The sequence below is a fragment of the Leucopleurus acutus genome (genome assembly GCF_964270905.1).
Source record: "Leucopleurus acutus genome assembly, chromosome: 1".
Classification (NCBI taxonomy): Eukaryota; Metazoa; Chordata; class Mammalia; order Artiodactyla; family Delphinidae; genus Leucopleurus; species Leucopleurus acutus.
In genome coordinates this window covers 45,494,529-45,616,693 of record NC_139142.1, presented here as the reverse complement: position 1 = coordinate 45,616,693, position 122,165 = coordinate 45,494,529, and the positions used below count along the sequence as shown (strand labels likewise).

Genomic DNA, 122,165 nt, shown 5'->3' with positions numbered 1-122,165 from the left:
CAGGTATAGGCAGGAGAATTCTATAAAATGACTGCCTCAAACATTGGTTAAGATATGGCCCCTGCTGGAGGACGAGGAGCCTTCATGGCTGTGGTGCTCAGCCTGGAACACACACAGATCACGTAGGGAGCTTCACCAGCTGCTCAAGCTGATCCCACCTCCAGAGACTCTGACTTGGTTTGGGGCGTGACCCGGGGGCGGGGATTTTAAGCTCCCAAGTAATTCTAATGCACAGCCACGGGTGAGACCCACCCATTAAAGGGACCTGCTTCTCCTCTTTTACCGAAGTGGTCTGTGACCGTGCTTCTGCCTCTTTAGAAGATGAGGGTAGAAGGCAGCTGTCTCCATTCACTCATTAGAGAACTAAGCACCTGACCCTCACAGTCCTTGGACACCCTACCTATGGGAATCCTCTAGGCCCGGCAGAGTAAGCAGTGGGGTTTCAGCAGGCTCAGAGCCACTTCCCAAATTTCTCCCCCCCCAACTAACTTGCAATTGTGCTTGCAATGCCTACCACAAAGACTCAGGTTTGGAAATGACTTGTACTTTAATTAGGTTAATCCATGTTGTTTCTTGGGATATATAACACATTAGCCGAAGGATCCATCAGCCTGAAAATATCCATCTGATTATCCACGTGTCTGTCATCGTAAGTTCGATTATGCTGCAGTAACAGACACCCCCAAAATGTCAGTGGCTTAAACCACACAGACTTATTTCTCACTGAGCAGCGCGTCCACCCCAGCTCAGCTGGGGCCTCTACTCCACACAGCTCACCCTGGAACTGAGGCCGGCACAACTGCCACCACCTGGAGTGTTGATGTTTGCCACGGCAGAGGAAAAGAAGGGTGAGACTTCCACCAGAAGTATCGCAGCAGCTCATCCTTCATCCGCCAAAGCTAGTCACATGGCCACATCTGACTTCAAGGGAGCTGAGATGCACAGTCCTACCCTGCACCCAGGTGGGTAAGGTCCTGGGGTCCTTACCCTGGGGGAATCGGGTCTGGCCAATTCCCAACTGTTGGAGAATTTTATTGTTTTATTGAAGTATAGTTGATGTACAATATTATGTAAGTTACGGGTGTACAACATAGTAGTTCACAATTTTTAAAGATTATACTCCATTTATAGGTCTTATAAAATATTGGCTAATTCCCTGTGTTGTATGATAATACCCTTTCCTCTCCCCACTGGTAACCACTAGTTTGTTTTTTATATCTGTGAGTTTGTTTCTTGTTTGTTATAGTCACTAGTTGGTTGTAGTTTTTAGATTCCACATATAAGTGATATCACACAGCGTCTTTCTCTGACTTATTTCACTTGGTGTAATACCCTCCAAATTCATCCATGTTGTTGCAAACGGCAAAATTTCACTCCTTTTATGGCTGAGTAGTATTCCATTGTGTGTGTGTGTGTGTGTGTATATATATATATATATATATATATGCCACATCTTCTTTATCCATTTATCTGTCAGTGGACACTTAGGTTGCTTCCCTGTCTTGACAATTATAAATAATGCTACTATGAACATCAGAATGTGTGTATCTTTTTGAATTATTGTTTTTGTTTTTGTTTTGTTTTTTGGACCTATACCTAAAAGTGGAATTGCTAGATCATATGGCAACTCTATTTTTAGTTTTTCTTTTATAAATTTATTTATTTATTTTTGGCTGCATTGGGTCTTCATTGCTGCAAGCGGGCTTTCTCTAGTTGAGGCGAGCAGGGGTACTCTTCATTGTGGCACGCAGGCTTCTCACTGTGGTGGCTTCTCTTGTTGCGGAGTATGGGCTCTACGCGCACGGGCTTCAGTAGTTGTGGCAGGTGGGCTCAGTAGTTGTGGCTGGCGGACTCTAGAGCACAGGCTCAGTAGTTGTGGTGCATGGGCTTAGTTGCTTCACGGTATGTGGTATCTTCCCGAACCAGGGCTCGAACCCGTGTCCCCTGCATTGGCAGGCGGATTCTTAACCACTGTGCCACCAAGGAAGTCCCTGTTTTTAGTTTTTTGAGAACCCTCCATACTGTTTTCCACAGTGGCTGCACCAATTTACATTCCCACCAACAGTGTACGAGGGTTCCCTTTTCTCCACATCCTTGCCAACATTTGTTTGTTTTTTGTTCCTTTTATAAATTTATCTATTTTTGGCTGCGTTGGGTCTTCGTTGCTGCACGCGGGCTTTCTCTAGATGTGGCGAGCAGGGGCTACCCTTCGTTGTGGTGTGTGGGCTTCTAATTGTGGTGGTTTCTCTTGTTGCAGAGCACAGGCACTAGGCATGCGGGCTTCAGTAGTTACAGAATGAGGGCTCAGTAGTTGTGGCTTGTGGGCTCTAGAGCGCAGGCTTAGTAGTTGTGGTGCATGGGCTTAGTTGCTCCGTGGCATGTGGGATCTTCCCAGACCAGGGATTGAACCCATGTTCCCTGCATTGGCAGGTGGATTCTTAACCACTGAGCCACCAGGGAAGTCCCAACGTTTGTTATTTGTGTTCTTTTTGATGATAGCCATTCTGACAGGTGTGAGGTGATATCTCATTGTGATTTTAATTTGCATTTCTCTGATGATTAATGATGTTGAGCATCTTTTCATTTGCCTGTTGGCCATCTGCTTGTCTTCTTTGGAAAAATGTCTACTTAGATCTTTTGTCCATTTTTAATTGGGTTGTTTGTTTTTTGTTGTTGAGTTGTATGAGCTGTTTATGTATTTTGGATGTTAACCCTTTACTGGTCATATCATTTGCAAATATTTTCTCCCATTCAGTAGATTGTCTTTTCGTTTTGTCAATGGTTTCCTTTCCTGTGCAAAAGCTTTTAAGTTTAGTTAGGTCCCATTTGTTTATTTTCACTTTTGTATCGTTCACTTTAGGAGACAGATCCAAAAAAATATAGCTATGATTTATGTCAAAGAGTGTTCTGCCTATGTTTTCATCTAGGAGTTTTATGGTTTCCAGTCTTACATTTAGGTCTTTAATCCATTTGGAGTTTATTTTTGTATATGGTGTTAAGAATGTTCTAATTTCGTTCTTTTACATGTAGCTGGATGCTTATTGAAGAGACTATCTTTTCTCCATTGTATATTCTTGCCTCTTTTGTCATAGATTAATTGACCATAAGTGTGTGGGTTTATTTCTGGGCTCTCTATTCTGTTCCAGTGATCTATGTGTCTGTTTTTGTGCCAGTACCACAGTTTTGCTTACTGTATCTTTGTAATATAGTCTGAAGTCAGGGATCATGATTCCTCCACCTCTGTTCTTTCCCAAGATCGTTTTGGCTATTTGGGTTCTTTTGTGTTTTCATACAAATTTTTAAATTATTTGTTCTAGTTCTGTGAAAAATGCCCTTGGTACTTTTCACAGAAATATTATGGTAAATGACCATATTACCCAAGGCAACATCTATAGATTGCCTTGGGTAATATGGTCATTTTAACAATATTAATTCTTCCAATCCAAGAACACAGAATATCTTTCCATCTGATGGTGTTGTCTTCAATTTCTTTCACCAGTGTCTTACAGTTTTCTGGGTACAGGTCTTTTACCTCCTTAGGTAGGTTTATTCCTAGGTGATGGTAAATGGGATTGTTTCCTTAATTTCTCTTTCTAATAGTACCTGTTAGTGTATAGAAAGGCATCAGATTTCTATATATTAATTTGGTATCCTGCAACTTTACTGAATTCATTGATGAGCTCTAGTAGTTTTCTAGTGGTGTCTTTAGGATTTTCTATGTATAGTATCATGTCATCTTCAAACAGTGACAGTTTTACTTCTTCCTTTCCATTTGGTTTCCTTTTATTTGTTTTTACTCTCAGATTGTTGTGGCTAGGAGCTCCAAAACTATGTTGAATGAAAGTGGTGAGAGTGGGCATCCTTGTCTTGATCTTGATCTTAGAGAGTATACTTTCAGTTTTTCACCATTGAGTACGATGTTTGCTGTGGTTTTGGCGTATACGTCCTTAATTTTGTTGAGGTTTGTTCCCTCTATGCCCACTTTCTGAAGAGTTTTTATCATGAATAAATGTTAAATTTTATGAAAAGCTTTTTCTGCATCTATTGAGATGATCATATGATTTTTTTCTTCAGTTTTGTTAATGTGGTGTATAACACTGATTGATTGGCGGCAGATATTGAAGAATCCTTGCATCCTTGGATAAATCCCACTTGATCATGTGTATGATGCTTTCAATGTATTGTTGGATTTGATTTGCTAGTATTTTGTTGAGGACTTTTGCATGAATGTTCATCAGTGATATTGGCCTATAATTTTCTTTTCTTGTGATATCTTTGTCTGGGTTTGGTATCAGCGTGATGGTGGCCTCATAGAATACATTCAGAAGTGTTCCTCCCTCTGCAAATTTTTGGAATAGTTTCAAAAGGATAAGTGTTAACTATTCTCTAAATGTTTGGTAAAATTAACCTGTGAAGCAATCTTGTTCTGGACTTTTGTTTGTGGGAGTTTTTAAATTACTGATTCAATTTCAGTACTTTTAATTGTTCTGTTCATAGTTTCTATTTCTTCCTGGTTCAGTCTTGGGAGATTGTACCTTTCTAGGAATTTGTCCATTTCTTCTAGGTTGTCCATTTTATTGGTGTATAGTTGTTCATAGTAGTCTCTTATGATCCTTTGTATTTCTGTGGCATGGGTTGTAATTTCTCTTTTTTCATTTCTGATTTTATTGATGTGGGCCCTCTTTTTTTCTTGATGACTCTAGCTAAAGGTTTATCAATTCTGTTTATATTTTCAAAGAACCAGCTCTTAGTTTCATTGATCTTTTCTATTGTTTTTTCAGCCTCTATTTCATTTATTTCTGCTCTGATCCTTATGATTTCTTTCCTTTAATTAACTTTGGGTTTTATTTGTTCCTCTTTCTCTAGTTGCTTTAGGTGTAATGTTAGGTTGTTTATTTGAGATTTTTCTTGTTTCCTGAGGTAGGATTGTAGTGCTACAAACTTCCCTCTTAGAACTGCTTTTGCTGTGTCCCATGGATTTTGGATCGTTGTGTTTTCATTTGTCTCCAGGTAATTTGAATTTCCCTTTGATTTCTTCAGTGACCCATTTGTTGTTAAGTAGCATATTGTTAGTCCTCCACGTATTTGTGCTTTTGCAGTATTTTTCTTTTAGTTGATTTCTAGTCTTATAGCATTGTGGTTGGAAAAGATGCTTGATATGATTTCAATTTTCTTAAATTTACTGAGGCTTGTTTTGTGGCCTAGCATGTGATCTATCCTGGAGAATGTTCCATGTGCACTTGAAAAGAATGTGTATTCTGCTGCTTTCAGATGGAATGTTTTCTATATATCTATTAAGTCCATCTGGTCTAATGTATCATTTAAGGCCAGTGTTTCCTTTTTTGTTGTTGTTAAAAATTTGTTCAGTTTTTTTTTTAACATCTTTATTGGAGTATAATTGCTTTACAATGGTGTGTTAGTTTCTGCTTTATAACAAAGTGAATCAGTTATACATATATCCCCATATCTCTTCCCTCTTGCATCTCCCTCCCCTCCACCCTCCATATCCCACCCCTCTAGGTAGTCACAAAACACTGAGCTGATCTCCCTGTGCTATGCGGCTCCGTCCCACTAGCTATGTATTTTACATTTGGTAGTGTATATATGTCCATGCCACTCTCTCACTTTGTCCCAACTTACCCTTCCCCCTCCCCGTATCCTCAAGTCCATTCTCTAGTAGGTCTGCATCTTTATTCCTGTCTTGCCCCTAGGTTCTTCATGACCATTTTGTTGTTGTTGTTGTTGTTTAGATTCCATATATATGTGTTAGCATACTGTATTTGTTTTTCTCTTTCTGACTTACTTCAAGGCCAGTGTTTCCTTATTGATTTTCTGTCCAGATGATCTTTCCATTGATGTAAGTGGGGTCCCCTACTATTATTGTGTTACTGTTGATTTCTCCCCTTATGTCTGTTAATATTTCCTTTATATATTTAGGTACTCCTATGTTGGGTGCATATATACAATTGTTATATCTTCTCCTTGGATTTATCCCTTGATCATTAGGTAGTATCCTTCTTTGTCTCCTGTAACAGTCTTTATTTTAAAGTCTATTTTATTTGATAAAGGTATTGCTACCCCAGCTTTCTTTTGATTTTCTTTCCATCCCCTCACTTTCAGTCTGCGTATGTCTTTAGATCTGAAGTGAGTCTCTTGTAGACAGCATATATATGGGTCTTGTTTTTGTATCCATTCAGCCACTCCATGTCTTTTGATTGGAGCATTTAGTCCATTTACATTTAAAGTAATTATTGATATATATGTTCTTATTGCCACTTTGTTAATTGTTTGGGGGTTGTTTTTGTAGGTCTATTTTTGTTTCTTTCTTCTTCCTTTGTTCTCTTCTCTTGTGATTTTATGACTATCTTTAGTGTTATGTTTGGATTCCTTTCTCTCTCTCTCTCTCTGTGTGTGTGTGTGTGTGTGTGTGTGTGTGTGTGTGTGTGTCTAGTATAGGTTTTTGGTGTGTGGTTACCATGAGGTTTTAAGTTGCTGATCTCTTAATCTCAAATGCATTTTAACAACCCCACATTTGTACTGTCCTTCCCTCATGATTACTGTTTTTGATATTATATTTTACATCTAATTGTTTTGGGTATCCCTTAACTGCTTATTGTGGATCTAGATGATTTTACTACTTTTGTCTTTTAACCTTTCTACTAGCTTTGTGTGTGGATGATTTCCTAACTTTACTGTATGTTTGCCTTTACCAATGGTCTTTTTCCTTCCATAATTTTTGTGTTTCTAGTTGTGGCCTTTTCTTTTTCACTTAGGGAAGTTCCTTAAACATTTCTTGTAAAGCTGATTTGGTGGTGCTGAAGTTTTAGCTTTTGCTTATCTGTAAAGCTTTTGATCTCTCCATCAAATCTGAATGAGAGCCTTCCCGGGTAGAGTATTCTTGACTGTAGGCGCTTCCCTTTCATCACTTTAAATATATCATGCCACTCCCTTCTAGTCTGCAGAGTTTTGGCTGAAAAGTCAGCTGATGGCCTTATGCGAATGCCCTTGTGTGTTATTTGTTGCTTTTCCCTTGCTGCTTTTAATATTCTCTCTTTATCTTTAATATTTGTCATTTTAATTACTGTGTGTCTTGGTGTGTTCTTCTTTGATTAATACTGTGTGGGAATCTCTGGGCTTCCTGGACTTGGATGTCTGTTTCCTTTCCCAAGTTAGGGAAGTTTTCAGCTATTATGTCTTCAAGTATTTTTTCAACCCCTTTCTTTCTCCCTTCTCCTTCTGGAACCCCTATAATGCAAATATTTGTGCACTTGATGTTGTCCCAGAGGTCTCTTAAACTGTCCTCATTTCTTTTCATTCTTTTTTTTTCTGTTCAGCATCAGTGATTTCCACTACTCTGTCTTCCAGCTCACTGATCCATTCCTCTGTACCATTTAGTCTACTGTTGAGTCCTTCTACTGTATTTTTTCATTTCAGTTATTGTATTCTTCATCTCTGTTTGATTGTTCTTTATATTTTCTAATTCTTTGTTGAAAACTTCTAACTTTTCACTCTGTGCATCCATTCTTCTCCTGAGTTCTTTAATCATCTTTACAGTCACTACCCTAAATTCCTTCTTGGGTAGATTGCCTATCTCCACTTCCCTTAGTTCTTCTTCTGGGGTTTTATCTTCTTCCTTCATCTGGAACATGTTCCTCTGTCACCTCATTTTGCCTAATTTGCTGTTGTATTTTTATGTATCTTGTAGGTTGGTTATGTTTCCCAACCTTGCAGAAGTGGCCTTTTGTAGGAGATGTCCTATTCCCAGCAGCACACTCCCCTCGTCACCTGAGTTGTATGCCCTAAGCGTTCCCCCTACAAGGGCTGTGTGTGACCTTCTGTTGTGGCGTGCTGACTATGTGGGTGGTCTGGTAAACTTGGCTGGCCCCCATTCCGGTTGGTGGCCAGGCTCTGCCTCCTGTGGAGGCTGCCAGATGCTGGTGGACAGGACCATGTCATGAGGTGGCTGACTACAGAACTCCAGGAGGTGGCTCCAGGGCTAGTGCTGGCTCAGTGATGGATGGAGTCAGGGTCCAAAAGACTCTGTTGTTGTTGCCTGCCCGCTGGTGGGTAGAGCCAGGTCCTGGGGTTAGTGCTGGCCTAAAGGTGGGCAGAGCCAAGTCCTGGTGTCTGGTTTCAGGGCCCAGGGGTCCCCGAGCTGTTGTCAGATTTCTGGGGGTGGGGTGGGGTGGTTCTTGACACAGTTGGGTACAGTGTCTGGGGTGTCTCAAAGCTTGTGTTGACCTTCTAGTGGGCAGGGTCAAGGCCTAGCTGCTCTCAGGGCAGGTTCTGGCCTGCTGGTGGGTAGACTGGGTTCACAAGTTGTGGGATAGTGATTTTCTTGAGTCTGGTGTCTGCCCCCTGATGGTTGAAGCTGGTAGAGGGGCTAAAGCAGGTTTCCTGGAGGGCTGGATCAGGGCCCAGGAGATTCTGGGGCTGGTGCCTACCCACTGTGGGTGGAGCTGGGTCCTGGGTCCTCTGGTGGACCAGGCCATGTCCAGAGGTGGCTGTGGGCCTGGGGGTCCTAAGGCAGCCTGTCTGCTGATGAGTGGGGCTGTGTCCCCACCAGTTAGTTGCCTGAGGTGTCCCTGCACCAGCACCTACAGGCTGTAGGACCAAGGCAAGGCTGGGTCCTGGGGTTAATAAGCTAGAGGGAGGATTCTACAATGGTACTTGCCAGCATCAGTGTCCATATGGTAGAAGCTCCCAAAATGGCTGCCACCAGTGTCTGTGTCCCCAACGTGAGCTGCAGTTGCCTCCTGCCTCTCCAGGAGACTCTCCAGGATTAGCAGGCAGGTCTGACTCAGGCTCCTATCAAATTTCTTCCGCCCTGGGTCCCAGACCATGTGAGATTTTGTGTGCACCCTTTAAGAGTGAAGTCTCTATTTTGCCCAGCCCTCTGGGACTCCTGAAAGTAAGCCCTGCTGGCCTTCAAAGCCTAATGCTCTGGGGGCTCATCTTCTCAGTGCAGGACCTCCAGGCTGGGGAACCTGATGCGGGACTCAGACCTCTCACTCCTGTGGGAGAACCTCTGCAATGTAATTATTCTCCAGGTTGTGGATCACCCATAGGGATATGGGAATTGACTATATCGTGAGTCCACCCCTCCGACCTGTCTCACTGTGGTTCCTTCTCTATGTCTTTAGTTGTAGAACATCTTTTCTGGTAGGGTCTGGTCTTTCTCATCAATGGTTGGTCTGCAAATGGTTATGATTTTGGTGTGGCCGTGAGAGGAGGTGAGCTCAGGGTCTTTCTACTTTGCCATCTTGACTGATCTCCTGTTGAGGATTTATTTTTCCAAAAATATTTAATGAGGTAGCTGAGATCAAATATCAAATCCACAGCATGCACAAAGGTGGTTAATAAGTTCTCAGGCATTTTAAAATATATTTTTAAATGCAGACTATGACAGTGCCTAATAAATACTCATTCTTCCCAATTCCTCAAGAGGAATTGCAAAGAGTCCTCTGCAGAATGAGAGTAGCAAGAGTAGGTGAAGCCAGACAGGTGGAGAAAGGAGGGCGCTCTGGGGCATCCAGCTTTGGTGAAATGGAGTGCTTCCTAGGGAACTAAAATACAGTCGGTGCAAGAAAACAAACACGAAGTAGAACTCAGGTACATGATGGGCTGAGAACGGGCCTTGACTCCACGCTGTCAGGGACACTTTCATTAAGATTGAGGCAACACTGGGGACTTCCCTTGCGGTCTAGTGGTTAGGGCTCCGTGCTTCCACTGCAGGGGGCACAGGTTCTATCCCTGGTCAGGGAACTAAGATTCTGTATGCCGCACGGTGCAGCAAAAAAAAAAAAAGAGAGAGATTGAGGCAATGGTCAGTGCAGCTCCCAATTCCCAGGGTGCCTGGAACTGCCCTCAGGAGGTAGTCGAGCCTCCTGCGATCTCCGCCACGAACACTTTGGCCACTGCTCAGCTGCTCAGCCCCAAGTTCTCCTCACTGTCTCCTCACAGGCACAGGAAAGTATAATCCTCCCCTCTGCCCAGGTGGGTGAGGTCCTAGGCTCCCTAATTGGCCAGTGTCCTTACGCCCCTGGGCACATTATCAAGACAAACTCTGGTCACTTTATCTAAGTTCACTGTCTCTCTTCGAGCTCTCAAAGTCTGGAGGAGCTTGAAGTGGCCTCATGGGACCAGGTGGTATCCTGACTGGCCAGTTGACCTCCTGTCCCACCCGTGGCACATGGTGGAATCACCAGACCTCAGAATCAGACCCAGCCTCAACTGCATTAAACTCTCCTCCTCTGTCAGCTCCCCCTGGGCTCTGAGCAGGCCAGTTTCTTTTATCGCACGTCTCCAGCTGGGCTGCAGCCTGTGGATCACTCCAGGTTCAAAGACTCCAAAGCAGAGGAATTTAATGCTATGAAAAGTGCTTTTATGAGCAGCGGTTCTCACCTTCCAGGCATATTTGAGGCAGCTCTGACTCAGTCTCCCATTCAAAGGTTGGATTCAATGGAGAGCCAGCAGGAAGCCAGCAACCTGAACGTTTGAGGGTCTGACCCAAAAAATAAAATAAAAAGGAACAAGTGCTAGAGAGCAGAAGTACCTGCGGCGGCCTCCTACCCACTGGATATGCCGGGAGTGGAGAGGCTTCAGCTCCACACCTCCCTGCAGCCAGCAGAGCCCCAGGAGGACGAGCTGCTTCCTACTTCCGCTCTGCCGCCAACAGAGGTGTGGGAGGTGCCTGGTGCCTACTGTGGTCTCAGGTGTCCCTTCAGAGAAGCTGCCCACAGGACCCTGGCCCTGAGCCGGAAAGGGCCTCCAGCTCCCCCAGATGGGCCCCAAATCCCAACTTGGGCACATTTTCAAGACACTTTGCTCTTCATATTTTTTCTGAAGGGGGTATTCCTTGACCAGGACTCTGAGAAGATCTTAGGAACGCAGAAACTTTGTGCCCATTTTGGAATCTAGTTTCTCTCACCTTGAAAATGGGATTACTCCCCGTCTGGGTACCTTGAAGAAAGTGCTGCAAGACTGAATAGACTGGCTTCAAATCCCTGGGGCTTCAGAGCCCAATTTCCTGAGTTCAAGTCCCAGCTATGCCTCTTACCAGCTCTGTGTCCTTGGGGAAATTACTCTGCCTCTCTGTGCTTCTGTTTCTTTATCTGTGAAATAGGGGTAATACCCAGTGGGGTTCTAAATACATAGTGAGGTAAATATTTAGTCCTCTGTTCAGAGGAGCAAATGAGTTGATGTGCACAGAGCACCTAGAACAGTGCTTGTCACATAGGTTGTGCTCTTATTGACTGTTAGTGGCTAACATTACTATCATCATTACAAACCCCAAGTGTGGTCCAGTCCAAGCCTCACCAGCCAATGGCAAGAGTCATAAGCTACAAAGACAGAACTCAAGGCCGTTCCCAGCACTCTTCCCAGCCTAGAAAAACCCACAAACCCAGGCATCCTATGGACTGACCATCTCTTCATTCTCCTTGGAATCTACAGCCGTGGCTGTAGGCTTAGAGACAGGAACCGTGAGCTCCCGCAATGATGCCACCCAGGGGCTGCTGAGAGAAAACGTCCTCTAGCCCCCTGTATCTCCTGTGAGCAGGCAGGTGGAGGCAAAGGGCGCTGACACAGCCTATTAAGTGCCCCGGCCAGTAAGGGCTGGGGGACGTCATCCTGCAGAGGGAAGAACATTTGGAGTATGATGAACCTGGGACATGGCATTTCCTTGGTGATTCCTTCCTTCTACTGTCTGGGCAGAGGTTGTTGACAAAGCCACAGGGAGGTAAGAAATGAGGGAGACTCAGAGCCAGGGAGAGGTCGCGGTCCAGGGTGGAATGGTGGGATCTGGGAACGTAAGGCATTCTGACTGCTGGGGGCAGAGAGGCGTGGGGAGGCTTGGTTGTTTCCAGGCAGACTCAACCCTCAGGCAGATGCTAACTGACCTGGAACTCACAACCCAGGGTCCTGCGCGCACACACACACGTCATACACCTTGCAAGCTCATGCATGCACACACACACACACACACGTCATACACCTTGCAAGCTCATGCACGCACACACACACACACACACGTCATACACCTTGCGAGCCCATGCACGCACACACACACACACACACACGTCATACACCTTGCGAGCCCATGCACGCACACACACACACACACGTCATACACCTTGCGAGCCCATGCATGCACACACACACACACACGCCATACACCTTGCGAGCCCATGCATGCACACACACACACACACACGTCATACACCTTGCGAGTCCATGCATGCACACACACACACACGTCATACACCTTGCGAGCCCATGCATGCACACACACACACACACACACACGTCATACACCTTGCGAGCCCATGCATGCACACACACACACACACACACACCCATCCCCAGGGGTGTTACTCCAGTTCCTGCAGCACCTTGGTGACTAGAATCCCCCAGGCCTAAGTGAAACCAATCAGCGTATTCAGTGGACGTAAAAAGGAAGAAGAGCTCACCTTAAATCTTTTCCCTGGCAAACCTCCTGTCACATTCTGGCGGCTGAAAAAGTGGTTCCAGAAACGGGAGGGGAGGCAGCGCGGCAGCTGATGCCCTCTGGTGGACAGTCTTGGCTCAGCTGCCTGTACATGTGCTCGGGAACAGCACAGCGCAAATCAACAGCACAACTCAAGTCAGCACACCTTTCTGTGCCTGATGGGGGCGCTGCAGAGAAGGCGAGGGTGAGAAAGAGGCGATGCTTGCTTCTGAGGTGCCCACAGCCTCCCCCATCATGTCTCTCCTAGCCTGACTTGTTCTCCCCGCCCCCGGGAATCCGGATGGTAACAACTTAAACATAACCAGTAAACAATCATGGAAGCTCCTCTCACTGAATCCCCATTATGTCCACATCCTGCACAAGGCTCTTCTCATCCACCAGTTCTCACTGTGACTTTAATCTTATCTGATTTTACAGATGAGGCTCAGAGCATGTAAGCAACTTGCCCAGAGTCACACAGCCAGCCCATAAATACCAGAGAAATGCCAGAGATTTTATTTACATGTATTTATTTAAAATGCATACACATGGTGCAAAACTGAAATCTTACAAAGGAGTTCACAGTAAAAACACATCTCCCCCCCCACTGTCCCCCCGGGTCACCACGCCAGAGACAACCTCCGTTTTTAGTTTCTCGCAACTTGCCCACAAATATTCTATGCGTATCAAAGGAGTCCTTTTTAAAAAGCACAAAAGGTAGCATGCTATACGCTCTTTTCAACCTTGCCTTCTTCACTCAACAATATCACTGAAGGTCATTCTGTAGCAGTAAATGTATAGAGCTGACTCATTCTTTTCAAGAGTCTATTGTATGGAATAACCACAGGTCATTTAATTGCCCATGGATGGGCATTTTGACGTTGCCAGTCTCCTGCTATTACAAATACACCACAATGGGGACTTCCCTTGTGGCGCAGTGGTTGAGAATCCGCCTGCCAATGCAGGGGACACAGGTTCGAGCCCTGGTCCTGGAAGATCCCACATGCCGCGGAGCAACTAAGTGCGCCACAACTACTGAGCCTGCGCTCTAGAGCCCCCGAGTCACAACTACCGAGCACGCGTGCCACAGCTACTGAAGCCCGCGCGCCTAGAGCCCGTGCTCTGCAACAAGAGAAGCCATCGCCATGAGAAGCCTGTGCACTGCAATGAAGAGTAGCCCCCACTCACCGCAACTGGAGAAAGCCCGTGCACAACAGCAAAGACCCAACACAGCCAAAAATAAAATAAATTTATGAGTGCATCCATTCTTTAAAAAAAAAGATACACCACAATGAACTTCCTTGCACATATGCCCCTTTCACACAAGTGGAATTGCTGCGTCAAAGGATATGTGCATTTGTGATTTTGAGAGATGTCACCATCTTCCCTCCAATCTGGCTGTACCACCTGACCCCAGGCTCCACCACTGGCAGGGAATGGAACCCAGGGCCTCCTGACTCCACAGCCAAGGCTGTCTCTCCTATAGCATGCCCCTCCTCGACAAACCCTCAAAGTCACAACTCGGACCTGCTGGACAGGCCCTAAACACCTTTGCCAGAGCTGTGCCAGGAGGCTCTCGTGAACCACCTTGGAAGCACGGGGTTCATGGAGGAGGGGAGCCTTCCCCGCTCTAAAGGTAGAATGTCCCTCCAGCCATAGCTCCTGGACAGACATGGCCCTTTGGGGACGCACCTTGGTCTCCCCAAGCATCTAAAAAGAGGCAGAGAAGTGACCTCTATCCCCGGACTTCAGAGTCACCGGCCCCTCCCTCGGCCGCTCTCCAAGAATCTGCACACACTCTGGCTCCTGCGGAGAGGAAGAGGCTCTGTTACCAGGGCACCTTTGAGACTTTGCCTCACTGCACTGTCTTCCACCGACGAGCCCGTCTTGCTGGAGGCCTCTACCACCAAGCAGCCTGTGAGGAGAGACGGCAAGAGAAGGCCCTGGCGACGCGCTGCCCCCTCATGCAGCCTCCTTCACCAGCAGAGCTCCCTCTCCTCTCTCCCGGTCCCCCACTGGAATCCAGGGACACCTGGTGAGTCAAGGCCAAAGCAGTCTTACTGCTGAGGGGACTGGGAGGTGTGGGCAAGGACACCTTCACCAGCACAGAAGACAGTCAACTAAGGAGATCCACAGCATACACTTGGAGGGTTCCAGAAGGTGGGGAGGTGAAGCAAGAGTCCCAGCAGGGCCTGTGCAGCCCACCAGCCTTGGGGGCTCTGGGTGTCCGGGAAGCCCAGCTGGCTCCCACTCAGCACCTGGAAGAAGCCATGACTGGAGATCTGGGAGTGGAGGTGAGGCCTGGACGGGCTCCGGGCTCTGGGGCAGGCGGTGAGCACAGCCACGCAGGGGAGCACTCTCCCAGCATGCTTCCCTGGCACAGCAGCCACTGTCATGACTTCAAGCGCACACCGCTGCCTGCTGACTGGGGCAATGCTGTCATCCTTGTAACACAGACAAGGAAACTACCCAGCACTTCATACGGCAGAGCCACAAATCAAATCCTGGTTTTCTGACTGGACATTTGAAACCTAGGGTCATGTCAGGGAGCCCGCAGAGTGACATCAGACCGGGAGCCCTCAAGAGGCTCTCCCCGATGGAACCCAGCATCAGCTGCCCTTTAGGTTAAAACATAAAATTTGTCTGAAAAATAACTAGAAGGCTTCGACCACAAGAGGACAAGATTCCTGGGCCTAGTACTCAGGGACCCTTGTGCGGTGCAAGTCGTCAGCCTGACTGTGTTCTGTTTTCTCTTGTGAGTGTGGAGTTTTAGAAGTCAGGCTCCTGCCAGCCTCCTCTAAAAATGCCAAGCTTCCTCTACCACGTCAGGCATGCCTCCTGCCACCAGAGGATGTGATCTCCCAGTTGGCCTGTGGTCCTCACCCTTGACTCTGCATTAGAAACACCCAGAAACCACTGCTCATTTGTTAAGGCGTAATAATGATACTATGGTTATGCCTTTAAAAAAAAAAAAGTTCTCTCTTAGTCATATGTACTGAGCTGTCTACGGATGAAATAATCGGAGGTCTGCGGCTTGATTCAAAATAACTTGGAGGGGCATGAGTCGGGGTAGAGATGAAACAAGATTGTCATATTGGTAACTGCTGAAGCTGGGCTGTGGGTAGATGGGGTTCATGATACGATTCTATCTACTTTTGTACATGTTTAAATGTTTCCATAATAGAAGGTAGAAGGAGGAAGGGGGAGTGTGCAGAGAGCTTGGTGAAATGCAGCATCTCAGGCCCCTGCCCGGGGTGGCTGAGTGAAGCTGTGGGCGCCCTGAGAAAGCTCAGGGTTGGAGCCCTGGAGCACCCCTGCAAAGGCCCGTCTGCTGTCAGCCGCCACTCAGGCTGCGCTCGGCGTCAGTGCGAGGAATGTGAACTGCCTCGGGCTCAGCCTTTGCCTGCTTGTCCCACGTCACTGTCAAGATCACAATAAGAAGAGTGGCCGCATCTACGCACGGAGCCAGTTTAATCTTTATTAAAATCTTTTTTGCACACGATGTTCCCAATTTGTTTCTTTGTTCCTGGTGTCTGGAGTCGCACAGCCTCTGATGTTTGTCTAGGAGATGGAGCTAGTTTAAGGGACACAGCGTGGTGGTGGAAAGACCAATGCCAACCAGCAGGAAACATCCCCACAGCCGGGCTGCTGTGCCTGGTCACCTCCGGGGGCCTCGGCTCTGCCGCCAGCTTGGAGGGCCCCAAGGAGAGCTCTGGGCACGGCAGGCAGAGATGTGGGCAGCCCAGGCCTGGCCAGTATCACTGCTCCTGTGGTCGACTCAGAACTCAACTGAAAGTTAAATCTGATGAAAGCTGACTCAAACTTGTACCTAGAGTGGGGTCATCACTCTGGGCTCCCCTGGGCCCCGGAGCAAACAGAGGCCTCCAGGCTCCATGCACCTCCCTAACCCTTCAGCCAAATGTCTATCTCCTCATCTGCTTTATTTATTGAGGGTGTAGGTATGACCTTTTTTAATTTTTAAGGTTCTGCTTCTTAAAAATATATATCTACTTTTTGAAGTTTGAAAGAACTGACTTTGATATATGAGGAAGACCAGAAAATGTGGCCGAAGCGACTATAAAACCGAACAGGTGGGGACATCGAATGGGACAACCAGGCTGGAAAACAGTTGGCGGTTTCTTACAAAGTTAAGCACACATCTACCCCGTAATCCTTCCATTCTACTCCTATGTATTTGCCCAGCAAGATGAGCCAGCGATGAGGAAGATTTGAGTCTGGACACCTCAAAAAATCCTCAGAAGTCCCTATCATCCAATAGGAACCATGCGCCATTCCCCATTTCTGACCCGTGCAGAGGCAAGATGACTTGGTCCCAGCCCTTGTGCAACCAGGTGGGAAGTACCTTCCCCCCATCTTCACATGCACAAGCACCAGGCTCAGAGGGTCAGGTCCAGCCAAGGTGGGGGAACTCCCCTGAGTGTTAACATCTTTCAAGGTGAGAGAGAGGACCATCATAGGACAATCCCTGTCGTGAAGGTAACCAGTTTCCAACTTGTCAACTGTAAGCTATAAAGTAGCTTATAATAATAAGCATTTATAATAAACACGACAACATACATGAAAACTGGCTTTTATTGAGCCCTCAGCAGGTTCCAAGAACTCTACAGATATCATCTGATTTAGTAATTCCAGCAATTCTGTAATGTATTATTCCTATTTTACAAATGAAGAAACTGAATCTCAGAGAGGTTAAGTAACTGGCCCAAGGTCACACAGCTGATAAGTAGCAGAGCCAAGAGTTTGAGGACAGCATCTGCTTTTTCAATTCTTAGGGTCCCTTGTGAGAAGTCACTTCTCTGCTGCCTTCAGTGTAGTTGGAGAGAGAATGAAATTGTCAAGGTCAAGTTTCCCATTTGACCTTTTATTTCGTGAATTCACAGGCTTGATTATTTTTCCATCAGCCCCTTCCAGAAGTAGATAGAACCATAGCCCTTTCCCCTTAGGCTCTTGACCATGTCCCTGGCAAGGCCATGAAGGTGTAAAATAAGTATTGGTTGGAACCCTGCTTGGAGACAGGGAAACTGTCTAAGGATCCTAGGCTGCCTCCATCTGTGAAATCTAATATTCACGGTCATCATCCTTGTCATTATAATTGTTAATATGCATTGAGTGCAAACTCCCTGTGCTAACTGCTCTTTCTTTTAAGGTATTAACTCAGTTAATCTTCACACAATTCCTTGAGATGGATACTATAATTATCTCATTTTACAAATGAGAACTAAGGGCTGGAGAGTTTAAATAACCTGCCAGAAACAGTAAAGACAACAGCTCTCAGGTGAAAGGATCTCTATTCTAGTTACATATACATGCTGGGGCAGAAAACAAGGTCTCAATGCCTACAAGGCGGAGGGAAGCTAAGCCTCCAATGGCATCTACTGTGGTCTGACTCTGTGATCCTCACCCTGCCGTACGCAGCCCCCATCAGGACTGGGGGTCCATGCCTGACTCCTCAAACATGCACTGTCACGGCTTGGAAAACACACATAGCTTCCTCAACACGCCTTTATAAAACTGCCCATCCCATGAGGCTGAGCAGTTGGTCAAATACCGACTGAAAAACTGAAATTAAATAACCCTGCGGAAAATATTCTATATTAGGAAGATCAAACCAGATCTACTAGAAAGCCCTATGAAAAACACAAAGCAGTTTCATGGTGATTAATAATAAATACTGGCACAGTGCTAAGTTTGACCAAATGCCTTCCAGGAGGCAGTTTTCCTCTCCCCGGCAGCCAACTGTGTGTGCCACCCATCCTCCCAAAACCTCTCCTCTGTGCACTCAACACCAAAAGACCCCCAAGTCCCTTCCCAGCAAGGAGGGCTGGTGTACATGCCTGTCACGATGCTCTGATATTCTTAGGCTCATCCCCTTTGTGATGCGGGCCCGTTGGTGTGAGGTGGTTCCTGCTGGGTTCCTCATCCCCTGGCCCCTAAAGAACTACGGGGAGTCCAGGATTATCACCTCAGAAGAGTTCAGAGCTTATCTATGCCAAACCTGCTTTTTCCATGGTGAATAGTCTTCATCCCCATGGCATTATGTCACCTTGCAGGGCCCTTTATGTCAGCCGACTATAGTTAGCTTTGGGCAAGTTACTTGAGTGTCATAACCCAACGGGAAAGATGCAATTTGAATTCCTCTCAGTTTCCAGCGCCTCAGAAACGAGAGGCATTCGTGTGTAGTTCTCCTACAGGTTGCCTCTCCGAGCTTATTTATGACTATATTGGATTCTGATGACAGGAAATTATACATAAGACCTCCATCCTCTCTCCCACATTCCGGGTAATGATGCAGTTTCTCTCACACCTCGGCTGCTCTTCTGGGAGCACTTGCCGGTTTGGGATGATGGAGGGGCCATTCTAGCCCAGGCTTCACGGGCGTGGCTCACACCACCTGCTTCGGCTGGAGGGAGACCAGTGTCCCCTCAGACTTCCCTGCCTCTCAGGCCTTGGCCACAGCCATTGCTTTTCTCCTCATAAACTCAGTTATTGGAACTGGGGACAAAACACCTTGTGATTTTGCCATCCAGATCCATCCCTGCACCTTCTAAGTAGAATGAGTTGCACTAAAGTCATTTTTGTATCATGGAAAGAGCACAGAGTATCTACTTTTCCTCAAAGCCCAGCCACACCACCCCAGGACTGCTAGTTCTCCCCACACATTGCTGGTTACATATTACAGATTATAGGTCTGATTCAGAGAGGATCCCATGCCCATCACCTGGGCCTGAGGACCTGCATAGATAGAAACACCAGAAGCCTGTCATCCATACACAGCTGGTCCTAAACTACCTACTCAACAGATTATCCACCAACCTCAGACTCGAAATATCAACCTTGGCCCCAAACACTCTATGTACCCCATCATCAAGGAAACAGACACCACAAAACACAATGAAAAATTTTTGACATATGATTTTCTGCATGAATGAAGGGAAGAAAGGGGGGAAGGACTGGAGCTGTAGAAAATCAGTCTATTAGTTAGCTAGGCACCCTGCCTGCATCCCAAAGCCACCCCAAGCCTCTTGCATCCCATATCATGCTCCATCCAGCCCTGCCCTCAGATTAGAAGGCCCACTCAGGGATGACTGAAAACAGACACTTAGGAAGATTGGTTTTAGGCTCTGAAGGCTACTAGCGACTACTTTAACTGCCCTCAGCTCCCTGGCAGCTCGCCCCAATTTCATCTTGCTAAGTGATAACTAATGACACTTAAATTCCATCGTCTGGAAGCAAGGGAGCACAAGATATCTCTGCCAGCCAATTAACCGCAAGGAGAATGTTTAACCTTGTGGAATCCAAGATATTAAAATTAACAAGGAGATGCTCATTTTTCACCTATAAAATTGACAAGTATATTTTATTTTCTTATTTAAAAAAATTTTTTTAACTTTATAAGTTTATTTATTTATTTTTGGCTGTGTTGGGTCTTCGTTGCTGCACACAGGCTTTCTCTAGTTGCGGCGAGCAGGGGCTACTCTTCATTGCAGTGTGCGGGCTTCTCTTTGAGGTAGCTTCTCTTGTTGCAGAGCACAGGCTCTAGGCGCGCAGGCTCAGTAGTTGTGGCTCACAGGCTCCAGAGCGCAGGCTTAGTAATTGTGGCACATGGGCTTAGTTGCTCCGCGGCATGTGGGATCTTCCTGGACCAGGGCTCGAACCTGTGTCTCCTGCATTGCACAGGTAGATTCCTAACCACTGCGCCACCAGGGAAGTCCCGACAAGTATATTTTAAATTGCAATAAAAAGCGTCTATACACAGCTGGTCAGGAATATGCACTTTCAGAATAATTTAGGAATATCAATCAAAGTCTTTTAAAATGTGCTTAACTTTGACATAAAGAGGAAACCTCAAGGATGTTCATTACAGCAGTGATTATAATGGCAAAAATATATATATTGGAATCAACCTAAAGTTCACCTAACAGGGAACTGGTTAAATAAATCAGAACATGTTCATATCATGAACATTAGGCAATCAAAATGATGATGTAGTGTAATCTGATGACATGGCAGAATGTTTATAGTACAATGTTAAATGGGAAAAGCAGGTGCAAAATAGTATGATCCCATTTTTTAAAATTATATATATACCTATGTAAATATGAGTATATATAGAGATATATATTCTGAGATAAATGTTTCAAAATGTTATTAGTGGTTATCTATGGGTTAACATTTTGGGTGATTTTTACATCTTTATAGTGCTTTTCTATTTTTTCAGCATTTTTCCACCATGAACGTGCAACAGTTTATGATCTGAATTTTGTAAAAGGTTTTCACTGTTAAAGGTGCATCACCATCTCTAGGGTTCTTACCAGTCTTCACTTGGAAGGAAAGGAAGGAAGGGTGGGTACCCTAGACTCGGCCAGGATATTCCAACAGCAGTAGTGATGGAAACACCTCTAAATGCGGTGGGACTGTCTCAAGAATGAAAGGCCACTCCACCCAGGAGCTGCTATCCACAGCTGAGAGTGATGCCTTGAGGGCCCTCAGAAGATCAGGATGCCCTGAAGCTGCTCTTGTCCAGGCCTGGGACCCTGCCAGTGTGGGCAGGGCCTCTGGTCCCATCCCTTTACCAGCCCAGGGAATTCAGCTGCAGTTGACAATCTTGGAAATGGGCAAGTACATAGACAGGCAGATGTATGTGCTTAGCAACTCACCAGAAGGTCAGCAGAGCCGTGGAGACACTCAGCTTAGAGCCAGCTCACACTTTGGAAGTTTTTCCAGCAGCAGGACAAACAGAAGTCATAAAGGAACCACCCAGGGAAACACATCTTTTCAACCCAGCAAGTGTCTGCTCTCCAGAGAAATAAAATGGGCGCTGTTTAAATATAGCCAGCATTTTCTTCCATGGAAATAGTGGAAGAGGAGATAGAAAACATGCGGCCCTTTAACGTATTAAGTAGCCAATTAGTAGTGAAAACAGTTAGCAAAAATAGTTATATTAGAACTAACCAAAGAGACCCAAGCACCAAGGCACATTCCTATGAAACAAATCACAGTGCACAGCTACACAAGGTTTGCAAAGCACTACTGAATGGGATGTTAGCAGTTAAGGATTGAATGTCAATATCTAAACTCAATTATTTGTTAAAACAAAAGGCTGAACTGAAATCTGACCCCTGCTTGGTGAAGTGCTTCCTGGTGTGATATGTGAGGGTGGAACAGGGGGATGTCAGGAAAACCTTCAGAGCACTGACCAGCCCAGGTAGCCCCCCAGGGCAGTCTGGTTCAAGCAAGGACAGCTCTTCCCCGGGGAGATGGCTACAAGCCTGCAGCTGGCCAAAAAAGTGGAAAGAATGCATCTTCATGGAAGGTTTGATTGGGAGACATCCCCAGCCTCAAAGTCTCTGTCTCCTCTGGGCACAGCCAAGTCTCCTATCATACAACAAATGCCAGAAGGAATTCCCTTCCCCTTTCTTCTATTTGGGGAAGATGGGGACTGGCTAGGCCAGATTCTCAAGAGCTCAGATCAGGCCACATCCTCTGTGCTGCAGGAATCTCCCTCCAGGGTGCCTACGAGCCCCACCCTCTTCTGTCTCAGTAACCAGAAGTCCTGTGAGGCCCAGCCTATCTGAATGAGTCTCGAAGAATAATCCTCAGCATTGTGGAGAAGATGTGATTTAAAATACAAATTAAGGAGGAGGAATTTCACCCTCCTGCCCCATCCCAGGAGTCCAAATCAGAGAAGATGGAGGGAGTCCTCCCAGAGAGGGGAGCTGGGGAGGGTTCCAGATGCCCCAAACCTCTGACCACATGGCCCCAAGTCGTTGGACAACTTCCCCGCCCAGTGTAACTATGGGGTTGCAGAAGAGCTACGTGGGGTGGGTGAAGATACTAAGATGCTAAGTCCCTACCTGCCTGAACTAAGGCGGCCGTGGAGCTACTGCCTGGCTCGGGAGCTGTGCCCTCAAGCTCTAAACTTGGTGGATCCAGGAGGAGCCGAACCCTGAAACGGACACAGATGGTTTGACCGGAGAGAAATGAGGAAAGGAAACCCCTGGACCAGCTCAGCTGCCCAAGCATCCCATGGGCCAGGATCCCCACTCTGGGCTCAAGGGCTCTGCTGTAGAAAGAGAAAAGCCCCCTAAAGAAAAAACTGCCCTGAGGGAGAAATTGCCAGGAATGCTCCCATCACCTAGTGCCACACCCACTGAGAAGTATCCCCAGGAAGAAGGAAGCCAACAGCCACTCTGCAAACACCTCCAGAGGGCCAGGTGCCAGACACAGAGGTAGATTTGACCAGGCCCTCATGGCCCAGGGCAGAGGGGCCCTGACGGCAAGATGGCTGTCTCTGATCTCCCCCCACCCCCGCCCTCCGCCTCCATCAGCCATGAGCTAGTATCTCCAGCACGCACGCACACACACACACACACACACACACACACACACCCCTAGCATCTAGGAAGGGAAATTCTATCTCTTGCTTATAACCAAGTTACCCCATTTTCTGACCTTAAAAAAGAACAGCAGGTTTCCTTTGAAGGTTTCAAACCTTATTAGCTACAGTGGGAAATGATGCTTTAATGGGGCTGTGATGGTCTGAGCCTCGGGTGTCTGTGTATGCAGCCATATTACTTAGCAACACCATAGCCGCTTAGGTTTAATTTCCTAGCTTGCCCGATAAGGAGGCTGCAAATGTAATTTGTGATGCTGCAAGCTGGGCAAACTCATGGGGCTATTAGATGAGTCACCGGGTGATTGAGGCCACTGTGCTGAGCTCTGCAGAAGAAGGGAAATGAACCCTGATCTGTGGGGCCAATGGCGCTCGGGCAGTCACGGTTTTCTAAAGTGTCTGGGAGCTGTGCTGCCTCCTCTCTTGCTTTCTGGTTTGGTGCCATCATTTATTAAGGGAAGCTTCACTCACCTCTCAACCCCTGTCAGAATCCTCTTCCAGCTTTCTGAAATCCTCATTGCTAGCATTACAAACTCAGAGACCTGTAAGAACAGACAGCTAATAATCACAACAATAGTCATGACAGTAATAAGAGCAAACATTTTTGAACAATTAATAGACACCGTTCTAGTTGTTTTACATGAATCATCTCCGTTAATTTTCCTAACAACCCCAAGAGGTAGGTACTACTGTTATTCCCATTTTCCAATGAGAAGACTGGGCACTGAAAGGGTAGCCTCAGTTGTCAGATAATAGGGAGTAGGGGTGTGACTGCCCACTAAACAGGGCACGCCCTGCCGGAGGGAACAGCTGTCATTCAGGGCCAATCAGCTCTTACCTGGTTGCCAGATCTGCCACTTTTCTAAAAGAGCAGGAAATCCAGATTTTTATATAAAATGCCATGAGTTTTAAACCTCACCAGCTAATTCAGCTGTTTAATAAATACCTTGAGAACCAAACTAAGGACGTCTGCCCGCCAGATTTGGCCCATGGGCCACCAGTTTGCAACTTCTTCCTCATTAGAACAAGTACACTTGTACATCAATAAGTACACTCCAACATTGGTAAGCAACAAGGACTTACTGTATAGCACAGGGAACTCTGCTCAATATTCTGTAACAACCTAACCGGGAAAAGAATTTGAAAAAGAAGAGATACGTAAAAAATAAATAAATAAATAGGTACACTCCAGTTTTTCAGCCTTGCTTCCATGTGCCTCTGGCCCCCCCGCCCTTGGATCAGCCTCGTTTAGCTGTGTCCCTTCTAGAGCCTCAGCTCCATTCTTCCAGTAGCTCAGGATAACGGTCTTAGTGTCACCCTCGGAACCTTCTCTTTTCTCACATCTCACAGGCAATCTGTCAACAGGTCCTGTGGGCTCTCCCTTAAAATTTATCCAGAATCTTCCACTTTTCTCACCCCCACCAAAACCACCCTGGTCCATGTCACCATCATCTTTTTTTTTTTTTAAAGGGACTTTTATTTATTTATTTTAAAATTTTTATTTATTTATTTTTGGCTGTGTTGGGTCTTTGTTGCTGTGCGTGGGCTTTCTCTAGTTGCAGTGAGCGGGGGCTACTCTTCATTGCGGTGTGCGGGCTTCTCATTGCAGTGGCTTCTCTTGTTGCAGAGCACAGGCTCTAGGCGTGCAGGCTTAGTAGTTGTGGCACATGGGCTCAGTAGTTGTGGCTCGCAGGCTCTAGAGCTCAGGCTCAGTAGTTGTGGTGCACGGGCTTAGTTGCTCCGCGGCATGTGAGACCTTCCCGGACCAGGGTTCGAACCCGTGTCCCCTGCATTGGCAGGCGGATTCTTAACCACTGCGCCACCAGGGAAGCCCACCATCATCTCTTACTTGGAAATCATGAGCCAATAAGCCACCAACTACGCCCAGCTTCCCCCCTTACTCCATTCTCCCCAGAACAGCTACCCCGCCCCTGCAAAACCTAAGTCAGACCTGGCCACTTTTCTGATCACCCCCCTCCAGTGGCTCCATCTCACTCAGTGAAAGTCCTAAACGGCCTTCAGACTGGCCCCACCTCCCACCTCTCTCTCCCTGGACTGCAGATACACTGCTTCCTCCTTGCTGTAGCTCAAATATACCAAATTCAAATGCGCTCCCACCTCAGGCCCTGGCACTCCTACTCCCTCGGAGTCTCTCCCCACAGGTATCCTCTTATCTCTCATCCTCTCTTCACTCTGTTCAATTGCCACCTATTTGGAAAGATCTTCCTGGACACTTACCCCAAATAGCAATCTCCCCATCACTCTCCCTCCCCTTGTCCTTCTCACTCAGCCCTAGGATTTGCCATATATCATCTGTTCCTGTTTTCTCTCTTCCCACTAGAAGGCACCCTTCATAAAAGGTGGGAATTTGTTTTCTTCTCTGCTCTACCCCTGGTGTCTGGTATATAGTAGACATTCATTAAAGATTTGTTGAATGAATGAAGAAATGAACACAGTGGGCGCTTATGAGAAACGCTCCCTTCTCAGATCGCTATACACGCCTTGGTCCCATCTTCTCTACACTCTGCGTGCACCCGGGGGACTGTTGTCTCCACCACGGCTGCTGCTTAACAATCCCAGCTCAGTAGGGTGCCAGATTGATTGACCAGGAGACAGTCCTCGCTCTCGCCCACCTCCCATGTGGAATAGGAGCTGGTGATCTGGGAGCATCTTGCCCTGGATGGAAGGAGCCACGGCTCAGTCACGATGATGATGAATTTTATAATTACTCTGGATGAGACATGGCAGGTTTTGCGTGAGAGCAGGACATTTTAATCCTTAATTACAAGACTAGATAAAAGCTCTTTACTCATTTATCTGCAGAATGTGTGTATGTGCTTGTTGGCCTTCATTTCATTTCATATTTATTTGAAAGCACATATATTCTAGGAAGGTAGATATGATTCAGTCCTTCATATTTCTTTCATATAGACAGAAACAGAGAATTATAGACTGAATGATTCCAACTCCATCCAAATCCTCCGGAAAGCCTGGACAGAGCTGCAGTAATTCAACACGTGCTCCCTCCATGGACCTCCGTGAACCCAGCATGGCATGGTCAGCCCTCCACAGGATCCCTAGAGGGCAGGGCCCGCCCTGACTAGCCATAGGTGATGTCTTGGATATTCATCCTTCCTTGGCCACTAAATGCTCCAGCTCAACAAGAAGGTAAGCCAGGACATCAGGATGACCGGCCCCAAATCTCAAGTTTACTTGGGAAGGGAGCATAGCCAAGAGGCCCAATAAGACATACCCATGTGTGGCAGGGAAAGGCTTCATCTAGCAGCACCAACTCTAAAGCTGATGGAGGAGGATCTAGGAAGGTGTACAGACGTGTAGCTTAGTCCTAAGCTATGGGTGGGGGATGCACTGGACCATTTGTCATTTTGCTGAGGGACCCAGCATGTGAAAAAAGCGTCTCCATTTGACTACCTTTTCTGTATCCCACAGTGTTGCTCTCTCAACATCTTTTCATCATTGTCTCAGAACTTGCAAGTCAATGTTTTTTCCTTGAATGTTTGTTGAAAAGGTCCCACTAAAAAAAAAAAAAAAAAAAAAAAAAAAAAGGTCCCACTTTGGGCATGTATGCCCCACCCATCATCACTACTCTCTCACCCCCAGCTGCTCTTCTAAGGATATGATAAGATCTTATTATGAAAGTGTCCACAGCCTTGCCTTCTCTGCCAGCCTGCAAAAACCAAGAGACTTTGCCTCTGCCTCCCCGTCCCAAACAGGGAGGGTCCTTTCTCCTGGAGGAATGGGTGAGAGGAGGGAGAGGGGAGCAGTACTTGGGAAGAGTTTGAATTACAGGGAGGGATGTTCTTGGGCAGTTGGAAACACTGCGCACGTGGTACATGAAGGCAAGAGGTTTTATCATTGTTTCTGTGATTTATGATTTATTATGTGATTTATGGAATCCTCTGGACAGTTTTATTTTTTAATTTATTTTATTGAAGTATAATTGACTTACAATGTTGTGTTAATTTCTGCTGTACAGCAAAGTGATTCAGTTATACACATATATATATTCTTTTCTATTATGGTTTATTACAGGATATTGAATATAGTTCCCTGTGCTATACAGTAGGACCTTGCTGTTTATCCATTCTATATATAATAGTTTGCATCTGCTAATCCCAAATTCCCAATCCATCCCTCCTCCCAGCCCCCAGCCCCCTGGGCAACCACAAGTCTGTTCGCTATGTCTGTGAGTCTGTTTCTGTTTCGTAGATAAGTTCATTTGTGTCATATTTTTGATTCCACATATAAGTGATATCATATAGTATTTGGCTTTCTTTTTCTGACTTACCGCACTTAGTATGATAATCTCTAGGTCCATCCATGTTGTTGCAAATGGCATTATTTCATTCGTTTCTATGGCTGAGTAGTATTCCGTTGTGTATATGTACCACATCTTCTTTATCCATTCATTCATCGATGGACATTTAGGTTGTTTCCATGTCTTGGCTACTGTAAATAGTGCTGCTATGCATAGGGGTGCATGTATCTTTTTGGATTATAGTTTTCTCTGGGTATATGCCCAGGAGTGGAATTGCTGGATCATATGGCAACTCTATTTTTAGTTTTTTGAGGTACATCCATAGTATTTTCCATAGTAGCTGCACCAATTTACATTCCCACCAATAGTGTAGGAGGGTTCCCTTTTCTCCCCACCCTCTCCCTCATTTGTTATTTGTAGACTTTTTTAGGATGGCCATTCTGACTGGTATGAGGTGATATCTCATTATAGTTTTGATTTGCATTTCTCTAATAATTAGAAATGCTGAGCATCTTTTCATGTGCCTGTTGGCCATCTGTATGTCATTCTAGGTGTTCTGCCCATTTTTCGATTGGGTTTTTTGTTTTGCTTTGTTTTTTTGTTATTGAGTTATATGAGTTGTTTGTATATTTTGGAAATTAAACCCTTGTTGGTCGCATCATTTGCAAATATTTTCTTCCATTCAGTAGGTTGTCTTTTCGTTTTGTTTATGGTTTCCTTTCCTGTGCAAAAGCTTATGTTTGATTAGGTCCCATTTGTTTATTCTTGCTTTTATTTCTATTGCCCGGGGTAACTGACCTAAGAAAACATTGATACAATTTATGTCAGAGAATGTTTTGGCTATGTTCCCTTCTAGGAGTTTTATGATGTCATGTCTTATATTTAAGTCTTTAAGCCATTTTGAATTTATTTTTGTGTATGGTGAGAGGGTGTGTTCTAACTTCATTGATTTACACAGGGCTGTCCAGCTATCCCAAAACCACTTGCTGAAGAGATTGTCTTTTCTCCATTGTATATTCTTGCCTCACTTATTGAAGCTTAATTGACTGTAGGTGTGTGGGTTTATTTCTGGGCTCTCTATTCTGTTCCACTGATCCATATGTCTGTTTTTGTGCCATTACCACGCTGTTTTGATTACTGTAGCTTTGTAGTATTGCTCTTGACAGTTGTAAAGAAGGCTAAGCAATGGACTTGAGTTGTTTTTAAGTTGCCTTGGGATCCTGGACACTGTTTCTTTTACCATATCACTCTTCACTTGGGCCCAGGCTTTGAAAGGATTACAAACAGATTTACTCACTCTGGGATGTTCAAGGAGAAAAGTTTGTCATCAAACCTGCCACTAACAGTTGTGTGACCTGGGACAAGTCAGTCAAGCTCCCCCAGTTTCTTCATCTACAAAATGAGTGATCTGAAAGGAATGAGCTCTGAGGTGTCGGCCCTGAAACTTTATGACTCTTGAAAGTTCTATTCTACGCAGTCAGGGAATGATGGTGATGAGGTAGCATTCACTGAATGTTCATTCTGTGCCAAAATCTTTAAAAGCATCATCTCAAGAAAAAAGGTCTAAAGTTTTTATTCTGGGTACTATAATTACATGAGAAGATGAGTTTCTAAGAATGATGCCCGGCTGCTGGGACGGAGAATTGGACACCTGAGCAAAGCACAAATGTGATAATTCTTCCCCAAATTATCATTCTACTGTGATTTCAAGCCCACAGACCCCTCGGCCCACAGAACCTCTGGACAGCATAATACAGGGGTGGGGGGTGGTAAAGGGGGGCTCAAGCGGTGCCACAGCCCACTGTTTACTGCATGTTTCGATGCTATTGGCCCAAGATTACTTGGGGGTTCTGCATTCAAGATTCCCTTCTGTTTTAAGGTGTCTAGTTTGGCCACTGAGCCCTTGCTTAAGAAACAGCCAGCCATTTGTAGAAGGAACTTGCCCTGGGCCCCTTCCTGCCCAGAGGGGCTGGGACAAGAATGAGGCAGCCAGGAAGCTGAAGTATCTACTGTCTGGGACGTGGGGGTAGGTAAATGGAAACAGTTGGGTTAATAGCCACAGGTAGGAGTCGGATCAGGCTCTGCAGCTATCCTCGGGTAAGAAGACTGCTTTTTAAATATTTAATTTTGGAACGTTTTGAAAGTTCACAAAAGTATTTAGGACTATATGGTCAACCGTCATTACCCAGCTTCAACGATTATCACTAATTTGCTAATCTTGTCTCATCTATCCCAACCCCCCATCCTGACCCCACCCCCAACAGAGTATTTAAAAGCAAATCCCAGACATGAAATCTTCTCACCCAGAAATGCTTCAGTAGGCACCCGGCTCCACCCTTGCTCCCCACACTCATACACCATCAAATGTCTTCGCATTCTTTCCATCCTCTTTCCCATATCCTGCCCACAAGTCATCCCTAAAACAAGTTCTAGACCCTTCTTCCTTCCTTCTCCTTGAGCCCCTAGCCCATCAATAATCCTGTCCCATACCTGTAACTCTCAACATCTCCCTAGAGACTAATTCTTTTCTCTAACCTATGAACCTGGTCAAGACTCTCCTACCTGAATAAGTAGTTCCCCAACTCCTCATCCACTCTAGATATGGCCCCTTTATCTCACTCTCCCTTTAGAACCGACCCTCTTCAAAAAGGAATCTACACTTGCAGCCTCTACCTCCTCTGTTCCCATCCGCTCCTCGAGCAGCGTTGGTGCTACCAGGTTAAGGATTTCCCCGGTACTAGACCCAAACAGCACTTCTGCAGTGTGGTCCTGCCTACTTACATGGGTGTGCTTATCAATGCAATACAAGTTCATGGTATATAATTTGAAAAAGAGAAGAAGCAAATAGGAAAACTTGTATGAGTACTAAATAAATAATAAAAGAGAATTTTCTATTACTCACTTTGGTATATTTGCTCTGATGTTTTACATATACATTTTCATATTTTAACAGCTGCCTGGTAGTCTACCATAGGGTCATGCCATGATTTAGTTCCTGTTGTTAGATATTTAAGCAATGTCAACTTTTCAATATTAGGAGCAACTCCAGAATAAACATCCTCACAGACACATATCTATGCACACATCCATCTTGATTCCCTCACATTCACTCTTTTTGGAAACCCCATCCTTGGCATTGGGCACACCCATCTCTCAGGGTTCCCTGAGTCCCTTTGTGGATGGTCTCTGGGGAGTTCTCACGTCTCCAGTCTCCCTACTCTGTATCCTCTCCCTGGCTGACCTCGGCTCCACTGGTCTGCACTTGACTTTCACATCTCTGCCTCCAGCCCAGACCTCACTCCTAAGCTTTATTTACTAAACATCTGCCCTTGGATGTCCCATCTCAACGGTCATGTCTAAGCGAAGACTCCACAGCCACCTTTCTCCCCACTCCCAGTACCCTCCGAAGCCCATTTCTCTTACTATCATTACCTCAGTGATCAGTGATGCTGTGATTCCCAGGCACTCAAGCCCCCCAAACTGGGGGTTGTCCCACACTAATTGTCTTCAGCTGTTTGCAGACTAGCTCTTCCATGTTCTACCTCCTAAATCTGTCTGCTATCCCCTTCTCAGCCTCCACTGCCACTGATCTAGTTGAGGTCTCATTATCCTCTCTGAATTAATTAAATAGCTCACCTCACTGTCCTCCAACTCTGATGACAACCCACACTTCTGCCAGCTTTCCACAGCTTCCAGATCAGTTCCTGGGCAGGACATAGGCAGGGACCTCTGTGATTGGGCCTCTGCCTACCCCTTCCACCTTCTTTCTTCACTCTCCCCTCTCCATTGTGGGTTCCACATATCTTGGAGCTCTTTATGTTCTTCAAATATTTATTGACATGCATCCTTCACTAGGTTTGAGGACAGGGCAGTCTCACTCATCTTTATATTCCAACACACAACACAGACTAAAGGGAACAAAGCCATGTAGGGAAGATCTGTGTCCTCCCCATTGATGGCAACTATGGTGACAAGGCAGGGGGCTATGTGCTGTCTCTAGGGAGGTCTTCTCAGGGCAGGCAGGACCTCACTCCCAGGACTCACCTGGGCTGGTCACCTGTGGGTGGAGACAGAGCCTGACATCCATGAAGCCTCCTTTCTGCCCAACCCTTCAGAAGCTGCTGGAGCCAAGGTGGCCCAATCCAGCTCTCCTGGAGCAAAGGGAACTCAGGGCTCTACGTCTATGACCACCTTATTATTCCTATCTCTGGTAATGAAATTTCTAGCAATGATGGACTCACTGAAATATAGCTTCATTCACAGAGATGTTTCTATAATTAGACATTAAAAATAAATGAGAATAAGGGAGGAGGAGACAAGAAACAGAGTTTAACTCTTTACAGCCAGTGAGGAATTTAAAGATCATTTCCATAGCTGTGAATGCTGGGGAACGGATGCTGACCTATTCCATGCCAATTCCTCCTTGAAGTCCAGATGGCCACAGCTCTTTGCTATGCTTGGGGGGAACAACACAATTGTTTTACAGCTAGAGCAGAGGTCAGCAAATTACGGCCTGCTGGCCAAATCCTGCCTGCCCACCACCTGCTTTTGTAAGGTCCAGGAGCTAAGAATGATTTTCACATTTTTTAATGATAAAGAAGAAAAACCAAAAGAACACTAAGTTATATGTGAATATTAGATATTCACAGAAAAATGATATGAGATTCAAATTTCAGTGTCCATAAAGTTATACTGAAACACAACCACACTCATTCACTTATGTATTGTCTAGGGTATCTTTCATACTATAATGAGTGGCCGCAACAGAAACCATGTAACCTGCCAAACCTGAAATATTTACTATTAGGCCCTTTGCAGAAAAAGTTTGCCAAGCCGTGTTCTCGAACACAGAAGGCCCATGAATTACAGAGAAATAAAGATGCGAAAATTCAGGCCAACTAAGGTTAGATGAAAGCAATGACTCCTTTATTTCATCCAAGAATTCACATACTTCACTTCTATCATTTTTCCCCCAAAACTTTACTTTAGTTGTAACATTCAAAGATATTTCAAATAATCATTACAGACACTATAGTCACCCTATTCTCTTGACTCTATATATGTAGATAAAGATATAGATATAGGGCTTCCCTGGTGGCGCAGTGGTCGAGAGTCCGCCTGCCGATACAGGGGACACGGGTTCCGTGCCCCGGTCCGGGAAGATCCCACATGCCGCGGAGCGGCTGGGCCCGCGAGCCATGGCCGCTGAGCTTGCGCGTCCGGAGCCTGTGCTCCGCAACGGGAGAGCCCACAACAGTGAGAGGCCCACGTACAGCAAAAAAAAAAAAAAAAAAAGATATAGATATATTTTTAACTTTTAATTAAGTACAGGCATATGATTTTTTAAAAAGTCAAATAGCGGCAGAAGGCTTATAATTCAAGCAAAAGTCCTCCCCACCTCCCCAGTTAAACAGACAACTCCTTAAAAGTCGCTGTTAAATCTTAACAGCTGAAAAGTTAGCTGTTTCTCCTGTATTTACTTACCTAAAAATTGAGCATAATTGCTCTTTCTTGATTGTTCAGTTTAGATGTTTTTTAAGCTGCGTCATGACAGATGAGGATTTAACTCATATTCCTTCCTCTAAGAGAGTTTTTCTCAGAATTTTTAGATACCTCAGTAATCAGTGTTTACATGATGAGTATGTAAATATTTCTCACCACAGAGACAAGTAGTATTCCATGGTTATATTTCTAAGTTATACCTCATTTTGTTTTGTTGCATGTATTTAAAATTTAAGAAGGGGAACGCTGTGTCCCAATACTATCAGAAGTTCTAGACCTCCAACAATGATCTTCCCCAAACTCAGGACACTGCAAATTATGAGAGCAATTACATGTCTTTAAAACAGACTGTGAAACACAGATGTTGCTTAAAAAAATAAACAGTCTGTTCAAAAATTACAGGAACTCAGGCCTGAACTTCCCTTCCAAATTGTAATATCTCATGTGGCATTTATATAAGGTAGATTTTGGCCTTTTGCTTCTGATCCTGAGGGAAAAGAGTAAGAAGGAAATGATGATGAAGACAGTTCTGCATCCCTCACTTCCTCTGCTTACAGAACATTTAATCAAAGAACAAATTCCCCCAAACCTCCCTGCTCGAATCTCTAGCGTAAAATACAGTTGAGAACGCCACAGCTCCCGGCCACATGCTACACTTATAATGAAAAGCTAACTGACTCCTTGAAGGGTTCTCAAAAAGAACCAACCAAGAGTCCTGCCCAACCTCAGAACTTTGTTACATGGGAGCCCAAGGGATAAAAATGGACAGTGGAAAAAAAAAAAATGGACAGTGGATCAAACTCTGATCTATCTCTGGGTAGAAGGATGCTAAAAATCACAACCCAAACTTCATGAGATCATTTCACATATTTTGGGTTCAGAGCTGACTTATAAATAAGAGCTTTCTTATTACAAACAATGCTGCAACAAATAACCTTGTACACAAATGTCACTTTCACATGTATACAAATACATGTAGAGGATAAATTCCCGAAAGTAGAATTGTTGAGGCAAGGGATATATGCATTTAATGTTTTAAATTTAAATATGTCTATATGGAGAGAGAGAGAGAGAGAGAGTCTTTCAGAATCAGATCTTCTTTGCTTATATTCCATATATGATTTCTAAATCTAAAATGTGCACGACTACATGGCTAAAATTAAATTGTATCTTCTATGCACTGTATGTGTTCATTTTTCCAGGCTAACTGGGGAATGATTTATCCTAAATTGCCTTTCTGGCCCACATAACTCCCCATGATATATTTGTTTGAGGACAGTCCCTTCTAATTCCACCTATCCCCCCCTACACTGTTCTTTAGATCCCTTCTAGTCCAAGTTCATCCCTATATTGTTGTTTATGATCGCCTCAATTCCAAGTTCAGCTATGCTCTGCCTTTAGGAGAAATGATAGCTTATAATACAAGGTAGATCCCCACTGATTCACTCTAGACCAGTAAGAATTCTGACCCCACAAAAGGAGCCTGCTGCCGTGATGACTTGGATTACCCTGACCAGTAACAAGCAGAAAGAATATGCTCATTTCTCAGAGACAGAGACTGTGAGGGGCCCTCCTCCCAGAGATTACCTCCCACTCGAAGAAAATAAAATTATTTTTCATTAAGGTGTACTTAGAAAGGGTAAATGTTCTTTGATTTAGATCAAATCCCTTTTAGAAATAATTTTAGCAGTCTTCCAGTCTGTCCTTAGCCAGAAAACCTCACTAAGCAAAACACTATTGTCTCGACTCCATGAAAAGAGTTTCTATAAAGTTAGTACCAGTTTGTTGAAGGTCGAAGTCTGTATACGTATAGCATTTCGCAGCTTCAGTGATTTGATTTTTGCTGAAAATAATGTTTCAAAGTATTGGATAACCAGAGAAATGAAAGAAACGGCTGTCCCATGTTCTCTAGGAGAGGATTTGTAATACTCTTTGAGACCCAATTTGATACTAAATGCACTAAAAGACTGTTAAAGTCTTTTATGTTAAATAAAGGTAGGACAGTGAAAATATTGTCCCCCTAGTAATATATTACATTTTTAAATGATACTCAATTCTGGTAATACCTTGCCAGGAAGTAATTTGGAATATTTATCAAGAGTCTTTTTAAAATGTGAAGGGAGGGGGTGTGATTACAATAAGGGAATACAAAGGATTTTTTTAAAAATTCTTATTGGGGTATAGTTGATTTACAATGTTGTGTTAGTTTCAGGTGTACAGCAAAGTGAATCTGTTATACATGTACATATATCCAATCTTTTTTAGATTCTTTTCCCATATAAGCCACTACAGAGCATTGAGTAGAGCTCTCCGTGCTATACAGGAGGCCCTTATTAGTTATCTATTTTATATATAGTAGTGTGTATTTGTCAATCCCAATCTTCCAATTTATCCCTCCCCCTTTACCCGCTGGTAACCATAAATTTATTTGCTACATCTGTAACTCTATTTTTGTTTTGTAGATAAGTTCATTTGTAGCCTTTTTTAAGATTCCACATCTAAGCGATATCATGATATTTGTCTTTCTCTGACTTACTTCACTCAGTATGGCAATCTGTAGGTCCATCCATGTTGCTGCAAATGGCTGTTTCATTCTTTTTTATGGCTTTTTTATGGCTGAGTTTCATTCTTTTTTATGGCTGAGTAATATTCCATTGTATATATGTACCACATATTCTTTATCCATTCCTCTGTTGATGGACATTTAGGTTGCTTCCATGTCCTGGCTATTGTAAATAGTGCTGCAATGAACATTGGGGTGCATGTATCTTTTCGAATTATGGTTTCCTCTGGATATCTGCCCAGGAGTAGGATTGCTGGATCGTATGGTAGCTCTATGTTTAGTTTTTTAAGGAACCTCCATACTGTTCTCCATAGTGGCTGTACCAGTTCACATTCCCACCAATAGTGCAAGAGGGTTCCCTTTTCTCCACACCCTCTCCAGCATTTATTGTTTATAGATTTTTTGATGATGGCCATTCTGACCGGTGTGAGCTGATACCTCATTGTAGTTTTGATTTACATTTCTCTAATAATTAGTGATGTTGAGCATCTTTTCATGTGCTTTTTAACCATCTTTATGTCTTCTTTGGAGAAATGTCTATTTAGATCTTCCACCCATTTTTTTTTTTTTTTTTTTTTTTTTGTGGTATGTGGGCCTCTCACTGTTGTGGCCTCTCCCATTGCGGAGCACAGGCTCCGGACGTGCAGGCTCAGCGGCCATGGCTCACAGGCCCAGCCGCTCCGCAGCATGTGGGATCCTCCCGGACCGGGGCACAAACCCGTGTCCCCTGCATCATCAGGCGGACTCTCAACCACTGCACCACCAGGGAAGCCCCTGGGGTCTTTTGAGCTGCACGAACTGTTTGTGTATTTTGGAGATTAATCCCTTGTTAGTTGCTTCATTTGCAAATATTTTCTCCATTCTGAGGGTTGTCTTTTCGTTTTGTTTATGGTTCACTTTGCTGTGCAAAAGCCTTTAAGTTTAGTTAGGTCCCATTTGTTTACTTTTGTTTTTATTTCCATTACTCTAGGAGATGGATCGAAAAAGATCTTGCTGTGATTTATGTCAGACAGTGTTCCGCCTATGTTTTCTTCTAAGAGTTTTATAGTATACAGCCTTACCTTTAGGTCTTTAATCCATTTTGAGTTTATTTTTCCATAAGGTGTTAGGGAGTGTCCTAATTTCATTCTTTTACATGTGGCTGTCCAGTTTTCCCAGCACCACTTATTGAAGAGACTGTCTTTTCTCCATTTATAGTCTTTCCTCCTTTATCATAGATTAGGTGACCATAGGTGCGTGGCTTTATCTCTGGACTTGCAGCATTGGAACCATTCAATATCGACTATGGTGGTGGATACACCAACCCATACGTGTGATAAAATTGCATAAAACTTGGGCTTTCCTGGTGGCCCAGTGGTTAAGAATCTGCCTGCCAGTGCAGGGGATGTGGGTTTGAGCCCTGGTCTGGGAAGATCCCACATGCTGCGGAGCAACTAAGCCCATGCGCCACAACTACTGAGCCTGCGCTCTAGAGCCCATGAGCCACAACTACTGAGCCTGTGTGCCTAGAGCCCGTGCTCTGCAACAAGAGAAGCCACCGCAATGAGGAGCCCGCGCACCACAACGAAGAGTAGCCCCTGCTCACCGCAACTAGAAAAAGCCCGCGCACAGCCATGAAGACCCAACGCAGCCAAAAATAAATACATTAAATAAATAAATTTATTTTAAAATATATAAATAAAAAAATAAAATTGCATTAAACTTAATACACACATGTGTCAGTACAAGTATAAGTAGAGAAAACTGAATAAGACTGGTGAATTCTATCAATGTCAACATCTTGGTTGTGAGAGATTGTATGATAGTTTTGCTAAATTTAGTACTGGGGAAAGAAAACCTGGCAAAGTATACAAGGGATCTCTGCATAGTGTTTCTTACAACTGTATGTAAATCTACAATCGTTTTGATAAAATGTTCCATTGAAAAATGTGAACCTGCCAAGATAAATGAGGTATAAAGTACCCCTAAGTAAAGAAAGAAATTAATTTGTGTGCTATAAAACTTTTAGCTATAAGGCAGAGGATAGCTATACATTGCAGGGGATGAGCAGTGAATAGCTCACCCTAAGCCGTCTATTCTTGTCACTTAGGGGAGGGGAAGAGAGAAAAGGTGGTGACTTCTTTGTCCCAGTAAATCCATATCTAGAGCCTTATTCTTGAGAAATAGAGATGTTTACTGTAGCATTATTTATAGTAATAAAAAAAAACAGAGACAACCTAAAAGTCCATCATTATGAAATTGATTGCGACATTAGGACATTTCTACCATGGAATGTCATGTAACCATTTAAACAAATCTACAGTATAAGATACCAAGATAAGAGAGGGAAAGGCTATGTGTACTTTACAGTATCCAAGTATTGTACAGTTATATGGGGAGAAGCAGGAGGCAAAGACTGGCAGAGTAGCTATCAAAGTGTTAATAATGAACACCAAAAGGAAATTTGAGACAATCCAGGGGGTCAATGCATTATGGGTATGATAAGTAGTAATCATGGCAGATTTTTGTTGGGTGTAATAGTGTGTGTGTGTGTGTGTGTGTGTGTGTGTGTGTGTGTGTTTTAAATCCTTCCTTACCCTTTATCCATTAGTGTTACATACTGAAGCACATACAGGTAATGTCTGGATAGATTTGCTTCAATACTCCAGAAGTGTCCATATATTATTTGAACAATTTAAAAAGTAAGTAAAATAAAACAAATGTTAACAGTAGTTCTTTCTGGGCTATGTAATTATGGGTACCTCATCTTTTTCTTTATGCCTTACTATATTTTCTATGTTTTGTATGATGAACAACTAAAAATCAGAGGAAGAAAAGTAGGATATGTTTAGAAAAATCAGGCCAGAGAACTAAGTGATTTATACACAGGTAATTGCAGCACTGATCATATTAATCTGGAGACAGTCCCTTTTAAGGGGCAATTTACCTTTAGACTTATCAACTGAGTGGTTGCAGATGCCCTTAACCCTGGATGGTGGAACCGATCTCTCACAGAGTGATCCACACAGCTGTTCTCCTGCCCAAATCGCCTGGGTGTGGGCCCAGTAGCTTCCTGGTGGGTTCCACAGGTCTGAATGGTTGTATCTTAGGCTGGTGGTTCACAACTGGGGGAGACCACCAGAATAATTATGGGCAATTTTTAATAAATTTATTTATTTACTTTTGGCTGCATTGGGTCTTCGTTGCTGCGCACAGGCTTTCTCTAGTTGCGGAGAGCGGGGGTTACTCTTCGTTGCGGTGCGTGGGCTTCTCATCGCGGTGGCTTCTCTTGTAGCAGAGCACGAGCTCTAGGTGTGCAGCCTTCAGTAGTTGTGGCACGCGGGCTCAGTAGTTGTGCCTCTCGGGCTCTAGAGCACAGGCTCAGTAGTTGTGGCACACAGGCTTAGTTGCTCCGTGTCATGTGGGGTCTTCCCAGACCAGGGCTCGAACCCATTTCCCCTGCATTGGCAGGTGGATTCTTAACCACTGTACACCAGGGAAGTCCTGTGATTTATTTTAAAATAACAATTACAAATAGTGAATAAGTCCTGCTAGGATGCAGGCACATGGATTATCTGAAAGTTCCCCATGTGATTTTGATGGACACACATGGTCAAGCACCCCTGATTTAAATAAGCAAACAGATATGTAATGTATATATAATATAGAAATAATTTTGTGTGTATGACTTTGCTTACATGTGCCTTAAATATTTTTGGAAGTATATTTAAGAAGGTGATACAAAAATAGTGGTTTTGGGTGTCCGCAGCAGTGGCTGGGAAAAGAGAGAGACTTTTCACTGTATATCCTTTTGTGAGTTCACATTTTATGCAAACGAATGTATTGCCTATTCCAAAAAAAAGGGTGAAAAGTGAAAGAAAACCAAATTTTAAGAGAGTCTCTGCTTTAGACACTCGGTTCACCAGAAGCGTTCTTCTTTTGCTACGATAGTCAAAGTTCTGTAAAATGAACACATTTTGGGGGCAGAAGTTTCTGCTAAACAATTTTTTGAGAAAGCACCTAACATTGACTTAAAAAGAACACTAGAAATAATCATTGTAGTGGATCTTACATTCTGACAGTTATAGAGACCACTCACCACTTTAGAGGCACGCAGCCTACCATTGGGAAGAACATACAGTCAGCTGGCTGGAGAAGGGAGGGGTTCTCATTGTGCAGTAATAGTAAAGCATTTCATAAAATATCCCTGGTGATAGCAGTTGCCTGGCTCACTCAAGGGTGGAGGTGGGTAAGCTTCTCCTTAACATCCTTTTGTGCTGTTTGAATTTTGTGCTAAGTACACATATTACCAGTTTAAAATCTCCACACAGTATTTTTAAAATATGAACATTTAAGACTGTGTGATCAGATGGAACTACAGGTGGCCAGTTCACAGCCCTATCTTAAAGTTACTCCCAGCAACACTTTTGAGTTCAAAGGGCAAAGCCAATTGCATATATCTTCAAAAATCTGATTCCACAGATCGAGGCCAATACATTCTGTGGGCAGGAAATTCAGTTTTAGCAAATACCGCACAATAATTAAATGTGGCTGCGCCATGATCATAAAATCTAAAATTTAAAAGCAAATCTGATTCCAATTCAAAAAAGTGGGGCCTCAGAGTTACAGAGGTCAACTGGAAAAGATTAACCAGCTACAATGGTGAGCTAGAGGTGACCTCATGGTTTAGGCCCACTGGTTAACAACATGACCAACAGATGGAGAGTCAAGACAGGAACCTCCACTCTTTAACCCAGTGGCAGGAACGCAAGTCATCTAATCCTCCCTGAGGCCCAATTTGCTCACCGATAAAATGAAATAAATATTCTTAAGAAAGCTGTTGAGGAAATACTACTTGTGGAAAGTACTATTAAAAGTTTAATACATCCCATAAAAGTAGTAGCACTTTATAACAATTTTTCCAGATTTAATGTAGGGTACAAACACACACGTACACATGTACACACATACACACATAATACACACGTGTACACACATATACACACACACAACATTAAATCTGGAAGATTTCTCTTCCATCCTCAAAAAAACTAAAATGCAGGAAACGTAAATTATCAGTTCTCAGGATTCAGGGTTTCACCTTGATTTTATTTCTTTTTAAATTAATTAATTTATTTATTTATTTTTGGCTGTGTTGGGTCTTTGTTGCTGCACGCGGGCTTTCTCTAGTTGCAGCAAGCAGGGGCCACTCTTCGTTGCGGTGCACGGGGTTTCTCATTGAGCCTGGAGCATGGGCTCTAGGTGCAGGGGCCTCAGCAGTTGTGACACACAGGCTCAGCAGCTTTGGCTCGTGGGTTCCAGAGCACAGGCTCAGCAGTTGTGGTACCCGGGCCCAGTTGCTCCGTGGCATGTGGGATCCTCTCAGACCAGGGCTTGAACCCATGTCCCCTGCATTGGCAGGCGGACTCTTAACCACTGTGCCATCAGGGAAGTCCCTTGATTTTAATTTAACACTCTTTTACAGTGTTCTAGTTAAAAAGGCCATGAGAATTATTTTTTTTTTAATTTTATTTATGTATTTATTTATTTATTTTTGGCTGCATTGGGTCTTCATTGCTACGTGCAGGCTTTCTCTAGTGGCGAGCAGGGGCTACTCTTCATTGCGGTGCATGGGCTTCTCATTGCGGTGTCTCCTCTTGTTGTGGAGCACAGGCTGTAGGCACGCAGGCTTCAGTAGTTGTGGCACGCAGGCTCAGTAATTGTGGCTTATGGGCTCTAGAGCACAGGCTCAGTAGTTGTGGTGCATGGGCATGTTACTCCGCAGCATGTGGGATCTTCCCGGACCAGGGATCGAACCTGTGTCCCCTGCACTGGCAGGTGGATTCTTAACCACTGAGCCACCAGGGAAGTCCCGAGAATTCATTGTTGACCTATCGATACTTTAAGTGCACCAGATACTTCTAATGTTCTAATTATTTTCTAATATTAAATTTATATGGAAATTCTGTTAAAATAATCAAGCATTGACATAAGAAGTCTCTCTTTCCTACTCCTTCATTAGGAGGTGATTTTGACGACTGTTAAGCAAGAGAAGGTCAGATAAGATTTGGATGAGAACTTCAAGCTCACATATTCCATGCTCACAGATGAATCAGCTTTCAGAAGGACCCAGAAACGAGAAATTTTTCTCTGAGATTAGCTGTCCTTAGTTAAAGGTACTTTCCAAATGGCCACTATGAAATAATTCTGTGGTCCCTGATCGTTTTAAACTGATTTTTATCTACTAGCTTTTCTGTTTCCTATTCAGTTTATCTCTGGGTTTTAGAAGTGAAATGGCCCTGCAAAAAAGAAAAGTCCCCATAAAGAAATTTACCAGTCAAGACCAAATATGACTTTAAAGATTAGTGTCATCACATGGGTGACATTGGAAACCCCTCGAAAAGACAAATTAGAAAGAAAAGTATCTCATTTGTCTATTGATTTGGCACATTTTCAAACATGAAAAGATCCAGGAAAAGGAGAAAGAAGAAGAAACTCATTCTAAAATCAGGAGAAAATCAACAAAGCCTAAGTGTGACAGCCTCAGAGGAAGTTTTCATACACACCCTGGCATTTCATCACAGCTCTCCCTCAACACAGCCTTCTCAACACTGATCGACAGCCAAACCATGGCTCTCTGGGCAGCACGGTCAGTTCCTGAAGTTCAAGGATTTCTCAAAAGGTCAGAGTTGTGGACACATTGCTTAAACCAAACAGGAGAATGTAGAAATAAGAGGAAAAGCAGATGGACGCATTAGGGCTGTGTACTGCATGTGCTAGGAGTCATCCCAACAGGATTTGTAAGCAAGTCATAACTACACTGTTATGCAGAGCATAAAAGAAGCTACTTAAATACAAGACTGGGTGTGTCACTTCCCTCCCCACCCCAGTCAGCCAGAGCCTGGTATTCTTACTCAGAGGGCCATGGACATATAACTGAAGTCAGGCACCCAAACACTCTGACCGTCACCCAAACCTTGGAATTCCCCAGGAATAGGCCCACAAAGTGATGTCCAGTCTTGTGGGATTCACCAATTCCAGTCCTACAGTAACACTTCCTCCTTAACCCAAATCTTGACAGCCAAGGAACACACCACAATGAAGCCAAGGAAGTCACGTGGCAGATGTTTTAAAACTGAAGCCTGTTTTAAAACTGAAGTGTATGATCCAGAAAGGACAGACCCTCCCAAAAAAGGAGAGAACTCTGTTCCATACCTCGGAGGGTGACTCTGAGTTACAAAACAAAGGAGAGCTGTGTCTAAGGTAAAGGCTGAGCAGGACCAGGCTGAGGGGGGCTGCCTCGGGAGTAGGAATACAAGGTCATGGAGGAGTATTGTAGAAGAGAACAACCCTTTGTCTTCTGGTCAGCTGAAGTTTCACTTAGTTGGACAGCCATGGACATTCCAGCATTTGACATTCCTTGGGGTAAACATAGGGCTTCTCAAAAGCAAATGACCAAATAAATTGTAAAGGAGAATATGGGACTGAGGGAGCAAGAGGTGAATCTACAGCTTTAAAAAAGGCTTTGAGGAACTTCCCTGGTGGTCCAGTGGTTAAGAATCCACCTTCCAATGCAGAGGATGTGGGTTTGATCCCTGGTAGGGGAACTAAGATCCCACATGCCACGGGGCAACTAAGCCCTCGTGCTGCAACTACTGAGCCCGCGCGCTCTAGAGCCTGTGCGCCACGACTAGAGAGCCCGCGTGCCGCAACTACTGAGCCTGCGCACCCTGGAGCCCACACCACAACTAGGGAGAAGCCTGTGCACCACAACAAAAAGATCCTGCATGCTGCAACAAAGATCCCACGTGCCACAACTAAGACCCAACACAGCCAAATAAACAAATTAATTAATTAATTAAATATTTTTTAAAGGCTTTGAAAACACATCAACCAATGAACAATCTACAGAGGAAATTAACCTCTCACAGTATGCACAACAAAAAGTGGCATTTTTGACATCTATATGAATGGCAACTGCAAATGAATGTCCTTGAATTTGCTATGAATAAATAGCAAATTAATAGCAGTTAACTCATAAAAAATTAAAAATAAAGAGGAAATTAAGAAAATACTTTCATTTACAATAGCATCAGCAAGAATAAAATAGGTGATGATTGCGGAACATGAATGATTTTTAGGGCAGTGAAACTACTTTGTATGACACTGTAATGGTGGATACATATCATTATACATTTGTCTGAATCCACAGAATGTACAACACCAAGAGTGAAACCTAATGTAAACTATGGACTTTGAGTGATTATGATGTGTCAGTGTAGGTTCATCAGTTGTAACAAATGTATCACTGTGGTGTGGAATGTTGATACCGGGAGGCTGGGCATGTGGCGGGGGCGGGCAGGAGGTATATGGGAAATCTCTGTGCCTTCCACTCAATTCTACTGTGAATCTAAAACTGCTTTAGAAAATAAAGTTTGCTAATAAAAAAGAATAGAATACTTAGGAATAAACTTAACTAAGGAGGTGAAAGACTTGTACACTGAAAAACTATAAAACATTGATAAAAGAAATTAAAGAAGACATTAATAAATTGAAAGATACCCCAAGTTCATGAATCGAAAGACTTAATATTGCTAAAAGGTCCAGCAAGCTACAGATTTACTGCAATCCGTATCAAAACCCCAATGGCATTTTTTTTTTGCAGAAATAGAAAAAAAATCCTAAAATTCATATGAAATCTCTGAGACCCCAAATAGCCAAAACAATCTTGAGAAAGAAAAACAAAGCTGGAGGTCTCAATTGGTTTCCAAACATATTATAAAGCTACAGTAATCAGGGCTTCCCTGGTGGCGCAGTGGTTGAGAGTCCGCCTGCCGATGCAGAGGACACGGGTTCGTGCCCCAGTCTGGGAGGATCCCACATGCCGCGGAGCGGCTTGGCCCATGAGCCATGGCCGCTGGGCCTGTGCATCCGGAGCCTGTGCTCCGCGGCGGGAGAGGCCACAGCAGTGAGAGGCCCACGTACCGCAAAAAAAAAAAAAAAAAAAGCTACAGTAATCAAAATAATGTAGTACTGGCATAAGCACATACATATAAACCAATGGAACAGAATCAAACAGTCCAGAACAAATCCTCAAGTGTATGATCAAATGACCTTTGACAAAGGTACAAGTGCTACACAATGGGGGAAAGACAGTCTGTTCAACAAATGTGCTGGGAAAACTGGACAGCTACATACAAAAGAATGAAGTTGGACCCTTACCTTACATCATATGCAAAGGTTAACTAAAAATGGATTAAAAACCTAAACCTAAGAACTGAAACTGTAAAATTCCCAGGAGAAAACAGAGGCGGAAACTTCATGACATTAGAATGGGCAATGATTTCTTGGATATGACACCAAAAGTATAGGCAAAAAGACAAATGGGACTACACCAAACCTAAAAACTTCTGTGCAGCAAAGGAAACAATCAACATAGTAGAAAGGAAACCTACAAAATTGGAGAAAATATTTGCAAACTATTTATCTGATAAGGGATTAATATATAAAGAACTCCTACAACTCAACAACAAAAATATCATATAACCTGATTTATAAAAAGTACTTGAATAGACATTTCTCCAAAGAAGATACACAAATAGTCATATGCACATGAAAAGATGCTGAACATCACTAATCATCAGGGAAATGCAAATCAAAACCACAATCAAATACTACTTCACACCCATTCCGATGGCCATCACAAAACTGGAAAATATCAAGTTTTGGCAAGAAGGTGGAGAAATTGGAACTCTCGTGCATTGTTGGTGGGAATGTAAAATGGTACAGCAGCTATGGAAAACAGTATGGCGTTACCTCAAAAAATTTTAAAGAATTACTATATGATCTAGCAATTCCACTTCTGGGGTATATATCCAAAATAATTGAAAACAGGATATTGAGATATTTGCATAGTTATGTTCATTGCAGTATTATTCACAATAGCCAAGAGGTGGAAACAATCTAAATGTCTATCAGCAAATGAATGGATAAAGAAAATATAGTATATATGTATATAGTGGAATATTATTCAATTTTTAAAAAGAAGGAAATTCTTAAAAAAAAAAAAAGGAAATCCTTATACTACAAAATGGATGACTCTTGAGGACATTATGCTAACCGAAATAAACCTGTCACAAAAAAGACAAATACTGCTAATTCTACTTATATGAGGAATCTGAAGCAAACTCTTAGAAAGTAGAATAACAGTTACCAGGGTCTGGAGGAGGGAAAAAGTGAGGGAGTTGTTCAATGGGTAGAGGGTTTCAATTCTGCAACATGAAAAATTCTAGAGATCTATTGTACAATGTGCATATAGTTACTACTGTACCATACACTTAAAAATGGTTAAGATGGTAAATTTTATGTGTTTTTAACACAGTTAAAAAACCCCAGATCAAGCAATTGTCGTGTAGAGACCTCATTTGTACTTTGATTCAAATAACTATTTTTAAAAATTATGGGACAATAGAGAAAAATTGAATGTCAACTGAATATTTTATATTAAAGCATTGTTTTGTGTGATAATGAATGGTATTTGGGTTATGTGATTCCTCTTCTTTTAGTTAATTAATTAATTAATTAAAATATTTATTTATTTATTTAGGCTGCGCCGGGTCTTAGTTATGCCACACGGGATCTTCATTGCGGCACGTGGGACCTTTTAGTTGCGGTGTGCAGGCTTCTTAGTTGCAGCATGCAAACTCTTAGTTGTGGCATGCATGCGGGATCTAGTTCCCAACCAGGAATCAAACCCGGGCCCCCTGCATTGGGAGCACGGGGTCTTACCCACTGAAACACCAGGGAAGTCTCTCCTCTTTTTTTAGTTAATCTGAAATATTTATGCGTGAAAGGATGTCTGTGATTTGTTTTGAAATCCAGATGGAGGAATCATGATGACCATGAGTTGAGACTTACTGAAGCTGGATGATGGGTACGCGAGGCTCATGTACTCATGTACTGTCTACTGTTGTACGTTTTTTCCATAATAAAGACTAAAACACAAAGCAAGTGCCCCTGGAAGGGTTGGGGCTGTCAGGCATTTACACTGTGCCCTTGAGCTCATCTACTGAGACTTTCCTCTTCACCATCAGCAGGACCAGGCCCATCATGGTGAATCTTGGTGTTCTGTGTTGATGGACCGCCTTCTCTAAAACCTTTGGTGTCTGCAACTGCTTTTCCATTAAGTGATAAAACAAGGAACTCACCCAATTTAATCTTAAAAAAAATTTTTTTTATTGTAGTTGATTTACAATATTGTGTTAGTTTCAGGTGTACAGCAAAGTGATCCATATATACATATTTCAGATTCTTTTCCATTATAGTTTATTACAAGATATTGAATATAGTTCCCTGTGCTATACAGTAAATCCTTGTTATTTTATATATAGTAGTGTGTATATGTTAATCCTAAACTCCTAATTTATCTCTCCCTCCTCCTTTCCCATTTGGTAACCATAAGTTGGTTTTCTATGTCTGTGAGTCTATTTCTGTTTTGTAAATAAGTTCATCTGTATCATTTTTTTTAGATTCCACAATATATATTTGTCTTTCTCTGTCTGACTTACTTCACTTCGTATAATAATCTCTACGTCCATTCATGTTGTTGCAAATGGCATCATCTCATTCTTTTTTATGGCTTAGTAATATTCATATATATATATATACCACATCTTCTTTATCCATTCATCTGTCCATGGACATTTAGGTTGTTTCCATGTCTTGGCTATTGTAAATAGTGCTGCTATGAACATAGGAGTGCATGTATCTTTTTGAATTAGTTTTCGTATTTTCTGGATATATATGCCCAGAAGTGTGATTGCTGGATTACATGGTAACTCTATTTTTATTTTTTGAGGAACTTCCATATTGTTCTCCATAGTGGTTACACCAATTTACATTGCCACCAACAGTGTAAGAGGGTTCCCTTTTCCCCACACCCTCTCCAGAATTTATCATTTGCAGAGTTTTTGATGATGGCCATTCTGACTGGTGTGAGGTGATACCTCATTGTGGTTTTGATTTGCATTTTTCTAATAATTATCAATATTGAGCATCTTTTCATATGTCTGTTGGCCATCTGTATGTCTTTTGGAAAAATGTCTATTTAGGTCTTCTGCCCAGTTTTTTATTTTTATTTTTTTGATATTGAGCTGTATGAGCTGCTTGTATATTTTAGAAATTAATCCCTTTTCAGTTGCATGGTTTGCAAATATTTTCTCCCATTCCATAGGTTGTCTTTTCATGTTGTTTATAGTTTCCTTTGCCGTGCAAAAGCTTTTAAGTTAATTAGGTCCCATTTGTTCATCTTTGCTTTTACTTCTATTACTCTAGGAGACAGATCCAAAAAAAATATGCTGCGATTTATGTCAAAGAGTGTTCTGCCTATGTTTTCCTCTAGGAGTTTTATAGTATCCAGTCTTACATTTAGGTCTTTAATCCATTTTGAGTTTATTTTTGTGTATGGTGTTACAGATGGTCTAATTTCATTCTTTTACATGTAGCTGTCCAGTTTTCCCAGCACCACTTATTGAACAGATTGTCTTTTCTCTACTGTATATTCTTGCCTCTTTTGTCATAAATTAATTGAACATAAGTGCATGGGTTTATTTCTGGGCTCTCTATTCTGTTCCACTGATCTAGTTCTGTTTTTGTGCCAGTAACATACTGTTTTGATTACTGTAGCTTTGTAGTATAGTCCAAAGTCAGGGAGTGTGATTTCTCCAGCTCTGTTCTTCTTTCAGCCAATTCAATCTTTAGTGAAAAAACTCAGGAGCAGCAACTTGGGCTTATTGAGCAGCTCATTGTTTTATTGACACGTGTGAGTTGTGGTTTCAGGAATGTTTTAGGAATTCCCTGGTGGTCCAGTGGCTAGGACTCTGCACTTTCACTGCTGAAAGCATGGGTTCGATCCCTGGTTGAGGAACTAAGATCCCACAAGCTGCGTGGTGGGGCAAAAAAAAAAAAAAAAAAGGAATGTTTCTTGCATTCCTAGTTTAGGTGATTAGGTTCACTACCTACAGGCTACAGGGTCCTTCAAAGAGCAGCAGGCTACTCCATTGGCCCCAGCACCCGGACAGGCTGACAATCAGTGACGGCTGGGGCCTCTGCCTAGGTGGAGCAGGGAATGGGAAGTCCACCCAATAGAGGGAATGATGTGGTCATCAGGCATGGACAGAAAAGAGGCAGCAAAACCTTTGCTCCTACTTGGAAGTTTTGCCCAGGCAGGCTCTTCCCTATAAAAGGGAGGGAAACTCTTCCACTCCCTGCATTGCCCAGCTCCCTGCCCCAGCCTGCTCTTCCCTCCTCAGCTGCTCCACACAGAAAGCAGTGGAGTTCTCAGGAGCTGCAGTTATGCAAAGTTAGGCTTAGAACAAGGACATGTGGGCCATTCAGATTCCTTACTCTTAACCCAGATCTGTCCTTCCCATTACTGCAATAGGGTGAGGACAGTAATACCCAAACTGAATACCAAAGGGAAACAGAGAGCCTGGGGTAAATTTATGTCTGGGATTTATATTCTAATAGCTAGATGGCTGAGAGAAGCCCTTACGAAGGGTATCTTTGCTAAAACAGAATGCAGTAAAAATAATTGAATTTATTGATTTATCTATAGCAGTGGTTCAAAGAGAAACTACTTTCACAAGAACAGTCATAACACTTTAATAATTTGAATAAAACCAACTTCAGGAACAATATACATACAATTTGAACAATTAAACTGAACAGTGTATTTAAATGCATCGAATTCTTAAAAATCCCCCAAATGAGTTCAAGCCCACGGATATGAAAAAGTAATTTTGAAGTACTACAGACCAGAGTAAAACAGACAAGGTAATTACTTTGCATTTATCAATACTCTAGACCAATACTGTGGATACTGTAGACCTTTATGAGAACACTTCTAAGGAATGTTAGAATAAACAGTCATTAAAAAGGAATACAATTGATCTCAGAAAGATGAATTAACAGCTAACAGTTTCTTTGGTCCTCCAAGTCACAGGTGTAAAAACTTTAAAATACCAAACGTGAGCTGAATGTTTAATTCTATCTCTAAATGTTAAGCAGGATAATGTTTATATCAGGTTAGATTTTAAAAGGAACTCAGAATCAACCACCACTCTACTTTAGAAACTCCAAGTGAAAAATATATATATATATAGGAACTAGAAGTAGGGAAGATTTAAAATTAAAAAAACAAACAAACAAAAAACCTGCCATCTGGCCCTAGCATAAGCCAAATGGCATCAGAGTGGCAGAGACAGGACTACCAGAGTTACAGCAAGCATTGTAGTTAATCCTTGTTGGTAACACAATAAATTTGAAGAGCACAGTGTCAACCAAATAAGAGACTTCTCCATGGAATAACTGTGTTTGTTTTTGCAGAGAGTTGGGTTTTTTTTAATTTGTTTGTTTTAATTTGGCCCACACTGCCCCAGTGGAGGAAATTTTAAGATAATCATTAATAAGGCAGCAGCTTCCTGGACTAAAAGACCTATCCCACTTGAACAGTTACACAGAAGACAAGATCCACGTGGACCACAAGGGAAACCAGAACACTGGCTTCCAGTAGCTTCCAATCACTCCAGAGAATTACGGTGCATTTTTACAGACACCAACAATACAGCTTTCATTAGACATGGGACATAGTTCAAAGCAGTCCACAGTGCAATTCTGCATTCTCTCACATTCACGGAAGCTATGGTTCTGCAGACCTGAAAATGATGGACACTTTCAAAAGTTTCTGTAAATACTTAGAAAAATATTTGATAAGTTAAAAAAAAAAAGTTTTGAGGCATCTACAAGGAACTCACAAAGTAAGCTCCCAAGAAACGTGTAAAGGTAGAACTGTGAGAGCTAGTTATTTGCAAGGTCAGTACTAAGTCTTATAAAATAATGGCTTTTTTAAAAAAAGGCAAAGGTATCTACACTCTAAATGGTGTGATATTCTCATCAAGGCACAGAGAGTTAAATGTCTAAATTCCTGTATATTGACATGAGAATACACTCGTAAACAACTCCAGGAACTAATTCCCTGTACTTGAATTTTAAAAAGAATAGAAGGTAGAAATTGCTTTTTTAACTCACAGTGAAATTAAAAAACATAGATATTCCACCACCTTCCCTTGGTGACGTATGTTACAACTGGATAGTTAAAAAATAAATATATAAAAAATAAAGTATCACTGGCAGTTAAATAAACATGATTAAAATGGAGCTGTTGGACTTTGAATTTGCAGAGCAATGCTGCACAGTGTACATAAATTATTTTAAGCACTATGCCATTTTTGTTTGGGGAGGATAAAATAAATATATTGGTCATAGTTTTCTCCCATTCCCAACACACCTGTGCTTCTGAATCAAATTACCATACTCTGAACAAAACACATGAATTCTTCTCCCTTCCCAGCACCCTCAGGTTACCTGAAAGGCAGTGGTTTTATGCAAGTAACTTACACTATTGGCAGTTTGCTTGAATGTTGCCACTAAAAGGTGGCAAGAAGAAAGTAGATTAATTACCCCTTTATTAATTATCTTTATTTGACTTGCTTTAAATAATTATTAAATACAATTAGTGACAAGGGATAAGCAACAACTGGAAATGGAATGTACAAACAATTAAGACCAAATGATGCTACTAGCTGCACAATCTGTAAACCATGTGGCACATGCTGAGGTTCAGCTCTTAATGAGAGTCAGAAACTCTTCCCGGGTCTTCGGGTCCTCGCGGAACACCCCCAGCATCGTGCTGGTCACGGTTCTGCTGTTCATTTTCTGTACCCCTCGCATTACCATACACATGTGTCTACAAAACAAGGCAACAAATGTGGCTTCAAGGAGTAGACAGTTGCTGGTTTGGTTTTTAAAATAAAAGCAGCCCGAAAGATTAAATCTGATTCAACTGAGTTCACAGTTACCAAGTATATCAAAATGTCGCTTCTTAGACAAATTTGGTCTAAAACTTTTTTTTTTTTTTAAGTTCCTAAGCCTTACAGCTCTTATTCTTATCAGTGGTTGAGTCCTTAAGGCATCCAGTCGGAGGGGGAAAAATAGGATTTTCTTCCTGGGTGAAACTAATACAAAGTGTCTACAGAGATACACAACTTCTAGATAAAAAGAAATTCAGGATTCTCACTTGATCCATCTTCAGGACCGAGACAGCACTAAGCTAGCTTAGGTGTTCCGAGAAATACTGAGGCACGGTGGTCTCACCAGGCAGAATCCAGAGAATAGTGACCACAGTGGGTGAAGCTGGACGGCACCCACAGTGCACAGTTCACGCCATGACAAAAGAATGGGTGAAAACTGCCCACAAGATGTTCGCAATTCTCATAATTCATTCTAACTTAAAGAAGTGTCTTCAGTTGCCCTTTGTACCTATTCTTAAGTACAACTCTTTATTTTTCAAATGTGTCGCAAAATATTGGGAAAACTCTGCTCTTAGCAACAAAGAGCTAAAGAAGAAATCAAGAGAAGACTCATTTGCACTGTTGTGCAAATTCACTACACCTAAGTCTATGACTCTCTACACCTCCAGCCCAAAACACCACTGGGACATTATTAAAGGCAAACACGGACTTACGTCGCTTCAACCACTACCCCCACTCCAGCAGGTCGCAAGGCCTCTGTGATTGCTACAGCAATTTGTTTCGTAAGGCGCTCTTGAACTGTGGATGTGACAAGGAGCTCAGTTTAAGAGTCTGACACGAACAAAGACCTGGAAGCTTTTGTTGTCTCTAGAATATTTGAAATCTTAAAAAGCAAGACTTCGGTGAGGTTTAAGAGCCAAGACGCACCACCTTTTACCAGTTTGCTTGCTCTGCTGTCTGGGCCACAGGATGCCCCTGTTCAGTCCCCTCACCTGCAGTACAGGTGCCAAGGGGAACTAAGGAACCCCCAGTGCCCACCAGCACCACTGGAGGGAACAGATCAGAATGACTGTCTCTTTAGGTGTGCAGAAAGACTGACCAGATATTGATAACAAGCACCCCCGTGGAGGCAGAGTAAAGTAAATGAATAAATAGCTTGAAGCAGGGTTAGCAAAGGAGCTACAGCCCAATTATTGAATTGTACTTAGAGCAATGTTGAAAATCAACGATTTAACCTAAATAACGTAGTTCCTGGGCTGAATAAACAACATCTTTGAAAACATTAAGTGTTCAGCACTGCCTCTATTTGAAAACCGACAAAATCCCCAAGTATCAGAGCAGGAACTCGTTAAATCAAGCCCCAGCGCAGCTGTGCAATGGGATGCTGAAGAGCCAGCAAAATGAATGAGATGGTTACATGTATGTGAAAAAATGTTTAAGATTTGGTAAGTGAAAAAGTAGGGGGAAAAGAAGGTGACACCAATTTTCAAATACTATAATAAAAGTAGATTGATTTTTTAAATGTTGGTATATGCAATAAAATGCCAAGGAATGTGCAAATACAATGATTTGTTCTGGAGGCTTGAAACACAGCAGACTTGCTGTTTTATATTCCTATAAAGTTTTCTTTTTTTTTTTGGTCACACCACACGGCTTGGGGGAATCTTAGTTCCCTGAACAGGTATTGAACCCTGGCCACCGCAGCGAATGCACCGAGTCCTAACCACTGGACCGCCAGGGAATTCCCTTGATTTTTATAAGCCATATATATTACACTTGTAATAAGAACAAAAAATACTTTTTCCTTAATAAAAAAGGTTTTTCTGTAAATAAAGTAGTTTCAACGTTTACCTTGTAATCTTCTACTATAGATTTCCACAATCCTAGAAAAGAAAGAATTGTTTTAGTTAATTATAAATTGTTTGAAGTGAAATTGGCAAGGCTTCCCCATAAGTCTAAAGAATAATTGCTTTATTGAAGTAATTGTAGGGTCTGGGCAGGAGATAAATGCTTATAGGAGGAGGATAGAAAGATACAAAAACTACAAGGAAATGAGAAGAGGGAGGGTCTAAAGGAGACCACCAACCATGACACAGTGGTACTTCCGTAAGTCCCCAAAGACAGAGAGAATTAAGTGTAACATTCACTTAGGAAAAACAACAATTAGAGGTGAGTAATTTTCAAGCTCCCATGTCATCAATTTTAGGTCACATCTCACGTGTTCTAATTAATCATATTGTTTAATAAGAGCTTAAAGCTCAAGTTAAAAATAAAGACTATTTGTTAATTAATAGCAGACAAATATCAACTATGTACCAACTAAACCTATTAGGATAATCAGATGAGAGCTAAACAGACCTCTTCAGACATCTCTTTATAATATAGGTCTACATAAGCACTCAGTAGGATTAACCACCCCCTCCAAATAAAAGCCCCTGATCTTAGCTCATAACACAATCTGTCAAGTGATGAATTTCCCCTTTCAACATCTTTTACTCTGGCTGTAAAATGGCTACAGAATTACACATTTGAGGATTGCAATTCACGTGAAGGGTCTTTTCTTTAAAATTTGGCCTTTTAGTCATGAATTTGGACTCAATTTAAGGATCAGCTTTACCTATGAGGTATGTTATGGCCCTTTCCCCCACTGTGCCACTCAGACAGAATTGATGACTTGCTTCTTTATACCTGCGACAGCCAATGAAGTCAGTCACAGGGGGGCTGCCTACCCTAACAGGAATGCCTCTAACATTTCACTGCCAGCCCGGATGCCTGCCTGTTGCTGGCAACTGTGCCGGACGAGGGTCATTCGTTATTGAGTGCCTACTGTGTATATGATTATGTGGCGAACAGGGCCCCTATGCTCAGAGTTTATCATTTCTTATTCCTAGTTTGTTTTTCTTTTTCAAGTAAAGAATAGGTGTCGGATTTCTGTCTTCTCAGCATTAAAGATAATCACATAGTGTATGCAGGCCATTCAAGATGGCTGCTGTCTTGCTCTCTCTACATCTCCTGCTTGATGAGTCCCTGCTTCACTCACATGACTATTCAATCCTCTTCATTATAGGGCTTAATCAGTAACTGCCTCCATGCTTGCCCCCTGCCCCAGCCGCTGGTTTCCCTGGTAACTGATGAACCAACCTGATGTCAATTCCCCCTATAAATGGTAGCCTCCTTCTCCCCCGGGTAGTGAAGGTTGTTGCCGCGCACGGTGAGGTGTTGCTCCAGGACCTGGCTTTGGACTAGTAAGATCCTTTTCTCCACTAAACCGCTGATTTCTCTGTCACTGTTTCGGGGCTCGCTCTTCAGTCTTGAGGCTGGGCTATCAATCATAAGGCTTGCAGGCCTTCGAGGCGCAGCCCAATAATTGCTGAGCCAGCCAGGAAGCCGAGGAAACTCCCGTGAATGCAGAGATGTCGGGAAATACGGGTGAGGAACGGAAAGTTGCGGGGGTGGGGGGCGGGAATCGCGAGGTGGCTGTCCACTAGCCATGTGGGGCCCTGTGGCAGCTGACTGCCATGAGAGATGCCTTCTTCTTCCATTATATGATGATAGCCTGTTATCCTCAGAGTCTCTTTCCAATTTAAAAGTAGCAGCCCCGGGCTTCCGTGGTGGCGCAGTGGTTGAGTCTGCCTGCCGATGCAGGGGACACGGGTTCGTGCCCCGGTCTGGGAAGATCCCACATGCCGCGGAGCGGCTGGGCCCGTGAGCCATGGCCGCTGAGCCTGCGCGTCCGGAGTCTGTGCTCCACAACGGCAGAGGCCACAACAGTGAGACGCCCGCGTACCGCAAAAAAAAAAAAAAAAAAAAAAAAAAGTACCAGCCCCGCACTCATAGCTCACCTGACTGCACTGGGCTGGCTGGTGAACACAGACAAAACTCAAGGACCTGGAATATCTAGAATATATAAGCATACCCCAACTCACCATCCCTAAACAATTACAGACACAGGCTTTAGGGATACTAACTCAGGGGCAGGCTTGTGAATTGGACGTGGCCAGTTACCTGGGAGGATTTGGTTGGGGTCTGTGGCAACGGCCAACTAATACGAGTACCCATGGGCTTCTGGTCCCAGCTGTGGAAGGGGGCGGAGCAACCATATAGTGTCATGGAACAACAGCCATGCGCAGTCTACAGTGCATTACAGTAGGTGGAAGACGCTACAAAAGGCCTACCCGAGTCGAGCAATGCACAAAACCATGATTCGGGGTCTAGAACAGCTGCTTGTGACATACAGGACCCTCGTGGACATCGACAGTGACCAAGGAATCCACTTTGCCAGCTACGAAGTTCAGGAATGGGCTGATAGAAATGACACGCTGGCATTTTCACCTGCCCTACAACCTCACTGCTGCCGGCTAATTGAAAGGCTGAATGGACTACTTAACAACTGAGATGGGAAACCAGCTCTCTCAATGCATGGGCCAGGAGGCTAACTCAAGCCCTACAAACTATAACTGAACATCCCAGGATCAGCGATCCCAGTGTCTACGTCATGTTCACCCAGAGGTAACTAGTCAACACCATCTGAGTTCAGCTGTTGACCACAGAAGGACAATAACTTGTTTTTGCCCTTATCATAGGATCTAACCCCAAGGGGAACACATTATAAAATGGCCCTGGAACTGACAGTAAGTCCCAGGTGGTTTGGGTTTGCCGCCCCATTGGGAAATAGGATTAGAAAGGGACTTAGCGATTTCACCTGTCTCCTACCCAGCCCCACCGAAGACTGCTGAGGTAATCAATCTGGGCCCCTACTGGAGAAAGGCGGCGTTATATTAACCCTGTGGTCGGTTGTTACACCACCTCTCCAATACTAGGCATGGCTGTGGGGACTGAGGGTGGACAGGCGATGTGGTCCTGCAGGCCAGGACAAAACCCGCGTTATCTCAGGATGCTGTTATTGCTTATGTTTTGCTTAATGGTCATGACCTCCCCTGTATTGTGCCTGCTAAACATCTTATATATTTTGTCCCTTGCCTGAGGGGAGGGAATCTGTTCCAGGGCTGGGTGGCAACAGTGGGCTCGCCGCAAAATGAGTCTGATTGCTGGGTCTACGGTGAGATGCCGTTGTCCTCCTGCTCTGGGCTTCCATGGTAAATGGACCTGCTAAGCACCCTGCTTTCTCTTGCTACTCTTTAGCTGCTGCTGTCTGTACTGCATTTGTGGTATCTGGTTGCAGTGCCCCGCGACATACCTGACCCCAGGGACACTGCGCAAGAGGGGTGGACCAAGATTGTAAGGGTCGTGCAGGGTATGTAAGGGTAGAGGGTATGGTCAGGCCATTCAAGATGGCTGTCCTCTTGCTTGATCAGTCCCTGCTTCACTCACATGACTATCCAATCCTCCTAGTTATAGGGCTTCATCAGTTACCGCCTTTGTGCTTGCCCCCTGCCCTAGCCGCTAGTTTCCCTGGTAACTCATGAGCCAACCTGACATCAATTTCCCCTGTAAGTGGTAGCCTTCTACCCCAGTAGAGAAGGTTGTTGCCGAGCACGGTGAGGTGTCGCTCCAGGACCTTTCTTCGGACTAGGAAGATCCCTCTGTCCACTAAACTGTTGATGTTTCTAGGTTCTTTCTTCAGTTTTGAGGCTGGGCAACTACAGGGCTTGCAGGCCTGTAAGGTGCAGCCCAACATATAGCTTCACTGAATTAAAAAAAAAAAACTTTATTTTGCCCTCATCTGTCAACTTGCTGAGAGGTAATTATTGGGAAAAGAATTCTAGTTTGACACCGACATTTATCTGCCTTTCAATACTGCCACAGGCAAATCAACAGTCAGTCTAGTTGCTGTTACCTTGTAGGTAACACTTTTCTGTGTGGCTGCCTTTATTATGGTATTTGAGTATGTGCACTCTTGCCTATGTTGTGTCTAGATGGGGGTTTAATTTCATTTTTCCTATTTGGGATCCATTAGGCTTCCTGAATCTGAAGACTGATAGGATGCATATGCTCTAGAAATGTCTCAGCTGTTAACTTCTCTAATAGTACACCTACCCCATTGCCTCTTACCCCCAGGAATTTCAATCAACGGCATATTATACCTTCTTATCCTTCCATGTCTTACACTCTCATTCATACTTCCCACCTGTCTGTGTTGTATTCCATGTAGTTTCTTCAGACTTTTCTTTGGGTTAACTCATTTTCAGCTGTGCCAAATCTGTTTGATGTGAGTGTACTGGACTTCGGATTCCATTACCTCATCTCTTTTTCCTACAAGTTATATTTGGTTCCTTTTCCAATCTGCCTAGTTAATTCTGAAAGTTTCTTGCCCCTTTGTCAAACTTTCAGTATTTTTTTTTTTTTAGGAGTTTATTAACATTGATTTTTGCTGTGTTGGGTCTTCGTTTCTATGCCAGGCTATCTCTAGTTGTGGCAAGCGGGGGCCACTCTTCATCACGGTGCGCAGGCCTCTCACTATCGCGGCCTCTCTTGTTGCGGAGCACAGGCTCCAGACGCGCAGGCTCAGTAGTTGTGGCTCACAGGCCTAGTTGCTCCGTGGCATGTGGGATCCTCCCAGACCAGGGCTCGAACCCGTGTCCCCTGCACTAGCAGGCAGATTCTCAACCACTGTGCCACCAGGGAAGCCCCCTCAGTACTCTTATTTTTCTAACACACTTGTATATTCTGTATCTGATAACTCTGGAATCTGCCCTATTTGACCAATTGTTTTAAGCTGAATCTGGCTCATGGTGACTTTCTTTTACTTTCAGTGAACACATGCTCTTAGGAACATTTGTGGGAATTCTTTGAAGCCTGGATAAAAGTATCCAAACATGCACTTGTTTCTGCTAGGTGCTAGAAGGCTACCTGCTTAGTGACATCTTAAATAATTACCTTGGGTTTTTTGAGGACCACACAGGTAATCTGAATTCTGACCCCACACCTAAGTGACTATGTGCCTAGGGGTGGTTCTTCCTGCTCTCCCCAGAATATTTAGGGGAAAATAGGGAGGACAAAACCCTGACTTTGGCCCCAGTGCTGGGGAATTCCTGTGGATTCTTACAATAACTGCTTCATATTTCCCCCAATGTGTGAAATGTTAATACACATTATATCTTAGTATGCTACACCAAGATATCATTACAATCTAGTTTACCATACTCTTGGAATCAGTAGTTCCCAAATTTTAATGTAACCTATTTTTGTATTCTTGAAGTAAAGCTCCTTGGATGATGAAAACAGTACTTGGAGCCTACTGAAGTAGGTTTTTTGATATTTAGGATTTTTATGACTACTCATAATTGAGGGTAGTCTATAATAAACAGCTTTATCAGGCTTTGTTATCAGGGACAGACAGCTTCATCTAATTAATTGTATAGCTTTTCAGGTTTTTCCATGCTCTTGAATTACTTACACAACATGAAAACTAGTGGTTACTTAGAAGTTTGAAAGAATGCCTAGTAAATTGACTGGGTCCAGCCCCTTCCCCTCCACCGCTCTCCCAACATTAATTTTACTTTTTCTAATGGTTACTAGCTGATCCAGGTTTTCTAATGCTTGCTTCATTCCTGTCCATCTTTTTCTTTAACCTGTTTTTTAAAGTTTTTAAAGCATATTCTTAGTTACATAACCCCTCATTTCTAAATAGAACTATTCTCTCAGACTTATAAGCAACTTATGATAGATTTTCATACTTTAAGCTTGTCACCATTGAGTAAGATGTTAGCTGTGGGCTTGTCATATATAGCCTTTATTACACAGGCAATGAGGTAGGTTGTCTTTCTAATCTGAGTTTTTATCATGAATGGATATTGAATTTTGTCAAATGCTTTTCTACATCTAATGAGATGATTTTATCATTCATTTTGTTAGTATGGTGTATCACATTGATTGGTTTGCAAATGTTGAACCATCCTTGCACCCCTGGAATAAATCCCACTTGATCATAGTGTGTGATCCTCTTAATGAATTACTGATTTCAGTTTGCTAATATATTGTGGATTTTTGCATCTATATTAATCAGGGGTATTGGCTTGTAATTTTCTTCTTATAGTGGCCTTGTCTGGTTTGGTATCAGGATAATGTCTTGAACTGAGTTTGGAAGGGTTCCTCTTAAATCTTTTGGAAGAGTTTGGGGAGGGTTGGTGTTAGTTCCAAAGAATGGCTTTGCAGTAAATACTGTATACAATTTATATAGTGTTAGCATCATGATTTTTTATCATGTCTAAGGAATTTAAAAAATTTTTGACTTCTAAATAGTTGGGTTTTTAATCTTGAATTTCTAGTTTTCTTGTTACACAACAGCCTTTTCAATTTTTTTAAGTTTAAGCTTACCTTTTGGCCAAAATTCTATTACTCTGCTGTGTATATCTTTTTTTGTCCACTTCATAGACTGAGAGGTAATTAGTGTTCCTACTCCTTTCAGGTTTGTCAGTTTGTCTATGCATTTTAGCCAGTTCATGTTTTGTTTTGAACCCATTTGATGAAGATTCATGACCACTTTTATTATACAACCTTCTCAAAATAAGAGGACTCACTTTATCCCCTTTGATAAATTTTGCCTTGATTTTTATTAACATTTTATTATTTTAAAAGGGGGACATGGTTGGATACTAGATTTAACCCAGTGGACAGCTTATTTAAATAGCCTACTTACTGGTCTTATAACATCTGTGCTCGATCCTCTGTTTTCTCTTGCATTATTATGCTTTCTCTCCTCTTCCTCCTCTGGCAACTGGGAAAGTAATCTGGTGATACTTTTGCAGGAAGAACCCATGGATGGTATAATTTAACCCTTGCAAACCTTCGAAGTGTTTCTGATGCCTTCATATAACTTGACAAGCTAGACTTGACACTGGGCTGCAAATTCTCAAGTGTGGCTAGAGCAAAAAGTGAAAGAAGAGCAAGAATACAGCCAGATCACAGTGGGACTTGTCAGCTAAGGTAAGAAGCCTGAACTTTATTAATGCTGCCCCTTCGCAGCTCCATAGCTTTTGTCAAATCCACACTTGCGAAAGAACATCCTAGCAGCATATGAGAGCAGATTTAGGGATCCTAAGAGATGAGAGGACAGGAGTTAGGAGTTTAACACATGACCCAGGAGGAACATGAAGGCCCAGAGAGTGGCAGCGAGGATAGCAAGAAGGCAGCGTGGTGATGATGTGAGGGAAGTGGAGGTGTTACAGGGGGTCAGTGAGCATACAACAGCAATGGATGGATTCCCCCTTACTCCTTGCCCCAAAATACATTTCCAGATGAAGCAAAGATCTAAATATAAAAATAAAGCCATAAAAATAACCCCAAAATACATGAGTTTATGGTTACATAGGTTTTAAACTTCATGAAAAATACTACTAGAAAACAGACAAATGACAAGCCTGGACAAATTATTTGTAGCTTTAATATTCAGAGAGCTCATACAGATCAGTAATAAAAAGACAACCCAATGGAAAAATTAGCAAAGACTAAGAGCAGGAAGTTCCTGAAAAAAATCAGCCTCACCCGATTAAATGCAAATTAAAACAACAGGTACCATTTTTTACTTACCTGTTTGGGTTTCACACTCTTCAATGTTTGCCAGTGTTGGCAAAAGGGTAGAGAAACACACACCTTTAATCTATTATTAGAGTATAGTTCAGTATGATCTTTTCTGGAGAGCAATTTGGTAATATCAAAAAGTTAGCTAACCTTAACCCAGCAAATCCGACTCCAATGTTACAGACTCAGAGTAAGGAAATAGATAAGAACGTGTTCACCAAAGTTCTTCTTTTTCCCATTTTTGACAGTAGTCTCAAACTGTAGGCTATACTTATATCAAAGACTGGTTAAATGAATTATATTAAAGAAATACTATGTAGCCATTAAAAGGAACTTTTTTAGACTAAAAGATGTCCAAGGAATTTCAAGGTACTTTAAGTTTTTAAAAAAAGTAGTATAGAATATAGGATATGATCCCCTTTTGCCTTGTTTAGCTAGTAGTTTTAAGGCTACATGTTTGTGTTTGCACTGAAATCTTCCAGAAGGATAGTGAAAGATCTCTAGTGGGGAATGGAAATAGGAAAGAAAAGTTTTCCCTCTACTCACTCACTTGTATTTAAGTTTAACTGGTATGTTACTTTTATAGCATAGAGAAACAAGAAAATGTTCCCTTTGTAATCTAATGTTCCCTTTGTGATCTAATCTACCCTTGTTCACTATCTCCCAGTCACCTCTGCCTAAATCTCTTGTATCAATCAACCTGCTCCCCATCCACTGGGAGATGCCTTGCTCCTACCCTCTGATTTGCCTTTGTTTAGGCATTAACTATACGTACAGGAATTTCTCTTCTGTTCAGAATTCTGTTCAGCCCTCTACCTCTGGGTCTCCTCAGTCCTGCCTGGCCACAGCCATCTTGGCTTCTCTGAACTCAGACCTCCTAACCAGGCACGTCTGTGGCACCTGCTGCCGAGTACTGTCCACTCTCCTTGAGGGCAGTGGCTCTGTCCTACTTCCCTCTAGCAGCCATGATAACTGGCACATTGTCCTTTCACAGGTGCCCAACAGTTGAACCATGGCTACCTGAGGCACTACAAGTCTATATTCAAGATTTAATTGTGTTCACTCAATTTTCTAATTCAAGAAAATGAATACATGTTCAATGGATTTTCAGCAACAGAAGGAATTTCTATTCAAACTAAATTTACTCTAGAATTCTACTAGAGTTAAACCAGATCAACTCACTTTTGGCATTTTCTTGTTACTTAAAGCTTTACTGTTTGATATTTGACTTCCCTGGCACTGAAAGGTCACTCGTTTAAAGGCAAGCATATAACAAACTTCACATACAAGATTAAAATGAGCAGTGAAGTTTTGCTAAGACATTTAGCCTTATTTATTTTCCTCTTCATTCCCTAAATATTCCAACTTCTTACAAGGAATAAGCAGTTGGATAATATCTTGGTCTCCTGTTTCATTTAATAGACGCTTCATTCAAAATTTTTACAAAATATCTGAGTTCAGTTCTTTGGTTTACTGCTCCATTTTTTTTTCTTACATTTTAATCCTATTAGTGTAAGGACAAATCCCCATGCTAATAATTAACTCCTTTGTTCATAAAAGCTTAATTATTGGAGAGCTTTTCCTTTCACTAGGAAAGGAAATAACCAAAGGCTATTCCCTTCTACCCCCAAGTCACCACTTTTTCCAAGATCTCACTAGATTACTCTCGAATCCATTTCTATAAAGTGTTACCCACGGCCTACATAGTGTGGTCTTCTAGAGAAGACTGCTTACATTAAGACCATGGCCGAGTGTGGTCTGCCAAGTTTTAATAATATGAAGACTGTCTATGCTACACCTTTCACACGTGGGCAGTCTGATACAGGCAGGAGCAGCGCCAGGATTTCTATATAAGGTGGAGGATTAGCCATCTTGCTGGAAGAGGGGGAACCAGGGGAGTGAGCCTACAGCTGTGTTTGCACAGCAAGCCTGCTGATCTTAGACTATGTATTATAAAACAGTAAGAATAACCAATTATAATAAAGACACTTGTATTCAGCTGATATAACTTTATCGCTTGGGAGTAAGTTATTGGAGAGGAGGTTGCTAATAGAAATTATAATAAGGTTGATTACCCCATCACCACCAATACTATTTTTCAGCCACTCCTTGGCACTGCCATTGGGTACAGATCACTGAAAGGCACCAACATGTTTGCGTTTGTATTAAGAGCCTGATTGCAGTGAAGCAATTATATTTATGATGTAAGAACATCCTTTCATGCTACCAAGTAGTCCTGTCTGGTAGTGAGATTGCCAAGTAGGAATGAAACTAGGGAAACTAGTCAGAAACTAGGGAAGTTAAATTTCTCTCTTCTACCTATTTTCTCCTTAATCCCTAGAAGAAATGAGTAAGAAAGTAGAGGTGAAAACAACGTAAAATGAACAGCTGTGGAGAGCAGGCATCAGATTGCAGGGGCGGTGTTTACAGAGTCCAACACAGAATTGAAAAAGATCTGGACCACCATTTCAGGATTGTCTAAGTGGAGAAGAAGCAGGAACATATCAGAGCCACAGATGTCAGTTGGTCACAAAGGTATGTTTATTCCAATTTTGATATGGTCACTTTCACCTCAGTCAAGTTATCCAAACTTAGCTTGGTTTATTTTTAGAAGGAGGGGGACTCTTGATGTCATTTCATTACGTACTCCTTCATTTTAACTCTCCTTTAACACATACACCTCCCAATATTTCCCCATCACCCACAACTCGCTAACTCTATACAAGGAAACTACACAAAAGGGTATTTAGGTCTAGTCCCCAATATTTTATTGTCCCTATCAGAGATATATGAACACTGACCCTCAATTTGACTTCTAGTTAAACCCAGGAGACCATGCTTGTATATATCACCACTCTTTCCTAAAACTCAAAAATGGTAGCAAAGGCCAGAACCCACAGGATAAAGAATGAAAAAAGACTGTAGCAGAAAGAGAAATAGAGAGTTAGTATTGTCTCAGAATAGAGCTGAGGGGGGGCGGGAAAAGCTGAAAAAGCCAAGGAAGGCATGGTCTTGGGTCTGTAGAAGCAACGGAGCCAGACATAAACCAACTGGCCCTACAGGATGCAGAGATGTGTGGAGGTACCCAAGTGGAAGGCAGGGTTAAGGTCCCCACTTCAAAGAGCAGTGCAGTTAGACCTCTGTGCCGGTTTCCTCTCCCCCGCAGTTAGCTAAACCACCCTTAAAGAATGGGGGCTGAACTGAATGCACCCTCAGGTCCTCCCCAGTCAGCGAAGGCTCTACTGAGAGAAGTGTGAGGTAAGGCTTCAAGGATGTGCAGGTGGGAGGTGGAGAAGGCAGGCAGGCAATAGGGGAGCGAGAAGGAAAGGGCATTTGTGTTCTCAGGTCCTCTTAGTCTGTCTTAGACTATACTTATTGTCTATATATTGTCTCTGCAACTATAAAGTAAGTTGGAATGTACCTTCCAAGTTAGATCCACATTGATCAAGAGACAAAGCCTAATAAGATTCTCACCATGTAGGGGCAGGTCCTATAAACCTGTCATCTTATTCACTACACAGTCATACTTACCTAGCAAGTTTGCTGAGGCCAAGAACTTGCTTGTTAGGAAGATAACCGATATGGACCTTCAGAGAAGAGACAGAAATCATGAGCTAAGTGAAAACACAGTACTTCTTTGTGACGAAAGGAAACATAATACAGTATACTTACAGTGCGGTTCAACACAATGAAAACATATTTTTAAAACATCTAGAAGCTTTAAGACATAGAAAATGAAGCACTTACATAAGCAGTTAAAAAATCACATAAATTAAGTAAAAGGAAAATAAGAATGACTATTAATAAAATGACAAATTTGAAATATAGTTGTGGTATTTCCTAGTGAAGTTAAGCTCTTGATACAATTCTTAAAATCTTTCCTCTGTTGAGGGGAAACTTTCTCAGGAAAATGCTAATTATCCCACAGCAACATTAAAATGTAGCTAAGAAAACCTCCTTTAAATGGCTGAAACTGTAAGTATAAATATTGCCATTCTACACATCATGGTGGCCTTAAAAACCTTGCCCTGTTGCACAGAAAGAGGGTCTCTGTGCTCTTTGTCATCCTGGGCAGTCCCATTTCTAAGCTGCTAGAGAACACCATCCTCCTGACAGGAAGAAAAGGACACGGCTACAAGTTGTGACTCAGAAAAAATCTGGATCCTAAGGCCCAAGTTCTTGTTGGACTTACTATAAGGCAAAGCCATTTCTATAATCTTAAAAAGCACTGATTAATATCTAATATGAAAAAGTTACATGTCTTTCAGCCAAGTGTTAAGTATGAGAGAATATTAGTTCTCCAAAAAGATTAATAAATGGTCACTTATAGGCAATCAATTTAAGTAATATAAAATTTTCAACTCATTTGCATCATGGTTTGCCAGCATTTGTTGCATTTGTTCACCTAATATTTACTGTACACTTGAATAATCCAGGAGTAATTAGTGGTTTTTTTCCATCTATTAGGCACTATGCTTTGGGAGTCTGAGAATACCAATTCATTGCCTTCCTGCTCCGCAGAAGGAGAAAGTTAAATAGCACCTGAGCATTGGGTATGTCAAAGAAAAATCAGAGTTGAAACTTTCCCATAGAACCAAGGTACAGAGTACCACCTGACATTTATACACTTATATACAGAGCTATAATTTATTTGTTTATAATATTTTTAGTCTTCCCAAAGATCCTGTCATTTAAATGGTCACTTTTTACTTTTTTTGGCCACGCCGTGTGGCTTGTGTGATCTTTGCTCCTTGACCAGGGATCGAACCTGGGCCCTTCGCAGTGAAAGCGTGGAGTCCTAACCACTGGACCACCAGGGAATTCCTGTAAATGGCCACTTTAGGCAATCATCACTGAACAGTATGTTTAAAAACCGAGTTAGTAAGAACACAGACACAGACGTAATCAGAGCAGAAGGTAGGAGGATATAGTGGAGAGAGGCTGAGTACAGGCTCAAGTTCCTGGGTCTGACCCCAGCCAAGTCACTAACTCCCTATGTCCTCTTGGACAATTCACAGCTTCCTGGGCCTGGTATTCTCACTTAAAATAAAAGGTAGCCATGAGCTCAAAGGTTCCCTCATTTCTGAAAATACATAGCCCTGCTGTCACGGCCCAGCATCATTAGTTGTGTGACTACCAGACCATATATGCCTCCTCATGTGATGGAATACAGAATCCTCAGCACCCTCATGAACTACTCTTGTCAAATATGTTTAATCTTAAACTTAGGAAGTTTTAGATCTAATCCAGTTTATAGAAAAATGCAGAGATTGAATGGAGCAAATCCGGAAACTGAGGCACACTACAGAGCAACTGGCCTAGTTTCTCAGGTAAAGAACGTCATTGGGGTGGGGATGGAGGTGGGGCTGGCAGAGGAGACTATTGTAGATTAAGAGACTTAAGATGCATAACAACCAAATGCAATGTGAGTGCAAATGTGTAACCCTTATTTGGATTCTGGTTTAAACCAACAAGCCAGCTGAGACACCTGGAAACATGTAAATATCAGTTATTAGATGCTATTTAGGAATTACTGTTACTTTTGTCTATGGCAGTGCTACTGAGGATAAGTAAGAATATTTTAGAGATAGGTATTAATGATTAGTAATGAAGAGTCGTGTTGTCTATATCATACTTCAATATATTGAAGGATTTACTGCCAACTTTTTAGGTTGATAATCAAATCAGTTATGTTTCTTAAAAAAAATCCTTATCTTTTAGAGAAATATGCTGGAAGAAATTATAGAAAAAAACAATGTTACCTAGAATTTGCTTCAAAATAGTCCAGTGGGGACGTATATAGAACAAGATTGGTCCTTTACTGATAACTGTTGAAACTGGTTGATGGGAACATGGAACGTTATATACTAATATACCTATTCTTAGATATGTTTGAAATTTTCTGTAATAAAAGATTTTAAAAAGAGATACCACTACATACACATCAGAATACTAAACTTAAAAAGACTGAAAGTGCCAAGTGTTGATGAGGATGTGAAGTGACTAGGACTCATGAGAGTATATGAAATGTAAACTGGTACAACCAATTTGGAAAACTAAAAGTCTGTATTTAATAAGTTGAACACAGGTATACCCTGTATCCCTGTACATCCACTCCTAGGTATATTCCAATGGAAATGCATGCAAGAGGAGGATCAAGGTGGCGGAGCAGAAGGACGTACAGCTCATCTCCCCCAACAGGCACATCAAAAATCCATCTACACCTGGAACAATTCATGCAGAAAACCAACTGGAAACTGGCAGATTTCTTATAGCTTTGGTTATATAAGAAAGTTCTCTGTGTAACCAGGTAGGATGAGAGAAAAAAAAAAGGCATCAGGACAGGACCAGTGCCCCTGGGAGGGATCTGTGAAGGAGGGAAGGTCCACTGGGGCAGGCCCAAGCCCTGAGGGGCCCCCTTGCCTGCTGGGAGGTTTGCTGGAATAGACCGAAGGGCTAGAGGGGCCTGGACTCTGCTTGCAAGGAGTGAGCGAGCCGGCTGGCCAGCAATCGGGAGAGAGGGCACTGCTGGCTTCCACCTGGCCACACTTCCAGTCCAAAACGCTTGCCAGGGCTGGGAGGGGTGCTGCTAGTATACACAGGGCTTAGGCACTGAATCCCGGATGGACAAGTCCTGAGAGAGGACCCAGCCTAGCTGCAAAGAGATAGTCCAGAGGGCCTGAGGTGTGGTCTGGGCCAAAACTCAAAGTCCACTGTCAGCATTCACATGGTAGGGGCAGTCCAGCCATGGCAGACTTGGTCGTCTAGGGTGGACAGCCTCTGGGGAGGAGTAAACAGTGGCTCACTACCTGCCAGGAGCACTCCAGGTCCGCCCACCCCACACTACAGCTCGGTGCCAGATCTGGGGCAGATAGGTCCTGGCAGAGGTCCACCACAGAGGCAGCCCAGGTCCCAGGCACCTGGATTCCTGCGGTCATCACACCCTGGCCCCCTGCACCAGCCCACTCCACATCACAGCCTAGAGCTAGGCCTGGGACGAACACAACGGAGAATGGCCTTGGCCTTGGGCTGCTGCTGAGCAGAGGTGTGGACACCTGTGTGGGCGGTGCCTGGGTTCACTGTGACCATGTGGGCTTCACCTGCTTCAGCAGCCACATGCTTTGAGACAGGGCATGCATTCAAGGAACATAGAGCCTTACTGAACCTGACCCTCTGGGCTTCTGCTCCAACAACTGGGGAGCACACCCCACCCCGTGTGTGACAGCCACGGAGCAAAGACGAGGCCCCACCCGACATCCAGCTCAGGCTCTGGACACACCACCAATCACATCCACTATCAGGAGGATGACGGCCAGTACACTTTGAGGAAAGACGTGGTTGGCATGCATACCAAAAACAGCCCTTGCATCAAAAATACTGGACTCACACGGTCTACGCAGGGACACTCCCACATTAAAACACCCCTTCAAGACCACAGCAGATTACCTTTATGAATTTAGGAGAAACAGTTGAGTAAAATGAAAAAGCAGAGGAACTATTCCCAATTAAAAGGACAAGAGAAATCCCCTGAAAGCACTAATAATGAAACAGGCTTTACCAGCCAACTAGACCCCAAGTTTAAAATATAGGTAATAAAAATGCTAAAGGATTATAGCTAGAAATGCAGGTCACTATAATGGAACTAGAAACTATAGAGGAACCAATCAAAATTAGGTAACTCAATTCCCAAGATAAAAAACAATCTAGAAGCAATAAAACAGAACAAATAAGTGATCTGAGAGATAGAATAATGGAACTCATCCAATCAGAACAGCAGATGGAAAGACAAACAAACAAACAAAAAAGAAAGCACCATATGAGAACTATGGGATAATATAAAGGGTGCCAACCAACTCGTAACGGGTTTCAGATGGAGAAAAGAAGATCAAAAATGTATCAGAAATTATGGCTTAAAACTTTCCATACCTAAAGAATGAAACACATTCAGGTACAGGAAGGATAGAGGGTTCCAAACAAGATGAACACAAACAGACCCAGACCAAGACATATCATAATTAAAGTGGCAAAAGTTAATGTAAGGATTCTAAAGGCAGCAAGAGAAAAAGTCAGTTACAAGGGAACCCCCATAAAGCTAGCAGCAGATTTCTCTGCAGAAACTTTGCACGCCAGAAGGGAGTGGCATGATATATTCAAAGTCCTGAAAGGGAAAACCCTGCAACTCTACCCAGCAAGAATATAATTTAGAATAGGAGAGAGAAAGAATTTCTCGGACAAGCAAAAACTAAAAGAATTCAGCAATACTAAACCTACCCTTAAAGAAATATTGAAAGGTTTTCTCTAAATAGCAGAGATGCAAGAATCTATAGGGGGACTTCCCTGGTGGCACAGTGGTTAAGAATCCACCTGCCAGTGCAGGGGACACGGATTCGAGCCCTGGTCTGGGAAAATCCCACATGCCGCGGAGCAGCTAAGCCCGTGCGTCACAACTACTGAGCCTGTGCTCTAGAGCCCATGAGCCACAACTACTGAAGCCTGCGCGCCTAGAGCCCGTGCTCTGCAACAAAGAGAAGCCACCGCAATGAGAACCCCGCGCACTGCAACGAGGAGTAGCCCCCGCTCACCGCAACTAGAGAAAGCCTGTGTGCAGCAATGAAGACCCAATGCAGCCAAAACTAAATTAATTTTAAAAAATGTTCTCAATTTTTAAAAAAAGAATCTATAGGATAGGGAAAAATCACAATAGGAAAAGCAAATATATGGAACTTCCCTGGTGGTCCAGTGGTTAAGAATCCACCTTCCAATGCAAGGGATGTGGGTTCAATCCCTGGTCAGGGAACTAAGATCCCACATGCCACAGGGCAACTGAGCCCATGCTCCACAACTAATGAGCCTGTGTGCTGCAGCTACAGAGCCTATGCGCTCTGGAGACTGTGTGCCACAACTACAGAGAAGCCCAAGCACCGCAATGAAGAGCCTGCATGCCGCAATGAAAGATCCCACATGCTACAACTAACACCTGATGCAGCCAAAAATAAAATATAAAAAAAAAAGGAAAGCAAATATATAAAAGGACTGAAGATCACTTAAATAAGTACATAGATTAAAAAACAATAACTGAATCACTGTGCTGTACACCTGAAACTAAGATGACATTGTAAATAATGTTTACACTATTTACACTGCAAAAAAAAATCAAAAAAATTTGTAAATGCAATTATAACTACAATTAACAGCAAAAGAATAAACATTAAGATGTAAAATGGGACATCAAAGCCATAAAATATGGGAAAGGAGAGTATAAAAATGTAGATCTTTTAGAACATATTCAAACTTATATGATATGACTATCAGTTTAAAGCAAGTAGATATAGTTATGGGTCAACATACTTGAAAACCAGGATAACCACAAATTAAAAACACATGACAGATTCACAACAACCAAAAAGAAAGGAACGCAAGCATAATATAAAAAAAACCCATCAAACCACAAAAGGAAAAACATAAAGAGAGGAACAAAGAAGAACTACAAAATCAACTGGAAAACAAGGTTTCAAATGGCAATAAGTACATACTGATCAATAATTACTTTAAATGTCAATGGACTAAATGCTCCTATCAAAAGACATAGAGTGGCAGACTGAATAAAAAGAAACTAAAATGTGCTGCCTACAAGAAATTTACTTCAGGGCAAGATACACACACAGATTGAAAGTGAAGGGATGAAAAGAGATATTTCATCCAAATAGAAATGACAAGAAAACAGAGGTAGCAATATTCATATTGGACAAAATAGACTTTAAAACAGAGTCCATAAAGAAAGACAAGGACATTATATAATAAAGGAATCAATACAAGAAGAGGATATTATACTCATTAACATATATGCACCCATTTTGGAATACCTAAATATATAAAAATACTAACAAAGGGAGAAAGTGACAGGAAAACAATAATAGTAGGAGACTTTTAACACCTCACTGACATCAATGTATAGATCCTCCAGACAGAACATCAATAAGGCAACAGAGGTCCTAAAATGACACTAGACCAGTTGGCCTTAACTGATATCTATTAGAAAAAAAATTCTTTTCAAGCACACATGGAACATTCCCTAGAATAGACCATATACTAGGTCACAAAAAAAACCTCAACAAATTTAAGAGGACAGAAATTATTTCAAGCATCTTTTTTGACCACAATGATATGACATGAGAAATCAACCACAAAGAAAAACAGGAAAAAACAACAACAAAAAACATATGGAGACTAAATAATATGCTACTAAAAACCCAACAGGTCAATGATGAAATCAAAGAAGAAATCAGAAAATACCTTGTGACAAACAACAATAAAAACACAACCTTACAAAAATCTATGGAATGCAGCAAAAGCAGTTCTAAGAGAGAAGTTCATAGCAATACAGGATTTCCTCAAATAAGAAAAATCTCAAACAACCTAACCTATCACCTAAAGAATTAGAAAAAGAAGAACAAACAAAACCCAAAGTAAGCAGAAGGAAGGAAATCATAAAGATCAGGAAAAAAATAAATAAAATAGAGATTTTTAAAAAATAGAAAAGATCAAGAAAACCAAGAGCTGGTTTTTTGAAAAGATAAAATAGACAAACTTCTAGCCAGGCTCACCAAGAAGAAAAGAGATAGGACCCAAATATACAAGAAGTGAAAGAGGAGAAATAACAACCAATACTGCAGAAATACCAAAAATAAAAAATAAAAAAAACATAAGACAATACTATAAACAGTTGTATACCAACAAATTGGACAACTGGAAGAAAAGAACAAGTTTCTAGAAACCAATGGCCTGCCAAAACTGAGTCAAGAAGAAAGATAATTTGAACAGACCAACTACTAGAAGTGAAACAGAATCTGTAATAAAAAAATTTAAAAACAAAACCTCCCGGGCTTCCCTGGTGGCGCAGTGGTTGCGAGTCCGCCTGCCGATGCAGGGGACGCGGGTTTGTGCCCCGGTCCGGGAAGATCCCACATGCCGGGGGGCAGCTGGGCCCGTGAGCCATGGCCGCTGGAGCCTGCGCGTCTGGAGCCTGTGCTCCGCAACAGGAGAGATCTCAACAGTGAGAGGCCTGCATACTGCAAAACAAAACAAAACAAAACAAAACAAAACCAAAACCTCCCTGCAAACAAAAGTCCAGGACTTGATGGCTTCACTGGGGAAATTCTACCAAACATACAAAGAACTTACACCTATCCTTCCCAAACTATTCCAAAAGACTGAAGAGGAGGAAACACTCTCAAATTCATTCTAGGAAGCCACCATCACCCTAATACCAAAACCAAAGACACTACAAATAAAAGAAAATTACAGGCTAATATCTTTGATGAATATAGATGCAAAAATCCTCAACAAAATGTTGGCAAACTGAATCCAATAATACATAAAAAGGATCATACACCATGATCAAGTTGGATTCATTCCAGAGTTGCAAGGATGGTTCAACATACAAATCAATGTGATACACCACGTTAAGAAAAGGAAAGACAAAAACCACATGATTATCTCAACAGATGCAGAAAAATTATTTGATAAAATTCAACATCCACTCATGACAAAAACTCTCACCAAAGTGGATATAGAGGGAACATATCTCAACATAATAAAAGCCATTTACGACAAACCCACAGCCAATATAATACTCAACAGTGTAAAGCTTAAAGCCTTCCTATTAAATTCAGGAACAAGACAATGATGCCCACTCTCACCACTCCTATTCAACATAGTATCGGAAGTCCGAGCCACAGCAATCAGATAAGAAAAAGAGAAGGTACCCAAATTGGAAGTAAAGAGGTAAACTGTCACTATTTTCAGATGACACAGTTCTCTATATAGAGAACCCTAATGACTCCACACAAAAACTATCAGAATAAAAGAAATCAGCAAGGTAGCAGGATACAAGACTAATATACAGAAATTTGTTGCATTTATTTACACTAACAATGAAATATCAGAAAGAGAAAGTTTAAAAATTCTGTTTAAAATCACATCCAATTAAAAAAAAAAAACCTAGGAATAAATTTAACCAAGGAGGTGAAAGACCTATACGCTAAAAACTATAAAACATTAATAAACTAAGTAAATTGAAGATGATTCAAAGAAATGGAAAGATATCTCATCCTCTTGGATTAGAAGAATTTATATTGTTAAAATGGCCATACTACTCCACAAGCAATCTACAGATTTAATGCAATCCCTATCAAAATACCCATGACATTTTCCACAGAACTGGAACAAGTAATACTAAAATTTATATGGAGCCACAAAAGACCTAGAATTGCCAAAGCAATCCTGAGGGAAAAGAGCAAAGCTGGAGGCATAACTCTCCCAGACTTCAGACAATACTACAAAGCTACAGTAATCAAAACAGCATAGTATTGGCACAAAAACAGACACAAACGTCAATGGAACAGGATAGAAAGCCCAGAAATAAACCCATGTACTTATGGTCAATTAATCTATGACAAAGGAGGCAAGAATATACAATGGAGAAAAGACAATCTCTTCAAAAAGTGGTGTTGGGAAAGCTAGACAGCTACATGTATATCAATGAAATTAGAACACTCCCTCACACTGTACACAAAAATAAACTCAAAATAGTTTAAACACCTAAATATAAGACACAACACCATAAAACTCCTAGAAGAGAACATAGGCAAAACATTCCCTGACATAAGTCATAGCAATATTTTCTTAGATCAGTCTCCCAATGCAAAAGAAATAAAAGCAAAAATAAACAAATGGGACCTAATCAAACTTACAAGCTTTTGCACAGCAAAGAATACCATCGACAAAACAAAAAGACAACCTACCTAATAGGAGAAAATGTTTGCAAACGATGTGACCGACAAGGGGTTAATATCCAAAATATACAAGCAAGTCATACAACTCAATACTGAAAAAAGAAACCCAATCAAAAAATGGGCAGAAGGTCTAAACAGACGTTTCTCCAAAGAAGACACACAGATGGCTAACAGGCACATGAACAATGTTCAACATATTAATTATTAGAGAAATGCAAATCAAAACCACAATGAGGTATCACTTCACATTGATCAGAATGACCATCATCAAAAAGTCTACAAATAATAAACGCTGGAGAGGGTGTGGGGAAAAGGGAACCCTCTTACATTGTTGGTGGGAATGTAAATTGGTGCAACCACTATGGAGGTTCCTTCAAAAACTAGAGTTACCATATGATCCAGCAGTCCCACTCCTGGGCATATATCCAGAAAAGATTAAAACTCTAACTCAAAAAAATACATGCACCACAATGTTCAGAGCAGCACTATTTACAATAGCCAAGACACAGAAACAACCCAAGTGTCTATCAACAGACAATTGGTTTAAGAAGATATGGTGTATGTATACAATGGACTACGACTAAACCATAAAAAAGAATAAAGTATTGCCATTTGCAGCAACGTGGGGTGACCTAGAGAATACAATACTAAGTGAATTAAGTCAGACAGAGAGAGACAAATATCATATGATATCACTTATATGTGGAACCTTAAAAATAATACACATGAATGTATAGACAAAACAGAAACAGACTAATAGACATAGAAAACAAACTTATGGTTACCAAAGGGGAAAGGGATAAATTAGGATACAAACTACTATACATAAAATACATAGGTAATAAGGATTTACTGTATAGCACAGGGAACTATATTCTATATCTTATAATAATCTAGAATGGAAAATAACCTGAAAAAAAATACACACACACACATACAGCTGAATCACTTTACTGTACATCTGAGGCTAATACAATATTGTAAATCAACTAAAATTCAAAAATAAATTAGTGAGTTCCCTGGTGGCCTAGTGATTAGGATTCTGGGCTTTCACTGCCATGGCCCAGGTTCAATCCCTGGTCAGGGAACTGAGATCCCACATGCTGTGTGGCTCGGTAAATAAATAAATAATAAATAAATAAATTCTTTCAGAAAATTAAAAAATAAATAAAAATTTAAAAAAGAAATATATGCATCTGTGCACCAAAAGAATGCTGATAGCAGTACTGTTTGCAATAGCCAAAAACAAAAAAACCACCACCAACAACAACCAAAAAACCCAAACAGAGAGAGAGAGAGAGGAAACAATACAAATGTCCTCCAAGAACAGAATAAATTGTGGTATGTTTGTACAATGGAATTATATATAGCAATGAAAATATAATGACGGGCAATAACATAACATCAATGACTCTTTCAATATGGAACAAAAGAAGCTAAACACAAAAGAGTACATTCTGTAGACCCCACCTATTTATATATAGTAATTGAAAAACCAGCAAAACTAATCAATCTATAATGTTACAAATCCATATACTAGTTACCTGTGGGGACAAGATGGGTTAGGGATTAACAAGGGGCACAAGGTGAGCTTCTAGGACACTGATAATGTTCTAGTTCTTGATCTGTGAGGTAGTAGAAGTACCCTAATGATTTGTGCATTTTTCTACGTTTCACTTCTATAAAAAATGAAAAAATACTTTAACAAAAAAATATGAAGCAAATGTTAACACATTAAATTTAGGTGATGGGTGTTTAGATATTCATACCACTATTTCCTATACGTCTTCCATTTGAAAATTATTAATAAAAAGTCAAAATAAAATAAAATTATATGGGGGGAGGGAAGAGAAAAGGACAACTCTTGGTAACCCACATGTTCTCAAAAGTATGTTTAACTACAGCAAACTAGATAACATTATCTAGCTCACAGATTCATTTTTCCTAAAATAGAAAGGGTTGGAAACAAATTAAACCCACTAATACTATAACCTCTGCCACAAGACATTCTGCAATCATTACTGCTCATGTCATATTATACAAAAGTATATCTTGGATCAAGTCAAAATAAAGGGCAAAGGTTTTCAGAGCCTGCAGCAGCTACCTAAAAAAAAAAGATGGTCTTTAATCTCATTATTTTAACCTATTAACATGGTATTTACTGTGAAATGCTTGCCCAGAGGGCCTTCTGCTACTTTGTTTTTATTTTGTTAATTTCCAGCTATTAGATTAGTAGGGTTGATAAAGAGTAACTGTTTATGTGTAATTCTAAATATCTGGGATATTAGGAATTAGCAGGTGACAATTTAAAATATAATTATCCTAACTTTAAAACTGTCATTGTGCTTTTAAACACTGTTAGGAGACAACATAGAAAAACTTACCCTTCCAACAAATGGAACTAGATGATGTTCACACATGGAAAACATGTCTATGTCCTTCACAATCACCATCTCATCATGATCTTCATCAAATATAGCATCATTTAGGACATCTGAAATCAGAGGCTTGCTTTAGTAACATTTCCAATTTTATAGTAAGATAAAGAATAGAAAAGCTAACACCCTGTAGGTACGTGTAAATTGACAGTCAACATAAGAATGTTAATCCTAACTAAAATATTAATGGCATGCAAATTAAAACTAGTTATTTTTCTCCCACCACATTAGCAAAGTCTTTTTCTTTAAATGGTGGGGAAAATCCTTATGATGTGGTATTACATAAAAAATGCAGGATTACCAATGTATTTGTAGCATAGGAGAGGAAGGGAAAAAGAGAGAGGGAAGAAAGGAGATAGATTATGCAAAACAAAAGAGTGGGTATTTCTAGTGATAGGAATGGTCTACTTTCACTTCCTTCCTTACGTTTTCCTGTACCTAACACTTTCTCTATAACAAATGTGTAAAAAACTATATCTGAGAAAAAACCAATTCTTACCTCTCTGATTGCTGAAGCTAGATCCAGATACCCATAAACTTGACCTCTGTTATTACCACCCCAAATAATTTTCTATTCTTATAAAATTTTCTAGTTATTGTATGCAAGCATCAGACTCATTCTAAACAGTTGCCTTCCTCCTCCCTTCCTAAGGAAATCAATTCTATAGTTTTTATGTGTGTGCCTGTCCAGGTTGGCTTTGGGTGATGAACAGTGTCTTGTTTAACCTGTGGACTCTGTCATATAGGGCCAGGCTTACAACAGACATTTAGAAACAAAAACTTTATTTTTAAAAACTGCACTCATATCTGAACAGCTTGGCAGACTAGATACATTCAAGTCATCTAGGTATGTGATTTCAAGGATTTGGGGATACCCAATCTACACAGCATGAGACAGAAGGGAAGAGATGAACAGAGCTTTGTAGCCACATACTGCTATTTCCCCTTGGAAAGGGAGGCTGCTGAGTGAGTCACAGGGAAGATGTGCAAATGTCCACCTACACAGCCTGACCTTCAGTGGCTCCGTTGCTACCAGAAGAGAGGCTCACAGATACTGAGTTATCAGTTAACCACAGTTGTCATCCCCCGATTTAGGCTATTCAGAGACATATTTGACTGTGTGATACAGCAGTTATTAGTGTGGTAAACAAAAGTGAACATGTGGGGTTTGGACACAGAGATAAACATGACACCCTGGTTAAGAGAGGCTAAAAAAATCCAGGGAGGAAAAGGCTCAGGGCCATTCTTTAAGTAAATACTCCTCCAAAAGCAGTTTTCTCTTCTGAATACTCTGTCCTAACCTTCAGTCCTATTTTTGAAAAGAAGTCCAAAAATAGATCCTCAGTGCTCCCCAAAGTATCTTGGAGTTCTCCATGATTTTAATGTAATGTTACTGCCATGCATAGCTGACTAAATAAAATCTTTAGTCACACAAGGAATCTTCCTGAAAGTAAAAACAAAAAAAATTTTCTTAAAGAACAAAAGAGAATTGTCAAATATAGGAAGTGTTCGTTTGTTTTCTCTGGCAAAAAATGAGAGCATCCGCATTCTAAGCTCTGACAACAACCATATGGCACGTGTTAAATGCTGGCCCTCAAGTTAGGCTTATGTTAGCATCTGGCTCCATTGCTAACTGCAGAACCTTGGGCAAGGCACTCTGTGCCTCAATCTTCTCAGCTATAAAATGGGCATGAAAAAAGTATCTACTTCAGAGAGGTATCCTGAGGATTAAATGAGATAATCCACTTGTGTTTAGAAATATGCAGGTGGGGTATGTGATAGATAATATTATTACTATTACTATAATTAAGATTAAGAGAGTTGCTACTATGTTCCCATGCACATTGATGTACACCAGAATTTAAAAAGCAATAATTTGCTTCTAAGGAACAGACTGCAGAAAAGGAAAAGTAATAAATTTACTATGGAGAAACCTGGCAGACACTACTTTAATCAAATAATTAAGGTTAACTTTACCAGTAATAAGACATACTGATATCATGTAGCTCCTGACATAAGACCATGAGAAGGGCACATCACCTCTGTGGAATTCTTCCCCAAAATCTGTAACTGTGGTCTAATCACCACACAAATTGAGGGACATTCTACAAAATATCTAAAGAAGAACTCTTTTTAAAAAGACATGGAGGGAATTTCCTGGTGGTCCGGTGACTAGGACTCTGCATTCTCACTGCTGTGGGCCTAGGTTCAATCCCTGGTCGGGGAGCTCAGATCCCACAGGCCACGCGGCATGGCCAAAACAATAAATAAATAATTTAAAAATAGACATGGAGGGCTTCCCTGGTGGCGCAGTGGTTGAGAGTCTGCCTGCCGATGCCGCGGACGCGGGTTCGTGCCCTGGTCTGGGAAGATCCCACATGCCGCGGAGCGGCTGGGCCCGTGAGCCATGGCCGCTGAGCCTGCGCGTCCGGAGCCTGTGCTCCGCAATGGGAGAGGCCACAACAGTGAGAGGCCCGCGTACAGCAAAAAAAAAAAAAAAAAAAAAGACATGGAAAGACTAAGGAACTGTCCACGCTAGAGGAGACTAAAGACACATGACAAGTAAAAGCAACAGAAAAACTAAAATCCAAATAAAGCCTGTAGTTTCGTTCATAGTGTTGATGATTGCACCATGGCCATGGGAGATGTTAGCATTAGAGGAAGCTTGGGAAAGGGTATATAGAGAATCTCTCTTACTATTTTTATCATTATTCTGTAAGTCTAAAATTATTTCAGAATAAAAACTTCTAAAAAACACAACAGAGGGACTTCCCTGGTGGCGCAGTGGTTAAGAATCCGCCTGCCATGGGCTTCCCTGGTGGCACAGTGGTTGAGAGTCCGCCTGCCGATATAGGGGACACGGGTTCGTGCCCTGGTCTGGGAAGATCCCACATGCCGCGGAGCGGCTAGGCCCGTGAGCCATGGCCGCTGAGCCTGTGCGTCCGGAGCCTGTGCTCCGCAACGGGAGAGGCCACAACAGTGAGAGGCCCGCGTACCACACACACAAAAAAGAATCCGCCTGCCAATGTGGGGGACACGGGTTCAAGCCGTGGTCCAGGAGGATCCCACGTGCCGCGGAGCAACTAAGCCCGTGAGCCACAACTACTGAGCCTGCGCTCTAGAGCCCACGAGCCACAACTACTGAAGCCCGTGCACCTAGAGCCTGTGCTCCACAACAAGAGAAGCCACCACAATGAGAAGCCCGCACAGCGCAACAAAGAGTAGCCCCCGCTCGCCGCAACTAGAGAAAGCCTGTGCACAGCAACAAAGACCCAATGCAGCCAATAAATAAATAAATTTTTAAAAATAAATTAATTAAAAAAAAACACACAACAGAACAATGCCCATCAACTGGAATATATAAGCAATGGAGCACTACTCAGCAATAAGATGGGATAAAATAATGATTCATGTACTAAGATGGTTGAACCTCCGAAGAATTATACTAAGTAAAAGAAGTCAAAGACCTGCACACACAAAAAACTATGTGAGATTCTAGGAAAAGCAAATATAGTGATAGAAAGCAGACATAAAGTTTACCAGAGACCACAGAGGATTGGCTGCAAAAAGATATGAAGACACTTTTTTTTTGGTTGATGGAAACCATCTAAACCTTCATTGTACTGGTGGCTATGAGTTTGTCAAAATTAAAATTGTGCACATAAAGTTGGTAAATTTTATTGAATATAACTTACACCTTAATAGAGCTAACTTAAAAAAAAAACTGTGGCATAAGGGACTTCCCTGGCAGTCCAGTGGTTAAGACTCCACACTTCCACTGCCAGGGCCACTGGTTCTATCCCTGGTTGGAGAAGTAAGATCCTGTGTGCCACGCAGTGTGGCCAAAAAAAAAAAAAAAAAAACAAGAAAAGTTTAAAAGCTGTGGTATATTATGAAATCTTTTGTGTAAAAGTCGAAAGGAGATACGAACATATACACACATATATATGCTTATCTTCAAAAGGAAACACTAGAAGAATAAATCAAAAAGCAAATAAAAATGATTACCCATAAAGGACTAAAAGAACAGGCAAAAAGGGATATGATAAAATGAGACATCTTTGAATAAAATTTGTTACATAATTTTGACTTTGAAATCATGTAAATGTTTTACATACTCAAAACTAAACTGAAAAGAAAACAACTAGCGACCCCATACGTTGTGATGCTTTGTGCGATCATGGAGCGTTGATGCTTTGCCTCTGTCCTATTTCATTAAAATGGATCCAGGCTATAAACTTGACCCAGCCTAACCATTTTTCTTCAGTAATGAAGTCTCCCTGCTATATTTATTTATGTTTTGCTCCAACATTATCTGAAAGCTACCATCTGTGGCTAATAAGAACAAAACACTATCATGGATTGTTTTAATTTCCTGTCTGTTATCAGCAGCAAGGAGGTAACCCTGCAAACAAGGATTTATGGTATTCTATTTCCCACTGTTGGTCATAACCAACAAAAGAAACCAAAGCCACCTCCAAAAGTTGAAGGCCTATCTATAACAACACCACACACAAAAAGTATAAAAGTATACCTTTCTCATGTCATTAATGACTAAGCAATGACAACAAACAACCCTGCTGCGCAGCCACCCCTCAAGCATTTTGTCCCTTCCTGAAAGTGCATTAAGGCAGGCCCACGAATGACCCAAAGTATTTAAGCACCCTCTGAAGCAGAAGTTCTGACTCCCCCAGTGAGCTTGTTAAAACACAAATCCCTGGACCCCACCCCCAGAGCATCCAATTTAGGAGGTTTGGGTGAGCCTGAGAATTTGCATTTTTAACAAGTTTCCAGAAGATGCTAATGCTCCTGGTCTGGGAACCACACTTTGAGAGCCGCTGTTTTGAGGTATTCCATGTTCTGTGCTGCTACATAGAATCTTTACATCTTGAAAATGCTCCTACTGATACATCATATATATTAAGGAACACAGACCTGTTTCTGCTGGGGTAAAAGGAAACTCCTAGGGGAAATTCCACACAAAAGGAAAATTATATCTAAGGAACTTTCTTTTGCATGAGTGTTAACAGTAATTAGCACTATCCTGGATGTTTTGTGATCAGCACCAAAAATTAGAGATCTCTGAGGAAGTCAGAACTGCACAGATGATCCATCTTCCTGGAGGACAGCATTTAGACAATGGAAGAAGACCTGGAATGCTGAACATGCGTCCATCCTAAGGGACAGGAAAGAGAGAATGGGGTCTGCTTACTGGTTTTCGAATTAAGAGAGAACAAGATGCAGAGAGTGAGACCTAACAAGGCATCAGGCCTCTTCGCTCTTGGCTGGAATTAAATCAACTCAAGGGGCTAACAAAGATAAGCCCACCTGATTTAGTGGAGAAAGATCTGAATCACTAGCCCAAACCCTCTAACATTAGAGCTGCCTCAACCAGCATAGAGTACTTACTTCATTGTACTTCCTGGTACCACTTATCTGTGTTGATTTCTCCCAACCTTGGAGGTAAGTGTTGTAGCTGAAGGCTTTGGAGTTTCCACACAATACCCTACACACCATGCACAGAGCCAGAGCTAAACAGAGATCTTCCATTTTATCTAATTAATATCTCAGTCTTTATCCTGTGATTTACTTCCTTAAACTAGAAGACTCCAAAGAAACTCATGTGGCCAAGGGAACATAAGAATTCTCATTGCAACATTATTGGTAATAACAAATATTAGGAATTTAAATGTGCATCAGAAGAACAATTATACATCTTACTTAGAAAAGCACTAAAACCATTAACTAAGGTATCTCTTCCCTGTGAGTAGCAGTAACCTCCGACCAAGATGTGTGCTTGATTATCCCTTGTCAAAATGACATATGTACTGACCTCCCCGCTTACCGCTTCAGAACAGTTCTCAAAGTTCTCTGAGAGACTGTCTCTCAGGTTATAATCCTCAGGTTGGCTCAAATAAAATTTTCCATTTCTTACTTAGATTGACTATTGATTAATTTTTTTCATTGACAAGAGTATGTCCATTTAAATGAAGGAGAAACAATACTACCTGTTGTTTGTGGACACACACATAAAATGAAAGTAAAAACACAGGCATGAGAGTAAGAGATCAAATTCAGGATAGTGGTTAACTCTGCAAAGGGAGGCTAGCAGGATCAGAAAGAGATAACTATGAGCTTTATCTGTATTTTTTAAAGCAATTATAGCAAAATATTAAGGTTTGCTAAAATTGGATGAATGTTGGTTAAATTAGTTCTTTATACGTTTTCTTGTATATTTGAGATATTTCATTAATTAAAAAAAAAGATTTTTTAAACTGAGGAGTTCATACACATGCTGGTGTTTTGTTTTTTTCCTGAAAGAAAAGCAAGCAACTGAGGTTACCCTTGCACAAGACTGGGGCTAGAGAAGGATTCCACAGGAAAGACACAGCCTGCTTCACGCAATGCTGCAAACGCCTTCAGAAACCTCCCTAAATCACACTCTGCAATTAAAACAAAGGCTTCTGCCCTGAGTGTGGCACTGAAACTTTTTGCTTTCTACCTCCTGTTTGAAAAGTTTGTCCTATGAGTACGAGCAACATTAAAACAAATTAAAAGAGAAAAGAAAATCACTATCTCTGCTTTCATTTCCATCATGGTAATACCCCTCTTGTTAGTATTCCAACAGGCACAGCTTTTTGCACGTAACAAGACAGAGCTAACATTTGTAAACTGGCCAAAATAAGCATGAACCCGAATATTCCACAGACTGACATAATGACAGAAACTAAGATGACTTTAGACAACCATTCGCACCATCTGCTGAAGTAGGCAGAGCTGCTGCACAGCTCTGATATGCTCCATGAACGTACTTCATAAACTGCAAGTTTGTCAGCAGGAAAGATCCAGTGCATTGCAAAGAAAGTCAAAGTTCGGTTATTTGGGAAATTTTCCTTCCTGCCATCCTTGGCAGAGATAAATTCCCATGTTGCATCTAAGCAACTAAAATATAGCTAAGACAACATGAATGGACCTTGAGGGCATCATGCTAAGTGAAATAAGTCAGACGGAGAAAGACAAACAGTGTACGATCTCACATGTGGAATCTAAAAAAGCCGAACCTGTAGAAACAGAGTATAATGGTTACAAGAAGCTGGGAGGGTGGAGGAAACGGGAAGAGGTTAGTCAAAGAGTACAAACTTCAAGTTAGAAGATGAATAAATTCTAGGGATTTAACACATAGCTTTTTAATTATAATTAACAATACAGTATTAAATATTTGAAAGTTGCTAAGAGAGTAGATCTTAAAAGGGTGGTAATCATATTGCAACATATAAGTGTATCAAATCAATACATTGCACATCTTAAATTTATACAATGTTACATATCAATTATATCTTAATAAAGCTGGGGAAAAAATACATAGCCAAGGCTATGGAAATAAATGTGCTAGCTGCCCTCAAAAGAGTACTGATATGCATGTTTCAGCAAATACAGCAGCAGTATGCTCTTCCCATCCTCTCAGCAGCCGTTTTTATGAACACAACATCTCTCCCTGAGAGACAAGTTTCATATGTGAAGTTAATTAAGACCTTTTCCTTGATCACAACAGTAATGTTTGTTACAGTTTATCTATAAGACATTAAAACACTGAAATGAGAAAATGGAAGCACATAAAATCTCTCTACCCACAATTACTTAACTGGCTCTTAGGGAACCACAGGCACAGTAGTTCAAGAAGTATAGTATGGTAAAGTAGAAGGAATGAGTTAAAAGAGTCCAGAGACCCGAGTTCTCTTTCAAGCTCTGTGCCGACTGTGCCCTGGGTGGCAGGGTCCTCACAAGTAAAAGGATGGTTTTGAAAAAGGAATTCAACATGACTCCCAGGTTCCTGGTTTGCACAAGTCCGCGAGTGTTGGAGATCAATGCCAAATTACAACAGGATTACCCTCCCGTTCCACTGGTCAGCTTCTGAGGCGTGCACAGCAATGGCTAGTGGCTTTCTGTACTGAGGAAGACAAAAGCACCTGTTCTAAACTATTCAGATTTATTCATGGATAAAACTGAAGGCTCCCAATCATATACACTATTAACTCTCAAAGTTACCTCAGCCAAAGAACTCTCATTCTGGTCACAGTTTAACTACTCTGAAAATCTGTGGTAAAAGTTTCTTATTTGTGGAAAATAAGATCCTTAAAAGGCTGTTTAAAGAAAGAAACACAGTGTATTCAAGGAATCATTAAAAAAAATACACACCTGTCAAATTTAGTTTTGTTTTGTTTTTTTTTTTTTTTGTTGCGGTACGTGGGCCTCTCACTGTTGTGGCCTCTCCCGCTGCGGAGCACAGGCTCCGGACGCGCAGGCTCAGCGGCCATGGCTCACGGGCCCAGCCGCTCCGCGGCATGTGGGATCTTACCGGACCGGGGCACGAACCCATGTCCCCTGCATCGGCAGGCGGACTCTCAACCACTGCGCCACCAGGGAAGCCCAAATTTAGTTTTTTAATTGGATAATTCTGTATACCTTTCACAATCCAGCTGTTTAACTGAAAATGGAATTTACAAAACAGATGGTAACACGGTCTGGTGTGCAGCAGTTCTAGAGAAAGAGCACACCAATCTGATAAACTATCCATTTGCTTCAAAGCCTTTAATAGGCTCATCCCTTATCATCCTACTTTCACTTATGCCGTGAGATTTCACACTGACGGATGTCATGGAACCATTTGTAATGCTATCCGACAAATAAGTACCAGCAGGGTGTGCAAGTCTCTATCATTCATGACAAATGATGAAGGGACAAGGGATCATCTTTTAGAACAGTGGCTCCCAAATACAGCCAATCATAGGGAGCCTTGGAAAACACAGCTTCCCAAGCCACTCTGACAAAGTCTGATTCACTGGGTGTCGGGGTGATCCCAGGATTACGTCTTTTAAAAACCCAAATGATTCCGATAACCAGTCAAGCTGGGAGCGTAGGATTTTAAGGGGTGAAAGAGGATGAAGGTTGAAAATGGACCCACTACTGGCTCTAACTTGCTGTTCAGCAAGGCCAAACAGTGGGCAATATAATTCTTCACCATAAACCCTCACTACAGTCCCCAAGTCACAGGGTGACAACTTACACGGAACACTGTGAGCTCTGCCCAGGAGGCCTGGAAGAGAGACTGAGGTTGGAGGTGGTGGGGTGAGTGACCAGGAGAGACAAAGGGAAGAAGCTGGAGCCACCTTCAGAGCGGGTGGCAGAGAGGGCCACATGGTCCAGGAAAACATAGAGGAAGGACGGCCTCACACAAGAAAGTTGTACCCATCTCCCAGGAAAAATATCAGCCATTTAAGACACCAATTGGCCCCCACAGCCAATGCACTAGAAACCAGTTTCAAAGGTAACATGATCATGTTTTCATAGAAATCCTGTACTAATTTCCAAGCTGGACGCAAATATATCAGACTGTGACCTCAAGAACCTTAAGATCTGAGGAAATAAGAAGTCTATGTGTAAAAATATTTGGATAATGACTATAGCTAAACTACAAAAGCAACAGTTTACAAAAAGGGAAAATTATGGGCCAGGAGAAGAAATACGGCTAAATTGGATAAAGATTTGAGCCAGGCCTTAAGGATGGATACGAGGAAAGGAAGAGAGGGTTTTCTAGAGGATGTGAAGAAGGGAGGTACTATATGAGATGAAATACAGAGGTGAGAAACAATAAAAGGAGAGGTACACTGCCTGAATGGGTCATGCACTGGGCAGAAACCAAATTCCCTTCTGTTTTAGAGCATTTTTCAAGTTAAAATTTACATTTAGTTCATAACCTCTTTCAAGTCCTGCCACACTCTGCATTGGTCAAAAGTTATTATCCTCATTTGACAGATGAGGAAACTGATGCTGTGCCTGCTGAAGAAGAGCCAACTGCTGGTTTGAGGGCTGGATTTTGACCCCTGTCCTCTGACTTCCAGGTGAGAGCCTGATCACCAGCCACCGGAAGTCTGAACCTGGTGAGCCCAGTGGCTGGAAAGCCAAATCAGGAGTTGCTGCAGCCATGAGGTGACAAGGCCTAGAACAGCAAAGGAAATGAAGAGAGCAAATCCGATTCTTTAAAAGAAAAATAAAATATCAATAGTTATGTATACGGAAGCTGGAGGAGAAGAGAGGGTCAAGCTAACCGCCAGCCCAGGAGAGCAGCTAGGAAGAGTGGCCTGATCACAACCATCTGCTAGAGCCCAGAGCTGGTGCACCTCAGTCACAAAATACTGTTTAGCCAACTATTTATTTGGTTTATATGCAGGAAAATTCAGTAATTTAATGCTACTTTGACCTTTACTTTCCGAAATCAAACTGGAACAGTTTCAGGGGAAAAGGAGAATCACATTAAATCTTCAAACGAATAAAAAGGCTTTTTTTTAAAAAAAGGAACTTCTCTATGGAAGTTTATCCTCGGAAACCAGTAAAAGATAGCTTTTCAAACCAACTAGAGTCTTACAATCTTCAAGATCCAAATATTGTGTCTCTCCTCATTGTGATATTGCATGAAGAAAACAGCATTCCTAATAAAAAGGTTTTCCCTGAATTTAATCAAGTCTTTAGACCTAACTTCCAGTTTCCAGGAATATGAGGGATAGAGAAACAAATTAAATGAAAACAAGAAGAAAAGAATCACACAAATCTCAAAGGTGGAGTATCTTACAGGATAGCTGACAATCTCTGATAAATCGGGGGGAGGAGGGTAGTAGGAACTTTTCTAGATTTAAACCTAACAATCAGATGCAAACGTATGGATACTGAGTGGGTCCTAGTTTGAACAAATCATGAGTGAAAGACATTTGGGACAACTGGGGAAATCTGAATGTAGATCAGGTACTAAATGATAAGAAGGAATTACTAGTTAGTATAGGATAGTATAAACGGTTAAGAAGAAAAACACCTTCAAGGGTGACATTTCACTTCTAAATACACATCTCTGATTTGCTCTCAGTACAAGAACAGACCATACCAATATGACAAAATGTTAATTTTGAATCTAGGTAGTAAGTATACAGCTGTCCCTCATACAATTTTGTCTACTTATGTGTTTGGAAATTTTACATAATAAAAAGTAAAATAAAATGTCATGATTCTAACAGAATATCAGTTTTATTGGCATTACTGTTTAACCAACGAATCCAACAATTCCTCTTCTAATTGATAAAAAGCTTTATTAATAGACTGAAACCTCAAGTGCTAGTATGACTGGCAACTACTTACTCTTCTTGGAGAAGTGTCTACAATACTCCCGAGGGGAAAGTCTTTAAATAAATGTTTTGTCCAAGCAAAGGGGCTATAGGTTAGAAGATCACCAACCCTAAAGAGCATATCGATGAAGAACCTTTTAAAAAATCTGCGTCACAAGAAAAATAAGAGAGACCTGTTACCGTAGAAACCATCTGTGTGGCTTGAATGTTTCAAAGGAAAACAGCACCTCTAGCAACAAAAGAAGCCTAAGGTCCTTGCTAGGACCTCACCTGTCAGCTGCTGGAAGTCAACAGAGTGAGCAAAGAGAGAATGCCAACAAGCGTGCCCATACTACAGAGACCTTGGCGAGACAATCCAACTCTAGTCTAACTGCCTTTCCCCGCAGACCAGATCCACAAGTCTTGAAAGTGACTTGTGCAGGGTCATAAACTCGTTAGTGCAGATGCTGTGACTAATCCAGAGTAGTTATTCTTCCCATTATACCAGGATGAGTCTTTGTTAACACTAAAATGGTTTGAGAAACACCCAACGGACCCTTAGCATCAATATTATATCAGTGAACATTTCTAACATGCTAAATATGTAGCTAAAAGCCTTGTCGCCCTCTTATAAACTACTTCACTTGTAAAGGGCCACCCTTGAAAAGGCTCAGTTTATTGTGCTGGAGGGGTATAGAAAGAGTTAGATATTAAAATGAGAGAAAAAAAACAGCATGGGCTAAGCTTGGCCTCCACTGAGGCAAATCCTGAAGGCGCTGGAGGCTGTCAGCTAACTGCACCTTACCCTTATGGCTGAAAGGCAAATTGTTTTTGATGGGCAACCAGAGTGGCACTCCTCCACAGTTGCCTGTGCATTAACAGAAGCACTTATATCTTGAAGGGGTGGTCAGCTAGAGAGGTGTGATCTACAGCAGCTCTACCTTAAAGCGGTCTGGAGTTCTGCAGAGTCCTCGCTGAGTTTGCAGCCTCTCAGTTGAACTCCAGCACCCAGTACCTTCATCACTGCTCATGAACATCTTACTGCGAGTGCATAAACTATACCATCGGTGTAATTGTCTTTTAAGCTATTTTAGTGACAAATTCCTTGTTTGGGACATTTGTCAACGGCCTCTGTTGAACTGGGCTCTGATTCCTATTTAGAATAAAAACTAATACATGTATGATCATGCCTCACATCAGTAGCCATGAACTTCACTGAAACAGCATCGGGACCAACCAGATCTCAAAAAATGTCAACCCAGAACTCAGCAACTGCCAATTTCCTCACCTAAACCTGGATGTTTGTTCACAGAACTCTAGAGAGGCAAAAGGTGTTGACTGGTGGAGGTGGCAGGGGGGAGGATTCTCATGGTTAGCAGCCAAAACAAAAAAAAACAAAAAAAAGAGGAACAATTAGAGGAAGAGAGCAGGCATAAGGGCCAAATATTGCAGAACAAGCCTCATGTAGGACTTCTGCCTCAGTCTCCAGCTCCAGTGTGAGAAGGAGACAGAGTGGATTTTCAAAACAGCCTATGCACTAAGCTATGCACTAAACTAAAATGCTCACTTGCCCTCATGAGGAGGTGGTGATGGAAGAGAATTTAAAAATGCAGGCAAGAGGCTGGAACACAACGAAACATTACAGCCGTGGTGAGGAAAGACAGGAGGAAATCAGTCAAGTGTTTCTGGAAGGAAGAGATCTATCTACTCGATGTCTGTAAAATCACTCTGGCACTGATGGATGGGAGCAGGACAAGCTAGGAGGCAAGACAGCCAGTAAAGAAGTGAGAGATGACTAAGAGTCAGAGCAAGAGAAGGTAAGAGAGTCTAGAGATATTCAGGAAGTATAAGAGTCAGGACCTGGGGCACTGAGTAACCAAGGGGATTAATGAGAAGGAAGAATTGCAAGAGGAAATGAACGACCAGATTATAAAGCCTGGACAAGCAACATGTGTTCAGTTAAAGTTGTTCATTAGAAGGGCTGACTGGTCAAAATGGACTTTAGAAACATCAGAGAAAGAAGCCAGCCCTAATGCCTTCCCATGCTGATCTTTAAAAAAGTTTAAAATAAACCTGCTTTGAAAGCTTCATTTAATTTTAACTCTATGGTACACAAAACTATGAATATTAGTGTATTCCTTTTATTCCAGAACACCTAAGAGAGTAATCTTAGGACTATTTGTTTAAAAAAAAAATTCAAAATGAATTTCCTTCTAGGTTCAGCTCAAAATCTACCTCCTCCATAGTCATCTGTGGTTTCAAGTCTCTCTACCATTAAGAACCCACCTTCCTTCTGACCACACAGGACCCCACTTGCTCCTCTCTGCAGGAACTTAGTGCTGGTCCCGGCTAGCACAGACCAGAGGCTCCCTGAGGGCCAGCCAATGCCAACCAGTTTTGCTTCCCTTTTAACAGTTAGCTCAGGGTCATTCACAGGCCTGATGTTTGATAAATAAATATGCACACAGCTAATATATCTTCAATTCTAAAGATTTCTTAAAATAAGAAAATAAAATACTTACAAATTTAAGAATATACAACATTCTACAGATGAGTTACTGGCTCAAACAAGGACCAAACGGTTCTTTTCTAACTTTAAAACGATGCTCTTAACACGGACGAACCTTGAAGACATTATGCTAAGTGAAATAAGCCAGACACAAAGGACAAAATGATATGATTCCACTCATATGAGGTCCCTAGAATACTCAAATGCAGAAAGTAAAACAGAGGTTACCAAGGGCTGAGAGAAAAGGGGACCAGGGAGTTATTGGTTGATGAATATGGTTTCAGTTTGGGATAACGAAAATGTTCTGGAAATAGACTGTGGTGATGGTCGCACAGCAATGCGAATGTACTTAATGCCACTGAACTATATACTTAAAAATGGTAAACTTTATGTCGTGCATGCTTTAAAGCAAACAAATAAAAAAAAGAATATACAACATTCAACTGTATGCACTTCAACACAGTTGCAAACATGCTGTAGGAAACACAACTGGGTAAGTTGGTAGAGATACAACATAATTATGTTGTATTATTTTGCCTAATTATTCAAAGAGAAGATAAAATAAATTGTATCTCAAACTTACATACCATTGTAGTTACAGAAAAAATTACTTTAAATAAAAGGAAAGATTAAGAATTTATAACTGCATTTAAGAAAAAGTACAAACCCTAAAAACAAAGATTTAAAACAGAACTGAAGTTTCCAAATAGTAAAACCATTAAAACAGACTCACATTTGTAAAGTATAAATGATCAAAATATAATTAAATGTGCTTTAGACAAAATGTATAAAATTTTGGTTTTCAAATATCTCCCTCAAAAGATTAAGTGGGGAGGGCTTCCCTGGTGGCGCAGTGGTTGAGAGTCCGCCTGCCGATGCAGGGGACACGGGTTCGTGCCCCGGTCCGGGAAGATCCCACATGCCGCAGAGCGGCTGGGCCCGTGAGCCATGGCCGCTGAGCCTGCGCATCCGGAGACTGTGCTCCGCAGCGGGAGAGGCCACAGCAGTGAGAGGCCCTTGTACCGCAGCAATAACAAAAAAAGATTAAGTGGGGAAAAGTTTGTTAGTTATTAATCCACCTTTGAACTGAATGTAATTTAGCTAAATTTTTTGCAGTTATTCACAAATTCCCCTGATTAAAAATTTCATGAACTATCTTATAGTCAGGATGTTAAGAAATGCCTCAAACTAAAACTACTTGGCTTTCTGTTTGCTAGAATTCAAGAAGAAAAACAGAATGCCTATGGATTACACTGCTCACATCTTAAATGGATCTTCATATGAAAATGTAACACAGGCACTTAAAACCTGAGGGGGCACGGTGTCCACTGGAACATGAGCACTGTCATCACACACACCTGGGTTTTGCTCTGTGCCCTCTGGTAAGTGACTTGACCAGAGGCCTCTCAGTTTCCAACTCTATAATGAGTACAGCCTCCAAGTTGACAGGAGGATCATATGAGATCACACGCATACAACCTGGCCCACTTCCCAGGGTTTGGGTGCCCATACTCTTCTCTTCAACACCTAACACTTTCATTCACCAACAACCAGCACATTGCTGCCTTGATACACACCAAGGGGAAGCTCACATGATCCTACCAGTCAGGAAAAAATACCCTCAAAAAATTTCTTATTTTCTGTAATTTGTTATATTACTCCCTAAAGTTCTACAATCTGGCTTCTGAGCACATTAAGCTATTGAAACTACTAACAACACCTTCAAATAAAATCTCAGTACTCACTGCTAACACAGACAAAATGTCTATAGCACTTCATACATGCTGGGCATTTCTCTCAGCACTTTATATGTGCTAACTCACTTAATCCTCACAATAACCCTATAAGATGGATGATTACTATTAACTGCCCCATTTTACAGATGAAGCTATTAAGGCACAGCTGGTCAGTAACAGGATTTGAAGCCAGGCAATCTGACTCAAGTCTACTATGTCTCGGGACCTTTTCCTTCTGTTCCATGTTCCTTTTAAAACCATTTTCTGCCAACACTTACACTCCTGGATCTCCTGCCTCTCACATCTCCCTTTCGGGCAGTCTCTGCTGGTTCTTCTCTCATTCTCCTTAGGGTCGGAATGCTGACATCTCCTCTTCTCACTCCTTTGAGGAGCTCAGGCACTCTTCAAGCTTAACTCTCAGATTTATACCGATAATTCACAAATTTGAATTTCTAGCCTTAAACCACCATGCCATCTCTTGGCCTGTTTAAGTCACTCCCTTTTCCTCTGCACAAATGCAAATTCTAACCACCCTCATCTCAAAATCTGGTCCAGTTGCTTTTGGTGCATAACAAAACATCCCAGAATTTATTGGTGTACAACTATTTTATTATGTCCTGGGATTCCGTGGGTCAGGAATTCAGACAAGGCACAGGAGAGATGACTGGCCTCTGGTCCACAATGTCTGGGGCTCAGTGGGGATGACTAGTTGGCTGGGGACTGGAATCACCTGGAGGAGTCTTTACTCACAGTTCTAGCGTTTGGTGCTAGCTGTTGGGTGGGACCCCAGCTAAAGCCATCAGCCGGAACACCCAGTTGTGGCCTCGCCATGTGGCAGAGCTTCCTCACAGCATGGCAGCCTCAGAGTAACTGGACTTTTTACATGGTGGCTCAGGGCTCCAGAGTATCCCACATTCTTAGAACACTTTCCAATTAATCCAACCCCATAGTTCTTCCTCATCACAAAAGAAGGAATATATTGAGCATCAGGTGCTTTTCACATACCTTCTTAATTCTTGTAAGAGCCCAGGCAAAGCAAGTATTACCATTCTTTATAAAAAGAGAGAGATGAAAATTACGTTTGGAGACATGCCAGGAATTATACAGACAGTTAAGGGACAAGGTCACATTCAAACTCAGTCTCTTTCTTTACACTACATGGATCACAATGAAGATCAGGCTTGCAAATATATACATCTAACTATTTTTCTCTAATTCCAGGGTAAAAGTTTTCAGTAACCAGATTTTTCTTATTAGCTAGCCCTTAAAAAGTTGTATTTCCTTTGCTCCTAGATTTGAAACAACTTTGTCACAATGTTTTTAATTTATCTATCTGAAAATACATGTACATACTTCAAAAATAACAAACTGAAAATATAGTGAAAAGTCTTGCTTCTACTCTGGTCTGCCAGCTGCCCAGTTCATATCCCTGATTAACATATAACCACTTGTGTATCCTCCAATTCTTAATGTCAATATAAACATTTTATTGTCCCCCCCAAAATAACTCCTCTGCATCATTTAGCCATTCTAAGGGACTAGACATATAGGATGGTTCTTTTCATGGCTGCAGTGACTAACCTTGAGCATATGTCATTTCATGTATGCAATTCCCAGAGGCAGGATTTTCAAATAGGATATGTGTATTTGAATTTAATAGATGTTGTCAAATTATCCTCCATAAAGATAGCTTACACTCTCAACAGTAATATTTGTTTCCCTATAACTTCCATAATGTAATGCAGTGTCAAGTTTCTAGACTTTGGCCAATCAAACAAGGAAAAAGTATATCTTTGGGTGGTCTGTGTGCATTTCTCTTATTGAAGGTGAGGTCAAGCATCTTTCCATGTATTTAAAAGTCATTTGTATTTCCTTTCCTGTGAATTGTCTGCTTACATGTCTTGCCAATTTTTCAATTGTGTTTTTGGCCTTTCTCTCACATTAATTTCTAGCATCTCTTTTAGATTAGTATGATTACCCTGTTGTCTACAATATGAATTGTAAATATTTCTTCCCAGTTTGTCATTTCTGTTGGTATTTGACCTGTAAAAGTTCTTAGTTTTTATATAAAGTAACAATTATTTTCTTTTATGGCTTCTAGATTGAGGCATAATTAGGTCAATCTCCAGTGCAGAATTAAAGAATTATATTAGAGAAATTAACAACCTTATATATCTTTAAGCTTTATTTAAAATACTTTTAAACTTACTGAATAGTTGCAAAGATGGCCTAAAGAGTTCCCATATATCTTCTTTATAGAAGAACTCCAGTTAATAAATTCAGAAGGAATTAAAGAACCAAACATCATTATTTTTCAACTTCTAAAAAATACTGGATCTAGGCAATCACCAATGGCTTCTAAAGTCAAGTGAAATGCTGGTGAAAAGCTCTGTAGTGGACAACTTCGGCTGATAACACTTAAAGCTAATCGATTATAACATCACAAAAAGACAACTAGATATTTAACTGCTTACCGATGGAAGCACATGCCACCACCTATGAAGTATTCTTGACTAAATTTAAGAGTTATTTGGTGGGGGTGGGAGTGGGGAGAAACAGGAAGGCAAGCGTCTAAATCTAACTGCTAGTATATAAGCAACACAGGAGCTAAAGGAACATGTTAAATTAAATCGTGAGAAAAATAACGAGCAGAACCCAGAATGTGGGAAATTCTATAGGACAAATGACCCTGTTTCTTCAACAAATTGTTAGGGGACAAAAAAGAATACCAAACTAACAAATTTTTTAAAAACTTGAAGACATTTATCAAATATAATACGTGAATCTTGTCTGAATCCTTATTCAAACAAACCAATTTGTAAAGAGATACCTGTGAGAAAAATCAAAGAAATGTAAATATTGGTTAGATATTTTCTATTAAGGAATTACTGTTGATTTCAAGTATGATAATATTTTTAAGTCTCTATTTTCAAGATATAGTAAAGTATTTATCAATGAAGTGACATATCTAGGATTTGCTTTAAAATAATTCAGTGGGGGAAGGTGTGTGACAAGAGGAACGAAGCAAAACCTATGTTTATGTTAAAGGCTGGGTGATGGGCACATAGAAACTCATTATACTATTCTAATTTTGTGTACATTTGAACACTTCTACAATAATTTAAAAACTGCAATCCTGACAGATTTTCTAGAGATTCTTCCCCATGAGAATTTTGATGTGCCAGGGAAACACCCCAGTTGCTTCAACTGATACCTTGGAATAATATGTTGACTGGATATAGAAGAAGCCATCTCGCCAAACAGGTGAGTTTCTACAGGCACAGGACTCTATGAAGGACACAAAGATGTCTAAAGGATGACCTCTGGCCTAGAAGAGTTCAGGAGATCCAGTAGAAATAACTTCCATGGCTTTTCCATAAAGCTAATCCCCTACGTTTTTCTTTAGTGTATGAAAAAGCCAGCATTTATTGAGCACCTATGCACAGAGCACTGTGGTAGAAGAAAGACAAGTGTTAAGAAAGGGTCCTTGTCTTTTTTTCTTTTCAATATTTATTTATTTGTCTGCGCCAGGTCTTAGTTGCTGCATACGGAATCTTAGTTGCGGCCTGCGGGATCTTTAGCTGCAGCATGCAGGCTCTTAGCTGCGGTATGCGGGATCTAGTGCCCTGACCAGGGATCAAACCCGGGCCCCCTGCATTGGGAGCACAGAGTCTTAACCACTGGACCACCAGGGAAGTCCCAAGAAGGTGTCCTTGTCTTTAAGAAATTAATTCAAACATTCATCAAGTCATCTACATGTGCTGGGCAATTTGCTAGGCATTCAAAGGTGAGTACAGACAGTCCTCCTTCTAAAAAACTGTGACTGAGGCTATAACAGAACCAAATTCTAGTGAGTAAATGTCCTCTCAATCTTGAGTATAACAAATTTACCTTGATTCAGACAATCTTTGATTAACCCCAATCTAAATTATCCCTCCATCTAATTGCCCTAAACTCAGTAGAGAATGTATAACCATAGGGAACATATTCATTACATAAGCTGGACTTATGAATTGTTCATATAATCTAGGATTCATAACCTAGGATTCACCAAAGATTAGATAGATGCCCTCTCCTGGCAAATTTTATTACTGCAGCCTGACTCAACCAAATACTGGACTCAAATAGAGGTATACTGCAAATGAGTCAGTGGGGGAATGCCCAGGCATAGAAGAGTTTCTAGAGCTGGACAAAGAAAACAGCAGAGGGCTTCCCTGCTGGCGCAGCGGTTAAGAATCCGCCTGCCAATGCAGGGGACACGGGTTCAAGCCCTGGTCCGGGAAGATCCCACATGCCGCGGAGCAACTAAGCCCATGCACCACAACTACTGAGCCTGCTCTCTAGAGCCCACGAGCCACAACTACTGAGCCCACGTGCCACAACTACCGAAGCCCATGTGCCTAGAGCCTGTGCTCCACAACAAGGGAAGCTGCCGCAATGAGAAGCCCACGCACTGCAATGAAGAGTAGCCCCCGCTCCCTGCAACGAGAGAAAGCCTGCACGCAGCAACGAAGACCCAACGCAGCCAAAAATAAATAAAATTAAATAAAATAAAAAAGAAAACAGCAGAGAATATACAAAAAGGGAAGGGGAGGGGAGTTGATTCAAATAAATCAGTAAAATATTATGATTAAAATTAAATAGACTATGAGAGATTATGATGATTCTCATTCTCTATCATTCTCCCAGTGCTGCTACTTTTCAGATATGATCTTGTGCAAGTTCTCTCTGTGCCCCAGTTTCCTTATCCCTAAAAACACGGCTAATATTAGCTACCCCGTAGGGTTATTGTGAAGATCAGTGAGGCAATACATGTAAAGAACTCACAACTGTGCTCAGCACATAGTAATCAGGAGTGTTCGTTGTTATTCAGATGTCAGCTCAAGCATCCACACTTCCCATCTCCTAGCATAGATCAAGTTCCTTTGGTAAATGCTCTCATTGAGCTGTGTTCTTTTTCTCACTAGATTTCTCCATCTATAATCACATTCATTCATGTGATTCTGATGAATATCTGTTTTAGTCTAATAGACTGTCTGTTCCATGAGGGAAGGAACCATATCTGGTTTTGCTGAGCCTGTTTCCCAGCATTCAGCGCAGTGGTTGGCACTCAGTGAATAAATTAAATGAAATTATAAAGTTCCCAGTCAGTCTTATGAATAATAGCATTTAACATTGGTATAGGTTAAACTGTGTTGAAGGTTAAGTTGAAGTCCTAAAGCTCAGTACCGTGGAAAGTGACCTTGGAAATAGAGTAACGTAATTAGCTAAATTAAGATAAGGCATACAGGTGTAAAGTGGATTCACTCCTATGTGACTGATGTCCTTAAAAGAGGGAAATTTGGACACGGACAGAAGCAGAGATGGGAGTAATGCAGTTGCAAGCTAAGGAACACCAAGGATTGACAGCTACCACCAGAAGCTGGGAAGAGGCAAGGAAGGACCGCACTCCCCTCCCCATTCCCTGTGATTTTCAGAGGGAGTATGGTTCCACCAATACCTTGATTTCAGACTTCTAGTCTCCAGAACTGTGAGACAATAGATTTCTGTTGTTTAAACAGTCCAGTCTGTGGTACTTTCTTATTTTTGTTGTTGCAGTACGCGGGCCTCTCACTGTTGTGGCCTCTCCCGCTGCGGAGCACAGGCTCCGGACGCGCAGGCTCAGTGGCCATGGCTCACGGGCCCAGCCGCTCTGCGGCATGCGGGACCCTCCCAGACCAGGGCACGAACCCGTGTCCCCTGCATCGGCAGGCGGACTCTCAACCACTGCGCCACCAGGGAAGCCCCTGATAATACATTTTTAAAAGAAACTAGTAAGACTAGATTTTCTCCTCCATTCTCAATGACTCTTAACAGCTTTAATCAACTTTGACTACTCCCAAGTTCCAGTCATAAACTTCAATGGTCTTGTTATTTTTTCTTCTTTATTCATAGTACCTTTTCTGGCAATACACAGAACTAAGTCCTATGTAAGAAGTATTCATTAACAAAATGAAAATGAAGCGTATTAGTGAATCAAGATTTAAATGAACTATACACCTCTAAAATAGCACCTCTCAATAATGAGATTAACTTTTCTACAACCTACTTTAAAACATGGGACATAAACTTACCTTTTGCCCACAATACGGGAGGCTATGATAAATAAGTATTATCACATCTTAAAAGTTGTTACAATTCTTAGTTCATCATGGCAGTCTGATTTGGTAAATCACAGACGTTCATGATTCAAAAAGAAAATCCTTCTGTGAGTGCTGGCACGTTTCAGTATGAAGTGGCTAAGACTCATTTTTGTGTAAATAAACTATCTAATTGCCTCGCTTTAGCTTTAGAGAATAGTTGTCATCTTGTAGTGAACATGGTTGAGGCAGGGTGGGGAAACAGTCATGAAGTCCATCACTGGGACTTCCCATGTGGCGCAGTGGTTAAGAATCCGCCTGCCAATGCAGGGGACATGGGTTCGATCCCTGGTTTAGGAAGATCCCACATGCTGCAGAGCAACTAAGCCCATGCACCACAACTACTGAGCCCGTGTGACACAACTACCGAAGCCCACGTGCCTAGAGCCCGTGCTCCGCAACAAGAGAAGCCACCACAATGAAGCCTGCGCACTGCAATGAAGAGTAGCCCCCGCTCGCCGCAACTAAAGCCCGCACACAGCAACGAAGACCCAACACAGCGAAAAATAAATTTAAAAAATAAAATAAATAAATTTATAAGAAGTCCATCACCTGTGATACCATCTCCTCTTCCTGCATTATATACAGGCTTCCCAAATTTGGGACACTGTCAACTTGATTTATGAAAACTGCCTTGGCATCCTGGATAAGACAAGCTAAAACCTACTTCAACTAGAAATGTGACAGAAGACTCAAGACTCTTGTGTACTCCCATAAACTTATAAAAAGGACACTGATGAGACAAGTTACATTCACTTAACCTTTAATGGATAATACTATCTAAGAGGTTGTTCCTATTTATACCCAGGAGAGGACAGGGAAAGAGAAGGGTCAGACACAAGAACATGAAGATCAAAGACCTCAGGCAACAGCAGACCCTCCAATTTAATTAGGATTCTGAATTTAAAAAATAGTGGAAATACAGGAAATATATAGAAAAGATCTCATCAAAGGTTCTCTGAATATGTAAGAGAACTAGGATATGGTTAAATTGAAATGGGATAGCAACAGATAAAGATGAGCTGGTCCAAGGATTACCCTGTGATGCTATTCAAAGGACAGCCATTCCTGGGAGAGGTGATCATGTCTTCTTCCAGCCCTCCCTCCACTATAAGCTACAGCCCAGTGGTGAACAGTAACCAGGAGACTTGCACAACCTTGACAGAGCCCCATTACAGGTGACCACAGATGCACCCATAATGAGGTACATACTGGAAAGTAAAGAAAGTTGTACCACGCAAGGGTCATGAAAATACGCTGCAGTGCAGGGAGAACTGACAAATTCCCCAAACATCAGAAATTAGCATCAATTCACTCAAGAGGAGCTTAAAAAAAATAATTTGGGGAATGTAAAGTACCAACTTATTTTATTTATTTTATGTTTTAAAAAACTTAAGTCAACACTAGTAACAAGTAATTAATATACAGAGATATAAAAGATGTTAAGTATCTTATCTACAAGCATAGAAAAGTGATAGTTTCAAAGAAGTTTGCTTCTATCCAAAATAATCTATAGTGGTCATTGACTTATACTCTCTAAAGAAATAAAAACTAGGGATTGGGTAGAAGTGTTTTCTCTATTACTTACTTCTGTATTTTCTATAGATTTAAAGTATCCTTCCTTCTCCCACCCAGGTTGGTCCAAGGCCTGGACCACCACCATTTCAGGTTCATTCCTTTAAGTTCAGCATCATCCTTGTCACTCTCTCCTCTCTGTCTTCTATTTATGTACCTCTAAGAAATCAATATTAAGTCCTTAAGTGTGATCCTCTAGACAGAGGCTTTCAAACTTTTGACCACAACAAATACAAGAAATACTACATTCTACAACCGGAGGCAGTACATACCAGAAAAAATCATACCTATAAAACCTACTTGTAAGCTTCTCAAAACATTTACCCTTACTACATATGATGGACTGATTTTCTCCATTCTACTCCACCTTATTTTAATGCTGGTGACCCAAGTATTAGGTCCAAACTCAGTGTGAAATGCTTAGTAGAGAAGATACACTGACGTATCTCACCAAGTAGCAACATAAGGAAGCAGGTAAGAGTTCTGCATTCAGGCTGCCTAGATTCCAACACCAGCTCTACCACCTGAAGCTGTCAACCTCTCTGCCTCAGGTTCCTTATCATGGGGTAAAAGAACAGTGTTTACCTCAAAAATGAGGCTTAACCAAAGACCATCCACAAAAAGCACTTAGAGCATAAAAAGTATTCAATTAATGGCTATTAATAATTCTTAAATGGTCTGTGACATTTTCACTGTCGTAAAATACATATAACACGCATCATCTTAACCATTTTAAAACGTGCAATTCAGTGGCATTTAGCACGTTCACAATGTGTGCAGCCATCACCACTCTCTAGTCCTAGAACATTTGCATCATCCCAAGAGGAAACCTGGAACCCATTGAGCAGTCCCTCCCCATTCCACCCTCTCCCCCAGGTCCTCTTGGGTAGGGAGATGATTAGAGTCCCCCTAATCTGATTTCTGTTCCTAGGTCCACGGACTTTTTAAATAATAAATTAACACTTGACTAGAACTGTCTTCTAAGGTAGAATGAAGTGTTCTTTGCAGTCATTAGTCCTACGGCTCATGAGACAAACTTCTGCTAATCATTTCTTAAGTAAACCTTTTGAGACACTTTCGGTCTCAAAAGTCAGGAGGACCTCCCCTATTCTCGAGGTCAGAAATCCCTCTCTCCTGTGAATTCTATTAGGGCGATTCCCAAAGCCTGACCAAGTGCGGTGGACACTTTCAGTGTCCACAAGAGGCAGACTGAGCAAGGCCCTAAGAAGATGTTTCTTCATTACATTCGTGGAATATCACCAAATGGTAGAATATTCACCAAATGAAGAATGTGTATTCTTCAGTCTTCGCATTTTGAAATTCTGTATTTGAGGCTCCAAACTTTTACCAACAAAGGTTTAAAAAGTAAACTTGGACAAAGAACTAGATATCCATTTCTTGGCTTTAAGATGTAGTGTCATTTCCTTTATGTGCCTCACCCCTCTCACACTGATTTCTCACCCTTCCTTTGGGGTGGGGGAGACTGGGCAAAAATAACTGTTTCTCCCAGAATCTATTCAGGAAGTCTCCAGAAACTTGATTGGGGAAATAATCTGAGCAGGGAGGTTACCTTGCAAAGCAGCACTGTTATTCTTTGAGAAAAGGTGAAGGCAGAAGGCTTCTTAGGCCAAAGGAATAAATGTCACCAAGAGGTACAGAAGATGTGGACTGGAAAACAACGCCCTTCGTCCGAGCTGTGCAAGTCAGATCTTTTTTAACTTTTTTTTTTTTAATTAGTGACCAACATCGCTCACCCAGCAATTAGGCAGCGAAGTTCTCAATCATTTTCCACCGCCACCCCGCGCCCCCTACTTCCCGGCCTCCTGGGCAAAAGCCTGACCCTCCTCAGGCGCCGAAAGCACTGGGCCAACCCGGCTCCTTTGGGATGCGTGGGTGGGAAGTGCGTGATAGAGAGACTCCGGGTCCCACAGCCCAGCGAACCTCCCAGACTCCCACGAAGTCGCTTTCCTGCTTTGGGGTTTGGGGAGTGGGGGAGAAAAGGCGGAGAACGCTTTAAGCAGCAAACTAACCCCCCGAAAACCTCACACTTCAAACTCCAGGAAAGCCCATGCCCAGAACTATGCCAAATTCTGGCCAAGTCCTGAGCTGGAGTGAACTGGATGTGAACAAAAGAGAATTACGACCTTCGGAACACCCGGGTACCCTGGCAAGTCAGCAAGAGTGAGGGTCCCCGAGTTTGCAGCAAAGAATCACCCCCGGCTTCAGACACACAAAGCCAAGGCTTCACCCCAGACCTACCAAAAATGAGACCTCCAGAGCAGAGATGACCTAGGAAGCCGTCACTTCCACGAGCCCAGGTGCACGTTCCTCGGGCATCCGGCCCTGGGCGTTCAGGCGACAAGGGCTCCAGGCTCCCACCCGGGGGCGGGGGTAAGGGACGTGGGGAGGCTCTGTGACTGCGGTCCCGCCAACCCGAGGCTGGAGGAGAGGGCCGCGTGCAGCGAGCGGGGAGGACCCCGCGAGGGCCGCTTCAACTAGTCCCCGGGTGGAGAGGCCGCTGACTCCCACCGCGGCCGAAATGCGTCCCACGCAGGGCCCTCTCCTTGGCCGGACGGCTGGGCCAGGGCCGAGGGCGGGGTTCGGAAAAGTGACAGCACTCGGCTTCCTCCGCCAAGAGTGAGCAACTCCGGGAACTAACCGGAGCCGGCGCGCGCTTCCTGCAGCCACCTCCCCAGTGACCGGCACGCCGGCCGGCGGGCGCACTGACCTGAGATGGTCTCCTGGTAGCCCTTGGTGAAGAACTGCATGGCCGTGGCCGCCCTCCAGGGCGTCTTGACCAGCCCCTGCCGCTGGGGGTCCTCGCCCAGCGAGCGCAGGATGGACGAGTAGGCGGCCGCCAGGTTGGGGAGGTTCAGCTCGTTATCCTCCTCGCTGCGGGGCCGCTCGCCCTTCCAGCCGTCCGCCGGCTGGACGCTCTTGCTCTCCGGCCGCGGCTGCTTCTCGGTGGGCGTACTGGGCCTGGGCCGCGGCGGCTCCCCCTCGGGGAACCCATTGCTGCACCGGGCGTCCCGCGGCTTCGCCTGCACCCGCCCCGGGCCCTTCTCCATAGACCTGCCGCTGCCGCCCCGGAGGGACCTTCGGACGCGTCAGGGGCTGCAACTGAACTTCGCCGGCGGGCTATGGACTGTGACCGCAATCACCTGAATAACGTAGGCCTCGGGCCAGGGGTAGGCTCCGAGCCCGGAACAGAAGAGACTGAGGAGTGCCGGAGTGCCTCCTTTTTATAGGCTGGCGGCTCGGCCGGCGCCGCGGGGCGTTTCCATTGGCCGAGGCTCCTGGCGTCATGGCGCTCACTCCGCCCCTTCGCCCTGCCCTCCGCCGGGTGCTCTGGAAGCCGGCCCCTGTGGCGCGGACTTTGTCCGAGTCCGTGGCGCGGACCTTGTCCGAGTCCGTGGCGCGGACCTTGTCCGAGTCCCTTCCGCGCCAGGCGGGAGGATTGGGTTGGACCCCTCTGGCTATTGCCGGATGAACTGAATCCTAAAGGGGGCAGGTGTTCGGAGCTGGAACCTCGGCGAGGAGAGGCAAGGTCTGGGTGCCCCGTCAGCCCTCTCCTCTTAGGGCAAAGAGTACGCTGCATCAGAAGTGTTCTGGTCGCCTCGCCCTGTGAAAGATGAGCGAACAGGTGGCCTCGCCGGGGAAGAGACTGGGTTAAAATGTAGGTATGGAAACCAACCCATACTTTTAGGGCAAGAGAATAATATGAATTGAAACGATTGCGTTCGTTAGTTAGAAACATGTCCAACGCACCTGCCTCCAGCCGCTGTCAGGAGGAATGTTACACCCAGTGGTCCTTAAGTGAGTCCCTATATCTAGGAGGACGTTATCTGTGGTGGCCAGAACTTTGACCCTGCAGAAATTGGTTTGCGAGCGAAGAAAAATTAGGGGTCTCATTAAAAACCCATTTGCGTTTTGTGGAAACGCAACTGTGGAAATTTGGTGCTGATCGTTTTAAGAGTGACATGCTAAGTGCCTTTCTCCTGATGCTGATAGAGACTGTGAAACGTTATTGATCAACTGGACTCTTAACCAGTGACATCTGCTTTGACTGTTTAAGATTTTTTAAATGGACTTTTTTTTCTCACTAGAGGGATTATTTCATAACACCAAAGGTGAGTTTTAAAACATGTATCAAATTAATATTTTATGATTTGCCCCAGAGAGTTTCTAATGCTGATTTTCTGACACATAAACACATATTTAAAGGCTTAGGATCAGACAAACCAGGAGGGAAGCCCCTGGAATTATTCTATGCTAATAAAGTAGCTCAGTCATTATTATTAGTAATTTGTATTTATTGGATGTCTGCTCCAGGCATATTCCTGTTCTAAACATTAAGGAAAGAAATATGGGAAATACCTAGCCTCCTAGGTACTTTTAATCTAAAGTAGAAGAATTATTGATGTAAGTGGGGTTTTTCAAAATAGTTATTGGATTTCTATATACAGTAAATATCAAATTACATAGATCAAGAAATATGAACATCCCTTGGAAAGCCTCTTTGTCACTCTCCTACTATTTATTGTCAGTGTTCCAACCCGTCCCCATCGTCAAGGTCCTATAATATTTTTTCCCTCTAACTGCTCTGCCCACTGTCCAATGATACTTCCTGGTCAGAATTATCCACTGGGTCTCAAACTATTTCAAGCTGGAGACAACATTAAAGGATGGCCTTGTATTTAACAAATGAAAATAAAGATACCAAGTGAAGTATTTTTAAAACAGAGGGATTCAATGGAGATGCTTTCCATGAGATTTTTTTTTTTAGAGGCAATCATTTGCCTTCCTTTAAAAACACTTGTAAACATTAACTAATATATTTCCCAAAGCAATTTCTAATGAAATTTTACCCTAAAAATTAACATTTTCTTATAAACACTGCCACTAAGTCATTAGCATTTTTATTGCCAGTTACCAGTACAAGGTCTCTGGATTTGTTCTATATTTACTTGTAAATTGGAGGCAGTGTATTTCAGCCAAATGCCCAAAGGCAATACAAGGAAGCTTTAAAATCATGAACACTTTAAAATCAGGAACAGTTTTAACAGTGAAATGTAGGTAGTTGGCAGGGATGGTTATAAGTAGAAATGGGAGAAGAAGAGGGAATAAATTAAAAGAGGAGGGATATATCCCACAGAATTAATTAGCATAAAATGGTTCAGCAGTGAAACTATGAGCATTCACAACCAGGAATTACAACAGCATTCATGTTTTTAACCCAGTAAGGGGACTCATTTTCACCTTGGACCCAACCTGCGAGTTGCTTTCTATCAAAAAGCCAAGGATTTTTTTTTTTTTTTTTTTTTTTTTTTTTTGTGGTACGCGGGCCTCTCACTGTTGTGGCCTCTCCCGTTGTGGAGCACAGGCTCCGGACGCGCAGGCTCCGGACGCGCAGGCTCAGCGGCCACGGCTCACGGGCCCAGCCGCTCCGAGGCACGTGGGATCTTCCCGGACCGGGGCACGAAACTGCGTCCCCTGCATCGGCAGGCGGACTCTCAACCACTGCGCCACCAGGGAAGCCCCCAGGAATTTTTTTTTTAAGTTCTCCCATTTCTAGGGCAGTAGCAAAACAGAGAAGCAGATGAGTGAGATACACAGCACCAAAGACTGAAAATACTGCAGGGCTACAGACATATGTAGTCACTTGCCAAGGGTAACAGGTAAACTAACATTAAGCATTTGGCAATGGTAATTGGAAAAAAGCAAATTTCTCCAAGTGTGCTTGATGAAGGTTCTTTATTTGAAATCCAAACTTTGGAGGAGATTCTGGATCAAGATTGGACATAGGGCTTCCCTGGTGGCGTAGTGGTTAAGAATCTGCCTGCCAATGCAGGGGACATGGGTTTGAGCCCTGGTCTGGGAAGATCCCACATGCCGCGGAGCAACTAAACCCATGTGCCACAACTACTGAGCCTGCGCTCCAGAGCCCGCAAGCCACAGCTACTGAAGCCTGCGTGCCTAGAGCCTGTGCTCCGCAACAGAAGAAGCCACCGCAATGAGAAGCCCATGCACTGCAACCAAGGGTAGCCCCCACTCTCAGCAAAAAACCGGCGTGCAGCAGCAAAGACCCAATGCAGCCAAAAATTAAATAAATGAATAAATAAATTTATAAAAATAAATAAATAAAAATAATTTAAAGATTGGACATAGATAATAACAAGGTGGACACAGGAAAAGTGTCCTTGTTCCACTCCTAACTTCCAGAAGCTAGCCTGTGGAGTCAATGCAATCCTGAGATGTCTCACTAAACCCCCCAAATGTAGGGAGAAGCAAAGTGAATGGAAGCCCTTACGTTTCTTCTCTTCTGAATGAGGAGGAATGGAACAAGAGAGAAAATGGGAGAATGTGAACACTGAGCTGACTTTCTGAGATGGAAGGGAATGCTCGAGGGCACCTCACTGAGTTGAGAAAACTATCCATAGCCCAAAGGTACCTCACAAGGGAAGAACAGACATACGCCAGGTAGTCACCTGTCCCTGGTAGAGGATCCTTAATACCATCTCAGAAGAAAGGGCAGATGCTAAAAAGGGGACGTTAATGGAGAGTCCAGCCACCACAGCTGAATTCTGTCCTAATTGTCACGATCCCTCAGGGAAAACGAGATACAACACAACCTCCTCCAGCCCCAGACTGTAGCAGAGTGAGGGAAACAAACAGGCTTCCACTGTAATAGGAAACACAAAGAAGTCACCCTCAATAATATGAGGCAGGGACAGGAGGCAGAGAAGCAGCATGGCAACCGTGCAAACATACTGTACAATGGCCAGATGGAACAAAACTAAACAAAGAAAGATAATAATGTAGCATATAAAAAGCACAACATCAGAAAATGCAACTGAAAACAAACTCACAGAATAGAAGAAAATTCTTCACAAATGTTTTGTTTGTTTGCTTGGTGTTGGACACCCGTTTAATGTGGACACTCAAGGCCTGGGCAGACTAGGGAGCATGCAGGAGTTGGGCAGGTGGGCAAGGTGGGTGGGTCACTGGCCCACACCTGGCCCCAAGAGGGGGTGCTAGAGGTGGGGGCTGACCCAGGCACGCCAAGGGAAGTACCAGAGGGTGGCCTAGGCAGGCAGACCCCCAAGAGACCCATAGGCCAGCCCTGGAGAAGGTGTCTAAGCCAGAGGATGAGTGCTCAGGCCAGAGCCTGGCCCAGGGAGGCAGGGCTGGGGCATGAATGGGGGCTCCCGAGCTTAGGGGCTGGCATCACTGGGGGCCTCCCCAGTTGGATTCAAGCAGCTCCTGGAGGCGGGCGTGGAGGTTGTCATTCTTCTCCTCCAGGTGGTCCAGACAGGAGTTGATCTGGTCCAACATGGAGTTAATGGCAGCATATTCTGTTTCCCTGAAGTCATTGTCCCCACCTTCCACGCTTGCCTCCACCGGCATGCCCGGGTCCCCACTGGGGCCCAACATTGCAGGCTGGGGTGCTGCAAGGGCAGAACGATGATGGAACGTGGCTATGGTCGCACTGACAGCTGGCGCAGGGTGGAAGATGGAGGCTCATAAATGTTTTCTGCTACAGAAAAACTTAATAAAAACATTGAGTTCAATAAGGCAAAAACCAAGGGCTTCCCTAGTGGCGCAGTGGTTGAGAGTCCGCCTGCCGATGCAGGGGACATGGGTTTGTGCCCCGGCCCGGGAAGATCCCACATGCCGTGGAGCGGCTGGGCCCGTGAGCCATGGCCGCTGAGCCTGCGCGTCCGGAGGCTGTGCTCTGCAACGAGAGAGGCCACAGCAGTGAGAGGCCCACGTACCGCTAAAAAAAAAAAATTACACAAAAACCAAGATAATAAAATGATAGAATTGAAAAAGGAGTTACAGATCTAAGAAAATAGAGGACCATCATTATTATGGGATTAATTAGAACCATGTACAAAATAGACACTGTTGAAAATGTAATTATTGACATGAAGAAAGGCATGGGAATGAATGCAGAATAAAAGACAAAGATGAAAGTTGTTAGAGAAGACAAGGATGATCTAGCATAAGAAAAATCAGTGTTTCTGAGGTAGAGAACCCAACAAATGAGAGAATGTAGTCAAAAATATAATATAAGCATATTTCTCTACCAGAAATAAATGTTTATATTTATGTTCAACTGATATTTTCTTTTTTTTGAATTTTATTTTATTTATCTTTTTATACAGCAGGTCCTTATTAGTCATCCATTTTATACACATCAGTGTATACATGTCAATCCCATTCGCCCAATTCATCACACCACCACCCCCATCCCCCCACAGCTTTCCCCCTTGGTGTCCATACATTTGTTCTCTACATCTGTGTCTCAATTTCTGCCCTGCAGACCGGTTCATCTGTACCATTTTTCTAGGTTCCACATATATGCGTTAATATACAATATTTGTTTTTCTCATTCTGACTTACTTCACTCTGTATGACAGGCTCTAGATCCATCCACATCTTTACAAATGACCCAATTTTGTTCCTTTTTATGGCTGAGTAATATTCCATTGTATATATGTACCACATCTTCTTTATGCATTCGTCTGCTGATGGGCATTTAGGTTGCTTCCATGACCTGGCTGTTGTAAATAGTGCTGCAATGAACATTGGGGTGCATGTGTCTTTTTGAATTATGGTTTTCTCTGGGTATATGCCCAGTAGTGGGATTGCTGGATCATATGGTAATTCTATTTTTAGTTTTTTAAGGAACCTGCATACTGTTCTCCATAGTGGCTGTATCAATTTACATTCCCACCAACAGCACAAGAGGGCTCCCTTTTCTACCACCCTCTCCAGTATTTGTTGTTTGTAGATTTTCTGATGATGCCCATTCTAACCTGTCTGAGGTGATACATCATTGTAGTTTTTTTTTTTTTTTTTTAACATCTTTATTGGCGTATAATTGCTTTACAATGGTATGTTAGTTTCAGCTTCACAACAAAATGAATCAGTTATATATATACATATATTCCCATATCTCTTCCCGCTTGCGTCTCCCTCCCTCCCACCCTCCCTATCCCACCCCTCCAGGCGGTCACAAAGCACCGAGCTGATCTCCCTGTGCTATGCGGCTGCTTCCCACTAGCTATCTACCTTACGTTTGGTAGTGTATATATGTCCATGCCACTCTCTCACTTTGTCACAGCTTACCCTTCCCCCTCCCCATAGCCTCAAGTCCATTCTCTAGTAAGTCTGTGTCTTTATTCCTGTTTCATGTAGTTTTGATTTGCATTTATCTATGATGTTGAGCAGCTTTTCATGTGCTTCTTGGCCATCTGTATGAAATGTCTATTTAGGTCTTCTGCCCATTTTTGGATTGGGTTATTTGTTGTTTTAATATTGAGCTGCATAAGCTGTTTATATATTTTTGAGATTAATCCTTTGTCCGTTGATTCATTTGCAAATATTTTCTCCCATTCTGAGGGTTGTCTTTTCATCTTGTTTATGTTATCCTTTGCTGTGCAAAAGCTTTTAAGTTTCATTAGGTCCCATTTGTTTAGTTTTGTTTTTATTTCCATTACTCTAGGAGGTGGATCAAAAAAGATCTTGCTGTGATTTATGTCAAAGAGTGCTCTTCCTATGTTTTCCTCTAAGAGTTTTATAGTGTCCAGTCTTACATTTAGGTCTCGAATCCATTTTGAGTTTATTTTTGTGTATGGTGTTAGGGAGTGTTCTAATTTCATTCTTTTACATGTAGCTGTACAGTTTTCCCAGCACCACTAATTGAAGAGGCTGTCTTTTCTCCATTGTATATCCTTGACTCCTTTGTCATAGATTAGTTGACCATAGGTGCCTGGATTTATCTCTGGGCTTTCTATCTTGTTCCATTGATCTATGTTCCTGTTTTTGTGCCAGTACCGTATGCTCTTGATTACTGTACCTTTGTCGTATAGTCTGAAGTCAGGGAGCCTGATTCCTCCAGCTCTGTTTTTCTTTCTCAAGATTCCTTTGGCTATTCGGGGTCATTTTTGTTTCCATACAAATTGTGAAATTTTTTGTTCTAGTTCTGTGAAAAATGTCATTGGTAATTTGATAGGGATTGCATTGAATATGTAGATTGCTATAGGTAGTATACTCATTTTCACGATGTTGATTCTTCCAACCCAAGAACATGGTATACCTCTCCATCTGTAGCTATCATCTTTAATTTCTTTCATCAGTGTCTTATACTTTTCTGCATACAGGTCTTTTGTCTCCCTAGGTAAGTTTATTCCTAGGTATTTTATTCTTTTTGTTGCAATGGTAAATGGGAGTGTTTCCTTAATTTCTCTCTGAGATTTTTCATCGTTAGTGTATAGGAATGCAAGAGATTTCTGTGCATTAATTTTGTATCCTGCAACTTCACCAAATTCATTGATTACCTCTAGTAGTTTTCTGGTGGCATCTTTAGGATTCTTTATGTATAGTATCATGTCATCTGCAAAAGTGACACTTTTACTTCTTCTTTTCCAATTTGTATTCCTTTTATTTCTTTTTCTTCTCTGATTGCCGTGGCTAGGACTTCCAAAACTATGTTGAATGATAGAGGTGAGAGTGGACATCCTTGTCTTGCTCCTGATCTTAGAGGAAATGCTTTCAGTTTTTCACCATTGAGAATGATGTTTGCTGTGGGTTTCTCATACGTGGCCTTTATTATGTTGAGGTAGTTTCCCTCTATGCCCATTTTCTGGAGAAGTTTTATCATAAATGGGTGTTGAATTTTGTCAAAAGCTTTTTCTGCATCTATTGAGATGATCATATGGTTTTTATTCTTCAATTTGTTAATATGATTTATCACATTGATTGATTTACATATATTGAAGAATCCTTGCATCCCTGGGATAAATCCAACTTGATCATGGTGTGTGATCCTTTTAATGTGTTGTTGAATTCTGTTTGCTAGTATTTTGTTGAGGATTTTTGCATCTATATTCATCAGGGATATTGGTCTGTAATTTTCTTTTTTTGTAGTATCTTTGTCTGGTTTTGGTATCAGGGTGATGGTGGCCTAATAGAATGAGTTTGGGAGTGTTCCTTCCTCTGCAATTTTTAGGAAGAGTTTGAGAAGGATGGGTGTTAGCTATTCTCCAAATATTTGATAGAATTCACCTGTGAAGCCATCTGGTCCTGGACTTTTGTTTGTTGGAAGATTTTTAATCACAGTTTCAATTTCATTACTTGTGATTGGTCTGTTCATATTTTCTATTTCTTCCTGGTTCAGTCTTGGAAACCTATACCTTTCTAAGAATTTGTCCATTTCTTCCAGGTTGTCCATTTTATTGGCATAGAGTTGCTTGTAGTAGTCTCTTAGGATGCTTTGTGTTTCTGCGGTGTCTATTGTAACTTCTCCTTTTTCATTTCTAATTTTATTGATTTGAGTCCTCTCCCTCTTTTTCTTTTTCTTTCTTTTTTTTTTTTTTGTGGTACGTGGGCCTCTCACTGTTGTGGCCTCTCCCGTTGCGGAGCACAGCCTCCGGACGTGCAGGCTGAGCGGCCATGGCTCACGGGCCCAGCCACTCTGCGGCATGTGGGATCTTCCCAGACCAGGGCACAAACCTGTGTCCCCTGCATTGGCAGGCGGACTCTCAACCACTGCACCACAAGGGAAGCCCTTCCTCTTTTTCTTGATGAGTCAGGCTAATGGTTTATCAATTTTGTTTATCTTCTCAAAGAACCAGCTTTTAGTTTTATTGATCTTTGCTATTGTTTTCTTTGTTTCTGTTTCATTTATTTCTGCTCTGATCTTTATGAGTTCTTTCCTTCTGCTAACTTTCGGTTTTATTTTTTCTTCTTTCTCTAGTTCCTTTAGGTGTAAGGTCAGATTGTTTATTTGAGATTTTTCTTGTTTCTTGAGGTAGGCTTGTATAGCTATAAGCTTCCCTCTTAGAACTGCTTTTGCTGCATCCCATAGGTTTTGGGTCATCGTGTTTTCATTGTCATTTGTCTCTAGGTATTTTTTGATTTCCTCTTTGATTTCTTCAGTGATCTCTTGGTTATTTAGTAATGTATTGTTTAACCTCCATGTGTTTGTGTTTTTTACGTTTTTTTCCCTGTAATTCATTTCTAATTTCATAGTGTTGTGGTCAGAAAAGATGTTTGATATGATTTCAATTTTCTTAAATTTACTGTGGCTCGATTTGTGACCCAACATGTGATCTATCCTGGAGAATGTTCCATGCGCACTAGAGAAGGAAGTGTAATCTGCTGTTTCTGGATGGAATGTCCTATAAATATCGATTAAATCTATCTGGTCTCTTGTGTCATTTAAAGCTTATATTTCCTTATTTATTTTCATTTTGGATGATCTGTCCATTGGTGTAAGTGAGGTGTTAAAGTCCCCCACTATTACTGTGTTACTGTTGATTTCCTCTTTTATAGCTCTTAGCTGTTGCCTTATGTATTGAGGTGCTCCTATGTTGGGTGCATATATATTTATAATTGTTATATCTTCTTCTTTGATTGATCCCTTGATCATTATGTAGTGTCCTTCCTTGTCTCTTGTAACATTCTTTATTTTAAAGTCTATTTTATCTGAAACGAGTATTGCTACTCCAGCTTTCTTTTGATTTCCATTTGCATGGAATATCTTTTTCCATCCCCTCACTTTCAGTCTGTATGTGTCCCTAGGTCTGAAGTGGGTCTCTTGTAGACAGCATATAGATAGGTCTTGTTTTTGTATCCATTCAGCAAGCCTGTGTCTTTTGGTTGGAGCATTTAATCCATTCACGTTTAAGGTAATTATCGATATGTATGTTCCTATGACCATTTTCTTAATTGTTTTGGGTTTGTTTTTGTAGGTCCTTTTCTTCTCTTGTGTTTCCCACTTTGAGAAGTTCCTTTAGCATTTGTTGTAGCGCTGCTTTGGTGGTGCTGAATTCTCTTAGCTTTGGCTTGTCTGTAAAGCTTTTGATTTCTTCATCAAATCTGAATGAGATCCTTGCTCAGTAGAGTAATCTTGGTTGTAGGTTCTTCCCTTTCATCACTTTAAGTATATCATGCCACTCCCTTCTGGCTTGTAGAGTTTCTGCTGAGAAATCAGTTGTTAACCTTATGGGAGTTCCCTTGTATGTTATTTGTCGTTTTTCCCTTGCTGCTTTCAATAAGTTTTCTTTGTCTTTAATTTTTGCCAGTTTGATTACTATGTATCTCAGCGTGTTTCTCCTTGGGTTTATCCTGTATGGGATGTGCTTCCTGGACTTGGGTGGCTATTTCCTTTCCCATGTTAGGGAAGTTTTCGACTGTAATCTCTTCAAATATTTGCTTGGGTCCTTTCTCTCTCTCTTCTCCTTCTGGTACCCCTGTAATGCGAATGTTGTTGCGTTTAATGTTGTCCCAGAGGTCTCTTAGGCTGTCTTCATTTCTTTTCATTCTTTTTTCTTTATTCTGTTCTGCATCAGTGAATTCCACCGTTCTGTCTTCCAGGGCACTTATCCGTACTCTGCCTCAGTTATTCTGCTATTGATTCCTTCTAGTGTAGTTTTCATTTCAGTTATTGTATTGGTCATCTCCGTTTGTTTGTCCTTTAATTCTTGTAGGTCTTTATTAAACATTTCTTGCATCTTCTCGATCTTTGCCTCCATTCTTTTTCCGAGGTCCTGGATCATCTTCACTATCATTATTCTGAATTCTTTTTCTGGAAGGTTGCCTATCTCCACTTCATTTAGTTGTTTTTCTGGGGTTTTATCTTGTTCCTTCATCTGGTACATAGCCCTCTACATTTTCATCTTGTCTGTCTTTCTGTGAATGTGGTTTTTGTTCCACAAACTGCAGGATTGTAGTTCTTCTTGCTTTGCCGTCTGCCCTCTGGTGGATGAGGCTATCTAAGAGGCTTGTGCAAGTTTCCTGATGGGAGGGACTGGTGGTGGGTAGAGCTGACTGTTGCTCTGGTGGGCAGAGCTCAGTAAAACTTTAATCTGTTTGACTGCTGATGGGTGGGGCTGGGTTCCCTCCCTGTTGGTTGTTTGGCCTGAGGCAACCCAACACTGGAGCCTACCTGGGCTCTTTGATGGGGCTAATGGCGGACTCTGGGAGGGCTCACGCCAAGGAGTACTTCCCAGAACTTCTGCTGCCTGTGTCCTAGTCCCCACTGTGAGCCACAGCCACAGCCTGCCTCTGCAGGAGACCCTCCAACACTAGCAGGTTGGTCTGGTTCAATCTCCCCTCGGGTCACTGCTCCTTCCCCTGGGTCCCGATGCACATACCACTTTGTGTGTGCCCTCCAAGAGTGGAGTCTCTCTTTCCCCCAGTCCTGTCGAAGTCCTGCAGTCAAATCCCACTAGCCTTCAAAGTCTGATTCTCTAGGAATTCCTCCTCCCATTGCCAGACCCCCAGGTTGGGAACCTGACGTGGGGCTCAGAACCTTCACTCCAGTGAGTGGACTTCTGTGCTATAAGTGTTCACCAGTCTGTGAGTCACCCACCAGCAGTTACGGGATTTGATTTTACTGTGTTTGCGCCCCTCCTGCCATCTCATTGTGGCTTTTCCTTTGTCTTTGGCTGTGGGGTATCTTTTTTGGTGAGTTCCAGTGTCTTCCGGTCGATGATTGTCCAGCTAGTTGTGATTCTGGTGTTCTCACAAGAGGGAGTGAGAGCACATCCTTCTACTCCACCATCTTGGTTCCTAATCTCAACTGATTTTCAAGAAGGGTGCCAAGACAATTCAATGGGGTAAAGAAGAGCCTTTTCAACAAATGGTACTGGGACAATTGTATATCCTTTTGCATGTAGCAAAAGAAATAAGTTGGGACTTCCATGGTGGTACAGTGGTTAAGAATCCACCTGCCAATGCAGGGGACATGGGTTCGAGCCCTGGTCCAGGAAGATCCCACATGCTGCAGAGCAACTAAGCCTGTGCACCACAACTACTGAGCCTGCGCTCTAGAGCCCACGAGCCACAATTACTGAAGCCCACATACCACAACTACTGAAGCCCGTGGGCCTAGATTCTGCACAACACAACGAAGAGTAGCCCCCACTCACCACAACTAGAGAAAGCCCGCACTCAGCAACAAAGACCCAACACAGCCTAAAATAAGTAAATTAATTAATTAAATAAAAAAGGGAAAGAACTAAGTTGGATCTCTGTCTCATGCTACATAAAAAAATCATCTCAATACCAAAAAAAAAAAAAAAATCAGCTCAAAATAGATCAAAGACTAAATCTAAGAACAAAAATTACAAACCTTTTAGAAGAAAACATAGGCATTAATCTTCATAACCTTGGATTAGGCAATTAGATTTACTAGAAATGACACCAAAAGTGGAAGCAACAAAAGAAAAAAAAAGATAAATTAGACTTCACCAAATTAAAAATTGTTGTGCTTCAAAGGACACTATCAAGAGAGGAAAAAAACAACCCACAGTTGGGAGAAAATATTTGCAAATCATATATCTGATATGGGACTAGTATCTAGAATATATAAGAACTCTTACTACTTAATAATAAAAGGACCAATAATCTAACTTTAAAATGGGCAAAGGATTTGGATAGACATCTCTCCAGAGAAGATATACACATGGCCAATAAGCATGAGAAAAGATGCACAACATCATTAGCCATCAAGGAAATGTAAATTAGGGGATGACTGAATACTACCTCATACCCACTAGGATGGCTATATTCAAAAAGATAGGTAATAACAAGTGTTTCTGAGAACTAAAGAAATTAGTATCCTTATACACTTCTGGTAGAAATATAAAATAGTCCAGCTACTTTAAAAAACAGTCTGGCAGTTCCTTAAATGGTTAAACATAGAGTTCCCATATAACCCAGCAATTCTACAGCAGGTATAAACCCAAGAGTAATAAAAACATATATCTATACAAAAACTTATACATGAATGCTTATAGCACCAGTATTCGTAATATCCAAAAAGTGGAAACAACCCAAATGTTCATCAACTGATGAATGGATAAACAAAGTGTGATATATACATGCACTGGCATACTATTCAGCCATAAAAATGAAGTATTGAATACTAACATAGCCTATAACATGGATGAATCTCTTTTTAATTTATTTATTTGCTTATTTGGCTGCGTTGCGTCTGTTGCTGCATGCTGGCAGCAACTCTTCATTGCAGTGTGCGGGCTTCTCATTGCAGTGGCTTCTCTTGTTGTGGAGCACGGACTCTAGGTGCATGGGCTCAGTAGTTGTGGCTCGCGGGTTCTAGAGAACAGGTTCAGTAGTTGTGGTGCATAGGCCTAGTTGCTCCGCAGCATGTGGGATCTTCCTGGACCAGGGATTGAACCCGTGTCCCCTGCACTGGCAGGCGGATTCTTAACCACTGTGCCACCAGGGAAGTCCCACATGAATGAATCTTGAAGACATTATCCCAAGTGAAAAAAGTCAGGTGCAAATCATCACATACTGTGTGATACTATTACATGAAATGTTCAGAATAAGCAAATGCATAAAGATAGAAAGTGAATTAGTGGTTGCCATGGCCTGGGCAGAATGGGGAATAGGGAGTGACCACTAACAGGTATGGGGTTTCTTTTGGGGTCATAAACATTCTTTGGAATTAGATAGTGGTGACGGTTGCATAATTTTGTGAATATACGAAAAATCACTGAACTGTACACTTGAAAAGGATGAACTTTATGGTGTGTGAATTATATCTCAATAAAAAAAAGTCAGTTCTCTTAAAAATACAGTTGGCAAAAAATACATATATTTGATTGGCAAAAAGAAATTCATTCGGGTTTTTGCATGTTTCAGAAAAACCCGAATGAACTTTTTGGCCAACCCAATAGCTTTCTAGAAAACATTGAGACAGAAGGCTTAACTCCAAGCTAGATAAAATTTTGAATTTGAAAGACAGCTTCAAGAATAGAGTGTTTTAAGCATCCAGGCAAAAACCAAGCCAAACCAAAACAACAAATTGCCTAAAAGAAAGGGGTTGGGAGTAAGGACATAGGCTACTCTCCAAATTTTCCACAGCAACGTCCATTGCCAAAAAACAAACAAACAAAAATTTGGAGGAGGCAGCTTTATAGCTTTAAGGAAAGTAAGCTATACTCAATGAAGAAAGCATTCAAGTTATAAGGGTGCACCATCTCAAAGATGTATGAACTCAGAAAGCACAACTCCTATAAGTTCCTTATTGAGAAAACCACTTGACATGAGATCTCGCTAATTGAGATAATCAAAATAAAGAACTCAAGAGTGAAGAAATTATGGTAAACATTTAAGTATAAAACCAACTTAAAATATTTAAATATGAAAACAGTGCTAAGTATAAAGCCAATACTAAATAACTTTGATAATCATCATTACAAACAGAAGAACATGAACAGTGTGAACCTGGACAACATGAGAATAAGAATACAACCAACCAAAACTAAGAATTGGAGAAAAGGAGATAGGCACAGTCTTCACCCTTCAGAAAAAGAAGTCAATAATATTCTTTAAACTGAAACATAGTAGTAAAAAAATCTTCATGGAGTTTATAATTTCTTTTTTTTTTTTAACTTCAGAGAGATTGTTAAAGAAATATTACTGGGGGAGTGAAGAAATTTTGTGTCAACTTGACTGGGCTAAGGGATGCCCAAATATCTGGTCAAACATTCCTAGGCATGTCTGGGAGGGTGTTTCCAGAAGAGATTAGCCTTTGAATTAGTGAACTGAGTAAAGAAGATTGCCCTCCCCAATGCAAGTGGGCATCATTCAACTCCTTGAGAGCCCGAATAGAACAAAAAGGCAGGGGGAAAGCAAATTCACTCTCTCGGCTTGAGCTGAGAGATCCATCTTCTCCTGCCCTGGGCCTCAATCATCAGTGAGTGCTTCTGGTTCCCCGGCTTTCCAACTCAGATCATGGCTTACACCATCAGCGCCCCCTCACTCCACCCCTGTTCCCAGGCCTTTGGACTCAGGCTGAATTACAGCACTGGCTTTCCTGGCCTTCCAGCTTGTAGATGGCAGATCATGGGACTTCTCATCCACCATGACCATGTGAGCCAATTCCTATAATAAATCTCCTCTTATATATATATTTATATCCTATTGGCTTCGTTTCTCTGGAGAATCCTTACTAATACAGATTTTTCAAAATAGATTCCTTCAGATTTGCTTCAGATCCCTTTTCTTCTATTAAATTCAAATAAAATGAATTTAAGTGTTTCTATTAAAAATAGTATTTCTGGTAGGATGCCATTTGGCAAAGGGTTTCAACCAGTTTGTAGTGAAGAATTAGAAATTCACACTGGGATGCCACTGCATGGTATTCATAGTTACTGATCCAATAAACTGTATTTGGTTCTCAGCCTGCTGGGTAGGTTCGGTTATAAATCACTTCAAAGTCCCAAGTACGTCGGAATTCCCTGGTGGTCCAGTGGTTAGGACTTTGCGCTTGGCCCGGTTCAATCCCTGGTTGGGGAACTAAGATCCCCCAAGCCGCAGCAGGACCGAAAAATAAAAAAAGTCCCAAGTACAGAATAAGCCATGTGGAACCCCAACTGAAGATTGGATCCTGATACCCACAGTGAGCAATCAGGTAAATGCCACTGATTTAAAACACTGAAGGTGGGCTTACCTGGTGCGCAGTGGTTGAGAGTCCGCCTGCCGATGCAGGGGACACGGGTTCGTGCCCCGGTCCGGGAAGATCCCACATGCCACGGAGCGGCTGGGCCCGTGAACCATGGCCGCTGAGCCTGCGCGTCCGGAGCCTGTGCTCTGCAACGGGGGAGGCCACAACAGTGAGATGCCCGCGTACCGCCAAAAAAAAAAAACACACTGAAGGCTGTTTTAGCAATGATTCTTCTCTGGGTGTACCACATGTTAATTACAGCACAGGAAATATGGTCAGAGAGGACAAAATCCAAGCTTCTGTTTCCTGATGAGCTATAAAAAAAAGGTCAGGCAACACAAGCTGTCACACTCTGAGGTGCCTTAGGTTGAATTCATAGGGAGAGCTGAATGTGAAGCATTCTTTAGTCTGCTTGATGATGGGGCTGGGAGTGGAGCTTCAGTCCTGGGATCCCCTCCTCCACTTACTGCCCTGGTTCAGGACCACCTGCCCACCCACAGGTGTATTACAATACAACAAGCCTCTTTCCATCCATATGCCATCTAACCTTGTCCATATCAGTAGGCACAGATAGAAGACTCCCTGGAGACAGTTTCCCCTATTCTATACTGGATCCCAAACCAGATGAGGACATTGAGATTGAGAATCCAAGCCAAGGAGGAGATATTTTAAATTTCATATAATTGTCCAAATGTTTTCACTTTGAGCCAAGTCACTCAGGATTTCAGTCAGTTCCAGAATCATGTATTTGTCCTTTTTGGTCTATCACCTGCAATGTGCAAAATATTTGTGGTTTTAAAGATTAACAAAAATTAAGCTTGTAATCTACTCTGGCAGAGTTAAATTTCAGAGAGGGGCTCTACTGACATGGAGAAAGATTGCCCTCATGATGCCATCAGGATTAGGTGTCATTCAACAAATATTCAGTGACCATCTGCTACATGCCAGGGTGTGTATAAGGCATAAAGGAGTACAACAGTGAACAAAAGAAACAAAAACTCCATGCCTTCAAGGAGCTTCCATTCATTCATTCAACAAGTTCTTTGATGTTGTTACCTCTAAGGCATATGTGATTTTTTTTTTCATTGCTTTTGGAAGAATTCTAGAGACTTTATTGCCACTTAAAAAGTAAAACTGGGGACTTCCCTAGTGGCACGTGGTTAAGAATCCTCCTGCCAATGCAGGGGACACAGGTTCGATCGCTGGTCCGGGAAGATCCCACATGCCACGGAGCAGCTAAGCCCGTGGGCCACAACTACTGAGCCTACGTTTTAGAGCCCATGAGCCACAACTACTGAGCCAGCACACCAGAGCCCATGCTCCACAACAAGAGAAGCCACCACAATGAGAAGCCCGCACACTGCAATGAAGAGTAACCCCGGCTCGCCACAACTAGAGAAAGTCCAGGTACAGCAACGAAGGCCCAATGCAGCCAAAAATAAATAAATAAGTAAATAAATTTATTAAGAAAAAAAAGTAAAACCGGGTAAGCTCACAAATTAGAAAAAATAAGGGCCATGTCATGTAGTGGTTAAGAAACAATTTGAGGTGTCACCCTCCCTGAGTTCGTGCCCTTGCCTCCATCGGTTATCAGCTTGTTGACCATGGGCACATTTCTTAACTTCTTTAAGCCTCAGATTCCTCATCTGTAAAATGAGTATACTAATAATAGAATATTCTTCATAGGCTTGTTGTGGGAGTTTGAGATAATCTATGTAGCGAATTTAGCAACAGTACTAGAGACAGAACAATTGAGTGATAAATGTTAGCCATTGTTAATGGCAAGAGTGTTTAAAATACAAAAAGAATATTCTGATTATAGAAAGATCCCTTGGAAAATGAGTATTTAACTGCTAATTTACTTAAGGGAACCTAAGTACAGACCAGAAAAAACTTAGTGTTATCTCTTATTAACTGAAAACTAATCAGAAGTTGAAATAAAATATTTCTGAAATTATAATGTAAATCCATAAGAATATGATTTGTTTCAAGCTTTTCAGTAATAGATTATGTTAAGTGTATTGTAAATACTGTATTGTAAATACTGTGTTGTAAATACTGTGAGTTTGGTTTTTTTTTTTTTAAGCACAGTTGGTGCAACCCCCGATCATGGAAGTACAGAATTATACTTTAGACAATGCATTTTGCTGAATATTGTTTCCTAGTAAACACCTTATTTGTTGAGTTCCCAACCAGGCATTGTGAAATGGCACAGTTCAATAAAAGGTTGTCAGACTCATGTATGATGAGAACACTGGGCTGGCTCTCTGTCATCTGAGACAAAGATGACCTGAACACTGACCAACATTTATCTGCAAAGAGTGCCATCTCCAACACAGCCGGGTCTGATGGCAAGGCTGTACATCCAGCCACATATTTCCACGGCTCATGTCTTCTCCCTGATCCCCTCTATCAATAAGTGTGGGAGTTATTTCTGGAGGATGCCTAGTTTATCCAGAATCAAGGATTTGTTTGCTAGTCAGCAGATGCTTTCAAGTGGTAATTTAACTGTCAATGAAAAATAAATAAATGGTGTTGCAAATTCTGGATGATCTTAGCAATTCTTGGAAGCTCTGCGTTATTGAATGTATCTCCATCTCAGTTGCCCAGGGAACTGCATTTTGATGTCGCACGTCAAGCAGCTCTTTCCTGAGTGTAATTGTAGTTTTTCTGATGCCGTGCTTAAAGCTGTTCAAATGTTTGGCTTCTGGCAAATACTTCCTAACATCATTCATGACAGTGATGGATCTGAAGCAATTTTAATACATTTTTAAATCCCACTAACTTGTTAAATAACCAGAGAAAGAATCCTATATAAATTGAAAACATCTTTATTACCAGAAGAGATGTCTGGGAAGATATAGGCGAATCTGTATTGATCTGATGTTTCCAAGACCATGGTTGGTCCTTTGCAGGATCAAATCTTAGAAGCCAGTCATGCATCTTCATGTAGTGAGATGAAGCCCAGTACTGGGTAGACCATTGGTTTCTGGAAGTCACTGCTAGATGCCTACCCAATACTCTTTCTCCCCTTCTTTTTTTACTGAAATATCTCCAACTTAGTTCAGAGAGGCAGTGTGCCTGGACTTGGCTAAAAACACAAATTTTCCAAGTTTCCTGGAGCTGCAATGATCACATATTCTGTCCAATGAGTTATCCGTTGGCAGGTGGTACTTCTGGGAAAGGCCTTTGAAAGGGTGAAGATAGGTGCTCAGCCTATAGGTGCCTCCTGCCCTTCACGTTCTTTCTCTTGCTAGGAACGCAGAGGTCATGCAGAAGTGGATTAGCCATCTTGTGCCACAAGTACATGCTCAGGATAACTGAGCAGAAAGATACGAAGATCCTGAGTCCCCAGTGACACAGAAGAACCTCTGTTCCAGCCCTGGATCACCTCACCCCAGCTTGCCATTATTTGAGAAAAGGGAAACAATTTACTGAGCCACTGGCGTTTGAGTCCCTGTCATTAGAAGCCAAACACAGTTCCTAACCTGTAGTGGAATGCTGCAAGTAAAATGGGAAACTAAGTGTTTGACAGAGGGCTTTAAAGATCCACCTACTGGAGCCTGGAAGGCTAGTGGTCCCTGTTTCAGCAAGGCAAAGCATTTGGTCAGACTGTTCTCTGCTATACCTTTCTTGCAGTACGTCAGTCATCACTCTGATGGCAGAAGAGGAAGAGAGATGGGACCTTGTTCATTGACAGTATTGCCAAGTTATTCTAGACCAGGTCTGCCACACCCAGACCTCTTATTGGGTAAGAAGAATGATCCTTTATATTTTCTTTGCATTTTACGCTATAGAGTGCATTCTACTTAAGGCATATAAATGAGAGGAATAATTCCAAATACCCTGCATGGTACCTGGCATATGGAAACTATTTAATAGAAATTTGTTGGGGGGCGGTGGTGGTGGGATGAATTGGGAGGCTGGGATTGACATGTATACACTGATATGTATAAAACAGATAGCTAGTAAGAACATGCTATATAAAAATTAAATTAAATTTAAAAAAAGATTAAAATAATTTGTTGAATAACTAAATGGGAAACTCTTATCATTCTATCCGTCTCACTTCAGAATGTACATAAATGAGGACCTTGCTTTTGTTGCTTTTACTGTTACTTATCTGCCAATTTATTATGCCTTGCTCCAGGAAAATAAACAGTTTACAGATTGATTAAAAAATTAGGTTGGGGGCTTCCCTGGTGGCGCAGTGGTTGAGAGTCCGCCTGCCGATGCAGGGGACGCGGATTCGTGCCCCGGTCCGGGAAGATCCCACATGCCGCGGAGCGGCTGGGCCCGTGAGCCATGGCCGTTGAGCCTGCGCGTCCGGAGCCTGTGCTCCGCAACGGGAGAGGCCACAACAGTGAGAGGCCCGCGTACCGCAAAAGAAAAAAAAAAAAAGTTAGGTTGGACTTTGTGATATCTAGCCCTCGACGAAACCATAAGACAATGATGATAGCTAACAGTTTTTGAATGCCCTCTATGTGCCAGTCAGTGTTCTAAGAAATTTGTTAACTGATTTAATCCTTACTACCATCCGATAACATATGATTATTATGATAATAATTCCATAGGTGGGAAACTATTATTATAGCAGTTTTCTAGGTACAGAAGGCACAGATAAGCTAGGTCACTTGTCCAAGATCACACAATCAGAATTAATGAGTGGCAGAGCCAGGATTAATCCAGGTGTTCTAGCCCTCAGCTACTACACTCTAACT

The 122,165-nt window shown here is 42.1% G+C and overlaps 1 protein-coding gene across 1 annotated transcript; it reads right to left on the bottom strand.

Annotated features, from left to right (window-relative positions):
* Positions 1-49,541: 49,541 nt before the first annotated feature.
* On the bottom strand, positions 49,542-102,166 carry GCH1 (GTP cyclohydrolase 1). The gene is made up of 6 exons (XM_082848469.1): positions 101,683-102,166; positions 75,752-75,861; positions 64,105-64,160; positions 52,945-52,976; positions 51,807-51,891; positions 49,542-51,029 (listed from the first exon to the last, which is right to left on the bottom strand). Exons 1-6 carry the CDS (start codon positions 102,020-102,022, stop codon positions 50,903-50,905), a joined length of 750 nt encoding a protein of 249 aa, XP_082704595.1. The 5' UTR covers positions 102,023-102,166; the 3' UTR covers positions 49,542-50,902.
* Between the last annotated feature and the right edge of the window lie 19,999 nt (positions 102,167-122,165).

Bases quoted from the DNA above. Each gene is read 5' to 3' on its own strand.
- GCH1 (XM_082848469.1), bottom strand. From the start codon at position 102,022: ATGGAGAAGGGCCCGGGGCGGGTGCAGGCGAAGCCGCGGGACGCCCGG. The intron at 52,977-64,104 runs GTAAGTATGACT...TTTCTTTTCTAG, and splicing joins GGCCTCAGCAAACTTGCTAG to GATTGTGGAAATCTATAGTA. The intron at 51,030-51,806 runs GTAAGTCCGTGT...CTTGTTTTGTAG, and splicing joins GGGGTAGTGGTTGAAGCGAC to ACACATGTGTATGGTAATGC.